The 110,397-nt window shown below is 38.0% G+C and overlaps 1 protein-coding gene across 2 annotated transcripts; it reads right to left on the reverse strand.

Annotated features, from left to right (window-relative positions):
- Positions 1 to 4,048: 4,048 nt before the first annotated feature.
- Positions 4,049 to 99,262, reverse strand: DLG5 (discs large MAGUK scaffold protein 5). 2 transcript variants are annotated; one of them, XM_065746477.1, is made up of 34 exons: positions 98,917 to 99,262; positions 63,875 to 63,943; positions 50,631 to 50,796; positions 46,308 to 46,451; positions 45,658 to 45,841; positions 42,102 to 42,361; positions 38,595 to 38,907; positions 34,802 to 35,032; positions 33,874 to 34,058; positions 33,166 to 33,291; positions 32,402 to 32,534; positions 30,415 to 30,542; positions 29,992 to 30,167; positions 29,436 to 29,539; positions 28,990 to 29,082; positions 27,034 to 28,053; positions 25,187 to 25,325; positions 23,138 to 23,282; positions 22,491 to 22,612; positions 21,371 to 21,460; positions 19,580 to 19,748; positions 16,362 to 16,439; positions 15,564 to 15,726; positions 14,848 to 14,981; positions 14,313 to 14,477; positions 13,210 to 13,393; positions 12,160 to 12,308; positions 11,712 to 11,882; positions 10,076 to 10,272; positions 9,206 to 9,349; positions 8,869 to 8,996; positions 8,251 to 8,360; positions 6,572 to 6,681; positions 4,049 to 4,316 (listed from the first exon to the last, which is right to left on the reverse strand). In XM_065746477.1, exons 1-34 carry the CDS (start codon positions 99,218 to 99,220, stop codon positions 4,213 to 4,215), a joined length of 6,138 nt encoding a protein of 2,045 aa, XP_065602549.1. In that variant the 5' UTR covers positions 99,221 to 99,262; the 3' UTR covers positions 4,049 to 4,212. The 2 variants fall into 2 exon arrangements, with proteins under 2 accessions (XP_065602549.1, XP_065602550.1); XM_065746478.1 differs by lacking the exon at positions 16,362 to 16,439.
- Positions 99,263 to 110,397: the final 11,135 nt, after the last annotated feature.

Consider the following 110,397-nt stretch of genomic DNA (forward strand, 5'->3'; position numbering starts at 1 on the left):
ATTGGTGATTTGATTTTTAAAGTGATGAGTAGATCTTTGTGTCTTTCCCTTCTATGCTTTTTGGGGAAAATTTCATTTAAAAAAAATAATAATGGTTCACACAAAAAAAAATTCAGCTGGAATTTCACACTGTACTCATAGGAAATAATCCCCCAAAAGCTTCCCCTTTAAGAGGTGTGTGCTGTGGAGCAAAATAAGTCACAAACTCAAAACTGAATGAGATCCACTAAAATAAAGAACCTTGAAAGTATCTTTCTTGCTGTTCTTAAACTAAATTACCATACAAAATGAACAAAAATATATTTAAAAATTATAAGTAACTTCCAGAATTTAATATAGGGTTCGGGTTCTTTTTTTTCTTTTTTTGTTTTAACTAGCAATTTGCTTTTATGCACATTTTATCTCAAAAAAAAGCCTAGATAGTATTTAAATTTCAAGTTGTTAAGCTAACCTAACATTACTTATTATGTAACGAATTAACCATTCTGATAAAAACTTGTGATGAACTGTTTGTTAAAACAGCACAGAACAATCCCGGGTAAAGTTAGTATGTTTACACCTACGTGACAGAATCCCTGTTCACCTAGTTTTGGATTCAGGTTGTGCTTGTAAAAGCACCTCTTTGAAAACTGTAATGAACATAATGTAACTTGAAAAGTTAAACATATGCAATGAAACATTAATAAGAAATGTACTTTTTCAGAGAAAATTTTTTCTCAGCAAAACAACAGAAACCTAAGACTGATAGAAAAACAATCAGAAACACCTCTCTTTAAAAGCAACCAAAAGATTAAAAAAAACCAAACATTACATTGACACAACAAAATTTTTAGGAAGAGACCGAGCACCATTTCAGCACCATTCACAGTTCCTCCTGCAGGCTTAAGACCTTTACAAAGCATTCCACAGTACCAAATTCTGCCCTGCCCTACTGAATATTTCTATTTTTCACAGCGATCTCTTTCGTTTCCAAACCAGTGCACATTTTTTCCAGTGTCAGCGTGTTTTAAAAGAAACTGTCTATTGTGAAATGGAACTGAAATCTTAGAGATTAGATGCAGCCTTAAACATAATTCTGGAAAAGATTAGAAGACTGTACTTAAACTATGAATACACATACCATATGAGATGCATCTAGGAAAGCTAGTCAAGACTGTTTAGCACAATGATTGGCATCTGCTGAAAAGGATCATGAAACAAATTTATCAGACCCATGTCTAATGTAGTGGGGTTGGCAGCTGCTGGACTGTAAGTCTGTGTCTAACAAACCCTTGCCCTACAATTCAGGTCATTGCAAACACAATGCAAAGGTTTGTAAGCAAGTAGGTAAATATTTGCCGATAAATTAACAACAGATCATACAGGTTAGATGCAGTATCTTCAGTCATTTTATACCACAGTTTATCTGTGGGAAATAAAGTAAAAAGTTAAAAGCAGAAGGGGATACATTGCAGATTTTGTCCTCTAAATACATCACCTTTAAGGCATTGACAAAACAGTCACAGAGCTATATACTTAAACACCTGGATAGTTATTATTTTGAAAACAATGATCAAATCTAGGTCCACCATATAGTATTATAAAATCAAATAGTGTGTCAAGTAATTCAAAGATAAAGAAATCTTACTCATATTTAACCAAGCCTTCAACTCTACTTCCTTGTGATCAGCAGGCATGCATGGCATGACTTTTACTGACTGACCTGACAAAACCTGCCTATCCTCATTTAATTTGTCCTCTGTTTGAAGGTGGTGCCATGGTGGTTTTGCTGGTGCTTTTTTCCGGGAGGGACTGTTGTTGTGTTTTTGTTTGTTCCTGAAGAAATGCAGATAAAGTGCATGTCCTGTCTTACATCTGAAGCCCATTTGTAGGTATTCAGGTTGCTGAACATCTTCTAGTCTCATTCCTGCTCAAGTTGATCATTTAGCATTTGAGAATAAAGCAACAGGAGAAGCAGAACATTTAATACACAGCAATAGCTTTTTCTAAACTTTAAGTTAACTCAATTAATAGAAAAGGTTGGTCAATCTGAAGCACAAAAACTGATATATGAAATTCTATGTACCTTTGAAGTATTAATAAACATTTTGACCTTTCATATTTTAACTGACCTTTAAGTAGGAATTATCAGGGATATAGCCTTGAAAATAACAATAATAGATATATTCTCCCATTAAATCTTGCATTTGCAGGAAACAGTTAGGAAACAAAATTTCTGTTTGATATCTTTGCAAAGCATTTGGCCAAAGAAAGTTAAAAAAATGGTAACATAAAATCTCTATTCCTGCCTCCAGCAGTTTTTAAAATTCATTTAAGTACATTAAAGGCATTTAAGTACACAAGGCTGGGCAAAAACACAAAACCAAAGTTTGTTTCCCTTAAGATGGACACTTGAACTTATATACAAGTTTAGGCAAAAAATAAAACATATTTTGAGACTCAACTAAACAGTCAGGAGGAATGTTTATAAACATCTTTTACACAGAAGTCAAGTTATAGAAATTGATCTTTATTTAGTAATCAGTTTCTTTAACTTCTTTTGATACAAAGTGACATTTTCATTTTAGTACAGAAAAATCATGTCAGAACAGTACCTGTCTGTTTCAGTTGTACCACTGAAGTCCACTCTGACCTCAAACTTTAAAAAACAAAGAAACAAAAATGAAATAAATGAAAAATAACTGCTGTACCTCACCATAACAAACTCATGCTTACCATCTTCTATTTTTTAATTTTATATATATATATACACAGTATTATAACAGTATGGTATAATAGTAAATAAAGTAATACTGTATATATATATATTTTGTATGCATTACAGTTCAAAAATTCTCTATATAGTAGGTAACTACATATAGTACTTTGAACTATAAAATAGCATCTGTAAAATGGAATTTAAATTTAGGACCAAATCTTTCTTCGAAGACCTGTGCAAGAAGAATCCCTTTTTTTTACTTAAACAAGCTGCAAACAAACAAAACTGTAGGTTGTAGTGTAAAACTAGAAACCCCTACATAATGAAATGTTAGGAACAACAACTGAAAAGCAGTTATACTCAAATTATATTTTAAAAACAATTAAAATACAGTACCCAAAAAACATGGCACAAGAGACAGAAGAGACAGGTACAAAACCTGTGTCAGGAACACAGTCAGAAGTGCAAAAAAAAAAAACAAAAATGGAACTGATACAACGGAGTTTGGTACAATAAGTATTGCAACCAAAACCAAATGATCTCATTAATTTTTACAGTGAAAACATTAACAATTCAGTACCTTTCTAAAGGCTTTTTACAAAGCCCTAAACCTGTGGTTGGTCTTAAATAAAAAAAAACGATCTATGTGAATGCTACACACTGAAATACAAAGCTTCAGAATTACCCTGCAAAATTGCACCAACGTAAGCTTTCCATATTTACAGTATCTGAAAGTGACAGAACACAGCATGCTAGGCCTAGCTTATGACTCTTGACAACAGTATTCATTCCAGGCCCAACAACCCAAAATTGTTATTTCTCAACACACATTAAGCTTGGATTGTTCAGTTGTATTATGACGTTTAAATATCAGATTCATGCATAAGACAAGAAACAATATCTTTGACAGACAAGCGTTGACATAATAAGGTGGTCTGCCCTGTAGAGGAGTGTACTTCCTTCTGATCTTACTCCCAAGATGTACCAATAAAATCCCACGTTATCTGGCTGTCAAGTCAATGTGCTCAGATATGGTAAAAACTGCAGGTAAGAGTCACGTGCATAAACCATATTCACTCATATTCAGAATTTCACTCTGTTTTGGAGAGTTACCTCATTACATGAAAGGACACGAAGTTACAAAACGAAACAAACAAAAACAACAAAAAGACATTCAAGTAAACAGCAACAACCAAATACTTTGAAAAGGTTTTTGTAAACTTGTCATTCTGCAGGGTTTTGCAGCATTGCTAAATTCATTTATGGACAAGTCCACATTGGTTTTACCCCATGTGCCCACTTGTCACATGTACATGTATAGTGGAAGAGACACTCAGTGATGTACCCTTCCCAAAGCCTTGTTGTTTCTTCTTGCGTTCAGTGTTATCGTTCCCCTTCATGAAACAGAAAATCACTTACTAACATCTTTATAAAGACAGAAAGGACAGAGTCCATTGAATAGAAAGTTAGTTGGTTATTTACACCTGCAAAGCAGTTTCACAGCAAAAATAAATCTACAGTGGGCCAGCTGGTATCCACAGGACTTTGTTTTGTTCTTGATTGACAGTTGTCATAATTTGAGTGCAAATGCTTGAAAGGGCTCCTCCCTGGACAATGCCTAGAGGAAACAGATTTCCCCCCACCCAAAAAAAAAAAAAATTAAGCTGAAACAAACAGTTATGACTAAGTACAAAGAGCAGTCTTGGGCACTTTTATGGTGTTTATCAACAGATCAGAATTAATTTACTCAATTCAATATTTTCCAGATGCATGAGTATTAAAACAAGGAGAAGAATAAACAGAGCAAGGAGGTCAAATGTCAATATACAGTCCCTTCTGCTAACTGTTAAAACAGCCCAGAGAAGCAGCAGAATTGATGGCTATAATCAACTAAGACAACTGTTTCATTAGTCTTCCACATACTATTTTCAGAGGCATCAGACAGCCATTTAAGCCTAAAAATGGTCAAAACCTACTATATAATAATCCTTCTCTGTTTAGCATGTGGTGCTACAAGTTTTGAATTTATGTGGTTATATAATAGAGACTATGGCTGTAGCAACTAGACACTATTTGCAAATATTAGAAACAAATTACGAGGCAGCTTACAGATAGTACAGCCAAATAAAACAGCTGTGGTTGCTACCTCAACTCTTACTGACAATTATATTCAAAGAACACAAGACCAACAGCAATCAACACTATGAAGATTGATTCAAGAGGTAAACAAACACCTTACATTCTACCCTTGCTAAAGATACCAATTTTAAGAAGTAAAATGTCAAAACTGGCACAGGAATGGAAAATTCAGAACTCTTAAGTCTTAAAAAAGAGAACTTTATTACTTGAGAAATATGTCATTAAAACGTATGGCCTAACACTAATGCTGGAAGCACATGGAACTCTACAAAGGTTGAGCTACAATTTCCAGTTTCAAGACAGAATTTAATCTGATGTAAAAAAAAATAATTGGCTTTGCAGTATACACTGCAGATATTGATGTCACATGAATTTGGATACAGAATGCAGCAAAACATAAAGCCTAAGGAGGGTGATTTAGGCATTTAGGAACAACTTAGATTGCAAACTATGCTTATAATTTGGTACAGGAAACAAAGCCAGCTCAAAGGATTCATTAGGTAAAAGAAAAAAGGCAGCACTTAACAAAGCAGTCACAGAGTTTAGGTTGGAGAGTATCCCATGATGTTTCATGAGGAAGCTACTAAACCCAATATGCTTAACTACAGCCTTATCTTATGCACCAAGTTATGATTTCAACAAGCTTACACATCAGTGCAGTTTGAACAACAATCCTATCTGACTACCAGCATCTGCAAGAGCTGATGACAGCTGGAGGCTGCTATACTTGGCACTAACAGAGAGAGGCCCTTCCCACAGGCCATGTAGGAAAGCACCTGTAGCACCTTGTTTAAGTGAGTTCACTTTCACTATCAGGGTGAAATTAAAAAACAACAAACACCTCAACAATTAGCAGAAGATAACGTGTGAAGTCATTTAGATATTATGGTAAGATGAATATTAATATCAGGCAGTATGAGCATGTGCAACTTCTCTCAGGATACACCATTATAGCTCTGTACTAAATGCATCCTCCCACCTTCCACTCCCCTGCACTTGGCAGGTACATTTCAAAATGCTTCTGTAAGAATCTCATTGTTTTGAAGGTGTGAGGTTGGGTTCTGTTTGGTTTGGGAGCTTTTGCTATGGTTTGTTTTGTTTTTTTTTTTTCCTTCTTTTTACGTTGTGTTGTCATTCACATTAAGATGGATAGGATTTCACCCTTACTCTTTTGAATGTATGTAGAACCACAAGGAAATATACTCTGAAATAAGCATAGGCAATCTTTGAACACAGCAGCATTTCCCTGGTGAACAAAGTACCAGCTTCAATGCAAGAGTTATACACATTTAACTGTTAAAAAGGCCTCTGAAGTTGAATTACTTCAAATTACAATGCACTTCTTGCTCATTGCTTGTTTTTCTTTTAACATAACTACAGAACAAATTATTTCTTATATGTAATAGATCTAATAACAATGTCATCTGCCATCATCAAATTATCTTCGCTATACTTCTAGTAATCTTGGCTTGTAATAAAATATCCTCAGAATCTCCTTCAAATGCAAAATTTGTAATCTCCTGAAATCAAAAAATGTAAAACAAAGGATAGCACTTATATCTTGAGATTTTCTCTCCCTGAAAATGAAACACCAGAGCATGAGGTTGCCAAATGTGGAAGTAGCATGAAAAAACAAACAAACAATCCTTTGAATCAAACAAGGTATGGCAAATTACAATGTAAAGTGAATAAATTACCTCTGCATTCCTAGTGAAATGTTGATGAGATACTAACCTGTAAAGTACTTGCTATACTCTTGTTCTATTTTTTGAGCTGTCTCAAACTGTTCTTTGGAATGTTTTTGTGTAACTTTGTCCCTCAGGAAGATAGGGTCTTTTTGTTCTCTGAAAAAAATAAAAATAAAATAAAAATAGAGACAAATATATATATTTTTAATTTGACTTGAAATATATAATTGCCTTTAGTTTGATAAATACGAGAAACCAATTAATTTGCAACCGTAATGCTGTGCACAGACTGCCATCTACTGTGGATCAGCAGTATCAACATCAGCATGAGAATCATTTCTGCTCTACAATTTTTTTTTTAATTTGTTATAAGAGGAAGAATCTTCCTCATGACTTAGAAATTGGGTACAAGCCAAAGATGAAAGAATGCTACTGCACCCAACACAGAGGGAGACCACAGTAAGGGCCTAAAATACGAAGCACTGTGCCAGTCAAAAATAAGAGAATACTCTTTTAGAACCTATTTATTTCTCTGTCACCTTATATAAGATACATTGATAAGGTTAGTGTTATATAAACTGTTGTAAAATAATAATAATTAAAAAAAAAAGTGGAGAATTGGATCTAAATCTTCATTTGGATCAAAGCTTGTAGCACTCTCCTCTGTATCAGGCTTCAATTTCCCAGTAGGGGATTCTGTTTAAAAGAAGGCAAAGTTTACAACCAACTAGTAAGATCATATAGATAGGGACTGAAGCAATGTAACTGTAGCTTCTGAAAAAAGTGAGAAAAGAAGCACATGTTTATAAATTAAAATAATCACAACTCAGGTAGCATTAGTGCAGTGACGGATTCTAAAATCATACAATCTGAAGATGGGGAGAATTAAAGAAACAAAACATATACAAATGCTGACTGACAGAAGTTGTGGTAAATGGGAAAGGTTTTTCAAAAAGACCTTTGCTGTCCAGAACAGGCAAAGGTAAGTGCCAGTTCATCTTACTCAACAGCTGTTAGAAAACTTTACTTCTTGTCACTTAAAAAAACAAACAAACAAAAAGCTTTAGTGCTCACTAATCAATTTTCAAACAGGCTCAAGATACCATGACATGACAGTTCCATTTATCATTCAGATCCTACAATCATACTGAAATACACCATATAACTTTACGCCTTGCTTGTATTTGAAAATCGTGAAACTTATCTCCTTTATTAAATAGTTCTCCTACTATATGTAGGCTTCAACTTTCAAATGAAGACAGTGCAAGTAAAGCAAAACTGTTTCTTAATACTTACGTAGAGATTGTATCACTTTTCCCACCTCTGTCAAAAGGCACAAATGTTTCTTAAAATATCAGGGGAATGACTAGATTTTTTACACAATTGGCCCCACTAAGATGATGAAGCTCTTCATTTAATCCCCAGTACTATTACAAATCACTCCCATATCTATCTTACAGTTTTTATGCAGTGGTGTTACTGAGGACGTGAATACTTCCATGAGTACACACAGTTCGATATATGTTGTTTTGACTTCTCTGAATGATTCACTTAACTGTCATACAATAAAAACAAAGCCAAGACTATGTGCTTCACAGGTGACTTCTGCGAGGATTACTTTTGGCATTGATAACAATTTAAGATAACTAGAATAAAATAAATAAAGACACAAACTTAAAATAAGTTAAAATAAACATCACTGAACTACATTCCTTACAGACTTACTTGATTTGTTTAGCATTTTTGTAGCGAATAAAAATTACAATAGGGTAGATATGAACACTGTGGAGCCGTTCAATGGCATGAGGAGCAATGTCAAGCAGACAGTGACAATCCTAAGATCAAACACAAACAAAAAAAACCTCCTTCAGTTAAAGAACACAAGCACACCTACAAATTCCCTCATTTCTTCCTCTACTTAAATCACAGCAACCTAACAGTTTCACTTCTTATGTACCAAGACACATGAGCTGCTCTCAGCTGTGGAGCCCATCCTCTCTGAGACACTGGTGAGCCAGGTGGGAGCATCCCACCAGGTGGATATCATCCTGCCCAGCGGTGCCCTCAGCACCTTCCGCATGCGTGACACGCTGCCCATGTTGGTTGTGGAGTTTCCTTCTCTGGAGATATTCAAGACCCACCTGGACACCTACCTGTGTGACCTGGTGTAGGGAACCTGCTTCGGCAGGGAGGCTGGAGAGGCTGGACACTATGATCTCTAGAGGTCCTTTCCAACCCCTACAATTCTATGATTCTGTAGCTCTGTGATTTAGTAGCTACTGAGCCATTTGTACCCAAAAGAAAAACTGAACTTTACCAAGAACTACAGCAATAGTGACTCACCTTCTCTGTTATCTCCTTTATTGAAGCTACAGTTGTCACATCAAAATGTCCACTCCTCCGTTTATAATCTATAAATAGGCAATCCTTCACACCTCTCTCAATGGCTTGTTGGGAAGCTTTCATAACCTCTGTTACGTGGAATCAGAAGAGAGTCATCATTCATTTGTATTTTTTTTAGGCACAGAACAAGACTAACAACCATCTGTAGGTAGATGGAGCTTTAATAGCAATCTGTAAATTAAGACTCTTGCTTTTTTCTACCTTTGTGCTACCATTTAACTAATATACAGATACTATTATCCAAGGCAGAAGAAATTAGTTACATTTCCATACGTACCGAGAGGACATCTGCAAAATTTTCCTGGGGATTCTTTGACCAACATGTCCTTCACAGCATCAAGTAACGGTCCTAGAATAAGCACGGGTCTAGGAGAGGTACATTCCACTTTCTGTACACGCTGATATGCCAGACTTGCAGAATCTACACACAAATAAGACTTAATTATAAGAGTAAATATTATTCTCCTGGCATTTCTCAGATAATGTGGTGACTGGAACTGTGAGACAACTTAATATCTGCTTTTCAGCAGAGCAGGGCCTTGAGAAACACAAAAATACTCACTATCAATTATTGCAATTTTCCCAACATAACAGCTTAAGACATACATTATTTTTTAAAAAGTAACTGATCCTCACACTTCCTTCCTTCACTTCTCCCCCCTAATTTTTAAAAAGAATAATTCCTGGTTTGTGTTAATACTGTGAACAAGACACACAGGTTAACTTGATTTGTCAAGTTCTTTCAAGAGAGTGTTGTAATCAACATGACTTTTGTATAGCAATAAACAGATTGAAGATTTTTGAGTGTACTCAGGAATTCTGCACAGATTAAATGATAAGGACATTAATTGAGTAGTTGGGAAGAAAGACTGAAACAATCCATCAAAAGCTCGTCTCTGCAAATCAAATATTAATGTCAATTATTAGGAAAAAAATACAAAAAAGCCACCAGGAACTTCTTTTTTCCCCTCAATTTGACATCACCTGGCTTACTATTTAATACAGATTTTTTTTTTTTTTTTTTTTTGCTATTATAAGAAACGTACGTTCATCACTTTTATGAATACCATCCAGAAAGGTAGGTTACTTGTTAAATATATTGCTGGCTGCAGACATTTGAAAACCCTCGTGCGTAAAAGGTACTTACCATCTAAGAATGGGATTGAGTCTGTGCTGATTGTATCAAGAGCCAGCAAATCCTTTCCATCTTTGGAACCACTTCGTTTGTGTTTATGCTTTCTCCTGAAGAATGACCTTCGTGCTGCTGCTGATAATGTCTTGGAAGAGGTGCTTTCATCTTTAGTCTCAGACATGCTGTGTCTCCTATAGAATTCCTGATCCATCCTATAGTAGAACAGACATGTTCTACTCATTGTTGACTCATACTTCTAATCATTGTTGGCATTTGGATATATCTTTTTTTGTTGTTTTCTTTTAATTATTATTATTGACAAACAATACCACTGCTGCATCTGGAAGACCCTGGAAATAACAGTCTTGAGCCTTAGTGCAAGCACCTTCCAAGGAAATTAATCAGAAACTTATGTTAACAATAATCATCGAATCACAGAATTGTAAGGGTTGGAAGGGACCTCTAGAGATCATCTAGTCCAACACCCCTGCCAAACCAGCTCCCTAGACCAGGTTGCACAGGTAGGCATCCAGGTGAGTCTTCAGTATCTCCAGAGAAGGAGATTCCACAGCCTCTCTGGGCAGCCTGTGCTCCATCAACCTTACTGTGTAAAAGTTCCCACGCACATTTGTGTGGAACTTCCTATTTCTCAATTCGTGGTCATTTCCCCTTCTCCTATAACCACACACTGCTGAGAAGAGTTCGGTCTCATCCCTTTGCACCCCGTGCCGTAGATATTTATAGACATGGATCAGATCTCCTCTGAATCTTCTTTTCTCAAGGCTGAACAGACCCAGGTCTCAGCCTCAGGGCAAAATTTTTCCAGGCACAAATAACAGTATGCACCTACCTGAAGTAAAGCTAACCTCACACACAACTGAAGAATCTATTCTTTCTCTGAAGCCACAAAGAAATGTTATAGTAATCCTTACAAATAATGTTTTCGGTCCAAAATTACACCTGGCTTTATTTACATATGCACAAATACTTTGGCCACACAAGAAATGTAAAACGTTGGTTTTACTATCCATCTTCTAGTAATAAGTTTATCGATAACATGTTTATATGTGTATAGTGTACTCTCACACATTCCACATCATGCCATTGCTCCTATGATCAAGATGAATTTTGAGTTACAACACAAAGAAGAGACTATTGGAAGAAAATATAAAGGAAAGCAGAGGGACAAACAAAAAAAAAATATAACTGAGTAATAATTAATGTCATTTTGGTAACAACTTAAAAATATTAATTCCTGCATGCTCCTGAACTGTTCTACCAACATTATGCAATTGTGATTGATGCAGTCTTATATTAACAGCCTTTTTCACAGAAAAATAAAAGCACTGGTACTTTACAAGAACAAGTGCAGCACCGGTGGGCTACAGCACATTTATGCTGCAGTTATCCTCACTTTTTGCTCTTTAATTACCTAACAACATTGGGATAAATGTGTTTCCCATTTCTAGTTTACTATTCAGTGGCATTAAAACTGAGCTGGTAGAGAAATCTATTGAAATACGTCTCCCATAAAATGATGTCTGAGAATTAATATCTCCTAGAACTGAGAGGAGGGAACAAATCTTACATCACATATCATTAGTCAGACATTCAAAGACCAAGGTAAGTAACTTTTATGGATATCACTCACATATATTTACTGGGAATCTGTCCTCTTTCCAGCTTCTGAGCATTCTCATCTAGCTGCCAAGCCATCCAGCAACCAAAGTTTCCTTGTGGTAAAGTATCATCAACATACAAAATGTCATCCTTCTTAAAGCTTAAGTCCTGTTCCACCTCTGCCAGACGGTCATAAAGTGCTCTGGAAAAGATGAAATAAATACACTCTTCAACCAACTCAAACATAGAACAGGTTTACTTTGGAAAAAAATGGAACAGATTAGAGCACAGAAGTTTACAAAAGTTTAAGCAAACTTAATATGTTACAGGCTGTGTACTTGCTGTTGAGGGACTAGCTGGGATAAATCAGTAACTTCAAATTTCTAAAATGTGGTAGAACAGATGTACAGCCTCTCCCATGATTCTCATTACAGGGTCCTAACCGCTTTACTTTGTCATTACCAATCATGTTCAAGTACCTGATAAAGAATCCATCTCCAGGAAGCTCTTTTATCCTATTAAATTCTTCAATTCTGTATTGAGTTTTTATTTTGATGTTTTCTCCAGGTTTCAACATTTCAAGGTAAGCTTCCTCAGCTGTTTTGGTTCGCATATCAATGGACCCATACTACAAAAACACAAAACCCTTAAGCGTGATACAAATCTTACACAGACAACGGAATTAGGTAAGCTTCAAAAACACGTAAAATGAGTCTGTTTTCTGTGATGGAAGACTATACACAAGTGAATCTTGTCACTTAACTATAGCAGTTTGTACCTCAAAAATGTCTATCAAGGGGTGTGTTAAAAAAATATTAACTGAACGCAGCTGGCATACATCATGAGATACAGTCTATGCTTCTTTTAAATAACATTGAAAGTGTAAGCTGAGAATTGCAGAACTCAAACAGGAAATAATATTTTCAGGGGGAAAAGGTTGCCAGAGGGAAGTCAGAAACACAACTTCAAAGCGAGATCTACATATGGATACTAGAGGCACAACAGGAGAACCTCAACACTCAGCATTAATGTTCAGCAGTATCTGAAAAGCTCATATAAAAATACACGGCATCTTAACAGTTCTGTCAAGTAGAGGAATGTTCTCATGTCAAATAAAGATAATAGAGATAAAGACATTTCACGATTTCCACCAAAGTCTGATTAGAACTTCACTGTTAGTCGAATAATATTCTGTTTCACAGTATGTTCCATATTCCTGTTTTTGTTGCACATACAGCAATTGTATTTATAGTTTCCCATTTTAGATGAAAATAAGTGTTTATAATGTCAAGTAGAACACATTTGACCTTCAAACTCATGCCCCCTATGCTCTCAGTAGTAGTTCTCTAGGTCTGTATCACCAGATCTTCTTATGTTGCAGTCAGAATAAAGGTTCTAGGATTCTCACAGTTTCTGTATCAGACTCACAAAATATCTCTCACTGCAAGATAGCAAGATTCTCTGTACAACTCCCTCTATGTACCATCCTAGACATTCTGTCTGCATGCAGTAAAGTTTTTTTAACTTACCTCAAGTATCATGTCACCCAAAACTAGTCCATCAGGTCCCTTTGCTGGGCTATCATCATCTACATCTGATACAAATATTCCATACAGATTTCCACCACATATCTGGATCCCAAGATCCACCTGGGATTTTTTAACAACAACAGTTCTTGGTTCAGGGGTCCTTTTGTTCGTGTCAACAGTGCCCCTTTTGATAGGAAGAAGTAAGGCATATAACACACTTTAAAAACTTGCATGAAGAGTGTACAGTCAACTAACCACCTGAAAAATATGTGAGGGGTGCTCTGAAAGTAATGCCTCCTATTTTACTACATTGGCCCACAGTGATGTCATGGAAGTAGAGTTTGAACCTTCTCACAATACTGTTACATTCTGTTGCTGTGCAACAGATGGCAGCAGAGGGGCAATCTGAAAAAAAGGCATCAGACACGGAAATGTGAATGAAGGAAAACTGTGGAAATTGAATTCCCCTGCACAGAAAAAAAAAAAAAGTCACAAACTGACATTCTCTGATGCTTGGAAAGGTTTATGGAGATGAAACAGCACATGCGAGCACAGTGAGATGGTGGGCAGTGTGTTTCAGCCGTGGTGAAAGTAACATGAAAGACAAGTCACGTTCAAACAGCCAGGCAGATTTTTATGAGCTTAGCATGCAGGCTCTTGGTCATCACTAGTGAAAATGCGAAGCTAATGTTTGTGACTGGGTTGAAAAAGTTTTTTGTTCTCGACATTTCCTCTATTGAACAATGCGCTCTTTGTATTTGTTGCAGCTTCCATGGAAATAAACAGGATGCATTACTTTCAAAGCAACCTAGGCATACTTACATAGTTATTATTTAAAATTGGTTACTTACAGATATAATCATATGAGACAAATTTTATGTTTCTTACAGATCCTCTCAACTAAATCAGTTTCATCTTACAGTTCCTCCACTCCTCACAGACTCGATCTTTCAAATCCACACTGAAATAATAACTGGGCTCAAGGTAAAAGTGCATTTTCTCTGCTAACTTATTTCAACTAGGCCATATCATCTACAAAACTACTTTTTAATCTATTCTGGAAATATTTATTTTCTTACATTTAAGTAAAATTAGTTCTCTACCTTAAGGAATTTCGGGGACTTGTGGTCGGTGTGGTTTGTTTGGATGGGGGTGTCATTGTTCCTTCATCCTGTTCGCTCACAGTATCAATTATGGAATGATTGTCAGGAGTTGCAGCTCCACTGCCTTGAGGGGTGGAATGATTACTCACAGGTTCTAAGCGAGAACTAAAAAGGAAAAAAAGAACGAAAGACTAGTAGATAGTGTTTCACCAACGTGAAATATTTTTGATGCAAACAGTTTTTAATATGTCAAATAACCTACATTATCCATAAGTCCATGAGAAAAATAAAGCTCAATCTTGAGACGCGATCATACATCAGAATGGGATAGATAATTTCACTAAATCATACGCTTTGTCTGTCTAATTTGGGGAAACTTTCCAAACTTCTCAACTATTAAAATAAAAAAGGCTTTAAATATCAGAATCTCCAAATCCTAAGAAGCCATTTTTAATTTTTGGTTTAATTAATTATACTGAAGTAAAAAAGAAAAGAAGTTTTTTTGGTTTTTTTTTTGAAGTCTAACCATCCTTACCTTGATCGTGAATGATTTCCAAGCTGATACATGTGTGGGTTATACTGAGCCAAAATAGTAATGGTGTCACACTGTTGTCCAATGATTAATCGAGCCTGTTGCTCTGTAGCATTTCTCAAATTTATTCCATTAAACTACAGAACAAAAAAATAAGAAAAAGTCAAGTTTTCAAATGGAAACTAGCAAAATTATTCTTTCAGTCTCCTAATCAGTTCAATATTTGAATTCTGACATATTTAAGTGAGAGTAAATAGGAAGATGGAAGTGCTGCAATGATTCTTAGTGTCTGAATTCCTTGGAAGGAATCAGTAATTTTGTCATTTGGTATCCCAAGTATGAGTTAAAAGTCCTTTTACTATTGAAAGACAAATATTTTGTACTGTGTTATGATTTACGACTGATTAAATGCAAGTTGGTTCAGATTACTGATCAGAAAAAAATCAAGACTTAAAGATAAATTTATATCCATAGTCTACTCACGTCCACCTTTTAATCATCCACACACTGTGCTTCTAACAAACAGATGCACAAACACACTTACAAGACCACTCCATACATTATAAAATTTATTTAGTGCTTCAGGCCAGAATATTAACACAGCTAATATAAATCCTGAGTATTTTTTTAAACCAGCTAACCCAGTATCGATATAGCCAAACAATATCAGCAAAAAACTCAGTACAAGCTAAGATTAAGAATAATAAGCAAACAATTACCTCTAGTAACTGATCACCATACTCAAGGCCAGCTTGATGTGCGATGCTTCCACCTGTTACTTTAGAGACAAATATTCCACCATTTTCTCCGCTCACAATGGAAATTCCTAGTGGCTCAGAACCCTTCTGCACTTTAACATGACGTGGCTCTTCCATGTAGGGCCTTTTAGAGGAGAAGGTTAAAACTGATTTGGACAAAATCGCACTTAAACCATAATAAAGTCAGATTTATATGAAACACTCTATGTTGCAATAAAAAAAGAGGTTTAAACAGGTAAACAAAAATTGTCAATTGCTGTAAATGCATTCCTTTAACACCATGCAATGTACAGTGGCAGAATTAAATGTATACTGATTACACAACTGCTATAAAGCGTTATGGTAAATATGAATTACAAATAGTATGGCGGGAAAGTCGGTAGGAAATAAACTTTCAGATCCATATTATATAAAAGTAATTTAGCTACTGTATATAATATGTAATTTACAAACCATATTCCAGAAAGGTATGTGACTAGTATAAATGCTGAGAGTCTTTACTGTCCATGAAAATAAATATAATAAATGATGAGACAATAAAAGAAAAACAATGCACAATACCAGATTTCATATTTGTATGCAGGGAAACATAAATTAGTAATGAAAATTAAGCAGTTGCAAACTCAAGCCATTAAGACAGCAGTTTGCATGGTATCATTACAATTACCATGCAAATTCTCCTCAGGGCAATTATCCAAACGTAAAATAGCACAAAGTGCGCAATACTGCTTGCGAAGGACAACCTTATATCAGGCCAACCTCAAACTCCTTAGTGATGAGAACCTAGGCCTAGGAGCCACAGGGATTCTCAGAAAAGACCTATTACGGAACAGATATCTGAAAGATGGAGAAGATTTGAGAAGAAAAGAACACTTAGAAAAAGACACACAGTAATACAGCACCAGCAAGCATAACCAGAGAATGGATCTTATGAAGGAAAACCCTGATATGTTCCCCTTTCCTCCCCCCGTAGTTGGGACGTATCCCACCCATACAACAGGGCTAGTCCCCTCCATGGTGTGTATAAACAAACAGGAGCACCCTAAAAATAAAAAGTGCTGGTTCATGTTATGATGAACTCAACAGTCTACACAGCAACAGCCTTTTTTAGCACACAATTTCAGTAGCATTATACTACTGATGTGCATCAATTGGAGTGTCTTCTTTCTTAACATTTGATTATACCAATTGGACATTCTCTAAGTTGTAAGGACTGCTTCAACTGATTAAATCCTGCTGTTCAGAGATCAGAGAAGTTAAAGGAAGTTAACTGCTACTAACGCATGTGGCAAATGAAGGGTGCCTCTGGAGAGAGTTAAGGTTTGGTGCAATATGAGAGGAGGGAAGAGGACACGATTTCAGAAATTATGTGTGTTGTTATAGACTTTGAAGGTAAGCATGTGGGAACCTTCTACAGTAAGGACATAACTTGTCAGCTTATTATCTTACAGAAGAAAAACCTGTCAAAAAATAATACAATTCTGAGACATAATAATCTTAACACATCAACATCACTATTAGAGGTAATACCCTTGGAGCTTGTATATCAATGCACTGAATATAACAGTTCTGTTATCCTGTGTGTTATCAAACACATAATTCTAAAATCACTACCATGTTATATACCAAACATTTCTACTACCAGCAAAAATAAAATTTGTCAAGGTCTAACAGCTCATTAAATTCTGAAATTACATCTTTGTTATCTATTGTATCTTTATGCTTCCATCTACTATACGCATCTTTCATTTGTTCTGGATTGGAATGAGTACAAATCAAACCCATACAAATTGCACAGGATTGTATCTTAAGACTATAGTAAATACAGAATGAAAGGTGACTAGCAATGCATATAGTAGGGAAACAAGAATAAAGTAAAACAGAATGGTAGCACTAAAAATGTATCTTACTTGGTAAGCAGTGCTTTTACAATCAAATGAAGCCAACTCTTCTAATAGTATTCACACTGCTTGCCAGAATCACTAAATGTTGCTTAGAAAAAAGTTTCAATTGATCACATTCTTTACATTTTCACTTAAATTGGTTTTCCTAAAAAAAATCACCAGAACGGGGTGAAGATTTAGATTAGACCTGAGGAAACATTTTTTCTCTGAAAGAGCGGTCAGGCACTGGAATGGCCTGCCTAGGGAGGTGGTTGAGGCACCATCCCTAGCGATGTTCAAGAAGCGTTTAGATGAGGTGCTAAGGGATTTGATTTAGTAGTTGGGGAGGGATAGTGATAGGAGGATGGTTGGACTAGATGATCTTGTAGGTCCTTTCCAACCTATGAACCTATGAACAGAAACAGTTATGCTTTTTTCTTTCCCCTCTCTCATCTGTACTATTTGATATGGGGAAAGGCCAAGCAAATTGCTTATATTTTGCGGGGAGGACAGGTGACAGAAAAAAACAAATAAGCATTTGAAGATGCTATCCAGGCTTCATCACACACTTGCTTAGGATACATTTAATTCTAAAAGTACATATTTTAATAAGTTTTTGTATTTTTGTATTTTTGGTTGTGTTTTTTACGGAGCAAAATAATATTCCTTTTCAACTGAGGGAGTCATCCAGACTACTGCTTAATACATGCTACACCAAGAATAAAAGGTTTGGAGCCTGACTGTATTTTGTTCTTCAGATCAATATTAATTAAAATTATTAATTCTCGGAGATTAGAATGCACGTTTTTTACTGACAGTATTATAAGGGTATCAAAACCTAGCTTTTGCCACTGAACACTATCATTAGTCACATGAAAAAGATAATAAATTCTGAGTTGGAATTTGCGATTGACAAGTAGAAGAACATTTATATGAAAAAACATAGTACAAATTCAGAAAGTAGTACAGAAGAATTAAAACCCACAAAGACCTCTTCCATTCCCTTTCAAAGTAGCACAGTACACAGAATATAGTGCTGCTACTATAACTTATTTACAGATTCTTTAAACTACACAAAAAACATTTCATATAACATTTCATGAATAGCCTTTTATTGCTACCAGCAAATTTAGAACACAGAATATCCTTATTTCTTCATTCACAGTTATATAGTCAGTCCTTTTACACAAGTTGGGCAATACAGAAGAGTAGTGAAGTCTACATAAATGTAATCTATTTCAACATATCATAGATCTCATACACTGCCCAGAGGACATTTAGTTGTCTCAGTGTAAATAACAGCCTGAATCAGCGTTGTGTCTTATTATCAAATGCTTTGAAATCATACGAACTGTTTCATATATTCAGCCTATTCAGATAGTGAGGCCCAAGGCTGATACCATAAACAAGTCTGGAATGTATTCATAGTGAGATGAAAAGTCATTAACACACACATTTCACCATCTTAAGAAAATGATAATATCTGGCTCAAACTGTGCAATACACTTATGCAAGCTATGCATACATTTAATGCTCTTGCTAGTACTGGTCCAGGTATAGCCAAGGGGATCACAATTACAATATAGAAGAGATTCCATACATATGGAGATATTCTTGCACAGTTACCTTCTCATTTTTATTCATCTGGCTGAACTTAATCAAGGCACAGTAGTTAGAGCACATATTGTGCAATATTAAGGCAGTTGATGTTTAACTATCATATATTACTAGGTATTCTGTTTAGTTTTCTAAAGTACAGAACAAGCCTATCATAAATAAGCATCTGATCTAGCTCAAGTGAATGTATCCCAATTTAGACTGTATTTGGCACAACCATTAATCTAACATGAAAAAAAAAAGGAAATCTTTACAAAATTCCTTAAATTTCTAAACTCAAGACTTAGGTTTTAAAGAAGAAATTTACACAAAGATCGCTACGTGCTTTGTAAAGAAATAAGTATCAGGAATGCAGACGCATCTGTGCTTTTATATTTGTAATTTCTATCAACTGTTCACATTCCTTCTAGCCCAATAAATGTACAAGATCACCTTGGACACAGTCCTATAAAGAAGGAAATAATGTGGGGACCTTACCTATCTTTTCTACGTTCTCCAACAGATACTGGGCTAATGGAAATTCTAGGTAAAGTAGAAAGGGAGTTCTGAGATTGGCTGCTGGCAAAGGAAGATGTTTCCAAGTTAAGAGGTGACTGTGGAGGAGTTATCAAGCTGGGACTGCTACATTCAGAGTGCGACAATGAGCCTACAAAACCAAATCAAAACAAAACATAAAAATCAGTTAGGTTTTAGTGCCCTGTTTTTGTCAAACTTCGGAGATCTACAGAAATAGATGGAATGATACCATATATATCTGACCATACAGTTTACTAGCAATCTGCTACAGGTTAGGGAAACTAGCCTTCTGACTTAGGTGACTAAATTCAAACTTTGCAAGCTTACCACCCTTAATGTCTATAGAGTAAATATGTCCTCTATAAACATGCATATACATATTGCCATTCTCACCATAGAGAGCTGGTACAGAGATGTCTAAAACCATTCAGCAACGTAAAGTTAAGGAAAATAAAGGATAACAGGAAAGTGGAAAAAAAAAACATTATATGTTGGTTAAATTTCAGTTTTTATATATAGCTTTTTCCTTCATGTGTAAGATACGTTATGAAACACTCAACACCAACAAAAATCCAGCATGAATTGTACATAAGGACAAGAAAATACTACAATTTTTAATAAACCAGACTTGATTTTGTTTGCATCTTTTCCCTGATTGTACTTGCCTTGAGAGATTAATTAAAGTACCATAAGAAGAACATTCAGTAATTTCTCTCCTCTGAAAAAGCTACAAAAAATAAACCCCAAGCTGCTAATTATGAAATTAAAAACATTTGTAAGAATTATATCTGCTCAGTTAGAGAATCAACTGCAGAGAATCCATTAAGACTATAAAATATTTGAATAATAATGACAATTATCAAACAAATAATTTTAAAAATCATGCAAGTAACTTCACTGTCAAAATATTTAAGACATTGTCATGGTTTTATGATTTTTGGTACTGGTATTCCACATCATAACATCATGTAGTGCATTTAGAGTTGAAGAGTTCATGCTCCAGCTCCATGGATCATCGATAGTTTCAGGTATACCTGTCTCAGAAGAGAAGAACTCCATTCCCCAGAGGACTTTGCGATGCTTTGCGTTCTTACGTGTTTACGCTCAGAGGGAAAGATAAAAACTGTCTGCGGTCACGGGACACTCTCTTTCCTTTGGGATGGACTCAGCAGTGGGTGCTCGCTGCCATCCACCTTCAGCGTTAGCGTAAGGCCTTCGGTTTATCGGACACTCTCTCTTGCTCATTTTATTTGATTTATTAGCTTTAATTCCAATTATATTGTATTATATTGTGGTATTTTGCTTTCTGATATCTATTTAGTAAATTAGCTTTCCTCCTCAGACCATTGCCGCTGTTTTGTTCCTAGGCCCATCTCCCTTTTCCCTTTTCCCTTTCCCCCTTCCCCTTTCCTGGGGTGTGGGTCCATGGGTCCCCTGCACCAATCGTCACGGAACCGGGCCGAACCTGCCCGTAAACCATTGACAGACATCATTAAAGAAGAAAACTGCAACCACAAAACACATCTCAATAGTTAGATTTTTTTTTCTTTAAATTTTCCTAGCATGTCATGACCTAGAATCAACTAACAGAGAGGAACTACTTCTTGTTAATTTTTTTTAAAGATGTGCCTTGTGGCAAAATACAGATTTTGTAACATCTATGAAATTATCGTATTCAGATTTTTATCAACTCATTCAGTAGCTGACAATGCTTTGAAATGAAAATAGTGAAAATACTACAAATAACATTACCTCTGTCAGAGCCCATGAGAGACCTTGGATATCTTGGTGTTAAAGGGATCTTAATCCGTTCTGTTCTGTACTGCAAGTTACTTGAAGAACCTATTTTTACAATAACAGAATTATAACTTGCCAAATTTTAAAGGAACAACGTGAGAAAAAAGACATGTTAACACTCTACTTTTTCAATAAGCAGTAGAACTGGCTCTGAATTTCTGCAGAAGCATTAATGATTATCCTCACACGTATCATGTCCAACATACTTCTGGTGAGTAGCAGTGCACAAGCAGCACTATGCAATCATAGAGCATATAGGTACAGCTTGTGATTGAAAAATATTAAATTTTTTTATAAAATTGCAATTTAACTGAAGCCTGAGCAAGAAACTAACACTTGAAGTTACTAAGAATCCACAGGACTTGACAAAACGTATTTAAAATATTCTTATCATATTGTGCTTGGATGAAGGCATTACTCCTTGGCACTGTTTCCAAACTGTTGTGACTTGCTGCTGTGGCTACAAAGCTGCCATGCTTCGTAGCATTCAAACGCAATTGTAATCATTGGTAGAACTCAGGAACACATGAATGTACAAAAAAAAAAAAAGTAGTACATAATTTAAAGTGAAAGAAATTCTACAATGTTATAATGTTTAAACAAAGCACACATTCCTTTGGTAAAATTAAGATACACATAAACTGCTTAAATGTCAATCAAGTAAATGTAATAGGAACTTATTTCCAACAAGATGATTCACAGCAGGTCATTACTCTTTTTGTTCTGCATGCTCTTTCCTTTTCTCATCTCCACCTCAATGAACCCCAAAAATAATTTGGCTGGACATCCCATCTTTATGAGGATACTTCCATATAGTAATAGGCATTGAAAGGAGAATTTTGTATCACTCGCAAATAACACTTTAAAGAAGTTATAAAGAGTGAATTAAACAAGGCTACTTCCAGGGAACACCACTGGACTTAAGACTAGAAAAACAAAGCAAAGAAACAGGAAGACTTTTAGGCTTTGCAAACTTTGGAAATCCCATAAATCATGAAATTAAGGAATTTTCCATTTATTATAATTCTCCTGTATACAAGAGTCTCACATAAAATAAATCAGAAAACCTAGTTACCAAGTCTTGCACTGGATGGCAATGAATTTGAGCCATGAGATGCTCTTGTACGTGGATTTTCAGAGTATTCATTGGAGTGCTTATGACTCAGGTCCAAACTCAAGCGACCTTGATGCTGGGCACTACAATCAAAGGAAAAAAAAATAATGAAAAAAAAGGGGCAATAGTCAGAACCAGGTGAAGTATCTCAGCAAACAGTAAATTGGTAAAAAGACCATTCTGATTATCCTTATCCTGGAGTAAAGTGAATTCTCCCCTCCTTCCCACTTCCTAACTGCCCTATCCTTTTACTAATTAAGACAAATCAGAGGAAAGAGTCTCAAGTGCAGTAAAAAACAACTGAAAGACTTCAGTTATTTTGTTCAGAAATATTAAAAAAAATTACAACTGATTAAAATTGTAGCTGTTGTTACTCTTGTAACTTGATTTTTAAAAAGTAACATTTTTCAGCATTAGTCAGCAGAAGTGGAGGGAAAGATAAACCATCAGTTTCTGAGAGACATGAAAGCAATTGGCAAATTGTGATACTGAGAAGTTTGAGTCAAACAGTACAACAGTGTTACACTCCACACTGTATAAACCAACTACTTGAAGCAATTTCATCCTAACATGAGCAAAAACTTAAGTTGATATAAAGCTCAAAACACCTGGGATGCAGATGCTGATGGCATATTTGGCTGGCAACTGATGGACAATTGCTGGTGTGTACTCTGTGGCTCCACGCAGTATAGATGGGATTTCGCATGACCGCAGTTACTGCAGGGCATGGTGCTAAGCCTCTTGGTACAGTACCTGCTTAAGATGACAGAAATACACACTTACCAACATTACTAGCATATGAATTACAGGTAACAAGTATATTAAAATAGCTGCATAATTATGCATTATTTTTCACATGTATGCTTATGTATCTCTAAGTTACTGCCATATAGATAAATAACAAGTATAATTCCACACTTTTTAAGTGCAACATGGATATTTTGAATCTGGATTATAATTTTCTACCAAATCAGAAATCAAGTACCTTGGATTACAGGGGAAAAAAAAATCATTCAAATCATTTCACATTGTTTAAAATACACTTGTACCTAAAACACTTTGTCTGTTTTCAAGTGTTAAACTTATTTATGCAGCAACAAGAATCACATGTTTCTCTATATGTAGTCATCTGCCAGAAACAAAAGTTCTTATTTGGTACTTGAACTGATTGCAGTTAAAACCATTCAACCATTCTTGTTCTTCCACTATCTCAGAATCCCACTTCTGACATATCTGATAGCTTTAAAGTATTCCATTATCTATCTATTCAGAAAATGTATTACTGAAACTGTTTATTAAAGTCACTCATACTTCAGTACTCTATTTGATCAATTTCCTTTTAAATGAGTATGTAGCATAAGATACTACAGCAAAAAATTACATTTCAAGACATATCATCCAATGTAGGTTTGATTTGATTGAGTTATATTATGCAGGAGAAGGAAAGTGATATGAAAAAGTAGCAAGTCACAGAACAAGTCTCTTAGAGCTGAGATGCAATTGACTATGCATTTAAATTCTGAAAAACGGAGGGGATAACTGAGTCTAAAGCTGTTCACTGTTCTGTATACACAAGTCATTACCTCCACTACAGACTTTTAACAGTTTTCCATAGCTTCAAATCTGTGGCAGCTTAAAGATTACACAGAAATTGAGAGTAAATTCATAAAAATTGATGCACTGAAAATAAAGTATCACACGTAACTACTTAAGCTAACTACACACTGAACAATCCATCTAGCAACAGGTCTACCCAGGTCTAACCAAAATGCATCTTGACTAGTTTAAAATACCTGGTGTACAATAACATCATTAGCATTTGAAGGACTCTGTTAAGTCTGAGCCAGCTTTAACGCAGCTATTGTGAACTTCAATACCAACAATTGCTTGGAAGACTGAGACAACACACTACCTGTTTTCCATTTACCCTTAATATATTGATTTTTGTGTGAGCTGCTTCTGAGACTCCTTTTCAACAGCTTAGATACAGCTCACATACACTAACTTTTAATCTTTAGATAGACTCAGATCACTACTAATTGAGGCATTCTATCTGACATATTCCAAGAATGTTTTTCACAATAGATAGAAATTAATGTGTGATTCCTTCTGAATATCAAGTCTTATTGCTTTTAAGTACTTCAGAAGCTGAGTGTAGCTAACACGTGGGCTGCCTCCACTTGCTGCTCACTTTCAAAAACTCTAGAAATCTTATTTGCCTTCATAATGCACAAGCTACAGCCTTTTCACCACTAACACATTCAAAATTACTGTGCACCTCAGGATAACATGAAACAAATCCTTCAGACAGGAGCTGTTCAGTTTCCTTGATGGTTCTTAGATTCTACTTCTTTACAGTCCAGAAACTGAAAAGATCACATTCAGATGACAACAGAACAGGAAAATACATTTTGTATTTCAAATTTGTCTAGTGCTCATCCTGACTGATATGGACAGATTCCTTGCAGCATTCCAAAAGAGTAAGTATGAGTTCTTTCCTAATCCCAGGGTCAGTATTTAGAATATAATAGCATAACTGAGTTCCTGGAATAAATTTTACAGTTATTATTCAGGATCTCAGAAAAAGAAGTCCATGCTAGACACCTCTGTGACTTGTGCAAAAAGAGACACCTGCTACCCACATCAGTATTGCTCACCTGATGACATGGCTCCAGTGTACAAGGTGGAAGACACAAAGCCATCACTATGCCTAGCAGAACGTTTTGGTGAATACGGTGCCCACTCCTGCAGCTCTGGAGTCAGGTGTTCCTCACTAGCTGGAGTATATTTCTGCACCTACAAAATCAGAACATTTGATTTAAGGCAGTTGGAGATACATAAGTAAAAAACACTCAAACTCCATTGGCAGTAAGCAAATTCAAACTTCCTAGTATGTATTCCAGAATATGCTTGCCACCATGATAATCCTTGTTATATCTTTACTTCATCTTCCACTGACATTAGTCATTTCTACTCCTTCTTCCTCCACCTTCTTGTTACTGTTCTGTAAGCTTTTTAGGCCGATGTTTGAAACTCATCTGATATACTTTGCATCAGAACAGTACAACTTACATTTCATTTCTCCTTCAAAATACTGCAGAAGATTTCAAGCTTAGAGCACATTCTGTTACTTAAACCACTATTGCAAGTGTTGCCAAATGAGAGCTGGCTAATAAGCCACAAAGTATTTTCCTCTAAGCTTGCCTTTTGAGATAGGCATGGAATGACATTTCCAACATAACAATTCAGGTTGTGGAGCCATTGTAATTCCTGTTCTGTACTTAAAGAACAGGCACTGTTGTGTCAGCCACTCTTCCCAGCATTGTACCATCAGAAAACTTGCTGAGGGTGCATTCTATCTGTTCACCCCAGTCTGCACTGATGAAAACGTTGAGCAACACCAGACCCAAACCCAACAATTTTAGTGCACAAAGACCATTCCATCAGTCATCTTCAGATTGAATGTTGTCAGTTCTGAGGCACACTACCATCACTGCTCTCTAGTCAACAATTTTAGAATTAAAACTCTAATTGTTTTCTTAGACACTGGAGAGAAACTAGGTGAGTTGGAAAAAAATTAACATAGATCTCAGATTTAATTTAACCCTAGAGATGGAAATGTTCTAATGCCTCAAGTAAACTTAAAATTATGAATTTTTAAGTCTATAACGTAATTTCATTCTTCTCCATTAACATATATAATTATCCTGGCCTGACAAGGTACAGGGCAGGAAAGGTAAAGAAAATGTCACTCTTAAGACATTTTCATATGGATTAGGATTCAAGGAAAAATAACTCTTCAAAACTTGAGATTTCAGGTGGCAAACATGGATAATATTTTTTTCAAACTGAACAAACTTGAGATAGTAGATCTGAAACTACATTATTCATTGAGTCACTTCATCTAATGTGTTCAGCTGAATAGGCTAGTTATCCCACACTAAAGAGATTTTTTTTTCTGCCTAGGTAGGAAGTTACCCAAAACCTCCACAGTCATATTTATTTAAACAAATGACAGTTCTATTCTGAACAATGCTGTTAAATCCTATTCTCATAACAGTCTACCCTTATAGTGCAATAAGTCTAATGCTCTGCCCATTTTAGATTACATTCACGGTTATATAGAAACACAAAATATAAAAACAATTTTAAAAAGTCATTATGAATGGTTCACTTTTTTTTCCCCTAATCTGTAGATTAAGCCAGCGTGATTTCTGTAAAAAAGCCCTAATAAAGCTCTTTCTTATAGGAAAGAGCCCTAACCCTCCATCAGAAAGCAGTGAAGAACAGAATGTGGTTACAAAACAGAACCCTATTATTCCGCATGGTGGCTTTGTATTTTGTGACACTGCCACAGCTGAGTTAGGAGTAACTTCTCAAGGGACTTGGACTTTGAGAATGGATATAGTTTCTCCCATTAGAATATGTAACTGGGTACAGAAAAACACACTTCTGAAAATATTCACATTGAAGCAAAAAACAAATTTTCATAGCAAAATTCTACCTGAAGTGCAGGATTAGGAATGGGCATAGGGGTCATTTTATGCCTCAGAGCAGGAGCAGATTTTGGCCTTGGCCTTTTTATCTCTGGCTCTTCAACTCTTTGAAAGCCAATGTCGTCTTCACAGGATTTCCTTGAGGAGAGATGAGTAGAGTCAATTCCCTCCTCGCGATAATAATTTCCAGCATTTCTGCTGCGCCCCTTGAGAGTAGCAGAGTCTTGTTTAAGTGACAAGGAAACTGGAGCTTGGGCAGTGGCTGGGCTGGTAGGTGGTGATCCAGTTGTTACTGTAGACTCAGATGCAGAGCTCGCCTGTTGTTTATGTTTAAATTTGATGGAGTCACTTCTCTTAGGAGGAGTTGGAGGAGTTGAAGCCACTTCAGCTTTCGATGGCTGAGGTGAATGGCCTGTCACCTGATTAGGAGAAAGGTACTCCAGCTTAGGAGGAGTTGGCGGCCTTTTGAAAGTGTCAGGGTCAAAAATAGATTTCCTTTGTTTTGGCTTTTTGTATACAGAAAACTTCTCTGTTTCTGTTGCTGAGATATTCACCATGACTTTCGGCCAGGTACCACCACTATGCTTAGCACCATGTCCTTTGTCAAATGCAGTCTCAACCATCATACAGTCACTTTCTGTAGGTTCATAAGGCAGCCTCCTGTTGTCCACATCAACAACTCCGTAGCCTCGGTCCCCATATGTCTCTGGGTTGAAGGAGCTGAGACTATGTTCTGAATTACTGTGGCAACTGTGGACTGTGCTCCTGTGAGAGTCTACTCGTAATGTGTTATTGGGGAAGGGTTTGTGATCACAAAATGAACGAGTGCCCTGATCACTCTGGTCCTTCTTGACATCCACGATGTCTGGATTGAAAATATCAGTCTGTGTTGAGCTGTTGAGCTTCAGATTTCTTTTGTTTTGGGCTTGAATCTCCGATGCATGAACCCTACAGTTTGATATTTTTTCTGACTCCTTCAGATTTTCAAATATGTTTTGACCACTCCATGATGAACTCTGAGGAAAAACCTAAAAAAGAACCAACAAAATAAATGAATTAAAAAAAAACAACCCACAATAAAAATCCACCACATAGTAACCTTATTAAGTCTGATTTCAATTTAATTTCTGTTTAGCATGATGTATATTCTATCTTTTATTTACCTCAACCTGAATGCAGACCTACACATGAACAGATACGTTTGGGAAAGATTCAATAAAAAAAAAATCTGGCAGAGTCAAATCAAACAATAGATAAAATGAAGCCAGACTTTTTTCTGAAACAATTTCAAAACAGTTCCAAAAGGGCAACTCTGCATGGTGGCAGAAGCACTGAACATACAGCAAAGTGACCTCCATTCTACTTCTATTTCTGTTCAATGACACTAGTAATAAACTTTCACTGCCCACTGCTTCACATTTCATCTTTTTTAGGTTCTTAAAAACTCATACTTTCAGAAGCTGCAATTATCATTGTCTAAACCTATGTGACAGGTCCAGTGTAACAGGCTTCTAACCCAAACAAAATTTTTATAACACTAAGTCTGAAAAGAGCTAGTACTTATTCCTGTTGATGGAGTTCAGTTTTCTGTGCAACACCCTCCTGGCTAAGAGTAAACTGTAGTCAGGAAGCAATTTATCTTTCATGAACAAAACTGCTGCAGCTCTGAAGCAGGAAGCAGTAAGAAAAAAACAACTGAGCTGACAGTTATTTTTCGTGACCAGCAAACAAATGGAAAAAAAAAACCAAACAATAAATATATTATATTTCCTAACAGAAACCACAATTTTCTTATTCAGGAAACAACTAGTGTACCAGCACTGAAACAAGTGAAACACATCCAGATCATCTTGCTATTAGCAGAGACTTTCCCATGGCGATATATATTTTTAATACACTTTTTTCTTAACAACTAAAGTAAGCCTATTAAAGAAAATTCTGCAAGTTTAGCTTCTCCTACTCACCTTCAACAATGATAGGGTAAGGGAATCCCTGCAGTTTCGTAGCAAAGCTTCACATTCATTAAGTGACTTATTATCTAGTGCAATGCCATTGATCTACATATGAAAAATAAATAAATAAATAAAAATAAAGAAACAAAAACAAAACAGCTGAGATCCATAAAATGAAAGCAGCTAAAAGTACCATCTATGGGAGAGGGAAAACATGGTTTATACATTACTTATAACTGAAGTCAGATTGACCTTACCATGCACTTAACCTGCTCTCTACTAGAAGCCTAGTCTCCTATGTACTTCTTTATTGCTAGTAGAGATACAATTTAATAGCACTTGTTTGATTACATTAGCCTTCATGCACTTGTACTTCCATAATAATCACATATTGTTTCACAGGAGCTCCTAAATCATAAATAAACAAATATAAACCAGAAGGATATATTCAGACTTACAGCAATTATTCTATCTCCCACAGTAAGGGAACCCTCTTTGGCAGCTGGGCTTCCTGGCACAACAGCAGCAACAAATACTCCATTTTCTAGGCTTACCCCACTGTCTGAAATTCACAAAATAAACATGAATTCACTTCTGCTATTCAAATTACTTGCTCAAATAACTACAAATCTGACCTGCATGAAGGATTAAAAAAAATATAACTGCTAAAGCTTCTCAATCTCTGATCACACTTTCACAGAAAAGAGAAAATATGAAAACAGGGATTTGAGGTAACCCAGAACTTAATGATCATACAGACAAGGACTGACTGGTGGGTTTAGGTAAACACAACTAAATACAAAGATCAAACTCACTGTGTATTTATGGAATAAAACTATCATCAATATAATCATCTCTATTTTGATGAAAACAATTCATGAAAATCTCTATCTAGAAGGTAGTGACAGTTGAAATGAGTTTTAACTAGAAGCTCGTGTATCTGTTAACAATGATTCAGGACACTGCTGGGTGGACAAATGTGTACCATTTACATCCAGCCTTTAAATCCATTACCTTTATGCCCAGAAACATTGATGTGAAGTGGTGTTATCACTCGTCCACCCAAAGACTTCCTTCTTCGAACCACCATGTTAATAACACCTCCTCCATTTAGAACAGCTTTTATTACTTGCTTTTTATCCTTATTAGTAAGATCCACATCATTTATCTTCAGCAACCAATCATTTACTCTGGCAGATAAATACAGTAAATACAATTTCATGAAAAGGGATACAATAGAATTGGTATCTTAACACGCTAATCCTCAATTATCTAAATATTTTTGGTATTGGTCCTGTCAGTGCAATTTCCTAATCAATATTAATAACGTAGACAAGGTCAATGAAAAAAAAAAGTTCAAGAAGGGCCAGAACTTAAGACTTAACAATATCTAGTTTATTATTAACAAAAGACATACCTTCCAAAGTAAAAACCTACCTTAATCGGCCATCCACAATACTTCCTTTGTCTACTTTGGTAACAAAGATCCCACAGTCTCCAGGGAGGTATGGTTCATTCACACCTTCTGCCACGTCAAAACCAAGTGCTTTCAAGTCCATATCATCCTAATAAATATTATTAACAAGTGACTCAACTGCACTGGCAATTACACTGTACTTCTGCCTGTTAACAAGATGCATTACTCCAAGCTTGTATTATGTCCTTATATTTACAGGGTATCTATTACAGGTAAATTGTTACACTTTGTACTTCTATATATAACCTCACAGTTTCATTAGGCATTTGACAGTGGGGTATTAGGAAAATCATTCTCTATCAGATTAAAGCTGAGATAATGCGTTAAAGGAACTTCGCAGAAAAGCGTGTAAGAAAGCAAGTTCAAACATGCACAACCTGTTTTAAGGCATGATGCTGGATGTGTCATGAAAGAACAAGGACATGAGAACAGGCATCACTCGAGGAAGAAAGCAATTTTAAAGATGAGAAGACAGCATTTTATCTCAGCATATTCAGGAAAAGAAAAAGAGCACTGATATGGGTAGAGACTAGAAGCAATGAGGAACAAATTTTTTAACATTTTGTGAAACTGACACTAAACATAGATTAGTTGTGATATTCTACCAGCCCTCACTCAAAACAGATAATCCTCAATGTGAAATGTTCTAACTATCTTTGACAAATCAATCACTGAAATGAACTGGGAAATGTTAATATAATGTTTATTTTGATAAATGGGTAGGCTGCTGAAGAAAAATAAAGAAAGGTTAAATAAAATATACTATATCCAAGTGATAACTTGTTACCTGCAATGTTAAATAATACCCTTGAAATTCTACTTCAAATCAAATGGACCAAAACTATACTAAAATCCTTATGATTCCTCCAGAAGTCCTATGTAAGAAGGCAAGAAGTTCATATTGAAGTGAGTAGGACTGCTGGAAAATGAAGATGGAGCAGAGATCACAGTATCACTGTACTATCTCAGAGCTGAGTATTATTTCTCCCATTTTGGGGCTGAGTGATTAAGTAAAAACATTGGCATGAGCAGACAGGTCATGCAGAAGCAAAAATAAAAGGATTTAGATTTATTCTGTTCCATAAACTCCATCCAGAAATTCAAAAGTTGATAGGTCAGCAAAGATTTCCTCATGTATCCTATAAAGGTTGGCACGCTAATGCTACTATAGTCTGATGTTTATATGGTGTTGTAAGTGAAACACAGCCTGGAAGATCATGTGCATTTCCTACAGAGCCAAAGAATGACCACTAGCAAACAATGAGCAGCATCTGTCAAAAAATTTAAATAGAAAAAGATACACAACTTGAATAAAGAGCAGTGAAATATAAGCTCTAGTCTTTTCCTTCTAGTAAGGAAAAATAAAATTAAATAATACTATTAGGATAATAAAAGGATATAGAAGTTTTCTTTACAGTGTAGGAGACCAGCAACCTTTCATCCTGGAAGTCTAAACTGAAGGGCAATGCTGCACTAAAATATATGTTCATCAGCAATAAATATTCGTATTAAAATTTCTAACTGCCATATCTGAGCAGAAAGAGGAGAAACAGTTTCATGTTAATGCTCAACTGTTCTATGCACAGATTATAAATTACATTGCCTTTTACAGTAGATGCCAGTATTCCCACTTGTATCTTAACTTCATGCCATACTACTGCCATTCCTGTGAGAAAATGACCAATGTTAAGAATATAGTATTTAACTTCACAAAAGTAAGACTATTTTTATTTACATTTAGTATGAAAAAAGACAAAATTTGTATTGTAACAACTCATTTTTGTCAGCTTATTTCATTTCATGTTACAAGAAATGTGCCTGGTTCCTATCACAACAGAGAATTTTAAAAATATACATTATTTCTTGCCATATATAGCATCAAGATGTTATAACAGATTTCAAAACTGATAAATATGCAAAATAATGCAGTTAGCATATTTGACTTACTCTGTCTTTTTCAAATTCCACTATTTCTGTTTCCCATTCCAGAGAATCTGTGTCTATGGCTGAGTCATGAGAACTATGGGCCATCAATTGACGGAATCTGGCCTCCTTTTCCAACTGATTTTCCATCTTCTCTCTAAGGAAATAAAATACTTATATACAAAGACAAGCTTTTTAAACAAACTGATGCATAATATTATGTTTTCTAACTTAAAAAATCCGAACTTTGCCAGATAACTGCCCTCTGCTCCCATTTTTCCAGTACCCTTTGGCTACTGCTGAATACTATGATGTTTATCTACTCCTACTTTGTTGTTGTTTGCATTGCTTTTATATGGCTGTCATGTACAAACAGAATTCCAACACAACCTTTTCAAAACACATGTAATTTACCCACAGATGAATTGCAACAGTATGCTTACAAGTGTGCATGATAACAAAAGCAAAATCTCTTCAACAAATCGAGATAACACGCGTTTTTTCTTTTTGCATTCATAAACTGAGATAACAATTGAGAAGATCTAAACTGCAATTAATCCAACTTCAGTGATGTGTTTAAGTGCATCTCCAAAGTAAAAAGCTTAAAGATCTGTCTCATTAATATGATAAAACTGTTAAAATTGTTTCCATATTTCCACATAACTAAAAATCATATTTCCACATAACTAAAAACAGTTTTAGTGATGTATTGCTCACTCAAAAATCCAGTTAATGAAGCAACATTTTTATCACAGATTCCACAGAGTTTAATATTTTCCACAACATACTTCAGTTCCTTCAATTCACGCACAGCATCATTTTTCTGCTTCCTCATGTCATCCAGATTCCGAAGAGCTTCAGCCAAGTCGCTCACAGCCCGGTCTCTCTCCCTCCGTAAGTTGTCACACAGAGTCCTTTAAAAGCAAAGATAGTAGTTTCACAAGATCTCACGAAAAAATATGTATATATGAGGCAGGAAAAAATTACATACTCTACACTTTAAGGAAAAGCTTGTCAGGATAACTGAAGCTTTCTCCACCTTTAACAGAACTTTATTTCTACTGATCTTCTTTAGACCAGAAGAAACTTTCCTTTAGTTCCTTACACACGTCTAATAACAAAGTAGGTACATTTTGTCAAATGTTCCCATAGGTAAAGAATTATTTGAAGGACTATAGGTATAACAGAGTAAAGTATATCAGATCTAAAACAAGCCATAATTTGTTGTTCTTATGTAGCAGTGCTGATAGGCCTTCTGGTATTTACATAGAGACATTAATGTCTCTATGTAAATACCAGAAGGTGATAAAGAGCAGACAAAACAAAATGTCTGGTAACATGCCTCAACTTCAAAACAAACAAAACCACCTATAGTTAATGCAGAAGTTCCAAGAAGTTGAAAAATGTGCTAGCAAAATCCAGTAAGTCCTACAATTTCATTAACTGCACATAAGCTATTACAAAGATAAGCCATGTAGCAGCTAACATTTATTTACCGTATACTTTCTCTTTCTGCAACAATCTTATCCCGCTCTTGAAAAGCCCAATCTCTTCTGCACTTGGCTACTTCTGCTTCCTGAACAGCTTCCTTTAGTTCTTGTGACATAGCCTCATACTGTTTCCGAAGCATTTCTATTTCTTTGTTTGCTCTTTCTATGTCTAGGGTAGCAGAATCTTGTATCTAGGAATTAAGAAACATAGGTAAGGATTTTAGGCACAATTTTTAGGTATGCAATCACATATTGACTGGGACAAAAACTTGCACAAATAGGAATCTGACTTCAAAATAATCCTTCAAGAATATTTAGGAATTTGATACACTATTACGAGCAGCTGTAATACAAATTTCCTGCACTAATGTTTGTTATTTACCCTCGGACTACTCGTCCTCTCCCTTCTTCCCTCCCTCCGTCTCTCTCTAGAGAAAAATACAGATACGTAGACTTTCTACTAAGAACGAGTACAGCTTAATACATTTACAATCATATTTAACTTCTTCTATTAAGTACTAAAAACAACAAACATTCTGAACAGGTCACAGGTGTGAACACCACACAGTATAGATGGCAACAACCCTACCAGCAGGTAATAAGCTGCCAAGAAACCTGCTGGATTACAACATTTTATTGTTGTTGTTTTTTTATTTATTTTTTATTTTTTTTTAGAAAAGCAAAACCAAAACAACAAAAGCCCTGAAACTTAAGATGAAGTGTGACTGTATTTTTTAATTTTTATTTTTTTGCAAATACTAAGTTCTGTTGCTATTTCTTAAAGAAGGTACGTGTACTTCTACAAAGATGTTCTACAGTGACTCTAGGAAAAGGAAAAAGACACCCAGCATGTCCAGATCTCTATCAGGTCTCATGAAAACAACTGATCCTTAGAAGCTAAGAAGTAAAAGCTATCAGTGAAGAACTGCAATACCTGGCGGGCTTGATAGTATTCCCTTAGTAGATGGTCCCTCTGGATGATAGCTTCTGTTCTCTCTTTCCTGGCAACATCTCTTTCTTCCTTCACTGTCTCTATATCCTTGCAAGCTTGATCAAGTTCCTTCTGTGCCTCAGCTTTGTCCTTTACTTCATGACAGTATTTTTCCAGCAACTCATTCCTCTCACAAATTGCTCGATCTCTTTCCACTAAAGCTGAGTTTAACTCCTAAAACAAGATCCATTGTTTGCAACAGGTTAAATACAGATGGAATTAGTTCATCTTTTCAACTGGATATACACTTGCACCTTAAAATTGTAGAGTGCTTGCAACAAACATTCTGAAAAACGCAGAACAGGACTGCACTCACATTACATACAAGTAAGTATTACTGAAGAATATTAAGTGTGGTATTACGTTTCACAACATCACCATCATGTCTAGGAAACTGATACTACAGATCTAAGAAAATATACATTGTGACTCATGTCTCATTTCTGACTTGGAGTACATGTACTTGGTTCAACTGTTGAGGACTAGAAAAAAATAGGTATTTTAATATGTTTCTATAAAGAGTGAGGCATTGAAACAGTTTAATTTCAGATTTTTAGGTGGTCCAACTTTCTAGCAACATTCAGCGAGCACTACAGGGAAGTGCTTCTACATACAGACACTCTTTCTAGCTGGAAAACATACTTTGATCTAAAATAAATTATCAAAGATAGCTGACATCTGAAAAGCAAAGGCGAAAAAAGGGCCCAATACCAAGAAAGGCATCATGCCACATTCTCTACTACTTTACTCTGTGATTTGCATGGAATAAAATTTAAAGCATAGAAGACAATGATTACATAATAGCTTTTGTGTTACAACGTCTAATTGAGGCTATTCAAGTTGTTAAAACAGTTCTGTAGTTGTTTTAAAACAGGCAATTTTGTGCTAGAGCAGCAGGTAAGTATTAGAATTAATGTCTCAACTTGTTAAATTTCAAGATATCAGTGAATCTCAATTAACACAGCACTCAAGTTGGTCGTTTATTTTTTATTTTGTTTGTATGTTTTTGACTTAACATCAGTAAAAGCTTCAGTTGCTCAGTAAATGAAGGGAGAAATTCCCAACCCTTCTGGTCGTGCAAAAAAAAATCAGTAATGGAAACAACATTTTGCACAGTTTAACTACAGTGTATTAAGTATGTGTGTTAAACTCACACAAAAATAATAAGACTCTTCTAGCATACAGTACCAAGACAGAAGACACTTAATTGAAGAAGAATCTAAGGTACCTTAAAATGACTGGAATAAAAGCCCAGAACATACTGCCGTACTGGAATACCAGTATGTTTGGTATAAACTATGTAAAGAAGAGTAGCTGTTGCCTCCAGTGGTCAGTAGTAAAATTTGACTTCTGTCTTTTCCTGTGACAACTGCACAAAACTATAACATGTCAGCATAAATCATCTGCCATTTAGCAGTGATTAGAACAGATACTGTTTTGAAATACTACAGCGCTTAGATTTTAATAAAGTTCTAAAATGGTAAATAAGTCTTATGTTTGAAGCTAGTTCTTGCATTTCAAGATAGTACAACAACCTCATACAGGATAAAACAGCTCTATTAAACAGAAGGGAAGGCTTACTGCCAATAACAAAACATCACATTCTAAAAGATTTGGTAGACCTAGAGATAATGCCAAAAGAAGAACACAACTTGGAGTGAAAAGTGGCGTTGGAATCTATAATTTCTGCTCTCTAGTTTTGAATTTAGATATCTATTTAGGAAACTGACTGATAGACTTCATCATTAACTGCTCACAATGGAATCCTTAAAAAAAATTCCTTCACCATTTCATCAGCTTTTACATTTCTTCTGGACAAAAGTTGAACTAGTATACACAAGCAGTATACACAAGTTTCACAGAAGAAACTACATTTAAAATCTAAATGTGCTACTGCATCCACTTGCTGAGTATGAGGTAGTGGTATGTAAAGCTGCTATACATCAGGAGAGCACTGCACACAAAGGCACAGTTTGGCAAGCGCCAGACCAACCAGTCACAAACAGGAAGATCCCACCTACACAGGAATATCCTGTTGGATACTATTTGAAGTAAATTTATCACTTGATCAATAGCTTTTTTTGACCTTTCCAACATCTGCCTTGTCAGAGCTAGAAAATCCCATATCCATTGAATGCAACTGCAGCAAGCTAATACAATGTTCCAGTACGGGAACTACCAGATCACAAGCACTTAATTCACAGCTAGAGGAAAGGAAAAACAAGAATGAAAAGAAAACTCATAATAGCAGTATTTTATATAAATTAACACACTATATAAAGAGCTATTTCTACTTTTTGAAGGTCCTGTTCTGGGGACTAAAGAAAAATGCATGCCGGCACTCTTTCAGCATCTCCTTCACCAGTCCTAGGCTCTTTTTGTTCTTTCTCAACAACCTATTCAAGATGGTCATGAGTAGGAGGGAACAGCCATATATTTTAAATGTTCCTCTCCTTTTTATGAAAGTACTTTGGAAAACTATGCACAGTGCCAGGACAAATTTACCAGGACTACTTGGAACAGATGTGTAATGATCTACCACCATCATCAGTATTTGCAAACTCAGGTCCTGGGCAACCTGATCTAGCTGTGGCGTCCCTATTCAGTGTAGAGGAGTTGGACCAGATGGCCTTCAGATGTCCCTTCCAACTCTAAGGATTCTATGATTCTTATTCCTTCCTAGCTACTCTGACTCCACTGAAATTAATTATTTTCTATTGTTTTATTAGTTTTGGTTAAAGTAGAACAGGTACAAAAAATGCTTTAAAACTTCACTCACTGTACAAGTCAAAATGCATAGTTAGTTAATTTTGAATTCTTAAACCCTGAAATTAGTTATTTTTAAAATCTCTGGTGTCATGTATCATAATCCACATTAAAACCCTTAAGAAGACTATAACTTCAGAAGAAAGCTCCATGCCTTCATTTTTATAAAAGAGCACTTTGTCCCACTGTCATTTTATGGGAAGGGGGGGAGGTAAAATGAAATCTACAGGCAATGGAATGCATCCAAGTTTATCTATTCCATGCTAAACAAAACATTTCTAATACAAACAGTGAAGTGATTACATCCCAGCCAAAATGAAACAGAGTAGCAAGCTGTGTTTCAGAAATTTTAGCAGCATTGTTATAATGTGGTTGTGATAAAAACATTTCAAGAATATATTGCTGAAAGATAAAAGTCTAGGTTTTGCATACTTTAAGGGATACACCAGTTTAAGTGAAAACTACTATCTTCAAAATACCCTTTAATTGTTTAACTTAAAGCAAAGCAGAAAGAGTGAAAATGAGTAAATATATGACTACCAGTGAAGGCTTTGCATAAATATTGAGGCTATTATTCCGCAATGTCTTAAGTCAGAGTAAAGAGTATCCAACAGTTCCTCTTGTGGTTAAAAGTTTAAAGCAATTAATATTGATACATAGGTATATATGTATTTCTTTAATAGATAGTGCTACTTGTAAAGGTCTGTAAGATGAACTTAATATAGGATAGTGTTATAATGAACAGAAGAAGGTTAAGTCAAGTAAATTTCCACTGACAGTCAACTCAAACATGGAGCTTAGTAAACTGCTAGTAAAATGGACTGCTATAAAAGAACAGCTGTAGGAGAACACCAGTATGAAATCTCTTTGCAGTGCTTTTCTATTTTTCATCGATTAGTTACACATTTCTAGTTCTAGCATCAGTAATGTATACTCATTTCCCTTCCCCATCAAAACAGTAGCTTAGTACCTGTCTTAAAGCTTCCATCTCTTCACTAGCCACTCGTTTCTCAGAAGAAGTGTTCTTCAGTTTGGACTCTGCAAGCTCCAGCTCTGTTTGAAGCTTATCTACCTCTTTGATTACTTGATCTCTCTCACTCATTATGAGGCGGTATTCATTGAAAACTGAATCCCTTTCTTCCTTGTATTTTTCTGAATCCTTTGCTGCTTTCAGCTGCATTGTTTTGAACCTTGTCACCTCTGACTGTAATCGCTCCATCTCTCTCTGCAACTCTTTGTTTTGTGCTGTGGCGTTGCTTAGCTCCTGCTGTACTGACTCAAATCTAGGAACAAGTAGAAATGTCAGTAAGATATTTAAACTTCACTTTACCCTTTTCATTTATTAAGGATTTTGTCAGATAATCAAACATATCCGTTGATAAAACACAACTTCAGCGGACATCTTAGACAAAACACAGCACTGCGAAATATAATTTAGACTAATTATTGCTTAGAAATATTACTGTAGAAGGGAGAACCTGTAATGAGGAACTGAAACAAAAATTCTTAGAGTTAGAATTACTTTTATTCTTGAAAGTCAATTTATAATTGTTTTTTCAAGAAGAAATGCAAAACATCAATTATTTGACAGCACTAGCTTAATTTGATTTATTGCATTGATTTCCGATCATGTTCAAAGGGAGTTCCTTCCCCAGCACACATTCCTAGTTACGTAGCAAGAAATGAAACAAATGTAGAAACTGAGGAAAAAAACAAAACAGAATAATTTCCACATGCCCACAAATGCCATAAGGTTGCTATGGGACAGGTTAGAAGACAAAACGAAAAACGTTTATTGTAGTAGTAGTCATTTTCACCCATGATCATTCAATGACAATTGGAAGCATACGTACTTCATCACTTCTCAAGTTTGATTTCTTTGTAAGTAGTAGCTCTTGTGTTTAGACTGACGAAGCGTTTCTAAAATTGGAGAAGTAATTCCACAAACCAGTCCACAAATAGGCTTAACAAAAGAACTTCCCCCAAGAGCAACATTCTACTGTAACAGTACGAGGGTTTTCTTCTATGTTTTTTAGCAGAAAACGCCAAGTAAAAGCCATAGGTGGGAAACACTGTACCCAACCTGAGAGACTTTCACAGTCTCCTGAATCTGAAGTGCCCATAAACCTTTGGAATGCTTTGCTCTCAATCATACAAACTCCTCCACTGCTTAAGTATCATTTCATCATGTCTATTCCAGCACACTGCCTGACCGTTCCCAAGAGAGAGCTGTAAACTCAATTTCAAATATTTCCTCGAAAGTCTCAGTGGATTCAAAGAACTACCACAGCATTACTGAGGCACCTGCCAGTAATTCCAAAACCATCTCCTTGCTCCTTTTGGGAAATACTTCTGTACAAAGAGAATATCAGGACAGGAATCCTACCATTTCAAACTATACTTGTATTTTCTTCTCAGAACTGTGAACATGAAGATACAGAAGAATACACAAGTCTACAATAAACACAACAAGGATATAGCACAAATCTAAAATAGAAACTATGCCAAACAATATAATTATCATTTGAGAACTCACGCATTTGAAAAATATTTGGGGTCAAATCAAGGACAACACAGAATACGGGATAGATGGGAAAGGAAAAGACTTAATGCAAAATTTTTCCAAAAAAATATTATCAGTACAAAAGAAAAAAAAAACACAACAAACACACTGGCACGTGGAAAAATAACATGGTCTTCATGAAAGAGGTCAGAGGGATGAAGGAATGTCTCTGCCTCAGAATGCTATTCTATTTTTATAGATATACTACATATTAAATAGTGATAACTTAGAAAACTTGAAAAGAAAGTTCTAGTTGAAATACCATTGTCCTACTTGACCTTGCAATGTCTCCTAAAGAGGAAATACTGGCAGCTGGACCATATTTTCACATATGTTATCCATAGGGAAAAGTCCAACATCAACTGGACTTTGTAACTTGAATGGGTTTTAAGTACCAAGATTCTGTAGCAGTAAGCATACCTTTCTAAGTAGCAACCAGGGTTACCTGCTTTGTCTTAAACACAACTGCAGGAAGACCATAGCTCTCATTCAAAGACATACATCAAAAATGTGGTTTGGCATAGAGGAATTAGATAGCCAGTTCCATGTGTAGTTTCATCAGCTAAATTAACCAGGTAGAACTTTCTATACCATTATTGTGACAATTTCACAGATAAAAAAAAAACAAAAGGCTGAAGCTGTCACAAAATTCCTCAGGGCCAAAGACTCACTGAAAATGAGATTTGGGACTCCATTTAAGTCTTACTTTTCCTGCTCTCTTTAAAAGAAATTGGTTTACAGTTGATATTAATAAAAGAAAATGATAGTACTGCAATTTCTGATCCATTCACCTTTAAAATGAAAGCTTGTTGAGTCTTATATTCTGAAAAGTAAATATTAATAATTTTTTTGCTCAGCCAAGCAAATACAGTTTTGGTTATTCGAAAACAGCACAAAGAATAAGACAAAGCCTAGGTTTCTGTAAATAGCAACCAGTAAAAAGAAGTCCAGATGCAAAGATAACTAAAAGGTATAAATTCTTTAAGTCCATTCTTATTAAGTTAATTGAAACACTGGTCACAGGAATAAGCCTGAAATTCCTAAAACTGACCTTTGCTCAACATCAAACTAACTTTTTGCTCAAGAAAGAGACCTAAACCACAAATCATAATAAAAATATGTTGAGCTTCACCATATATCAGCAGGGTTCCAGTGTTTGCTGTAGTACCCATGTAAGGTTTTTCTTCACTTCCAGAATCCATGCTAGTCTACATGATTTATTCTTCTATTTTACTGTCTCTTCTAACTTATTAGAAGGATTAGAATGATTAGAATGCTATACATGCGAATAGCATGTATAGCATCTATGCTCAATTTAATATTTTTAAATACTAAGTGTCTGTACAAGTGGTAAACAACACTTTTTTGGTTTTGGTCTATGGGAGACTGGCAATGAAAACATTCTCAACATATACAGATGCACTTCGGATTCTTAATGCGTATATGCATAATTTATATAATGCATAATTCATCTTACCAAACACAGTTATATGTGTAGGCCTAGGATCAAGCAGGAGCAGAGAGAAGTTAAATATGGTATGCTATTGTTTGCGCCCTTCTGCTTTGGCATTTGTGCTGTTCTCAGTCACAACACCTTCCCAGTGAGCTACAACATACAGGTGTTTCTAGTGAACTTTGCTGCCAGGCTTAAGCTCTGCCCCCAGGAGTTACCCGTGGTCTGAAACTCTTACGCCATAAAGAAGTTAAGCTGATTTGAGAATATCTTCACTAGCTAAACTTCTTTTGGAAATTATATACACTTTTTTCCAAATAACATCCCCATCACATCTTCTATGCTGTTCTAGAAATTCTTATACATCTCACCAAGAAAAATTACTAGGATTTCTTTCACAGTGAAAATGTTAAGATTGTTACTGCCGGCACAGCATATCCAAATATAAAAGCAAACTATACCTTCTGAGAGAGGATGAACATTGCTGTTGAAAATGTATTGCTGTGTCCCTTTGCTTCATTAGCATATCGATCTGTTTCTGAAGACGTCTGTTCTCCTCCTCAGCCTGCTCTAGGCGACTGAGATCTGTATTGTGACTCGCTATCTTCTCATTGTACCGCTTCCTTAAGGCATCGTAATCCTTCTTCACACCCTCTAGCTTGTCCATTGCTGTATCATAGAGCTTATTTAATATCTCTGACGACCCATTTTGCTTCATAACCTAAAAAAAAAAGAGACTTCGTTAAATCTTGCATGCATGCATTTCTCTCTACATCTTCACATCTCATCAAGGTATTTGAAAACCATCTGCTTTTAAAATTAGTCTCCACAACAAAAGAAGTCTTTATTTAAGCAGTACTTGGCCAACATACTGATGAAATCTCTGTATTCCAATAATCTTAACTCTTAAAAACTGGTAGCATCAGAAATAAATTTTATTTTTAATCAGCCCAATGCTTTTAAGAATAATAAAACAAAAATATACTCCCCAACTTTAATAACTTTTTTTCAGTAATTAAGAAAGAAAAAAGCCTCTACTTAACATTACTGCTACCCTAAGCATGACTATATGTGCTTTATGTTAACTGGAAAAAAAAATCTGTTTTATCACAAGTCAGTGAATCTCTCTTAATTCCTACCAACGAATATTAAACCCACACTGTTTTTGAACTCTAAGTTCTAGGAAGTGGTTAAATGCTATTTGACGACCAAGATACCAGCTGCAATTTAGGAAATGACCGAGAGGTGGCACTCGTGGCAGACTATGCTTCCAAAACAACTCATTTAAGAAGAGAAAGAAATGTAATTTAGATACACATAGGCATTTATTCTAATGCTCATACAATATCTAATCTGAAAACTACCTACAAGCATCATCTAGAGCCTGGAGGAAAAAAAAAAGTAAATAGGAATAAAAAAAGAAAGACAAAACATGAGCTCTATCAAAAGTTCAAAACAAACATGTAGCAACCACACCACACACAATATCAAACATTTCAAACTTGGATTTTTAGCCATCTGCTCCAGAATTGTGATAGCATAGTTTCACTACACAGTTGGAAAAGATTTTCCCTGCCATGTACATAAATACCATGTCACTGTCACTGTCAAGTATCTCTGGTTCTTCATCCTCTTCTTACGCTCAAAGTATGGACCAGTGCCTGAACACACAGGAGTTGGGATTTCTGCAGAGCAGAAACAGCTACCACCATGCAACTTGCCCATTAGGTGTGCCCTGCTCACTGCCCACAAGAAGCACAGACCTATTGTTACAGTCAGAAAAACACCTCTATGCACAGACAAGAGAAGAGGTAACATTCTTTAGTCTGATGCTCTTTTTCTTCAGCATTCACAGCAGCCCAGGAACAAGGTTGAGCATTGGGGAAACTCATCAGTATGGTGAATTTCACACACACAGACACGTTCTCATCAGCTTCAGTAGCACAAGCCACACAGAGCTGGACCCATCATTAGTTAGCATGAATCAGTAAGGCATTTTAAAGATAAACATGCCAATGTTGCTTCTTATGCAAGAACATACTATTATTCTGTACAATAAAATGTAAGCATACAAAGTGTAAATATATGTTGATTTGTATGTACTCATGAGTACTCTTTTCCTGAAGATTATTTCCCAAAACAAGTTTGAGAATGGAGTTCTTGAGAATCCATGTAGAAACAACCCACTTCTCACTGTATCATGTATCATCTTTAAGTTGAAAGCACACTAAATAATTAAAGAAGGACAGCTATGACAGAAGTTTGATGGAATTTAGCCTAAACTCGCTTCACAGAGGCAGAAAGAAATGACATAAACAGGAAACACAGCAATAAGGAAGGTCTCCCATTCAAAACCCGAGTGTGAGAAAAAGTAAATAGTCCCAGCTGGAGCAAGGAAGATAGCTACAAGAAACAGTGTGAGCAGCAGAAACATAAGCTGAGCAGCTCCTAAACAGCAAATCGATGAAAAACTAAGAGCAATTCTGTCAAAAGCTTGTGCTCTCCAAGGCCAATCAGATGCTTTCTTGACACAGCCTGAAGATGTAACAAGACATCAGTTATCGACAAAAATAGAATAGAATTAGTCTAATACAGATGAGAAATGACACAGACAAGATAAGGATATTGGCACTCCCTCAAGACAACATGATTCACATGATGAGAAATGGAGCTACACAACTTTCTCATTGAGAGTAACAAACATACTTTTCTTTAAAGTTATGATCATGATGTTGTTGACATGAGACTGAGTTTTCTTAAATAAATACTTAAAATGATGCTTCAACCTCCCTTTGTGCTGACAGGCAGTTTCAGATTAAGACAATCTCAAAACACAACAAACTCTTGGAGGTTTTGCACCTCTGCATCACAACCTGACAAGCTGATAAGCAGAATAATTAACACCATTTGCCCAGGTTTACACACCAAACTACTTCTGCTGCTCAGAACAATAACCCATTTTCTGAACCAAGTCACCAAGCCACTTCACAACAGGACTCTCAAGATGAAAACTTTGGAGGATCAGGTCACAAGGAAATGCAAATCTTCATTCCTTTTTGCACTAGCCCTCAAACACCCTCAAGGCACTGCTTAGCACATAGAACTTGTTTTGACCTTTGCACCTTCTACCCTAGCAAATGATTATTTTTGTTTACATAGGTTTTACTTCTGAAGTCTAATGTTTGACTTGCAAGTCTGTCCTGTGAATCAGACTACACACAGTCAAATAGGATATTCTATTTAGCCATTTCAAATGTTACTGTAACTATTTTAACTGTTCTGGATGTGAACCGTGGACCTGATAGCACCAGTAGCTACTGACTTCTCCTCTCACCTTTATTTCTTTAGAATACACAAGCAACTTTACTCCTGAGACTGCTATATACAGCTGTGAAACAACTTGTTCCAGTCCTGAAAACGCTGCTTTTATTTGTTGCTTCAAGTTCATAAACATTAACTGATCTATAGCTTCATTCTACCTCAACAGCCTGTGAACTTAAATAACCAATCTTAATTCAGTCACTGCCCTAAACTTTAAGCTGCCTCTGAAAGAAAGAAAAATGATGTTTTTCTGTGACACATGGCAAAAAAAAAAAAAAACCAACAACAACAAAATCAGCATAGCATACAAGTTTAAAGCTAGCCCCGTCCCATAAAACACCCCAGTAAAACAGCCCTTTTTCAATCACTTTGCAACTTCAAACTATGTTTTGGATGCCTCACCTATCACTTAAAAATACCCCATCACATATGATCTTCATCATGTAAATGCTGCTCTTCTCTGAATCAAAATCAAATACGTTAATATTCTATATCCCCTGTTCTTTCTCCAGCTATATATAAAAAAAAAAAAACCTGTTTCACATTCATCCCTAATGCTGTAACACGTAAAGCATTCTTTCAGACTCAGTGAGACATAAAATGTAGCAATGCTACACATTCGTTTTTCTTGACTCATTTGTCAAATAAAAAAGCTCATGTCTTCTTCGAGCACATATATTACAAGCTGTAGCTTACCTGCTGCTGCTGGCTGCGTAGGTCTGTTATCTCTTTTTGATCCTCATCATGAAGCCTTTTCATTTCCTCACATGACTGCTGGAGATGGTTATGTTCTCTCACCAACTGAGTGTTTTTCCTCTTCAAGGTATCCATGTCCTCCTTCAGCTGTGACTGGTCACTCAGCAGCCGACTGTGCAACGTGCTGTTGTGGCACAGAAAAATATCCTTCAGGAGATAAATTTGCCCAGACTGTTCTAACTACTTCCAAGTAAGAGCTCGCTACCCAGAGAGCAGATCAAACTAACTCAATTCTTCAAATCTGAGTTCTACAAGAACCAAAAAATCTGAGAAGAACATAAAAATAACAAATTACATTCACTCCAATTACCTTCTGCTTTCAAATCTGACTACTGGATTGCAACTGCAAGTCAGTAACCAGGCTTTCCTTGTCTATGCCCCATCAAGCACCTCAAGTGCTCCAAAACAAAACAGGCCCATACTTTCATCATTTCTAATAGTCCCAAATTATTATTATTTTCTTGATGCATGCAAACATTAATCTTGCAATTAGAGTGGAATAACAGAATGAGTAATAATTTGTTTACCATTTTCTAATGTGTTACAATCTAGCACTGATTGGTAACTCTTACAGCTTTGCTAATACTTACTGATAAAAATCAGCCTCTTTTGCTGCTTCTTCACACCTTTTTAATGTCTTAGTATGTTGATTCTGCAGAGACTGCAGGTCTGACATGGCCTTCATGCACTGAATCTTCAGTCTTTCATAGTCATGACTAGGTTTTGGACTAGGCCTAGGAAGGAAAAATAATTTTAAATCAAATATCACCTATTCAATAAATAAATATTATCACACAGCTGAGGCTGTTAGACCTTTGATGCATTTGAAAATTTGTATATTGCTTGAACTGATGTTTTCAATGCGGTATCTGACACTTCTTGACTGAAATCACACTTCTCTAGGTTTTGTGATGCAGTTTAGCATTAACCTGTGGTGATCTGATTTAAACAAGAGTCAACAACTACACAGTCCTGAATACATTGCTTTGTTTTAAGTTTGTTATCTGACTTCTGACCAGTTCCCTTAGTGCATATGCCTCTTTTCCTTACTAAGGCATAGGCCCTTGGAACAGCAGTGCAGAAAATACCGTCTTGGCATCGCAGGCTTTTTCTTTCCTGTAGATGAGCTTGAGTGGAGGAAGTTACTAGAAGCATTGCTGTTTTTCATTGTAGGCTGACATCTATATTTACTCACATAATATCCTTGTTTATAGCGATATATATATATATATATTTTTTTTTTTTAAGAGTTCAACAATATGTGAAATACATGTAATTCACATTAGAGATGCCAAAAAAGTTCTCACGATAGCTTTGAGGCTGACTCAACAGTTATTTCAACTTCTCTCAAACTTTGCAGGGACGTGGATTTGATTAACTTAGTAGGAATGTTTGTTAATGGAAGTCAGCAAGCTTAAAGCTGCAACTAAGAGTTAAGAAGAGTTAAATGTGTTTCACTTAATGTTCTCATTTTAATGACTGTTGCACAGATGGTGCCAACTTTCAATAACTTCACCCTAAAGTCTAATTTAAATCAATACTTGGATTTTTAGTGATTCTGTCATGGGTGCAAACATCTCAAATAGAGTTTTACTACTGCTAATTAGAGTTCTATTTTAAAAGGGAGATCAACACTACAGTAGTTAAGGTACTATATCTGTAGGACTGTATGAATGAAATATTTCTTTTTATACTCAGAAACCATGAATTAAAAAAATTACAATATAATAGAAGAAACAACATCCCTGAAGATTTGACTTGAACAATCAGTTTCTTTATATGAATTTGCCATTTAATTGTTACTGCACTCTGATGGCTTTTCTCCCCTCTTCCTGCATTAAGGAATAAAAGAGGAATTACAATTTAAGACCTTACCACTCAGCAACCCAAATACAACTGAGATTCTAAAAAGTACCTTCACACCTCACAGACATATGCTAAGCACCTGTGAGTCAGATGTGATTGCTATGTGTTTTCTCACTCTCAGCACTGCAGCCATGCAAAATCATTTTTATTTCAGTACAGTTGCCACATGAATTTCAGTTCCAGAATCCATGCTGCTGATCTCGTATGAAACTAAGAGTTCTGGTTAATCCTCAAACAGAGCTTACAGCCATATTGGAAAAAGTATGGTGGCAAAAAAGGGAGAAAGGGCAATCTATGCAGCAGTAGAGCAAATGTGATATGAGACTGAACAAATTAGACACTCTAGGGTGAAAAACCCAAAAGAGTAGTACTCAGAGAAAATAGTGAGGAAGATGGTATATTTTGCTAGGCTTATCTGGATGGTAAACAGACAACCAGTGAATAAAGAGAACCTTGTTGGAGAGGGATCTCTAACAAGAGATCCTTCCCTGGTGGTGATCAGCCCTTAAATGGGGTCTGGGAGAGGTGGAGCCAGACTCCAACCCTTCTGGTCACACAGGTACATTGCCTTCACCTGTGCTCATGTGGCTGACTCAGTGCTTGCCTCAGGTGATCAATCAGTGGTTCAGGCTATGATTCAACAGTTCCCATACAGACACCAATTAATTTTTTTCCTTTTTTATTCTTTTTTCTTTTCCAATTACACGTTAGAGATATGACATCCAAGATATACAGACAGCTGTAAGAAACTTCATTTTGAAAGTAGAAAATACAGGGGTGAAAAAGTGTTGTAGCTAGATAAAGAGCAAACATCAATTTAGAGTATCTTTAGAAGTTCAGTGCTTCAAAGCAAGCAGGCATAATTCTGCTAAACGCAGCCTTTAAACTTTATTTTATGATTTTATGAATTATTATTTTCAAATATAAACATACATGCCAAGTACACTGGATACACATTATGTAGAATGTGTTAGTCAACTGCCAGACAGAATACAAGTGCTGCTCTGAAAGTCATGCCTCATATTTTATTATGTTGGACCACGAGGCAGGTGGCAGTGGTACAGCAGTAAAGGCAAAAAATTCCCACCAATATTCCATTGCATATGTGGCAGCAGACAGACAATCTGATAGAATGGCATTTGATGTGCAAGTGCATATGAAGCAAAGGTATGTCACTGAATTCCTCCATGCAAAATAAATTGTACCCTTCGACATTCATTGACACTTGCTGAATGTTTCTGGTGACCAAACATTGGATATGAGAACAGTGAAGCCATGCGTGGTGCATTGCAATAGTAGTGACTGTGATAGTGGGTCACTTTCACTGGTGCAGGTTTTTATGGGAGCAGCATGCAGGCTCTTGTTCATTGCTGTGCATAGCTAATTGTGGTGAATGTGCTGAAAAAGAGCATTTTGTAGTTGAGAATTAGCTCTACAGTCTTACTGTGCTCTGTATCCACTAGTTTCCATGAATCTATGTAGGAGGCATTACTTCCAGGGGGAACTACATATACAGAGTGCACCCTGACCACAGTATGTAATTTGGTCAAAGCTTTGCTTTATCACTACAACACGTGTATGCATACAGTCACTCTCATGTGATTCAAGCATAGCATGAGTAATCCTACTCTTGTCCAACAGAGTGACACATGCTAATCTGATTTAGCTCATCACAATCTACTTTTGTGGCTCCTCTTCCATTACTCTAGGACTTAGTCAACACTAGATTTGAAAAACAGCTCTCGATTTTGCAACCACCTGCCTTCACAGCCAGCACAGCCCAGGCTACAAATATTTTGCCAGCTGCAGCTATTTCCAAGCATGCCATCATGATTTACTGATATTTGCCTCTACAGCACCTTTGTTTGAGAGAGCCATTGTGATAGTGCAATGTCTTTTAGGGCTGTATAAGTCACCGCCTATATGGTGGTCTTTCAGACTTCACAATTTCAAGTGGAAATTAGCAGTGTTGGTGCCTTGACTACTGGAAAGATTATTATGTTTTTTCTATGAAGAAAAATTGCAGAACAAAGTGAAAAATCAGATTTTCATAATGCAAAGAAGTATATTTGAGAACAATACTTTTATATTTTACTAAAGGGAAAAAAAAACAGCTAGTAACCTTCATTCATTTTCCAGTCATATTTTTAATTTTTTGGAAGGCATCCTCCATCTTATATAAACAATTCAAGAACGATTAAAATAAACATAGTATTTGGACGAGTTTTTCTTTAAGCTGTAAATTTTATATTTTGTATAACGTACAAATCAGAAGATTGATTTGAAAATTAAAAAAAGAAAAATAGGGCAGTATAGAGCACAGCTCATCAGAACTTTTAGTATCTGAGATTATAAAGAACAATACCGTAAGCTGTAAAATCCTCAATGTCTAAGCTCTAGTGGCTTCAGATAAGAAGAATCTCTGCTTGAGTAAAAAGTAAACCAAAGCTCTGTCAAAGATGTTGATATTTAACAACCTCTTTCTCTCATCACCTTAACACTTACAGGCTCCCAAGACAGAACACAAAGCTCCCCAGTCCCCTGAAATAGATCTTCTAACAACCCCATGGTGGGGAGACTGGAATAGTGAATAATACAGCATGCAGATTCTCGCATCTTTTGTTCACTGGCTCAAATCTTGAGATCTCTCCCATAGACAAATTTCAGTTAATCACCACTTCAAAACAGCAAATGCTTCAGCCATTGTCTTCCACATCTTCCTGTAACTTAACATAGGAAGCCTCAAGAACTAGCTTGTTTTCTTCTCTCAAGATTTATTCAAGTCTTATTCCTCTCAATCGCACAGCAATATATTGCTCTAAAAAGTGGGAATATGCGTTCTACATGCAGCTCTGAAACCTTGATGTGGTCATCCTATGTGTACGTCACCACAATGTATGTACCTTAAAAGCAAAATAAATACACTGCAATACTATTACTGCTTTACAAGAAAGTAAGAAACAAGATACTTGAAAGACAGTGAAGACTAAGTTGAAATGTCCAATTATCTTGACTGTTTTTTGTTTTTTTGTTTTTGTTTTTTTTACCTGCAGTCATCAAAAGTTGATCCAGGAGATGAAAGTGCAAGTCGCTTGCGCAGCTCATCCCTCTCCCGAGATACCTGTCGGAGCTGAAATAATATTGTCTCCAGCTTCTCGCTCATCTGTCTACTGTCTGCTACAGGTGGTGGAGATGATGCTTTACCAGTTGTACCTGAGTGAAGGACAATGAACTGTCAGAGAACTCCTCGGAAGAACAATGCCACTTCACTGAAATAATTAATACTAATTGAAAAAAATTAACAGATTCTTGTTCAAAAACAAATCATGCAAGCTTTCAAGTTTTCATCAGTGAGTTAACACATTAAAAACTCAATTCAAGGCTGTTCTGCTAATGTGAAGTCTATTTGTGTTGCAAGTAACATCTGCATGACTAAGTCCCTTGCTTCCTCACGTACTTAGAAACTACCAAACAGGAGGTGACAGTTGATGGGCGAAGCAAGAGGAATTAGACATGTGGCTTGCCTAAAAAAAGGCAAAGCATCTTTGGATTCATAACTGCAAAGACCTCAAACAACAGTGACAAAGAAACAGTAGATAACAGGTTATTTTAATGAAGTATTGGGCTGCATGCTTTAAGGAAAAAAAACATATCTATCTATCTATATAAAGCAGAAAAAATACACTTATATCAACTTATCTCAGTGATAGTAGACAAACTGTTACAGCAGAGAGACTCTTCTCCTGCTTCCATATATATACTACTGCTAGCTTGCTTTCTTTTTTGTAAAGGAAAATCTTGTTTTCACACATTACAACTTATCAGTCACGCATATAAAGATATGACTTGGCAGCAAATCATGAGAAACAGGTTTCATTTTTAACAGCAGCAGTTAAAGTGAGCATGTAAAAATCACTGCAACTGGACAGCACATGCAGGATCTCATCATTACCATCACCTTGTCCATCAGAGATGAAAAGTAATGCCCCACGGTCTTTTTGGTATCTCAGCTATCAATACAAAGAGAGCCGTCCACTGAATGCAAAAACTCCCGCCAGTTTTTATGTAGAACTTCCTGTCCTTAAGGATCCACAGCAAACTAACTCTGGGGCCAGGGCTAACATACACAGAGCATCCAGTATAATAGGATCCCTGTTCTTATTCCCTCCAGCTGTTAATATAAATCTGTAACAAGAATTGCTGAGCAAAGACTATTCTTTTATTCTAACTATTGCGTAGTTGGAATAATGCATGCAAATGCTTTAATAGTAGATGAATTTGAAGACTGCAGGAACATCCCACATTCTGTAAAAGATATAAAACAGACTCACACTGCTCTAAAGAACTTTCAACAGAGACTACATTTGGGTTTTTCTCCTACTACTCCTTCATTCAGAAGTATGCTCTCCCATGAGGGCTAGGGGATCTTATGCTACTAAAACACAACCGTATCTTCCTTTTGCTACTTTCATTTCCTAAAATAAATTTTTTTCTACATCATTTTTAATGAAAGATTATTCAGAAACAGCATGCACTATTCTAGTCTTATGTAGTAATGAATAAACAGGAAATAATAAATGGAAAAGTCAAAACGTATGTTTATTTGGAACAGTATGGACATGATAATGAGGAAGGCAATGTCATAAACAAGAACAGACAAACATACTCCCTAATTCAGGAACTGACAGGGCACATGGTCTTGGGTAGATTCAGTCCCAAAGCTATGCCAGGCAAGGCAAGACTGCTTTGAATAAAATCAAGCTATCTAGCCTTGGGAAAGAGTTCCTGTAGAAATGTGTAAACTTAGTAACAGAAATGGTTATTTTTCATTAACCTGTCACTTTTTATATTTACCTAAAAAATATATTTTTGTATGTCAAATGCAATGAAGATGTTGTCAGGGTATAATACCAGACAAGATTTAAGAGCCCTAAAAACAATATTCCCTGTTATCCTCAAAAAACAACCCCCAAAAATGCATCTTGCTCAATGTAGTAACAACTTTGCATTTTTAATAATTGTCTAGTGTTAAATCAAATCTGTGGACACTTCAAAAAGCTTCAGTAAACTTCTCTTTCATCAGAAAAATTCAGTACTCTCCATTTCCTTGAAAGGGGTTTTTATAGCTGAATGCTAAAAGCTTTTTACTGCATCTGACATCCTGATGCAGTATATGTAAAGTGACCTGTACTTCCAGCTTTGTATTCTTTTTCCATCTGACTGCATATTTTATACAACAGTACTTCCTTTCTGCGTTTTAACCACTCAAACTGGTCTTAAAATGTACAAGCCTAAGGGCTAAATTTCCATTATCCAAATGATGCCACCTTACAGCATTTTACTTGCTTTCTCAGATAATCTGAATTTGTTAAAATGGATCTACTGCACATCTTGCCAAGTGCAACTCACCCATCTGCTTAGTAAGCCCCAGAACTCTTTTTCCATATCAGCTCCCCTTGGTGCTGAGGATCCAGCAATACCCACCACAAGATGCCAGCCTTCAAGTAGGCAGCACTCCACTGACTCCTACTACTGCCCCGCAGCAGAGGGGGCTGTGGGCAAAATTTCAGGCAGTATATGCATGAAGTACTGAATGCATGTTAACTGAATCAAAACCAAGATTTTGCCAAATCTCATACATAAATTCTGTAATAGAAAAGCAGTTACAACAGAAGCTGAAGCAATTACATCTTCCACAATTCAAACACCTGACTGCATGCAAGTCACAAGGATCCACTGACACAGTGATTAACAAATACAATTTTTGATGGTTTCTCTAATAACCAATGATTGAAGAAACAATACAGCTACATAGATACTACTGCACAGTTCACTTCATCTGCATGTTGTTTCCATTACTTGAGGGTAGGGCAGAACACTGTGAAATACAAATAACATTTAAAAAGAAATGAGGCTGAGATACTTGTTAAGCCAATCAAGATGAACCACAGCACTGAATCAACACAATGCTGAGGTGGGAAAATGAGCAACGGATAAGCAACTACCTTTAATAAATAATATGAAAATACCTTAAGTTATAACAAGCTCATTGTTTTTCTTTATGAGAAATACACTTGCATGAGTATTAATCAACTCAAAAGGCATCAATTAATAGAATGCTGTCATCAGTTAATAGAATGCTGGTAATTTTATTCCAATTTTTTCAAGTCATTTTATAGATGTATGTCAATTCTTGCTTGCAAACAATCTAACTAGTCAGCATACAGCTGATCCTTCTCACTGCTTCCATTTAAAAAGAAATCAACATGGATGTCCTGAGTAATATTTCTTTAAGACCTGAGAGTACTATTTCTTTAAGTCATGAGAGAGTACGCTAAAAAAAAGACTTGCAAAATAAGATGAAAGATGTGTTGAGGAGTATAACCAATAGGGTTTCTCCCTAAGCTCAGGAACACTTAACTCCAGTTTGTAGGAAAAGCTGTGCTAAAATATTCACTTTCCTTTGATAATTTATGAGGTCTAGAATAGGATTACATAACGGAACCTATCATTTGATGCATTTCTTCAGATGTACCCTTTGAAGAAGTCTTGAAATAACAGAGATGGTGGAACAGAACCGCCTTGTAGGTGAGATAGAACAGTAGTAAAAACAGCAGCAGTACACGGAGAAAGGGAAACTGAAAGGTACAATACTGAACAGTGGAAGAGCTTCATCTGACAGACAGAAAACCTAATAGGTTATGAAAGCAGTGAGGATCACGTAACACACAAGAAAAACAATATGCAGCACTTCACTATTTGTTTTACTGCAGAATATAATACACCCTAAACAAACCTGCCAGCACACAAAACAAACTTTCAACTTAGATAAAATTAATACTTTAGGAAGAGCTGAACAGTCCCTCTGGAAAGATCAACATGAATGAAAATCTACAACCCAGTACTCAAAAACTGCAAGGAAAGGAAAAAAGTACCAGCTATGTCAGCTTGAAAAGTCCTTGCAGAACTTTTCTTCCCTAAAATACTATAGAGATTAAAATCTGTACCACAGCCAAGGAAACACATTTGAAGCTTCTGCATTTCAGTAGCCAGCAGCTCCCTGGTGGGAAGGATCAAACCTGATGTTTGTCAGGTTTATAACTCCACAGTAGAAGCATAACCTGGGCTCAGATACCCCACCCAAACAGTGGGACAGGTGCTGGGCAGATGCTGCATACCATCCTGAGGCTGAAGCTCTACTGATGCTCAGAGCCTCCTGTGGGAGAAGCTGCAGCAGTGAGCATCATCTCATCATACTGTTTTATAGACCAAAAAGAAAAGTGCTGGCACCAAAATGATTTCCTGAATGCACAGACTGATAAAGTGATGCAAGGAGTAGGAAAAGACACCATGTTCCAGACATGCTGTCTGCAGGGCAGGAGGTGTGGATTCACACATGCTGCATTCCTATTCAGGTTATTATGGACTGTATCTTCAGGAATCCCACCAGTCTGCTGCCAAACATTGATACTGAGGGATGCAAATAGCTGCAGTCAGATCAGAAATTTTCAAGCCCAATTTATGCAGAATCATTAAGAGATCAAGAACTAATTCAAACTGTTTTCTGGAGGCAATGTAAAAAACAAAAGAGAAAATAAAAAGCAACCTCACAACTCCCTCTCCCCCAAGACTATTTATTGGCAAAATTAACTTCTTCTTCATTGCTACTGTTTTGTTTTTTGTTGTTTTTTGTTTGGTTTTTGGTTTGGTTTTTAAATCAGGGCATCACATCCACTGCGTAATTCTTGGGTGGCTCTGAAGTGACAAAATACTACATGACTACACTTAAACCCATAGCTGTCAGGAAATGGATGCTATAAAAGTCAGTGAAAATACAATAAAGCAAATCAAAGTGCTTGCTACTTAAAAGGTGGTGGTTAGTAACAAACACACCGACAATTAGGCAACGAGATTAAGGATTACCTTTGTGATTCATAAACCAAACCGAGTGGAAAAAGGAGCACGAAGTCATTCTAAGATTGTGAAGGAGTGTGGGTATTTCATAACGTTTGTTTCCAGGAAACAAACATGTACTACTCAGATCAAAGGACAAGAAAATTACATAGGTTTTAGATCTATAAAAAGAGGTTTAACAACTGTTGATTATAAATTTTACAGGAAAATGACTTTTGAATAGAGGTTGATCATCGAAGTCAGTCACTGGGACACACAGAAGGATTCCAGTGTAAGGTATTGATAACATTCCTGTTAAGTTTTCCTCATTTGTGGCCCTTCAGCAGGTGCAATGTTAGCATATACAGATAAAGGAACAAGTAGCAGTGGTTATATTTATCAGTTGTAAACTTTGTTTGCATTGGTTAAAAAAAAAGTAGGAAAAAAAAGATCAAAAGCAAGAGATTCCTAGAGGCTGACTGTCAAGGAGGAGCAGGCAAGGGGAGAAACTCTTTTTCCAACAATGAAAGAGTGTTTATCTTTGAAAAGAGTATCATAAACCACACCTGCCAGCTAACACTTCCTATGAATAGTGAAAACAATTGTTACACACAGCTGTATCAAGTGTGAAGCAATAAATGAAAATCACAGCAATTTAGAAGGACAGTTGTCAGAATGACCAGCATGAAACTTGAAAGCATTAGAAGAGTTGGGACTTATTTTCAGATGGAATATACGTAAAGTTTGCTTTCTAGTAAGAATTAATAGGTTCAAGATTAAGTATTTGAATTGCATTTACTGAAAAACTACATGTAAATAGCTTGAGAGGACGATAAACTAACAAAGAGTTAAGCAAGGAAACACTACTGGTTAAAATAAAAATTGGAATAGATCAGTGGGAACAGATAGACAGCATCCAGTGGCTGCAAGAAAAAGTCATAAAATCACAGTGCCAATGACGGTATTTGTTAGAGACTAGAAGGGAAACGGACCCAGAAAAAAATAGTGATGTGAACAGTCAAGAAAAAGGGGAAAAAAAAACAACTAAAACACAGCTAGAAGGGTGATACTGAACAGCCAAACACCTGGAATAACAGTACAGTATAAATTGGGAGATAGGCTCAGGAGTATGTGGTGAGGATTAAAGAGATAGATGACTGTAAACACAATAGTTCAGAAACCTAGCTATAGAAAGAAGGAAATTATATATATGGGAAAATGGAGGACCTTCTCCATCCTCAATAACATCCCATTAGTATTCCAGTATAGTTTTGATAAACAGAAGACTACACAACAGCATTCTGTTAAAAAGGCATCAATAAAATAGCACAATGCAAACTACCTCCACAGCCATTGCCTGATCCCTCAGTGTAACTGCTGGTTTATATTAAACGTTTCTTAAAAAATAAAAATAAATAAAATGCTGTGCAGCAAGGGAAAGGAAGAATCACCATTTTTTATTTTTTATTTTTAACCAAACTGAATTAAAACTTTGATTCTTTGTAACAGTACTAAGATAGGTTAAAAAAAAAGTTCAGATTGGGAAACAATAATCCTGTCATGTCATCACACTACTTAGGTCAACAGTGTTTTACTGGTGGTTGTAAAAGTACTGGATACCTGAAGTCTTGAAACACAGCCTTTAAGCCAATTCATAGGGACTTTTTCAAAGAACAGGGCAGAACAGTGACTTACCTGTCTATTCTAAAAAGAGATAAAGAAGACTGGCTTTAGAAGAAAAGGGAAGAGAAACTTAAAAATATGAAAAAAAAGATAGGAAGTAAAGTAAATAATAAGATAGAAAATAAATAAAAGATAAATGAAGAAAATTCATGATGAAAATGAAAGATGAAGTAAATCCAGACAGGCACAGAAATTAACAAAGATACTGTGTTAGTACACGCCACTGTAAACAAATTTGATAATTGAGTACTGAAGCATAACTAGAGTGGTATTCAGCTGATGTTCTATCATTGCAGAGAATGATCAGAACGCAAGCCTTCTATCTTACGTTTCACATTCCAAACAGTATCTTCTGATGTATGCAATAATAAGTACTTTTTATGCTTATTTTTTTATACTTAGAATACTTTAAAAGCATACTTCAAAAATATAACAACTTTGGTCTTGGCTCTTTATTCAGTTCAAGATGATACATGAAGGCAGACAAAATAAGATTCATTGTACTTACAGCACTTCTGTAAGTTAACAGCAATTTAATATTCATATGAAGTACTCCACAATTTCTCTTGAAGTAGCTGGACGTAATTAGCATTTTTTCTCTCTATAATATTAAATTTACAGAGATGCTGGGCAATGCTATACAGCCCACTACCTGATACTGTCTAGAAAGTACACTGCACAGCAAGAAAGATAGAGACTGAAATCAAATGGTTGAACTTGATGGTCTTGAAGGTCTTTTCCAATCTGAACAATTATAATCTGCCATTCAAAACTTAAAGCTATACTACATTTAGAAAAAAAAAACAAAATCCAAGACATATCTCCTTAATCCTTCCACTATTTTGCCTAGTTCTTTAAAGTCATCCGCTCCCAGGCAACAACAAAAAAAGATAATTACTGTCCTTGTGCCAGTTCAGCAATAGCATACTTTCTGCTGTCAAGAAGCCTCTAATTTGTGAACTTAGAGAAAGAAAAGCGACAGAATGATTGTCCTCCAGCCTCAGATGCTGTCAATCATAAAACAGCCTGGGTAGGAAGCAGCCTTTAAAGATCACCAAGTTCCAACTCCAGCTGTGAGCAGGGTTGCCGCTCACCAGCTCAGGCTGCTCAGGGCCCCATCCAACCTGGCACTGAACACCTCAAGGGATAGAGCATCCACAGCTTCACTAGGCAATCTGCTACAAAGCTTCACTCTGTGGAAAAAATTCCCCCCCATACACCTAACTTAGATCTCCCCTCTTTTAGTTTAAAACCATACTCCCTCGTTCTATCACTATCACATAAAAAGTCCATCTCTCCTTTTTGTAAGCTGTCTTTGAGTACTGGGAAACCACAAAGAGGTGACCCTGGAGTCTTCTCCAGACTGACTGACCAAATCCAACCCACTCTGTCTTCCTTTGAAGAAGATGTACTCCACCATATATTGTCTGGTCCCTAATTTCAATCCACAAACTCTCAATCTGATTGTATTTGTTTTTTAAAGGCAGTTCTTTGCAACCTATCCACTTCTTAGCACAGAGGGCAACTTCCTCTCCCTTGCTGCCCTGCCTATCTCTTCTAAAAACCTTGTAGCCCTCAATCATAGTATTCCAGTTGTGTGATCTGTCCCACCATGTTTCTGTGACAGCAATTAAGTCATTGTTTTCTGAATGCACCATGGCTTTCTCATGCTTGTGTTCAGTGGCGTTGAGGCACTTCAGGTGGGCTACATGCAAGGTTACTTTTTTGGATGAACCCTCATGAATTCCTTTGGGACAAATCTGAAGAAATTCCCCTGCTTTTTCATAAAGTGTCTCCTAGCTCTTCTTCTCTGTCCCTGAGCAGTATGTTCCCCCTCCTCCTGGGGAGGGCATCTGGGCCATGTCCCTGCTCCAGCACATTAGGCACTTCACTGAGTACCCAGAACCATGTAAGACAAGTTGACCTCAGTGCCTGGTGAATATTTAGCTTCAAAAATTATAAACGTTAAGTGATGGAAGGCACTATACAGACTGACACAATTTAAAAAAAAAAAATCTTTATTCTGTGCTGTCTTTTCCTCCATTACCATTACTGGTCAACTGGGAGATCAGCCAGTACCCATCACGTACAGTGCTGTTGCTGGGCTCCATCTCATTCTTAAGTGACAGTGACACTTGGCTTGTGCTTGGCACACCAAGCACTCCATAAATAATTATTCTGATGTCAGAGATGCAGGATTGTAGCTCCATTGAAGGAGCATGCTAGGCACAAAGAGTGGGCAGATGAAGGAAGCTTCTGTTTACACACAAATGTCTTTGTGACTAACAAAGAGAAATGAAAAACAAAATACAGAGAGTGTACAACAAGTTAATGAGAATTATTGATCCTTAGGAGGGAAAAAGGTGGGGCTAAAGCACAACAGGGGATGCAGGGATTGCAGCAGTTTATATCTCTTTGGTGAATCAACAATGATTTTTTTTCCCTTCAGTACTCTCCCTATCCACACTGTTTCATATACACAGCATGAACTTGATTAATACAGAAGAAAGAAAAGAAAGTGGTCCTAAACTCTTCTGTGAATCACACCAGAAACATTATACTTGTTACAGCACTCCTTGCTCTCTTCTATCAGAACTATGACAACTACCAAAGACTTGGAAGAAAAAAATTCATTATGAATAATGTACTAAAAACATGAAAGGGAAAGCCATTTCATGAGCTGATGCCAAATCCTAACTCTGTGCTTACCTATTTCTGGTCAGTGAAAAGTACATGAAACATTCACACAATTCCTGTGGTCAATGAAAGGAATCCTGGCTCAGTTTGAAGAATCCTACCTAAATACCTAATCATATAATCATATTGCTACTGTATGGCATCCTTGCCAGGAAAATCCTATTTCCCCATCCACCCTAAACACAAAAACCCCAGTATGATCAGTGTTATACACGTCACTCTGTACGTTAGCTTACTGTAGGAAAATGAGTGCAGAGTGCAAAGGGACTAACTATTGCCATCTGGCTGACTGTAGAAAAGAAAAGGAAAAAAGTCAACCATTTGTTAAAAAAAAGTCACTGGGGAATCAGACAAAGTCCTTCTGCAAGATTTATTTTACAAGTGTCAAAATTCCCCTGACTTACTATAGGGCACATACACATTTAATGTTCGCAACAACTGAGGCTATTATGGTAATATAAAAGCTCACTGATCAAGACAATGATTTTGTACAATTAAAATGTCACTCTGCGTATTTACAGCTGTATCTTTACAATTTCATCTTTCTCACCTTGAAGTAACTACCACTTAGTTTTTCTCTAATTAAGGGCCTTTATCTTCAAAACAGACATTTTTCCTCTTCCACAATTAGTTCTGCATTCAGGTATAAAAAGACAGATGAGGCCATTTCCTCATCTTTCTGTAAGATCTGCTGCTACCATAGGCTTGTCCTACCATAGAGCATCCAAGTTCCTGCCTGGCTGCTGAGAGCCCACAGACAGAGCACACAACAGGATTAACAGAAATAGAGTCCAACACACAAGCTGGAGCAAGAGAAAACAACTGTGAGGAATCTGCAGTATAGCATTACACCACACACTGAATGGTGTGTTCCTATATTCATCTGTTGCCAGCATTACCAAAACTCTCAGGACATATCTAGTCTTTCTCTTGACCAAATGAAACAATTAAATAACAGATAAATAGCTAAAAACATCTTCAAGAAAAAAAAAGTCTATTACACAAGAAAAAAATATTTCAATGAGGAAGCAACTGGGACGGACAGAATTAAGTTAACACATAGCAACTGTAGGTAAACAATGTATTTACCTATTTATGACTTTTTTCAAGTCCCATTAAAAAAAATCAGTAACAATTTACTCCAGCATTCATAAAATTACGGAGAAAGGTCTTCAGCACCACAATAGATGACAAAACTATCTAATTGATGTACAAAACCTAATTTTGTACTTCAATATCAGGTTTGCCAGTCTTACACAAAATCTGTTGATCAAGTACACACACATAAATGCATCACTTCAATTATGTCATGTTACTATAATTAATTAATAATATTAATACTTCCTGCGGATAAGATTCCAAGCAATTTACTTCACTGAAGATGCACAAAAGGTAGAGTCTTGTCAGACGGTCTGCGGAGAACACTTACACCACCTCCAACAATAAATGACAAAGAAGATACACAATTTTACAGAACAAACTTTACTACCAAAATCCTACCCATCTCGAAGAATTATTTCTAAATTAAATAATTAAATAATAATTATTAAAAAAAAAATTGCCTCAAAATTGTCAACCACTACCTAGCAACTGTCAGCTCAGGAAGCTAAGTTACCTGAGCCAGAGGTTTTACCTCCTTGAACACGTTCCCTTCTTTATCAGGACCACATTGAATATAAATACCTGGAATATTGTCTAGCATGAATTGCTGAAACACAGTTGATAGAATCATCTCAATTGTACATTCTGGCTCACCTGGAACTATTTCAGAAAGATAATTCAATTATGAATGCTAGCAGCATAAACTACACCAAACAATGGCTAGGATGATTAAGATTGGAAAGAAAAGTTGAAATACAAGGACATCCTCTTCTCTAGTTACTTTATAAACTATGGAGCATAAAGACAACAAATGGAAGTTTCCATCATCTCTCCTAGTTGGAAGACACTAGGATGTATTATCAGCTCCTTTAACTGTGCTTAATTAATATCCCTTCTGATTTTCTCTGAAAGGTCAGATGTATTTCCACATTGTTTGACAAACAGAAGCAAAGCACATCAGAAATAAAAATGTGTTTAATATTAACAGTAAGAGCTCTGAACACAGGAAAAATAAAACATAGTCCTCTGCCCTATAAAGAAAATACATGTGACCAGAGAAAATAAAATATTCCTTTAGATGCATGTGCATAACTATCAATGCCAATCAATATATTCCAAAGCTTACACTGACATCAAACTATAAGCTATTCACCTTTTTCCACTGACATATTCATTTCACAGGAAAAACCTTATTTCCACTGCCCTACGCAACACTTAACATATTTCAGTGGGCTAGGTGGTGGTAGAAGATGCTTTTAAATCCATGAATCACTGGAGAATCTCAGTTTTTGTTGGGACTGCATTCAAATAAGTCATAAGAAGCCTTCAGAGAGTTGGCATGCAAACACCTTCCACGATGATGGCTTGTCACTTAAACCTATCAGAATTGCAATAATCTCATGGTGGCTTTGAAGCAACTTGCAAATATGGCTGTTAGAACAAGCTGGTTATTAAGTAGAGAGAATTTGCTACTGATATTAGATCACATTAAAAATATTTTACCTTGTAGAAGAAGATGTGCGAGAAAAGAAAATGATTAGAAGAAAAAAAATGATATTCACGAATAATAAGTCTGTAACCAGACTATAAAGCAAATATCAGTTTCAAACAAGGAACTCCACTGACTGTTAATGCCGTTAATATTAAACATTCAATTCACTTTAACCATCTGGAAAAAATAACAAAAAAAAAACACCACCCAGAACTATGGTGAATGCTAGGAGCACTTTTTATTTAATAATGGTGATTTTATTTTTATGTTATACTTGAATCATGGCACACACAGTATAAATACTTCCAAGGATAACTCTTAAAGGAAAACATACAGAACAGTAGTTAGTATAAATTTTAATATTTTAAATCATTAGGTTTACAAAACAGTTTAGGAAGTTCAGCTCTGACTGATATGTGGTATTAAAGAATGCCTTAGAAGCAAAATGCCAAGTTCTGAATACGTGTTCAGAAACAGGAATCCCACAATTGTATAAGAGACCATTCCACTAAAAAAAAAAAGATAAATAGAAAATATATGCTACATATATATATGGCTTCTAAGTGGTAACTGTTAAGAGTTCTCTTCAAACAAACACCAGTTTCTAATCCTGTTAAAAACCAGTTATTAACCTTCACATCCAAAAATATAAAATATCAGTTACAAAGAATTAAGTATGTGCACTCACAAAGTTATAAAAACTGAAAAAACAAAACAACTTTAAGTGTCCTTTCTTAAAATTGGGAATATGGAACCAGAAAGAACAACCTGCACTTTTTCAAATCTCAAGCACCACTTCACCTAATTATTCCATCAACTTACTGTATTTCACATTAGAAGAACTTCCTTCTTTGGTTATCCTAATATCCCTCCTTCCTATCTTCAGATCCCAATTCTTCTTAACAAAACAAATCATACCCGTCCTTTCAAGTAATAACATACAATTGTGAACTAGAGAAGACTAACATGTCCCAGCTTCCCATAGAGTCAGTCAACCTTAAAACCTTGTTTGTTCATGTTGGAGTTAGACGCTCATCTATCTCTATGACTGCAGAAGGATGTCTACACACATCCTTAAACAGGCAACTGAATCACCTGATGCTGTCAAGGAACTCCACAGATGACTGACTGACATAAAATTGGAACTCTAAATATGTGAAAGCCTAAATTCCCTATCCACAGCAAATTACTTCTACATGGATTTCACAGTAAAAGTATTTCTATAAGAATAGGTAAACTGAGAGTGATCATGGCTATTCTGAAATCTTGTTGTTCTTAGAGGGCTGCTATCCACATTCTTTTTTCATCTAGTTTCTTTTTCTCCCTAAATATCCTTCTGCCCTTCACAAAGACGATTTTAAAATCACATTATCCCAACATCCAAAATATTTGTCCATCTAATTCTTAAATTAATCCTTTACTCACCAATGCTACTCAGAGAACTGCTGCTTTCAGAATCAGAAGGCATTATGGACAGCACACTGTAAGTAGATCCTAAAATTAGAAAAAGACAGACAGCATTATTTTCTTTCCCCTTACAAAAATCAAGCTAACTATTTATTTTCTTGACTCTGTAAAAGCCAAACCCACTGTTATTCAAATGCACAAATGTTATTTAAGTATAAAAAACTAGTATGAAATGGATGACTTGTGAATGTATGCAACACTACACACTAAGTAGGAAAATGTTCCAGCTTAAATGGTAAAAAAAAGAATGCAGAAAAACCACAATGGTTAATTTTGATGCACCGAAAACATCACGTTTCTTCAAGTATGAAGACTGAATGATGTCTGCAACAATCGTCAGAATCTACTTTGGTTTCTTTTCTTCTCAGATATACCATCTCCTGCTTCATTTATCTTACTGATTTGTATTCCCTCAAAATTCTCAGACTTTGAAACAGTTTAACAAGTAAACCAATTTTGCTTGCATTCATTTCAACTTTCAGTATCTGACGTTTTTAGAAGAGCTATCTGCTGTCACCAACAGTATTGACAGCAAGTTTTTCCATACATTCAAATAGATGGGGTGCTTTTTTTTTTTTTTAGTTTGTTTAGAAATGCTCCAGAAGAACTAGAAAAACAGGTCCTGATTAAAAACCTTATGAACTATCAGCCCCACCATTCCTCAATAAACAACATCAGCATCCCACAGCAAAGAAAGGGAGAAATTATGTGGGCGAATGATTTGAAATCTGATTCATTTTCAGCAGCAACCAGAACATGAGCTCAAAGATAAATTCAATGCTTTCAGGAGCTGCCTTTCTCCTATGATCTTACTTTCTATGTTTTGCTATGTGTTTGTTCCAATCTTTAAAATTAAAAAAAAAACGAAAGCTAAGAAGCAAGAGATTAAACACATGGATATACTTGTCAAATGGATTAAAGAAATACTAAACTTTGCTGATCTCCTGCATTACCTTAGAAAAAAGCATAACATCTATTACAATGAAAGAAAGATGCAATGAAGTAAGAGAAACCAGCTGACAACACAAGCAGTAACACCAAAGTAAATTAAAAATAAATAAAAATCAATGAGTGCGTGATCTCCAGCAAGACTGAAGTGGAAGGATTAGAAATAAACAGAAAATTGAACAAAAGCAGATTCTAATTTGTTTAATATATTGATATCTTTTTGACAGACAGTGTTTACCAAGATTGCATAATCTGTGTGACTCCAGCTCAATGAAATCTGCATGCCAAGATGTGACACTGGGCAATGTAAAATCACCCACTTCTAAAAGATTTCATACAAATCTCACACAGAAAAGAAGTTCATCCGATCTTAAACTGCTGCAGGTTCTTTTTTAAACTGAAAAAATGAAATGTTTTCATCAAAGAAACACTGAATGAGTTTTTTCTTCCTTTTACAGAATCACTGAAAAAGACCCAATCGCAACAATCATAAAAAAAAATGATGGAAAAAAACTGAAGCTTCGTAAATCCTAATTTACAAATAATTAATTTACTATTTTATGAAAGATCAGGGTGCCTTTAGGTATCCAAATAGATACCCAGGATACTTATTTAATTAGAGCAGATCAAGCTTGTATGATTTGGATCTTGCTTCTAGTTCTTTCAGTCTTTCTACTCAATCTTTACTAATTCATCTATTTGCTACAGTTTCACAGCTAACAACATTTGAAGGGAAGGGAGGGTTAGCTGGTAGAGTTGGAAATCTCTAAAAACGCCCTACTAGATGTGCAGTACAGAAGTCCAAAGCAAAATAGAAATATGAGCAGGCTTTTCTACCTGATACATCAGGCATCTTCTCAACATACAGTTTTTAAGAATCAGTATCAAAAATTTAACAGACGCTTAAGACATATTTCTGATGCTCAACATACATCAATTTCAATTTTAAAAATGGATCACATTAGATTAAGACAGATTCGTAACAGTACTTTGAAGTAATTACTACCATAAATCTGTACATAAGGCACAGCTACAGAGTGAATTCAAGTAATGCATTAATTCTTGTGAAAGCAGTTGACATTAAAAGACAACTATACTAACTATATAGCAACCACAGAATTAATGAAGACTTACAAACATACGCACAGAGGCTGAATTAAAAGAAATAGGAAGGTGACGTCTTATAGCTGTCATACAGATTGTACTCATTAATAAAACAAAAGCTAAATTTCCACAGTACTTTGGTCAACAAGTTCTCCAAAATACTATCCTATTTTCTGCTTAGTTTTAATCTATGGCAACATTCTTTTTTCACATGTATGCTTTCAAGTGATGCTTAACTGATTTCCAGAATTTAACAGATATGTCATAAGTTACACTTGACTAAACATATTTTAATTCACAAATTGATGACCTGACATTTGCAGATCCAGAATTGTACAGAGGAGAAGCATAAGCATGCTCTCCCTTTGCGTAGCACATTTGCTTTAGGGCTTTTTTTTTTTTTTGCTCACCCAAATTCAAACTTCAGATCAGTTCCATGCTGTATTAAGCAGCTTTGGCAGAACAGAGAGAATTACAAGTGCTGCCATCTATACTTAAGAAATCCATCTCCCTTTACTTAAAATGAAATAAAAAAACAAAAGCAAGTCAACTTCCATCATTTTATTATTGTCCTTATTAGTCTGATGGCAGGAAGGCCACTTAAAAAAAACTCAAATTGAGGAGGAGAACTAAGAATTAGTTGCTTAGCTGTCCAAGTCACCTCTGAAGAAGCAGAAATATGAACCTGTTTTTTCACCATTTCTCAAAACACAGTCTACACAGTGGCATACCTTTTTCTTGTTTAAAAAAAAAAAAGAAAAGAAAATGGTCCAGGAAAAAAAGTTGAGTACCCTTGGAAGACACCAGCTGTCTATTCAAGGCAGTTCCTCATCAATGGTGCCAAGTCTAGACTGATGGGTTTACTAGATTGATGGAATTAAACTATGAGTTCCAAACTATAACAGAACTTTACTCCATCCTTCCTAGTTGCTAAACAGTAAAATATCACATAACATTGGGCATTGTCTGTATTTTAAGGAGAGACTAAAAAGGAAAAGCCAACTATCACAAAGTAGAGCCTTAGAAATGAGATTATACTTGTACCGTCTTAGAAGGCAGCACAAAGGATCAAATAAGATTACTTCCAGCAATAAATGATAAGTTATTGCAAGAACCCTGAGGAAATAAAAACGGTGCATTCAGATTTCATTATATGACATACCTGAATATCTCCTCCAGAAAGATACACTGACAAAACACCAGCTCCACTCATGACTCTAAAAAGCACTGTACAAAAAGGGACCTACAGTGGCAAAATAAGATACAGGGGACTCAGGTTTTCAAAATTTATCATCTGCATTTTGAATACATTTTACTTCCAGAACGTATATTTTTCTCTCAAATACTTAAGTTAAAAATATGATCCAGCTAAGAGTTCTTGGCAAGTCTGAAGGCTATTTTATTTTCCAAAATATGCTACACTAACTAAGTAACTGTGCAGAAAGAAGAATAATCACTCCTCCAAATACACACTTCAAGCACAAGAGGCTGACCTACCAAACATGCCTTAGTGTGTGAAGAACCAGAGTGTAATTCACGGGACATTAAGTGCTTCATCACACGAGACAGAGAGCATGCTGGCCTTAGCTACACAGCCCACAGCACGTCACCCATCTATGAAGGGCTGTATTTAAGATGTGAGGTAGTAGTAATTAATTTAGAGTCAGCAGATTTCCTAACTAGGACACAGCACTGCAGGACTGAGCCTAGGAAGAGTGCTTTCCCCACACAAGTTTCCTCTGCTACACCTCAGCTTACAAATAACATTAAACAACTCTCCACACTCCTCTGCTGTGAACTTCCACTGTTAATTAAACTTCTCCCAACTCCTTCCTGTGCTGTGGTCACAGCCAATCCAGCTCCTGGGCAGCAGAGGTCCATCCTAAGGGAGGCCCAGAGCACTGGACATGAGCGCAGCATGACAAGCAGTTGTTCATCCATGCCTCAGCACACCAAACTAAACGGCCCTTGGCAGGATTCCTACTTGCTGTAGGGGAGCAAACAAGTTTGATTAAAACTGGAAATGACCCAGATCACAGCGCTCCCATTGCCTTTCACATCACAACAACCACAACTGCCCATGGAGCTGAAGGCCACATGGATCTGCCCGGCTCCAACTCCAAGGCTATTCCTTTCTTAGAAGCCTGCTCAGCCAGCTCTGTCAGAAAACATAAAACACAGTCATGTCTTGCCAGTTGTGTGACATTCAGACCTTTAATCTTGACCTTGGATGATTACCTTCTATTGCCTATTTTCTCCTGCCCATGTCATCTTCATTTTTGATGCCTGACAGCCATTTGCCTTTAAGGATATGAGTAACTGAAAACGTAAGCAGTAGCAGAAATCGTATCAGCAAAAAACATGCCCACTTCACCCATCTCCTTTCAAAATCAGTTTTATCGCTTATTCACCATACCTACAGCTCCTTAATACTATATTCTGAAGCATAAAATGCTCTTTTATTTTCAGGACAGTGTGAAAACTGCATGAAATTCAAATGGCTTTCCAATGCATCAAGCAACTTATTTTGATTTCCCAAATCCCTCACAGGATATCATAAAGAGAGTGAGGGTTAAAATACTGATTTTTTTTACAATTGAGAAGATATTGAAAACAACATATTTAGGAAGACACAGATACTAAAAGTATTGTTTTGGAGAAGACGTTTCAGAGCTTAAGCCACCCTTCAATTATAAGAGATTAAGAAAAAACTCTTCTTGAGGACAGAACAGTTCAGACATGTAAAAAATCAGCACCAGTGACAAAGCAACTCATCAGGCTGATTCTAATGTCATATGACAATTGTTGTGCAGCCTTAGATTCAGGAAAGTAAAATAACGTGCCTCAGGCCAGAGACATCAGTAAAGCTGTCCTGAGTTCAGATGCTCAAGTTCCAAGCTATCAGTCATATAATTAAGTACAACATCTGATCTTCAGGTGTTAAAAACAATACTAGACATCTGGACATTGGTATCTGGAAAATTCCTATCTTTATAGCTATGTTCTGTTCAAAACATTTCACAGTAGATCAAACCATGCACTTATATCTAAATACATATTCTCAAACATGCCCTCCCTAGTAATGAAAACATTCAGTGCCATAGATAATTTGTTGCTAGCCAGCAAGCAACGCAGTGAAATATACCCAAAAGGATTCACAATGTATTGTTAAGAAATCTAAATCACCAAACAATCGTAGGGCATTCTACTACAAACTGAATTAGGAAGCAAAACTAAAGTTGGCATTTCCAATTTGAAAAACAAAAGAAAAAAGGAGAATGGCAAAAAAAGAGATGAGATCATTTGTTTTGATATGCTACAATTTTATCATGAGCACACAATTGCTGCTATCCACATAGTTAGTTAGCATCATTTGCTCTTCCATACTCTATTGTGAACATTGATTCAAACAATCCTTTTTTCACAAAAAAAAAAAAACAGAAAAGACTGAACAGCTTTAACAAATCTAAATTTGCATAGTTCTGTTCACAAAAATATACAGCTGACAGATTTCAAGCTGTTTTATCATACATAAAAAATGCCTTAAAAAGTTGCAAGAAAAGTAATTTTTAAAAGCCAAATTACCATGGTGATTTATCAGCTTCTATATCTATTATCAGCTGGTAACTGTAAGCAAAGACACAGAAAAACTTATGACTGCTTTAAAAACTAACAACAACAACATCCAAGTATATCAGTTCAGCTGGAAATAATATGACCCTTGATATCTTCCACGTTTTCATTTAATTCTTCATAATTTTAAGAATTATGAATTTAAATCTTCTGCACTTTGAAACAACATTAGAAGCGGTTATTTACTAGAACAGTAATAATATATCTGCTGGAGCAGAAGGACCAAAAATGCAATTACAATTACTATTGCTATTACTTATTCAAAAAGTCCTGTAGCAATTCAGGTTCTGAACCAGAAAAAACAGTGTTAACCTCTGCCTTCTGCTTTTTGACTGGGACAGCTTTTAACTGCTTTACTTGGTGCATTTTTTCTTAACAAGTCACTCATCTCCAACACTCGGCTTCAGATGAGCTTCAACAGTACACAGCCAGGGACTATAATCCTCTTCTGCAGCCCTAGATATCCATTAGGTAGTGCACGAGATGGATGATGATTCTTCAGCAGTTCTTTTAAGACTAACAGCTACATACCTAGCTACCACAAAAATAAGCTAACATATTACATTGAGATCCTGGCAAAAGAACTATTTCCCATTTGTAGAACTGCATGTACAGCCTTCAACAGTCACCTTCTTAAAAAAGAGTAACTAACTGCAGATACTTTAACCTCTGCATTTAGTACAGAGAGGGAAAAGTTGCATTTGAAATCTTAGTAAAACTGTAATGCAGGCAGGTGAAACAAACTGTATGTATTCCAGCTCGTGCAGATTATAAAGCTGGCCCTTATGTTATGGCCAGTTTCCTTATCTTCATGCTACTTGGTGTTATAGTCTAACAGATAAAGTCCAAATGATCCTTCACCTTATGTGGATAAGCAACCACATTTTTTGAAGAAACATATCACTGGCTTCTTATGGACAGAAGACAAACTGTTGTAAATACAGCATGGCCAACAAATCTGCTAGCAATACCACTTCTAAAAACATTAACAAACCTACAGGTAGTACAAATCCTTTAAATAAAAGCAAACAAACAAAAAACACATGTGCACACAAGTTGCAACATGTCTCCAGGCTGCAACTACAATCTGAAGCTTGACATAAACGAAACAAAATCGACTCTTCAGTTACTATAGTCAGAGCATGGTCCCCACACACGGAGTAATGAAACATCAAATCATATCTGTAACTTGATAGATTTGGAAGCATATATTTCAGCTCACCCATCTCATTTAAGGTTAACTTTAAAGCCCAATGACAGTGAAAACAGGTCTGCTATAAATACCTGTTATAAATATCCAGTTTCATCACTACCTATGGACCAACCTAGTGTGGGACTCTTCTGTTCTAGAATAAACAGTTGAAGGAGTTTCCATACAGTGTTTCTCCACAAGAACCCGAAGCATTTTATACCTGCTGTAGCAACAAGTGGTCCGACAAAAGAGGCAGAGTATGGTAATAAAAGCTGCTCAAATGAAAAACAAAGAAAACAAGAACTGGAAAAAGAGATAAGGAAGAATATGTAATAAACCAAAACAAAGAAATGATGGTAGTAGCAATGGTGAGCACAATCTGTCCTACTGTGCAGTGCCACTAACTAACTTATTCTAAATGTGCACAGCAGTTGAGGCTCTGGAAAACACATGCATAACAGTTCACACATACTCTTAAATTTCACTTGGCAAAAAGAAAGGCTGGACATGGAGAAAACACCTGGTCACAGCTTTACAGTGCCTTCCAACTCACACTGCAGAGTTGTTCTTCCCAACTCTCCTAATGCTGGGGTAGTACATCTTTTTAACATCATCATCAAGACAAGAGCCTGGCAACGATTATTAAAAATATGGAGATTATACATTCACTTTTATTCTGGAAGAAAAAAGGGACAGATGAAAGATGCATCAAGTCACATAACACATCATTATTTGGGCTGGGAATAGACACCTCTTAGAACAGCCCTTCCTGTCATTAAGCTTTGGCAGAAATAGTATTTCTGAGTACGTTCAGATCTCCTTGCTAACTTCCTTAAACCCAGACAGTAATATATTCAACACCTATTTTTCTTAGTATGCTAACCAAATCTCGATGCTTGAAGAAGACTTGCTGCTTGTCTATTTTGTTATGCAAGAGCCTTTTCAGAGAAAGCTCATTTCACAAAGTTATTTCCATCTCGGTAGGCAATGTTTTTTATTTATTTATTTTACATCAAGTTATATTCCAGAAGCTTCACAAGTAACATGGTTAAGATCTCTAAAGGATGGTGCAGACTGCTCCTTACAACTGACCCTAAAAGATTCAGATGAATGGGAATTATCCATACTTAAAATCCTTACTCTATGCAGTCAAAAGGAAGAAACTAATTGTGAGATGAAGGTGGTAAATACCAGATTACTACAAAAACGTGTTCTCAGTCTATAATAGTAAGCCTACAAAACTGGCAATGGTAAAAATTAAGAAATTCAAACTTCACCTTAGTTGGCACAGATATACACATAGTTTTGCAATAGATTTTTTTTTCATCAAATAGCTATACAATCAGGTAAAATGAATAGCAAAATAAAACTCTAGAACAAAATGCTGTATTGAAAATGTAATATTTTTATTTCGGAATTAAAGTGACAGAAGGATTCTTGAGGCAAATATTTGCCACTGGATAAATAATAAGGAGAAAAAAAAGTCTGCAATGTCAACCTGTAAACCCTACCTACTTCATTAATTCCAGAAAAATGTTTTAAAGCCTAGTGTACAGGCAGTGCATCTACAATAGGATGAAATTACACTCCAAGCAGGAAGTTGTATCACCATTAACATCACATGACAGAGCACACTGAGCTTAATGGAGTGAAACAGGTCTCCCTGGAAGAGGCTCAGGCTACAAAACTGCATTCACCAGAATGCAATTCCAAAAGCAAATGTAATCAATGCCTCAGTCCAACCCCCAGACTGCAACACACAAGAACAGAAAAGAAAATGAAATCACAACACTGATGAAGTGGAATATGGCATACTGGCAGCACAAGTCAGAGCTGCTGAAGTCATAAAGAGCAGCCTCCCACCTCAGAGGAGTAAGTGAGCCAGCCAGCAGACCAGAAGTCAAGTGGCTTGAAAAGTCAGCTGCCTCTCTATATCACAGCTGTGGTTCCCTCAGCCTCCTCTCAACTGCACCTATCAGAATGGAGGAACAGAGGAGGATACTGCCTCCCCACCAGCACAGCACCACTGACAGGCATGAAGGCTGACTGAGGACAGCTTCCACATTCATGCTGAGGTTTATGGTGCACTGGGACTCCTGGTGCCAGCACAGATTTATCTTGAGTAAGCACACCAGGTGGTCTGGAGTAACAAACATTGTACGTAACACTTTGTTACCTCTTCCTTTAAATATATAAACATGCACACATTTTACAGTTCCCATAACAACAACAGAAGAGGCATTAAAAACAATACCTCTGAAGGCAGACTTTTAGTGGGCTAAGCCATTTCTGTTCCATTTTAAATCTCTAGTGAGACAGCTTTCTTTACATCTGTCTCCTGGAACAGACCCTGCAGAGCCTGGGGATGTTTCTAATGAAGATGGTGTCAGAGGAGCTGCCAGCAGATTCAATTGTTTCGTTTTGTTTCCCATTTCCCCATAGCAGTGTGAGCAGCAGTGAGGCATAGCTTGCAGAGGAACAGAAACAGGAGGTAGAGAATGCTGATGGGTTTAAAAAAAAATGTATCCACTGCATCCACTGTTTTCCTCATGTACAAAGTGCTTGCAGTATGAAACACTAACATTAAGTTCTGATTGAATTATAACCAAAAATACAAATTTTCCTATGCAGTAAGAAAAGGCATTTCTCCCCCCACTCTAATCCAAAAGAAAACAGATGTATTAGCACACTAATTATAAAAATGTTTGAAATAGGTAACAATGAAGACCAAATTCAACCAGTCTGATGTGAAAAGGTGCCTAGGAAATGACTATGTAAACAGCAGTTGAGATGGATCACTCTTTGGAAAAGCAGGAATAAACTCTATCCCATTGTGATTTACTGCCATCTCTGACACAGCAGGTCTGTTCTGTAAGGCATTTCCACTTTTGGGAAAATAAAAACTAACATCGTATTCTTTCATATCAAGGCAGAACTTCCTGTTGCTATACAAAATAATTTTATTCTTCCTTTCCACAACAAAGAACATTCAACATGTTTAAATTACAGGTAACTGTGTAACATTCAATTACAATTTTTTTATACCCATCTGCTTTCATATTGACTGGGGACAACATTAGTACATTGTTGAAAAAAATAAAAGAGCAAGTTTGATTGTAGAAAGTGAACTATATGAAATCTCAGGTCAACAGTTACACTTCACTAATGGTGCTGTAAACCAAAGTTCACCAAGAGAAATGCTTTATCTTCTCCTTCTATGGATAACACCTTCCATAGAACAACATTTCAAGTACACGGCAAGATTTGTCAGACACGAATATGAATACTAGCTTTGATCCATTAGAAGTGAATCACATTTCAAAATCCACAAATCAACTAATTTCAAGTGTTTTAGTAAGTATGAGAGCATATAACTACCCTTTTTTCTTCTCCAAAACTAGAATCAGTGGAAAACCAGAGAAAACTTTGCAACAACTTAAATTCCTCCTGAGAAGGCTGATAGTAAGTAGCTTCTTGAAAAACCATTGCTTTCCCTTCCTGTGCTACTTCTTATCCCATAAGGAAAACAAATATTGCAACTTCTCATTTGAAAAGAGTAACTTGATGTAAGTTTAGTGATGGTTATTCTGATTCTGTTTCACTTCAAACAACAATATTTTTCTAACAAGAGAAAAATTAAAATCTCTATAGACTTTCAGATGAGTCCAGACTTTTTTTTAATCAAAGACAAAGTCAGATAACCTACATGCTGCTATCCTTGCTACAAGGATAACAGCATAAAGCAGTGAGATTTAACCCAAGAGCAGTCTTGTTTTTCAGATCATTCTCTGTATGCATTTAGTAATGTGTACTGACAGATGTCAGCTTGGAGGCTGGTCATAGTTATTTATTTTTCAGTTTCATAAAGCATGTTTTACTCTATTCCCTGGGCAAATAATCAGGGCAATGAGACTCAACTTACTAATGTAATTCAAATGAGAAAAATGTAAAAGAAGGGTGTAGACTGAGGGAGAGATGCTGAAGTACCTGTCCTGCTTATACATTACCTACAATCACTTGATAAGGAAGCAAAGCTGATGACTTGCCCCCACCTCGATGAACAAAACACAAGAGTTGCCTGTTCCATCTCTGCAACTGAGCAGAAGCATTCTCTCCAAGGTATACAGGAGAAGCTTTGCAATCCAAAAGCCAGGTCAAGTTACATCCAAGAAGATCTGGACCTGTCTGATTTTAGAAACCACTCAGTTTTTACATTAAAAAAAAAAAAGGACTGCCTTAATTCCATTCTGGTGATGCTGTCCAGAAGCAATTACAACATGGAAAGCAGGCAGGGAAGATTCAAAAAATGAAATTCAGTATTGTAGAAGTTCAGATAGGCAAGAAACATTCCTTATCTTGGAAATCTGTACTAGACAAATATGCTTTATTGAACAAGGATACATCTTGCTTGGTTATGGCACTTATCTCCTTCTCCTATCTGTGCCTCTACCCAGAGCCTTTGTGAGCATCCTGGGAACTGCAAATACTGTCCACATCCACAGCTATTAATCCTCTCATGTTTGGGCACGGTAGATATGCATCATTATACTAAATTCTGCAGAGACAATTACACAGCATGGATGACCTGTTTTCTCAAGATGATAGGCTTCTAGTCATAATTTACATATTTTTTTTTTAAAGTAACCTCCCTGGTTCCTCAGCTCGCTGCAAGCAAGAATATTTCTAGACATTAGTCAATCAGCCACCGATACCTGTCTGCATGGCACACATGCTTCTTCTGTCCACAGAGGTCCAGATTCCACCAGAAAGAACATACTGGTAGAAGCAGACCTAGAATGATTTCTCTTCCTCCATGCATGTTAATCACCTAATTAGCAATAAATAGAAGTAAAAGCAACATTCAGCAGAAGGGTATCAGTGATCATGGCAGCTGAAGAGAACCAATGACTCAATAATTCAAAGACTGAAGATTAACACTCAAACAGAAAATCCCCAGATTAAACAACTAGTCCATCATGTTTTACTGGAACACGTAGACAGGCATTAAAATTTGCTTTGTGTTTCATGAGGTACAGTGGATCTTACTAACCATTCCCTTCCCATCGTATACAGAAGAAAATCAACTAATATAACTAGTAGAAACAGGATAAGGAAATCCACACTAGTGATTGTGCTCCTTCCTTTTCTTCACAAATAGAAATTTGACAGTCCTGTGTTACTCCAGCTCCAATTTTCATCCCTCATAAGTGAAGGTGGCTCCTTTTTCCTATTTACATCCCACTGCAGAAAGAAATGAAGTCCTAGCTCTTTTTCATAGTCTTCTACCTGGCTCTGAGATATTACTTATCTTCCTACTGGAGGAAATCTCTTCACCTTTCCTTTTTTTAGTCTGCTTTAGCAAGAAAAAGATATTGATTTTATCATGCAGGGAAAGGGTTATTCTTATGACTAGTACTTTTAGAGAAGAAAAGCTATTGTCTGAAAGCAAAACAGTCCAGTTTTTAAAGGACTGAAAATTTTCTACTGTGTTCTTTGACTTCAAACAAATATATGACAATTTCTCAGAATATCTATCATTTCATGATTTGTCTACTACTCAGGAACTAATACTCTTATTTCCAAAACTGGAGACCATACCTGTATCTTCTACTTGTCAGAAAAGGATGAGGGTATAGGGAAGGTTATGGGAAAAAAAAAAAAGTCCTAAAATAACTAGAGGTTAGGGACATTTTAAACTAAAGTAGGAGTAGAACTGTTCCACTCAACAGTGATAAAACACTCTGATTTAAAATGTCTATTTTATTAAACCAATGGTGGCTTCTCAGTTAAATTCTCTGGGTAAGCACACCTCGTAGGTTTTTTGTTTTGTTGCTGTTTCAGTTCTTTAAGTGTATCTGGAGAACATACATTTGCAAAGAAGACAAAAAGAAGGAAAAAATAAAAAATGAAGACTTAAATGATAGCATCAAGTGACAGTACAATGAGACACTTATTTGATCTCATTTATCAACATGGTTTTCTGTCAAAATTAGACCAAATGATACCATTTGTTCAAAAATGACATCTTTCTATTCTAAGTCTTAGTACAAAACAGTAACAGTGGCTGGACTCAATTCATTCAAAGAAAAATAAAAAGCAAGCATCACTGCTGGCATACAGAAGCAAGATCATTTCGAGACTTATCTTCTCTGAACTTTAAACTGATGGAAGACAATTATTTCCCTATTCCAAATCTCCATGGTGGCAAGATCAACAATATTTTCAGCCAAATACAGTAGCCTGTATTTATAAGAGAAAGATGAATGTGCCTAGTGACAACTGAAAGCATTATTGCTATTTTTGAAATTTCAGACTAAAATTTCTAAAATAAATGTCTTTTAGAACAAAGTATATCCATTGAATATATACTATACATCTATTGTCCACAAACAATTGAAATAAAGATAATTGATATTTTTCCAGAGAAGTATTCCATATGAAAAAAATATAAACCTTCAGAATTCTTAGAGCAGAGTTAATGAGAAACAGAAGGCTTTCTGGGAAGCTGCCAGCATACTAATTCCAGTCACAGCGGTTAGGAGTCTGTTCTCTAATGGTAAAGCTTTGAAAGACCAGAAATATTTATAAAACACTGTCTCACTTTAAGTGATGTGGGCGTGGAAGAAGCTGGTAAAGAAGAATGGGGAACAGACTATTTACAACATAGTACACTTAACAACAGCAAAAGGCCAGGAAAAAATTAAGTGGTACGATATGCAGTGTTCACCTATCAAGCAGCAACATCAAGGGGAACACATTCCTACTCCCTTTGCCAAACCTGAAATACTTTCATCCATGACCCATTCAACACACAATGTGCAAAACTAACACGAGAATAAATCAACTTCTTGCAGAAAAGCTACACATTAACATCCCTACCTCCACCCAAAAGATAGGTTGTAGCATATATAAAACAATGATTTCCATTTAGTTCCCAGTTTGGGTTAAAAAGGGTGCTACAGCTGCAAACTCAAAACTTAGAAACAACACTGCCAATACAAACTCTCCCATGGAATTTCCAGGACAAGCTCTGTTCAGAGAGACCTGAAAAACAAAAACATGTGCAGATGGGTGGAGAGTTAAGGCGATTAAAACACCTTATGTCTGATGATGGTGACTAGCAACAGCTCCCTCTACAAAGAAGTCACTTGTAGAAAGTCCTAGCAGTCAAAATCCAGCTGCTAGTGAGACAATTCCCTCCACACAAAGTTAAGAAATAGAGGAAGGTTAGTTGTCTGTCTGAATTTATACTTCAACATCACACTCAGGTGGTTCATAAATTCAACACCATGCATGGAAGGATATGAAGGATATTCTCTATTAAACTATGTTTTCATTAAGAAACACGCAGACCAGTAGTAGGTGGCCCAATATTTTTGATTTTTTTTTTTCAAAAACCCATTTTACCTATTGCCAATCTGCTACCTAAGCTCATTGAACTCATCTATAGGAAAGTTGACAACGTAGGAACCAACATAACAAAAAGAAATGCAGCACAGGATTGCCTGCTGCAGGTTCTGTACAAAGCTAAAAGCGTAATACAGATCACAAAGAAATTATTCCAGGGCACATACAGCAATACCACGTACAATATCCTATGTGGGAATAAAAATATATTTAGGAAAAAAAAAACTATAAACTTCCCTCATGCATGGTTTTTAATCAGTCTCAAAACAACCACAGGAAGACAGAGTGGTTGGGAATTCAGCTGAAGAACTTCATGTATTACTGAGCACTGTAAAAGGGAAGTGGATTGTGACACTATCAAAACTAAACCACAAGAAAAGTTTGATTTTAGTCTCAGAATGATTCACTTCTTCACACAGTTGATCTCTTAACAAGAATCACATAAAAAAAATGTCTGCATTGGACATCAGACTACTTGATTTGCCAATAAAAACATGTTTCCTTCCATAAAGGAATTTTGGCAACTTAATTCTATTATTTTTTGCTTGTAAACAGCAACATTCTGTACTACCGCAAAGAATAGCCAAAGCACATGAATACCCTGATCAAGATGCAGATCAATGTCACAATCAAATCCCTCAGAAAAAGAGAAGCAAAGAGTGAAAATAGAAACATTAATCCCAAAACGTTCATGTCTTGTCTCCATTTCCTTTCCAAAACAAAGCAGAAAGGTAAAAGAATAGTCAACAAATAGCCCACACAGCCATTCTACACAGATGCAACCACTCGATTTTTCGGTACCTTTTAGAGTAGCTTTACAGTAAGACATTTCAGCTTCTGTTCTCTTCCAACTCATCTTCCACCTCAAGTCCTAAGATTGCAAGTTTATCACACAGACGGGATGGCATATGCTGTTCCCCAAGTTCTCCCAACACAACAATGCTTAGTTATTATCACTTTGCTGTTGCGTTCCTTATAACGCCTGTGTTCCAAGTCTCTGATTGGAACACAACCAAGTCTTTGATTAAAGCCAGACAAGTTGCTTAATTATCATAGTAATTATCACCTAGTTTCAGGTGCTATCCACATAACATTTCATTTTCATTATTTTTACTATGTCATAGCACATTATAATCTTCAGTGTCGCCCCTGGGCTGAATGAGACCAGCAAGCATGTACTCACAGAATAAAACTGATACCTGATTTAATGCAAGTTTGAAAGAAAAAAACCCAGAAACTGAAAAAAAAAAAAGCATGAGGAAAGTACGCACACATTCCAAGTGGAAAAGAAAAAAAACAACCAATTCAGCTTAGTCCTCATAATTAAAAAATGTCAGATAAAGCTGGGGGGGGAAACAGCAGAAATTAGAGTTGTGTGCTCTCAGCAACCACGTATTACCAGTACATCATTAGTCAAGCTGCAGAATGCATTTGTATTGAAATGGGAAGATGATATAAAGAACAGATTTAATGCTCCTAGAAGCGATGCCTGAATAAATGTAACACAAATTCATAAGAACTCCATGCAGATCAGTTCAGAAACAGTTTCAGAATATTTATAGGAAAACTGCCGTGCCAGGTAGCATATAAAGCAACAACTCCAGGTGAGGAGAGAGGAGACAGAAGATTGTGTCTCCAAATTAAGTCAGTTTCCATTTATTAACACTTGTACTTCTCACAACTTTATTTCAAAACCAGAGCATCTATCTATACGGGTTTGGAGAAAGCAATTTAAAGTAAGTTTTAACACTAAATAAATAAATAGAAGTCTTTGTCTCATGGCTGCTAATGAGAAAAAGTACGTTAAGAAAAAGCTGCTCACAACTCACTGTTCTCGTAAGGTTTTAGAAGTAACTTCATTTGTTATGAGCTAAACCACAACTAGTCTACTTGTGAGAAGGCAGATGGAAGAGACCAAACCAACATTGTCTGCTAACCCACCCAGAAAATCTCATCACATGTAGGGCACTGCAAAGCTGTGCTACAGGACAGACAGGAACCACAAAATGAAGCCAAGCAACTCCTCGCAGCCAGAATCCAGCAGCACTCTGATAGCCTCTGCACTTCGCACTGCCACTGGCATAATTTACTAGCATGCAAGCTACCAATAGGCCGGCTGGCAGGTCCTGGAGCCAGCAGACCAAACAATCTTCTGTTGAGGCACCAGGGCCTCAACAAAGGCTGCTTGTTGCCAGCCAGCGCTGGGGCAGCAGCCGGACCAGTCAGCCCAGTACAGTGCTGAGCTGTGGCTCGGCAGGACTTGCTGTGACCTCGGCAGACAATTAGTGTGTGTTGGTGTAGAGTTACACAGTTCTGGGAGGTCATTTGCTGACAGATTTTACTACTGCAGTATAACTAACCCTTTTCAAAAGCAGCATTATTGGTTCATTTGTTTGCTTTCAAAAGCTAGCCTGCAGATTACTCCCAAACCTAGAAAACTAACTCTGACACTGCTCTCAGTATGCTACTAAAATATTCAAGGGCTAATCCAGAGATGAGCTATGTAGCTTTAACAAGCATATACTGATTTCAGTTTGTATAAGTTCTCCCTTATAAATCCCAATGAGCATTTTAATAGAGAAGCTGATAAAGAAGAGGATAAACAGCTGTGAAGAAATTAGCAGACAAAATAGCACCCTAATGCAAGACAAAAGCTGCTCCATTAAAGCACAGTATTCCCTGCAGAAACTTTAATCAGCACAATCTTCTCCAAAGAGGAAAAAAGTGATGACAACTTAAGTAAAGCTTTTCAGTTCTGTACATACATTATAAAAACCAACTAAAGATATACCTCCTTACGATGAGCACCAACTGAGCTTTCTTTTCCATCCAAGACACCATTAACACCAACATCATTTATCCCACCACACAGCACTGGCCTCTTTAGCTGCAATCCCCATAGCACTGGCCCAGGAGGATAACTTCCTTTTCTCGGTAATAACACCATTTTAACCACCTCTGCCTAAGGTAACATGCAAAACTATACTGAAGAAAGACACAAACAAAAAGATGTTCAAGATATCGAGGCATCCCAATACCACACCAGTCTTTTAATCAAATATAGAGGAAAAACAGGTTTAATTCCTAGATGATCCAGTAGTAAAACTCTGCTCCAATTTCTTACTTCACTGATGATGCTAGTATGGCTCCAATAAAGCCAAAGATGAATCATTAAAGGGAGGTTAACTCAAGTCAACTACTCTGAACAGCAACATAATCAAAGAGTTTTATGGCAGGCCTTCTGGCAACCCTGTACTGGAAGATTCAGAAACTACCTCTGGCCAGCTCCAAAACATCATTAACAAAGAAATTACTCAGCTTTATTTTCCTTCTGTGGAAGACAACAGACTTCAGGTAGACTACTGCCAAGAAAAGAAATGTATGAGATCTTGGTGTGATGAATGGCATAAAAATAGACTGGAAAACAAAGCTGTTAATATTTACAATCTGTACAGAAGTTGCATAACTTCCCATTTTCAAAATGTACATTTTTTCATGGATAAAAAGCAACCACATTTTTCTAATTGTTAAGGGAACTTTAAGAAGGTGCATCATGCCATGATTCACTAAATTAACACAAAGGTTCAAATAAACATACAGAGGTCTGTAAAAGGTTTTGGGTGTTCTTCCTTTAGTTCAGTATTTGCTTTGACATTAACAGCATTCTCCTGTATGAGATAGAGTGATGAAGTCAGACAATTTAACTTCTAAACATTGTTAGAAAAACTGGAATGCAAGCAACACTACAAGAAAACAAATTTTATTTGCAAATCATCACATGAGTAAGACAGGCTCTGGTTTGACAAGAATACCGACTCCAACACTAACTCAGGCAAGCAAGAAAATCATTATAAAACCCAAGAGAGAAAGCATTTTCTTGCTCACGAGAAGCATATACTTATGCACCTTGTTATACCACACTGAACCTTCAACAATGCTGCCATTTAAAGAAGGGCTTTAAGACTTACTCCCTTGTACTTCTTAAGGTTATCTTACTCAGATCTACTTCTGAAGAAAACCTCTGGAGTCCTAAGTATTTTACTCCAGTAGAAAAGAAAATTAATAAAAAAAAACAGGAAATTATATTGTAGCACTTCAGATTAAATTAATAACAGTAAGAATGTGTATTTTCCCTTTTGTTTTCCTCTTAGCTAAGTCATTGAAGCAGACAAAATTTCACTATCCTTCTCATTCTTTGAAAGACTGTACCCTAAGAGGACTCAAAATGTAGTAAGTAATGATTTCCACACTTTCAAATAAATACTTACAAATCCTGGCTTTTAGAAGCTGACTGATTTCAGTCAGGACACCAGCAGAATCTGAAACTTGAAAGAACAATCTTACAATCATAGTTAAGCCTTTGAACTCCTTATTTCTGAATAAATAAATAAACAACAATAAGCTGTTCTGCACTCAGTTCTAAGGCATTCAGTATATTCATTTCAACAGCATAGTTATATTCAACAGCAGTAAATTTCGAAAAATTAAGAAAAGCAGTATTTTTTTCATAGCATTCAGTAATACCTGAAACCTCACCGTGAACACTGTCAAGTCACTTCTACTTCCTTTTTCCTTTCAATTATAAAGGCAAAGAAGAGTAAGCAAGACGACGGAAGCAGAGAACAAGATGAAAAAAGAAAAAACCTAATTGCACGGGAATATATTTATATACATTTAAAATATTCCCAAATTACGAGAAGAGAAAGATCAAAACATTTTCATTTACCCTATAATCAGTGTTCTTTCGAAAAAGAGTTTTCACTTTTTTTTTTTTTAAGTAAAGAGGATCCTAAATTCTAATTAAAATACAGCTGTAAGCCAGGATTCTCCATCATACAACTAATCTCAAATCCAACCTCCTGCAGAGCAGGCTGCAGATGAAGTTAGACTCTTTTAATTACAAAGTCCACCAGCAGTAAGCCAGTGGGAGAGGCTGCAGGCTTTCCTCTATTTCTTCTTTGTACTGGGGAGGCTATTTCTATGGAAATGTACAAGGAAGAGTCAGCTGCTGTGATACAGTCACAGCACTTAAGTATTAGCTTTAGTTTACAACATGTATTTTAAGGCAGCAGTTTTGAAAACAGTCATATTTCAGCAGGCTGCACCATCTAATAGAGCACTGGAGCAGATCTTCTAGCTCTGCTTATGCCCTTTAGGGTTGACCTCCCTTTGTTGCATCCTCAACTGCAAAGCCACATTTTACTACAATTCTGAACCTGTGAAATGAGTGTTGAAAAATCACAATTCTAAGAAAAATACGATGCAACTTGATAATTCTTTTATGCCTTTTTAAGGTACAATTTGCTCTGCCACAGAGCTTCATATTCAAATACTATTCAGTACCCTCTGAATGACAGAAATCCTTTCCAAAAGCCTTCCACGCGATACTGGTTTTTCAAGAAGGTATTTGTAAAATAAAATGTATGTATATGGCTATTTTTGACAGTTTTTGTTCTACGTAAGAATAAACTTTTCAAATGAAAGTGAAATGACGTTGTTACACTCAGTCTCAAGGAGTATATTTGTAATCTAATGTCTAAACACAATGTAGCAACTGTAACTAATGTAATTTCCCATTTTCTTACAGCGTGAACATTGAAAAGCAATATCGACACACTGAGTTTGACTTTTTCTATTTAACCGCTTTCTGGTTAGTGTTTGAAAACAAACAGTATATTTAAAACTGTAATGTTTCCAATTGATTTGCAAATAACATCTGAACACAGCAGAAGATACTGCCTTTGCACATATGGTCAATTCACATTCTTCCATCTTATGTGAACCATTTCAAGGAGAAGTAAAGATTAACAGTAAATTTGCACTAACAATTTTACTGCTGTTATCCTACCTGAGCTGTGGAGATCACCTAAATGCCTCACATGATATAAAGAGCTTTAAAAATAATTTTACAGTTGTTTAAAAAAAATAATCACAAATCAAATCTGATAAAATATCAGAATTAAATTGTTAACTTCAGGGTTATGCACTAACAAATTTAAGAAGAAAAAAATAGAGTGAGGGTGGAGCAAGGGGTATTCATTCATATCTTTGGGTATGGATCATGGCATACCTGGCCATGACCAAGCCCTGAACCTAGCCTCAATTAGCATCCTGAACTTCACATTTGTGTCCAAACTAATAAACCAAAAACTGATACGCTGTATTCGAGAGGCAACAATTCAACACTGCTAGCAAGAAATAGGTTTTTTAAGCACTTCTCACATGCGATAGGGAATTCTAGCATACTTTAGCTGTTAGTGAGGATAATCTAAGCAAATGTGATTGACCTCATTTCAAGGCTATTACCATCGCTGAGGTAACTCAAGAGGCCTGCTCCCACTCTCAGTGGCATTTCATACACCTCCCAGCCCCACATCTCTGGGAAACCCAGCACCACTCCAACCAATTGTACGCAGTTGGACCCCAAGCCCTGCTCTCCTCAGCCCAGAGCTCCTGCACTACTCAGAGTAGGGAGGCAGATGAGAACAGTGATAAACCCTATCCCACAGACCAAGTCTAAAGAAGGGGCTCTGCAAACCACTCCACGAACAGAGGCTTAAGCAAGCTAATATAATTGCCTACGATCTATCTTTTCTCTTTACAAAACTACCTGTATTCTTCACACGTAAGGGCCCTTACAGAGAGTTGCCTCATACTTCATTAACAACATAACATACAAATCTTGCTCTGAATACACATCATCCTTCAGCTTCTGAAGATGGGAAGAGAGGCAGAAGTCAGCATCAGTAATTCTGGTTGTTCCATTTCAACATATCATGGGGTGAAATGGGAAAGCAGTCTGTCAGGGACAGCACCAACAGTAACACCTTGTACAAAAAACTCATGGTGGCCAATGAATGGACCAACTAGAAGACCAACTAAAGGCTTCTTCTGCCACAAAGCTACTCTTCCTTTTCCTCCACCCACAGAACAGCCAAAATAAAATTGTAAGGAAGGCAGTCAGCAAAGAAAAAACTCTTTCTAAAAAGCTGTTTTTGAAGCGGTTTGAGGCTAAAATTGTTTCTAGTACCACCACAAAACAAGCATTCTTAGCTGAAGCATTATCAGCTTCATGCCCTTAATGAACACAGAGCTATCTAGAAGAAGAGTTAACAGCTCTTTCTTGCGATGCTATTTCTAGTTTAAAAAAAAAAATGCAGATTGAAACAGAAATAAATGTCCAAGGACACAAAATGAATTTGAACTATATTCTTGATCTGAGAAAAACACTGGAAAAATTATACACATTTCATTATTTTCATTATGCAAATTAATCCATGCTTAATAAAAACTGGTCTTGGATAATTCCTGTTTACAAAGATTCATGCAACTTTATCCAACCTGATATAAAACAAAGACTAATGATAATAATTAAAAAGAAAAAACCATAGAAAGCTCTGCCTTTGGAGTGAGATTAAAAAAAAAAGATAAAAGCTTTTTAAGTAAGACCTGTAATACTAACAGGTTTTTCAACAAGACAGAGCATTAATCATGTCTCAAAAGCTGCAGATATACACTCATTTACCGAAAAAGAAACTGTTGGAGCAGAATAACTAACTTCCCTGCATCATTTCTGATTTCTTCGGTTATGATCAAAAAACAAGTTCATTCCTTCAAAAACTTTCAAAAATCCTTCCCAGAAAAGCCTTGTCACTGGCACATCTGGCAGTTCAACAGGAAAAGCCACAGATGTTTTGTTCTATCTTCCCAACATGTCACATATTTTTTACCTTTATTTATAGATGCTCAGAATGATAGTTTTACACTGAGTGCTGACATCATTCTCACAACCTTATCTACATGGTTTGGAAACTTAAAGCACCTATGATCCGAAGTCACCTTCTCTGACTAACATAAAGACAAGGGAATTGTTTTCCAAAAATTTTTAAGCCATAATCGTGCAAATTTATTTTCACAAACAGCAATTTCACACCTACATGGTATGTATTTCACTCAACTCCTCCATCTAGCTCTCTTGTTCACTAGCTACCTACAATCAATATAGAACAACTGAACATGACACAACTTTAGCAGATACACAACTAAAAAGAATGCTAAAGTTTATGAAATCTGTCATCATAAGCTGGGATACTGATGTGATCATCTCCAATTCTGAACAAAAGTAAAAAAAAACGTGAAAACAAAATTTGTGTTTTTGTATAAGCAAATACAGGCAGGATACATAATGAAATCTTCCTGCTTTTCCCATATCTGGCCAATAAAAATGTTACCCATTTTCTAATTTCTGAGGTCCTGTCCTATAATGTACTGATGCCACGAGCTCATGAGCAATATCCTCAATAAGTATTACATCTTCATGACTTTAACAGACTTCACCAATATTTGACTGCATTAAAAAGTGTTTTTATCCTGTTTATTCTGGATTACCTGAAAATGCTACCAAAAAATGAAGGTACATCAGTACAGTGACCATAACACAATGAAAGAATCAAACTGATGCTTTTCTGAATAGATGGAAGATCCAAGAAGGTAACCTATAGGTAACTGCACTGAAGTCCTTTTAAGTTTTAAGAACAATCTGCAAGAATTAAGAGCTGACAATAAAACAAGTCTAACAATAAGATGTGTACCAGTTCTTGTACTGTTTTCTAAATCACAATATGCTCTAATGAAAGCACATTATGTAACTTCACCAAATGAAAACTGTTTGCCTAAAATCAGATGCTTAAAATCAGAAGTACTAGTCTTATTGCTTGCATACTACAGGTAAGGTTCCAAAAGTACAAGTACAGCTTGTAATTAATAGCTAAGTCAAATAGTCTTAATATTTAATAGCTAAACAGTAAACTGAAATGCACAGGATAAAAAAATAACACCATACCAACAATCTGACTTTTAGCAGCACTTAAGAGAATTTGCTGCAGCTGGACCTAAACTTCAGTTGATGTTTGACATCCTAGGCAATATAGTGGAACATCCCCTGACAAATACAAGTCATGTATGCACAATGTAGCAACCAAAGGTCAACTCTGACAGGGACAGCAAAATGGCCTCAACTTTACAGAAGGCTTTCTCCTAGTTCTGGTACTAATTGTACGCAGGTTTGAGCCTAAAAGAACAGGGCTGTCAGACTTTCCAGATACTTTTTTTACATTAATACCAATACTCTCAATATTCTACCAAGATCTAAAAATCAGAGGCAGGAAGCATCTCTGAAAGCATTTGAAACTGCTTCTCAGCGTTACCAAGGAGCGTTCTGCTCAGCCAAAGCACTCTGCTCTGCCACATGCAGCCACGCAGCCCGCTGCCTACTCCTGACTACACAGTAAAAATGCCAGAAGAACAAATGAGGCTCATAACCCAGGGTAACAACAGATGAATACATTTGTACAGTGAGCTCACGTAGAGTACCGAAAAAATTCTGGCCTACAGTGGCCAGAAAAAAAGGCCAGTGTTTTAGAAAAATGACTCACTAAATATCTCAAAGGTTGTGTTCTGCACTCTATACCTAAACCAGTCTCGTGATGCTCAACAGCCTTGCGGATTTTTTCCCCATTAAGTCTGACTAATCTGACCCTTAACCTAAAGAAGTAGTCAACACACCTTCGAGAAAGCACCCACTCCTAACATACCCTAGTGGCAACGAGGAGCCTTCAAAACATCCTTCCAGCAAATGAAAAAGAAGTAAAATCTGCCTGCACACACACGGCAGCAAAGGGAATCTGCTGCAGCATACCTAAATAAAGAAGGAACAAAACAGGCTGGCAGAGCAACCCGAGAATCACTAGCACAGGTGCATGAAGTACAGAACAATAAATCAGTTTTGTGGTGGTTTTTTTTTTTAATACTTCTTTCTGTTGGAAAGAAAACTTACAAAAAAAAATCTAAAGTAAAACCATTTTAAAACAAAGTGAATTCTCTCTTCAAAATAAGTACTTTGTAATTCTGAGTGAATTTAGAATTTTGGTTTTAAAAACAATTACCTCCAAAATTCAGGTTGCACCTACAGAGCTCACTCAGAGCCCAAGGTAACTGAAGAACTATATGATAAAGCAGCTCATAAAGCAACTGACAACAGAAGGTCAATTAATCAGTTACAGGAAGCCAACTATTAAGACTTGCTTGCTTTTGCTTAATACTCAAGCATTTTATTTTCTTCTTCAAACACACCTACATAAGCCAAGTAGCCTTAAAGAAACTGAAACAGAAAATCTGTTAAAATAAAAAACAAGACCCAAGCTCTCAAATAACATTGCTTTCTCATAAAAGCATTCAAGAGAAAAAAAAAATCCAGAAAATCATTCATGATGATTTTGAAAATTAAATAGTGAAGTCAGTATCCAAATATTTTCATCATGGTGTTTACACATAGACTCAAACAAAACCTTTAGATAGTCTCATATCACTGTGCTCATTCCCACACCACTTGAAAGCCAGATAATTGTGACCTAAATAGGAAGACAAAATAAAAAACTTAGAAATCATTCCAAGCACTCACAAGATCATTCATAAAGCATTAAAGAGTACTTAAACTACAATAATAAGTTTTCCTCAAAGGAAGGAGTTACTAAAACCACATCCATCTCCTGTTGACTTCTGGTTGAAGAACTATTGACATCTCAACCAATGCTGCCCTCCGCAAGAGGATCACGAGGAAGATCTAAAATTAAGTCTTGAAAAGAGCAAGATCACATGGCACAACTAAGAACCTCAGATCTCTTCTCAAATTTATTTCTCATGAAAGCATACAATAGAAGAAAGCTATCCATAAAAAAAATGAAATCAACATAACTTCATGCTTATTAAAATAACACATGAACAATTTAGCAGCTCTATTTGGTAGTTTTGATGTTTACTGCATCAGTTTCATTTCCTTCATTCCATAAGTTCCTAAGCTTTTAGAGAAAACTGTACAGACACACCTGCCAGCCTGTCTGCCTCAGAGTGAAAGGATATACTCAGAAAGCCACCAGTTTGGTATACCAACATTAACAGGACGTAGCTTGCTGCACAGAGCAAGTCCAGAATTTCAGCTACATTTCAGAATAATCCTCAAGAAAAGTTTTCCAATCCAAACTCAATTTTGAGTACTGCTGAAAAGCAAGCAGCTATCAGTCATATTTACTGATGCTCAACCGTACAACTCTTACTTGACCAAAGACATCACCCAATCCACAAAACTTAGCATATAACACCCAAGACCTGTCAACACTAGCACACGTCTAACTTGATGCATTTAGACAGGGATTACTTGCATGCTAGAAGGCAAGCACATTAATAGTATGTTCGTGAATCAGCATTACATTCAGGTACAATAAAAAGCTACAGTAAAAGGGGAAATGAGGTAAGAAAGTTGTCATGGTGACTGTGAACAGTCGTAAGAAAAGTCTGTGTTTATTATCAAAATATTTTCCTGTACATTCCTGAACACACCATAATTTACATAAGAAGTTTGCTAAAAAGCAACCGTTAGTCTATGTCATACCAGCCTCTATCATCTGTCCCTTTTTCATCAACTCTCTTCCCATGAAACTTCACCAGCTGAACTTACAGTCTTTATATTCCCTCATTTTTCTCCAGCTACAGGCCCAGCTGTACGCCTGGAAAACTCCTGAACAACATCATAATGCATCCAATTAAACTACTTTTTCAGTCAACAACTAAAAAAAAAAATCTTCTAAAATACAAACAGCAACAATCCAGAACAAGCTGATTAATGCTGTGAACAACTCAGCCCAGGAATTAGAAACTGGAAAATTCAGAAGCTGGTGGAAAAAGTGACTGACAGCTCTTAGCTTCCGCCGGCATCAGCTGGATAAGAAGGGCCTCTGAGTTGGAGTGAGTTATTCTTTATTGCCCAACAGCCATCAGTTGTCAAGAAAAATATCCTTACATACTCAGCCCAAGTGGCCAAGTACTCCCGCCAGATTCCACAAAACCCAGGGATTCTAGGTACCCAGTTACCAGCATGTTTCTCAAGTCTGCAAATGTTGTCCTGTACAGACTGAATTCTACCTGCACAGCAGCTTACAACAGGTGTACTGAAACTTCATATTACTTGTCAGTTACAACAGTAAGAGTTGCTGCACCACCTTGTCACCAACAGGACTACTGCTGATGCAACACAACCCACGGTAAGTACACAAACACATACAAAGCACAGCAAACACTGGACGCTGGGTATTTTGAACTGGTTTCTGAGCTGTAGTGCTGGGGGCTCCTTCAGCATACTACCAACTCCACCATACACTGACAAGAACTAGTAGCTTGTCACAGTAACACTGAGAACCTCCAAACATGTGCCTTGTGCAATAGCAGTGCTCTAAAGTTGAGGATACAGTAAAAGCTTCAGGCTCTCAAGGGGACCATACCATCCTTTTACACTCATAGGTTCATTAGGTTGGAAAGGACCTACAAGATCATCTAGCCCAACCATCCTTCTATCACCATCCCTACCCACTGAACTACTAAATCAAATCCCTTAGCACCTCATCTAAACGCTTCTTGAACAGCGCTAGGGATGGTGCCTCAACCACCTCCCTAGGCAGGCCATTCCAGTGCCTGACCACTCTTGCAGAGAAAAAATGTTTCCTCAGGTCTAATCTAAATCTTCCCCGGCGCAAGTTGTGGCCATTCCCTCTCGTCCTGTCATTATTTATCAGGGAGAAGAGGCCCACTCCCTCCTCACCACAACCCCCCTTCAGGAAGTGGTAGAGTGCAATAAGGTCTCCTCTGAGCCTCCTCTTCTCCAGACTAAACAATCCCAGCTCCCTCAGCCGCTCCTCATAAGACTTGTGCTCCAGACCCCTCACCAGTTTTGTTGCCCTTCTCTGAACACGCTCCAGGGCCTCAATGTCCTTCTTGTAGTGAGGGGCCCAAAACTGAACACAGTACTCAAGGTGCAGCCGTACCAGAGCTGAGTACAGGGGGATGATCACCTCCCTGCTCCTGCTGGCTACACTATTTCTAATACAGCCAGGATGCTGTTGGCCTTCTTGGCCACCTGGGCACACTGTCGGCTCATGTTGAGCCGAGCATCAACCAACACCCCCAGGTCCTTTTCCTCTCTACATTCTTCAAGCCATTCTGCCCCAAGCCTATAGCATTGCATGGGGTTATTGTGGCCAAAGTGCAGGACCCGGCCCTTGGTCTTATTGAACCTCATCCCATTGACCTCAGCCCAGCTGTTCAGCCTATCCAGATCCCTCTGAAGGGCCTCCCTACCCTCAGGCAGATTGACATATCCTCCCAACTTGGTGTCACCTGCAAACTTACTGAGGGTACACTCAATCCCCTCGTCTAGGTCATCAAGAAAGATATTAAACAAGATGGGCCCCAATACTGACCCTTGGGGGACACCACTCATAACGGTACACCAGCTGGACTTAACTCCATTTACCACTACCCTCTGGTCACGGCCCTCCAGCCAGTCCTCCACCCAGAGAAGAGTGAACCTGTCCACACCACGGGCTGCCAGTTTCCTCAGGAGAATACTGTGGGAGACCGTGTCAAAGGCCTTGCTGAAGTCCAGGTAGACTACATCAACAGCCTTTCCCTCATCTACCAGTCTGGTCACCCAGTCATAGAAGGAGATGAGGCTGGACAAGCACGACTTGCCCTTTGTGAACCCGTGCTGGCTGGGTCTGATCCCTTTATTGCCATGCACGTGTCGTGCGATCTCCCTCAAGATCATCTGCTCCATAACTTTCCCAGATACCAAGGTCAGGCTGACAGGCCTATAGTTCCCCGGGTCTTCCTTACAGCCTTTCTTGTAGATGGGAGTCACATCGGCAAGCCTCCAGTCTTGTGGGACCTCTCCAGATAACCAGGAATGCTGACAGATGGCAGAAAGTGGCCTGGCAATCACCTCTGCCAGCTCCCTCAGCACCCTTGGGTGGATCCCATCTGGTTCCATGGACTTGTGGCAGTTCAGATGGAGTTCTACTTCCACAGAAGAATAGGATAACCTCAAGTCCAAGCTCAGACAGTGCAATGTTTCCAGGACAATTCAGCTCTAAATCAATACTGCTTACTAAAAGACAGCTAATGACCTGTATCTTGAGGGTCATAAATCATATTTCAGCAGCAATTACGCAAGATAATGAGGAAAGTCAGTGAAGCCTAGATATATTTCATTAAGCCTCCATTTTATTATTGCAGCTCTATTCATACAAAGTTATTTGCACCAACATGTTTTGCTATCTAGATCAATTTTATTACATATACAGCATTTCAAGAGCACTCACATATTAAAAATAATAATAAAAAAAAAGACTGCCTCACAGTGAGGCATCTAAAATGTGCAGGGCACTGAACAGCTCCGAAAAATATCTTTCCTGAGATTTTATAGTATAATGGAAGTGTAAAACAGAGGGAAGAAATTCAACATAACATACTGGCATCTTTTAAATGATGAAACTTTGAATTAAGAATTGTGCTAAAAATAATGATGGAAATCGCAATTAGGACTGAAGGGAAGAAGAGTTACTAGGAGTAAGCAAAGCTAAGAAGCAAATAGAAGGAAATAAAGGTGGGGGTAGGAAGAGGAAGAAAAAAAACAAAGTAATAAAAGCATCCAAAAGAAGGAAAAAAAAAGAAAAACTCAAATTGCAGATTGTTTAAATCTGAAAAGCCCAGTCACTGCCACGTGGTGGCTTTGATCCCTGCTATCTAAACTAGAGGTCTAAAAAAGCTCACAGCAACAGTAAGACAGTAAGTCCTGTGTACATACAAAACAGCTCGACAACTGTAGGCATCAATACCCCTGAAATTATTATTCATTTTACACAGCTGAAAACAGTGGCCACATGAGTTCACTGTGACTAGCTTTCTTTTCCTTCTCCTCTGAGCACAGCAAAAACACAACCATCACCCTCGGGAGCTGTGAACTACTAAACACACATTTCCTTCTTTGGGAGGAAGAGATCACTTCTACCCACTGTATTGTGTCGGGAATTACCCCCCTGAACACTTGCTGAAAGCTTCTTGCATTTGTTAGCCTGGTAGTTGAAAAAGATTCTGTGTAATTGAGGTCATCAGAAGACATACGCACTGTGAAACAAGCACTGGGTATTTTTGCAAGTTTAATTACTGCTTATCGCTGTAAGAGACCTGTGCTTCTCCTCATGTAAGTGACTTCTGAATACCACCCACTTGTTATCTGCACAATTTTAAAAAAATAGGTCCTGTACAGGGCTTGAGAAGCAGCCATAAGAACTAATAACAAGTCTGACATAACCAAGCATACTGTATGTTCTGCTTCTCCCACACTTCAATTTGCAGCACTGAAAGAGTATAAATTGAGCTTAATTGCAAAATTGCCAGTTCGGTCCTTGAATCGGAAAATTACACTTTTACCATTTCTCTTCATTCTCATTTTCCTATTTCCCAGGGAACCTACACTTCCAGCATGACTTTTCATCTTCTCCAAACATTTCTATGACCACACTCCTCCACCCTGGCCCCTACTCTCCCAAGCTTCCCTCTTCTCACTCATTCCTACCCAACAACACCTTCCTCCAAGCAGCTTCTTGGCTGCTCACTGACTCCTTTATCACAGGGCAACATTTAGGGGGATCAGGGAAGGGGCAAAATGCAGAGAGCCCAGAACTAGTTACTGTTCTGCACCCAGCATCTTGGGCACAGTCCCACTTCTTGTGTGCTCCTCGCCTCCGAGCTGCCAGTATGAGAACTGGATCTCAGCCTTCCATCTCCTAACTGCTGGCACACAGAAGCAGCTGGTCTTTTCTTTTTACACGCACTCAAAGACTGCTGCAATACTGCAATATTTAAAAGTCATCTGTGACTTCAAATTAATTCTGTCTGAAACAACACACAAAAAATAGAAAAACAGAAGAGGCAGTTCCTGGCCTTTTTCCTACTCCTATTTTTCCCTACTCTTCTTAAATGCTCACATTTATTTTCTGGACTGCAAATTAACATTCAATCCCTGACCAGAGTTCAGAAAGAAAATAAACTTCATAAAACAATGGAAGGAAACTATTCAAAGTCAATTTTCAACTATCTTCCTTTTTTTTCCTTCATGTCCCTTTCTTAAAAAAAAGAACATTTAGAATTCTAAATTTTGAAATATGAGAATAAAATACCTCAAAAGGCTGATGTAGCCTGCTTTTGAAATAGTGCTGAATACTTAAGAGTAAAATGAATGCACTGTTTTTATAAAGCTTATGAATACACACACAATGACTGCAACTGGATGGTTACAGAAACGTGGGAGACTAACTGCTAATACAGAGGAGATGATCAATCTATAAGTTTTGAAACACGTGGCAGAGCTTTTTCAGTTCAATAACGTGCCCAGCTGAGGATGCAGCTGGAAGCAACTTTGCAGCCACTCCTCAAACTCATCTCAAGAACAAATTTTAACCTTGAAAATTGGAACAGCTTGTCTTTTAAATTTTTTAATATCAAAAAAAAACCATGACAATTGTTTTCAGTAGTCTGAAGTCCATGCAGCCTAAACAAATTTCTGTTTTGACCCTTTAATAGTACTCATTGTAAAGAAATATCTTTCACTGTACTCTTGGATATGTTTTAAGTTAACAAAAAAAAAATGTTCTTTACATCAGTGTCAAAGATGATTGGTGTAGTAAGTGACCTAAGACGTAAGAAACTTATGGAAGTCATTAAAATCCACGTCAGGAAAATTACATTCAATTGTCAGAATACAGGACTTCTTATATCCACCCAATCAGGTATTTAATAATAATCCACTAGTAAACCAAAATAAACAAGAAAAAGCAATTGACACACCACTTAAAAGAAAGAGCTAGTCCCTGGGCAAAGTATTAGGAGATTTTAAAATCAGGAAAACGTTTACTTTCATATGGACAGAAACAACTTCTCACCAAAACATTTAAGCAGGAACACATGATTATAGCCAAAGGTATCTCTCAAGGAAGGACTGAACACCACCTTCTAAACATGGCTTAGGAGAACAGAGCAAATGGTACCTTCTGTACTTCTTGCTTGGACAGAAGGCAACTTCCTCATCCATTTCGTTTACAAACACTTTTATACTACCCTCGAAATAGAAACAAAAGAAGCTAGGAAAGATACATTTGACAGAGGCGTTTAAGTACCATTCTGAAGGACAAACTATTTAAATGGAAAACGAAACAGGGAAAATTCTATCAAGAATGCTCCTTGAAGCATAAGCATGGTTACCCACACTAGAAGGCTCGTAGTCAGCTACTAGGACTCCGGTTCTCTCCCTGTAGCAATCTGAACAGCTGCTGACTTCCTTTCTGTTGTGCAGATAAATATCTATAAAAGTGTCAGTACTACACTGTCCAGTCAACCACAAGAACTGCTGGTGTAAACAACAGCCTGCATTTCCAGCACAGTTTACGTATTACCACTAAAATTCAAAAGGTTATATTTAAAATGAGACAGAAGAAGATGCAAAGTTACTCTGCAAATGAAAAATACATAAAAAATAGAAGTGGAGAGATCACACACACTGAAATGGAGGGAGAACTGCTCTTTCTCCACAGTCTAGAGAAGTCTGCCTGTCTGTGATCTCTACGACCTCAAACAAAAGGACACTGCTGACTGTCCTTCCATTTCCCTCACATTAGACTGGAAGAAATCACCAATTAATGCTACAGCAACTTATTGATTACTTATAATTTTCACCTCCAACAAGCATTCCGGAGAAGCCCTTCATACAAGAGTATGAGCCTGCCTCGGAGTGCCACTGTAACTTGGCATTTTTCAGAAACTAAAGGTAATTCTAAAAGTTGAGAAGGTTACAGTAAAGGCAGTACTTAGGGAGTTTATTCAGTGCTTTTTTTTTCCTCCCCTTTTGTAGGTAATATATGCTGAAGATCATTTATCTCGAGTATTTGAGGTACAGAATCCCTGTTTCCATGCATACAGCTTGCTACAACACCCAAAGAGCAAAAAAGTAGCTGGGCTCATCTGCCTTCAGCATCTACAATGACAGAGAGTGAAAGCTGGTCAGCAAAAGGCAGCCAGGCAGTCAGATTTCCTATGGAAGAACAAAGGACAGGCCAGGTTACACCTGTATGCAGGTTCAAACAGGAAACCACAGCTACCCTCACACATTAACCCTTTGCAATCATCAGTCAGGAAAAACTCAGCCATAGGCTGTTAATACATGTTCCCAATAAGACAGGGCCAAGCATTAGTCTAATCATACTGAAACATCATAGATCCCATTTCCAAAAGCCAGCAGCACGCCCACCATCTATTGATGTCAGACCATATAACACTAGCTGAGACCTATTGTTCCATCCATTTTCTCCTGTTCTGTGAGGTCCTGGCATATATTCATTAAAAACAGCTGTGCACCATGACATAGGAATACACAACAGAAAGTAAGACTCTTACACACACACTGTGGTGTTTCACAAAGTATTAGCATCAACAGATGCTAATAACTAATAATGATAACACCTCAACTCCAGTAAGGGCAGAGCACACAGTGCACATGCAAGCACTGCTTTCCAGGCAGAAACAGCTCTTTGGAGCTTTATTCTGTAAAAATCTTCTATTCCATAAAAATTGTGGCAGACAGAAGTCAACCCCAGTGACTGGAAAAAAGGAAACATCACTCATATAATTCAAGGAAGGGAGAATGGAAGACCCAGGGAACTACAGGCCAGCAAGCGTGGTCTGTGCCTGAGAAGGTGATGGAGTGGATCCTCCTCAAAGCTTAGTTAAGGCACACATGAGACAAGGTGGTGATCAGAGACAACCCACATGGTTTCACCAAGGGCAGATCACACCTGAGCAATCTGGTGGCCTTCTATGTTGGAGTGATGTCAGTGGACAAAGGAAGGGCAACTGATGTCATCTACCCAAACTTGTGCAAGGCTTCTGATTTGGTCCTATACCACATCCTTATCTCTAAAATGGAGAGAGGTGGATTTGAAGGCTGGGCTACTAAGTGGATAAAGAACTGTTTGAATGGTCCTAGCCAGAGGGTTGTTAACAGCTCTACTTCCAGGTGGAGGCAGGTCACAAGTGGTGGACCCTCAGGTGCTTTTCAACATCTTTGTCAACAACACAGACAGTGGAGCCGTATGGAGTGTACCCTCAGCAAGGACACCAAGCTGAGTGTAGCTGATAGAACAGAAGGAATACCATCCAGAGGGGGCTGGACATGCTCAGAAAGTGAGCACACAAGAAACTAACAAGATTTAACAAGGCTGAGTGCAAGGTATTGCATTTGGGTTAAGGCAATCCCAACTACAAGTACAGACTGGGAAAAGAACTCATTAAGAGCACCCCTGCAGAGAAGGACTTTGGGTCCTGATGAATGAAAAGCTGGACATAAACCAACAACGTGCTCCTGCAGCCCAGAAGGCCAACAGTATCCAAAAGATGGGTGCCAGCAGGGAAGGAATTATCTCTCTATTCTGCACTTGTAAGGCTCCATCTACTGTACTATGTCCAAGGCTGGGACCCCCAGCACAAGAAGGATGCAGAGCTGTTGGCCCAAGTACAGAGCAGGACCACAACAGTCAAAGGACCTCTTCTATGAAGAAAAGAAGAGGGAGTTTGGCTAGTCTCCGGAACAGAATGCTCTGGGGAGACATGGTTGCAGCCCTCCAGTACTTGAAGGGTGCTTAGAAGGAGGGGGATCTCTTTACAAAATCCAGTAGTGATAATACACAGGGGAAGGGTGTTAAACTAAAAGAGTTAGGTTAGACGTTAGGAAGAAGATTTTTTACTCATAGTAGTGAGGCGCTGGAACAAGTTGCCCAAAGAGGTTGTGAGTACCCTATCTCTGGAGGCATTCAAGGCCAGGCTGGATAGGATCCTGGGCAGCCTGATCTAGTGCTTGGCAGCCTTGCCCATGACAAGGGGGTTGGAACTAGATGATCTTTAAAGTCCCTTCCAACCTCAGCTATTCTACGACTCTCCCAAAAACGAGATATAGTCAGTAAGAGTCAGGAAGTAATGTAAATGGGAACTTATCCTGCAGTTCCCAAACTCTGCAACAACACCAGCGCATTCTTCATCAGTCAGCCTGATGTGGGCAAGAAGAGAATGCTTACATACCACTTGCACAACTGCATGTTCTATACCTACTTTTATTCCAACTGAAGCATTTCTTATCTACAAACACAGCTGCACTTACAAGGCCTCAAGGATTACCACTAAATCTCTTTTTTCCTTTTTGAAGTAGATTCTAGCTTGGAGAGGAGAGAGAAAGGAACACCTCTAGGTCAAAGACAAACTTCAGAAGGTCTGCATTGCAATTCTCACCATGATTTGCAGCTCTATCAATTGTTCTTCTGTTTCTAACCGCAGCCGAGCACTATAACAGCACAGCCCCAAACAAGCCCACGCTCACGGGAAGAGAAGCAGTTAAAGCACGTATCCGAGGGCTGAGCACGCGCCTCCCTGAGCAATCCCGCGGGTGCAGGGGCTCGGCTCCAGCCCATCCCAGCGGCGGCGGCTACCGGCGCTGGGAAACGACCGAGACGCTGCTCGGGTAAAGCGGCTGGAAGTACAGCATCCGCCGTACTTCGTGGAACAAGCGGCAGCGCGCTGCCCAGGAGAGAAAGGAAGAAGGGAGAATAAAACAAAACACCGAGAGCCCGAACGCGGCAGCCTCGATTCTCCCGGAAAAGCCGGCGGGCAGCGGCGGAGCCCGGAACCCCGCGCTCGGCCCGCGCGGCCCCTCCCTGCCCGGCGGGGCTGTGTGGCTGCAGCCGTTACCCCTCCCCCCGCCGCCGCCCCGCACCCCCGCCCCGCTCACCGGCCGTCTCCTCCGCCGCCGCCGGCGCCCCCGCCACGCCGTTCAGGTAGAGGATGGAGAGCAGGTGGGGCTGCGTCTTCTCCAGGGCCACCCGCAGGTCCTGGAAGTGGTCCCGCTCTTTGGCCAGCAGCAGCGCGATCAGCAGCTCGGCCTTGCCGTCGCCCGCCGCCTCCAGGTCGCGCAGGTCGCGAGGACCGAGGGCGCCGGCGGCCTCCAGCAGCTCCACCACCTTGTCCACCTCGGTCATGGCCTGCGCCAGGCTCTGCCGGCACTGCGCGAGCAGCTCCTTGTGCTTCGGCTCCATGGCCGCCGACGGACAAACTTCGGTCCCCGGCCCCACCACTCGACCGCCGCCGCCGCCGGCCGCCCCGCTCCGGTAGGGGCACCACGGGGCGATCGCCGTGCGACTGCGACCGGGCCGCCCTCCGCCTCCTCCTCCCGCCGTGGGCTGCCGACCGCCGCTCTCCCCTCAGGCGCTCGGTGCGGAGAGCCCGCGACGGGGCTGCTCCTCGTCCTCCTCCAGCCGGCGCCGCGCTCTCCTTCCCGGCGGCCAAACAACTTCTCCTCTCTGCCGCCGCTCCCGGCAGCCGGCGTCCCCCACCCCGCGGGTCGGCTCAGCCAACTTCTCTCCTGCGCTCGCTGCAGGCCGCGGGGCGAGGAGGAGGGGTGGGGGGAGACGGCCTCAGCTGCAGGCGCCTCCTTTCATTCGCGGCAGCGCGCAGCCATATTGGTCGCACACGGCGGCCGCCTGCGCCCAGACGGTGCCGCGGCGGCGCATGGCACGGCCCGCCCCGCCCCGCCCCGCCCCGCCCCGCACCTCCCGCCGCCGGCAGCGAAACGCGGCGCCCTCTGCCCCGGCCGCGCTCCGCCCGACACTCAGCGGCTCCCGCCGGCGCGGGGCGGGGGGGTGGCGGCTGGAGAGGCGGGGCACGGTGGCCCCGGGAAGAGCCCCAGCTTCGGGTCGGTGGGGGCGAGCGGCGGGCAGCGAGGTTTAAGTCGCGGGGTAGATCAAGTCACTGAAGGGGCCGGCGTCCCGCCAGTTCCACTCGTCCCGCGGCGGAGAGACAAAGGCCCCGCGGGGCGGTGCTGCACGGCGGCGGGGAGCGCACCGCCATCTCCCGGAGGCGCGGCCCTGGGAGCGGGGCCTGGCGGCGGCACCGTCCCGGGCTGCGAAGGGACAGCGTGCCAACAAAAAGACCGAGGCTCGTCTGATCTGACAGAAACGCTGCAAAAGTGGCAGACCGCTGGGAGTTTTGTCCGCTAGGACTTACAGAAATGAGTGTTTCAAATAAAAGATGGACGGATTAGAGACGGGTGTTGGCTTATCTTCCACAAAGTGTAATTTTGGCTGTTCAGCGAACAACTGGACACCTAGTAACTTACCAACGGAACACGATAGCCCCGTTCTCAGCAGCTGCAGGATGCGGTAGTTGGGCAAATAAAAAGAGTAACAATGTGTGCCTGAAGGCGAGCAGCATGCTCGCATTCCTGCTCTGAACAGCATCTGAACCCCAAACAACCAGGGAGCAGGCTGCAGAGCGACCATGGCCACTTCAAATTCACGTTTTCTCTGAAGGACCCTCACTGGTAGGAATGCAAAGGTAGCAGTGGCACTCATGGCACGGCAGGAGTGCAACCAAGGGTTGTGTCATCTACTTTGCATCCAGTAGTAGTTGGGTGAGCTGAAGGTGTCCTGGACCAACACCTGGGTACTGTGTGTAGTGCCCATAGAACTACAGTGGGGAAGCTCATCCCATTTTCTGTGAGCACGCTGGCTCAGAGTATCCTGGTGTGATGCTGTGTATCAAGTCACATTATGCAGTTCATCATTAGATGATGATGATGTCTCTCATATGTGTAAACAGCCTTGGTTTATGTGCATAACCGATATACCAATTCCAGCACGATTCATTGTGATTACATCATGAAGGCGCCTGGGGATTTTTCTCTAGAAGGTTTTTATTCAAAACAATGCTTCTTAATATTTGCTAGTATGCTATGGGTTTGAAACAAGTTATTTTCACATTTATCCCTTGTTGCTTATGCTTTCATAGATTCCTTTCTTCTAATTCTGCATCCTTGGTTTTCATAGTGAGACATTTACAGGCTACACGTGCAGAGATCAGCATCACTGGCTAACAGCTGGTGTTGTAATTCCTGCAAACTGCATTATTCCAAGGCCATTTGATTTTATCTGTAAACATGCCTATTTCGCTCCAGCAAACTGGGCAAACTAGTCAGCAAAGCAGTGGTACAATGCAGGAATAATAGTTAATGCTGGTGTACACAGCTTGTTTTCAGCTCCACAAAAAGAAACAGAAGCCATCCAGAGCAGAACCACCAGGGAGGTGAACACAGAGGCCAGTGCAGGCATAGGTCTTGTTTACTTCTAGCAGCTGGCAACCCTGCCTGCAGCAGAGGGATGGGAACTAGGTTATCTTTGAGGTCCCTTCAAGCCCTAGGCATTCTATGATTCTCTGATTATTATAAAAAAACTTTTTCCTCATATCCATTCTAAATCTCACCTCTTTTAGATTAAAAACAGTTCCCCTTGTCCTATCACAAAAGATATAGCTAAAAAAGTCTTTCTTACAGCCTCCCTTCAGATACTGAAAGGCTGCTATCAGGTCTCCTTGAAGTATTCTCTTCTCCAGGCTGAACAGCCCCAGGTCTCTCAGCCCATCCTGCTAGGGGAGGCGTTCCATTCCTTGGTGGAATAGGCATATCCGTTATATTTGAAGGTTCAAACTATGAAACACGCAGTGTGAAGTGACCAAAATTTGGAAGGCTACAATACTCCAGAATGTGCAACTCTATTAACGAGATAAGAAAGAAGCAAAATCAATTTTCAAGGAAACCTCCTCCAAAGACCTCATAAAGAAAAGTAAAACAAGGAGGGAAAAACTCCCTCTGGTTTCTCTGCCAAGTTATCTGGGATAAATTGTGGAAGAGATCTAAGTCAGTCACAGATCTTTGGCTGAAACTCCAAGTCTATGACTTGCATAGAATATTCAAGAATTTGCTAAGATTTGGTAACACAAGCATGGTTTTTTGTTTGTTTGTTTTTGTTTTCTTGTTTCAAGCAAGAAAAAGGAAAAGGTTTTATTTTATTTTTTTTAATTAATTAAAATATGTTCTGTAATAAAAAGCTCTGCCATCCTGTGTGTTTGTATAAAATTGGATCCAAAACTGCTTGACAAATTAGCAGGAAAAGATCAGTTAAGTTTTCTAAGATGTACCTTAGGAAGCCAGACTACTGGGGATGTGTGCTTTGGCTAGCAGGAAAAAAAGCTGTGACTTTCAGAGATGATGTTAGGGTAGCAGAAATTTTAGTCAGAACTAGATGATTATTTTGAATTTATTAAGCTAAAAGATAAGATGTGGAAACAGTGTCATAGTAGGCTGGCCAACAATTAGTCATACCAGCACGTGTGACACTTTCAGGATTTATTTATTCTTGTTTTGCCTATGAAGTTTGTGAAACATTTAGGTATCATATAGAATCATTTAGATGTCATATAGAAGAAGAAATGGGGTTAATATTATAACTCAATTTATTTATTTATTTTAATTGGAAAGAAATGGAAGAACACTAGCGTTGCCTGGCAGAAACAGAGAACTCAAATACAGAGTTAGAAAAACCAAAATGGGTGTCTACTTGGTAGATCTGCCCTTGTGAAAGCTCCCTCCGTAGATTTACAGTGGAGACAGCAAAGCACTTTTAAGCCCTTCTCTTGTAGAATTTTCTGTCAGGAGGACAGCATCGTCAACACAAGCATTAGGTTTCAGCAACTCACAGTTGTGCAGCTGAGGACAATTTTTGTTTTCATTCCATATAACTGCAGCATATGGAATTCCATCAAACATCCCAAATTATAATACATTATATTTATATATTGTATTTATATTGAATATATATGTATGTATTTAGGAAGCCTTCAAAAATATTAAGCTCAGAGTAAAGAACAGCAGGAGCAGGACTCAACCTTTAGGACAGGAAGAGTTTGTTCCCATAATTCCCATTGCAATTTCGTTATCATGCAATCATTATCATGCCTGCGTATGCAAATTCAGTATGTTTCCTGAAATGAAATGTTGTGTCATACAATTGAATTAGAATCTGAAAAGGGATTGAAGCCGCTGCAATATAGCGCAGCTCTCACTGTGAAAGTGAGTCCTCCATACGGATCAGATAACTAATCTGAAACTGATGTGGTTCTGAGCATCATGACAACCATATGGAAAAGGGATAGAGGAAAACAAAAGCAGACGAGAGACAAAACAGCAGAAAAGAAAATCCTACCTGTTTTCAAGATGGATTTCTTTGCAATCATATAAAACACTGCACCTGCAATGGCAGAGACTGTAGCAGTGAACGTTCTATTTTGCCATTTCTCTGTTTTCCAAAGCCATTAGGCAGTGAGATTTATCTTCTACGTCAGTGATCCACATAGCGAGTGACACTATTGTCTATTTTAGCTTGGGATTTTCTGCTAAGATGCCTTCTAGAAACATCTGGGCTTTAAAACAGATTTCTTATACTCATTTTAATAGGCCTTATAATAGTCTTCAGTGTAAAAAGTACCCGTCACTCAGTCTCTGGTACTTTATCCCTCTCTGCAGCTACCTGCTACTGCTGCCTCCATCCCAGCAGTAGCCCTGCTGCTATAATTTCACTGGCAAATCACCTCCTTAATAGCTTCAGTGTGAACTATCAGAAAGTCTAATGCCCCTAAGCAGACGATTTTCCTTAAGAATAGACTAGAATGTTTTTATTATATTTAAATACACAGGAAGCATTTTATTTCCTTTCTATTTTTGGAGCCCTTAGGATTCAGGTCTTCAAGCTTCATTGGCAGCCACATAAGCTAGAGGCATAGTTTTGCAATGAAATCTAAGCTTCTCATGCAGCCATGTGACTCAAGCACCTAGGGCTTAGAGAAAAATATCGAGAGCTACAGTCTGTTAATGGAAGCTGACAACACTGTGTGGAGCCTGGTAAGGAAGATGATTAGATATTCTCCAAGCAGGAGAAATAAAAGTTGTTATCACACTGAGATTAGAGCAGACAGAGTAAACAAAGATTTTGTAATAGGTACTATATGGAACAATAGCAGCTGAGCAGATCTCAACAGAATTGTTTTGGGCTGATATAACTGACAGACAATAAATTAGCACTCTGTGAACAGGAAGATGCAGGTTCACTGGTCCAGAGGATCAGAAGATCTCACTGACCCATAGAAAAGGCAAAGATGTGGAGGTGCACATGTAGCACAAGCAGTGCCAGGCATGTCAGCGGCACTGAGGGCACTGTGCTGCCCACAGACACTGCACTCTGGCCCCAGGGAGCTGCTGGGGGCTTACATCCTACAGGTTATCTTCCTAAACATGTGTGACTGTGGGCTACAGGAAGCAGTCTGGCCCTTCTTCTGAGAACTGCTGTGGAATACAGCATGAGGGGAAGGAAACCAAAGGATGGCGTTGCTTTTTCTGTATCCTTAACAATATGTCAAGTGATTTCATCATGCATTGCCTGGGGCAGCTTGCTTTGGCCTATTCCCACTCTGGGCAGGAATTGAACTGCTAATTCAGATAAAAATGAAGAAGGGGTGAAACGAAGGGTTCTACAGGTGCAGAAGCTGGAGGAGACAGACCAGGGAGTGTGTTCCCCCTTTGTAAGAGACTAATATTTTATACCATTGCCTCAAAGTTTGCTGATGAACTTGGCCAAACATGTCCAAGCTAGTCCTGGTCAAGGGTTGCGAAATCCTTTGTCTAAGGGACAAGCAGATGGGCATGTCCTGGGGCAACGAAAGAGAGAGAAGCTGCAGCTCAATGGCCGCTGAACACTCTTTTGTGTGGTACTCATCTCCGTGGGGAGACAGTCATCTCAGGAGATGCTTGTATGGCATCCTAGCACGGGATTTATCACGTAGGCAGGAAAAATGGAGGGTAAAAGAGAGATCGACCACCATGAGATTTGGGGGTGCTCTTCCATCGGAAACCTCCTGAGCTGATCCCTGCTGCTGAACTCCCTCCTGGGCCTGCTGCCTGAGACATGCTGCTTTCTCCTGGACCTCTCCACTCCTTCGAGGTGTTCTACCATCTGAACCCTCACGAGCTGATCACTGCTCGCTGCTGCCCCTCCCGGTGCTGACCCCTCACTACGTCTCCGGTGCTGGCTGACGCTGTTCCTGGACTTTCCCTATGCCGCTTCTCCAGGACAGCTGCTTGCTGCTCAGGGCTGCTCTGCCACCCCTGCCCTTCTGCCTCAGACCATCAGAGCCGCTTGCAACCGGACCGCCCCTAGGATCCTGGCTGGTGACTTTCCCTGCGTTGTACAAACCCTTGCTTCTTTCCTATCGCTTGCCTTCCCTTCCCCATCACCCTTACTGGTAACAGTGTCTGCCTTCCTCCTTCCCATCTCCCTGGTCAGTATTTGTAATAAACTGGTCGGACCAACATTTGAACCGTTGTTCCTTAATCTCTCGCCGAGTGTACACGTAATCTAAGAAACTCGTCTCCCTCCTTTATATTGGAGCGTGACACCCTCTGATAAATGAGGACAGAGAGCTGTCTTCTTCAAATGTGGAAAAAGCTGAGAGCTCAATAAGTGCTTTGCCTCAGTCTTCACTGGTGATCAAGCTCCTCATGTCTGCTAGGACACCAAAACTCTTGGTGTGGATGAGAGGAGTGGATTCTGTCCCACTGTAACAGTGGAACAAGTCCAAGCCCTCCTCGTGAAATTGAATGCATGTAAGTCCATGATGTATATCATCATGGGATGATAAACATCCCAGCATTCTGAGAGAGCTAGCTGATGTGGTTGCCATGCTGCTCTCCATCATATCTGAAAAATCATGGCTATTGGGTAAAAACCCCAAATGACTGGAAAAAGGGAAACGTGACTCCCATTTTTAAGAAAGGGAGAAAGGATAACTTGGGAACTACAAGCCAGTGAGCCTCATCTCTGTGCCTGGGAAAATCATGGAGCAGATCCTCCTGGTTACCATGTTAAGTCACATACAAGATGAAGAGGTGGTCTGAGACAGCCAGGATGGCTTCACCAAGGGCAGATCTTGACTGACCAATCTGGTGGCCTTCTATGATGAGTGATGGCATCAGTGGACAGGGGAAGGGCAGTGGATTTCATCTACCCAGAATTCTGCAAAGCCTTTGATGTGTTACTTCACCACATCCTTCTATCTAAACTGCAGAGGTATGGATTTGAAAGATACGCTGTCCCCCTCTACACAGCTCTTGTGAGGCCCCATCTGGATTACTGGGTCCAGGCTTGGGACTCTCAGCACAAGAAAGACGTAGAGCTCTTGAAACAGATCAAGAGAAGGGCCACTAAGATGATCAGAGGGCTGGAGCATCTCTCCTGTGAAGAAAGGTTGAGGGAACTGGGCTTGTTTAGCCTGGAGAAGAGAAAGCTCTGGGAAGACCTCCATTGTGGCCTTCCAATACTTGAAGGGAGTGCATAAACAGGAGGGGGAATTGCCCAGAGAAGTTTGAATGCCTCGTCTCTGATGAGATTCAAGGCAAGGCTAGATGTAGTTCTGGGCAGCCTGGTCTAGTGGTTGGCAATCCTGCCCACGGCAGGAGTGTTGAAACCAGATATCTTTGAGGACCTTTTAAACCCAAGCCATTCTATGGTTCTATGGTTCATTCTACAGACCAGACAGCTTTCTCAGTCAGCTTCCATAGAAACAAACCACAAAGGCTTTTAATATTTCTGAGGCTAGTGAAAAAGGAGAAGCAAATCAAAATCATGTTTTATTTCAACAACTAAAATTTCCCATTTAAAACCTGAAGCACTGCAGATACACATGACAATTCTCCACGGCTTCAAGAATTTCATCTAGCTTTGGGAAGGGTGCACCAGAATGCACCTCTCAAGTACAAGCCTGCCTAGAACAAAACTGAGGACAACAGGATTTTCTATAGGAGCCTGGGCTAACTTTCACATGCTTAACTTCATCAGGAAATCTTACAGTCCTTTTTAACGGCTGTTGCTTGCAATTTGCTGGTGGTTTCATTTCTAAGTCAATTTTCAGTTGAAATCAATACTGGCTATTTATGCCATTTATTTTTGCTTTTAACTCCTCATTAGTGTGGAAAAAAATAAATACGCCCTCAGCATGGCTGGGAAATATCTGTAAACTAGTAACACACAAGCTGAGAATTCATAAGCAGAAAAACTCAGCTGAATGAAGACAGCTGTAATGGCAAGAACCATCAGTAAGTCTCTGCTTTGTTTCAAGATCTTTGTTCTTCTGTCAGATCTTCTTGGCTACTGGAGCAAAGAATGTTTTCAAAGCAGTTCAGGAACTAAAAGGAGTCTGCCCATTGATTTTGAAGAGCTTTGGTTCAGTTATCCCACTCGTTATCCATCAAAATATACACATTCCATTCTACCAGTAGAAAATTTAATGACTTAAAAAAAGCTGAAAGGGGGAAATGGAAGTTGTTGTGACAGGACTGACTCCTGTCAGACATTAGCCTGATGAGTATAGAAAGAAAAAACACTGTGCCTAGCAGGCAGAATTGACAAAGCAGAGATTTAGAAGGACTTATATGCAGAATGCTTGCAGAGCCGTATCGGAAACATTGCCTGAGAAGCAGGATGATGCCGGGGAATGTGGGGCAGGTTGGCTAGGGTCAAAGCTAGGCTTGAAGAAAAAGGTTCCTGCTGCTGATTAGAAGCCAGTAATGCTTGAAAGCATGAGGATGTTCCAGATGTCACTATTCCAGGTCCAAAAAGGTACCTGTAGAAATCGAGACAGCTATGCCCACAACTTAGGTTCTCCAGGGTTCTCTGGCCTCTGTTCAACAGCTGAACTTTCACAGGATTTGTCTAGGTAAACACTGTAGAAATTACACAGAGGTGCAATTTGAAAATAAATTTTTACTTTTAAAATTGCAGCATATTCTTTGTGGGGCTGAGAATAACGTTGAAGTTGTACAACTTTCTACAGTCATCTTTGCTCAGACTGTTGTCACAGCAAAGACTAGAGCGTTCTGCACTACAAAAACGCTAGACTCCTGGAAAGTCAACTCTGAAAACAGTAACTCGTGAAACCAGATAACTCCCATGTCACACTCCAGTTCTGAAGGGAAAAGGAACACAGAGATCCAGCCAGCCAACGTGCTTTGGCTGGGATGGAAAAAGCTACCAGCCATTTCCAGAATGGAATCACATCTCTGCTTGGCACAGCGGCAGCTCCGTTACCAAATTCATGAGGTTTGGTCATTTAAAGTAAGGTATGTATTGCCAGCACAGCCATATTCTCCCACCCAAAACAAAATAAAAAATGTAACAGTTAGATTCATTAATATTTTTCAAAGAAAAGTGCCATAGAAGTAGTTCAAATTACTTATATAAATAAACTATATTTTTACATACTATATATATATTAATATAATGCACTTAAATTATTGTAAATGTCAAATGGCATCTGAATTGAACAATATTTGTGCCCAATCTATTTTTGGACAGGAATCAACATGTTGAGCTGAAAGTCAGAGCATCTGCCATTACAGATTTCTCATTGGGTAGCTGGTAAAATCCAACAAAAAAGATCTTTGTTCAATACCATTCTGTTAAAAAGAAAAATAATCCCACACCGCATACAAAATGGAAAAGAACATATAGACAGCATCCCAAAATAAAGCAGAAGCATCTGAGCCGAAGTCCTGAGCAGCCTGTGAAGCTTTAAGAAGGGCTTGGATTAAAATGTTCCTTCCCAGATCAAGTCCACAGCAGTGTTGTTCAGAAAAGTGTTGTTCAGAAAAGTGTTGCATGACTGCTTGAAATGTAGAGAAGTGCATTAACCAGAAAGGGATTGATGGATATACATTTATAAAGCACATATCAAAGCTCATCCAGTTGTGCTGAGTTAGAGTTCTTCAACTGGTTTCCAGGGGACTCAGATTAAGCTCCCCCTTGGTAATGAAAATACTGTGCAAAAGAATAACTGAAATGAGAAGCCTCCAACTCTGCTAGGGATATTCTGCAAAGAATAAATACACCTCAGCAGCAAGGCAAGTCAAATATTATCCTTTTAACTGTGGGCTATTTGTACTATTAGAACTTCCTCCTTTCACTCACCTCTGAGGCTGCCATCAAGGTTGAATCTTCCTGCCAATATTCAGTTACATGGTTTTGCAGCAGAGGGGCAGTCTGACACATCTGATACGGAAGTGTGTTTGAAGCAAAGGTGCAGAACTGAATTCCTCCATGTGGAAAAAAATGGCACCCACTGACATTCATCAACACTCGCTGAGTGTCTCTGGGGATCGAACAGTGGATGTGAGCACAGTGAGGTGGTGGTGGGCGATGCGTTTCAGCAGTGGTGACAGTAACAGTGCCTCACCACCACTTGTGCAGACTTCTACGAGTGCGGTGTGCAGGCTTCTGCTCATCACTGGTGAATATGCATCATGAATGGTGGTGGCTGTGTTGAAATATGGTGTTTTGTAGCTGAGAATCTGCTTTATCAAGTAGTGTTATTGTGCTCTGCCTGTTGCAGTTTATGTGGAAATAAATAGGAGGCATTCCTTTCAGAGTGACCCATGTACAGAGAGCCTACAGATTTCCCAATGTCACACAAGTGTACAGCAGGAGCAGCTGATCCTACATGTGCCTGTCACCAGGCTCCTGCACTGAGCATCTCTTCTTATTCTCTATAGAATACATGCAGACACAGGAAGTGAAACATCTTGTGTTGAGCACACGGGAAGGAACAAAAGCAGGTCAGAGAGAGAAGTGGAAAATTAAGCAGATGAAGAACTTTCAGTGATGACAGAAAGCCCCATCTAGCAGTGATGCAGTGCATTTCAGTTCAGAGCACAAATACTTTTCCTTACATAACAAGGTCATCAGCTCAGAAGTTATTTGACCATAATGCTAATTTTGATGGCAGTACGTTTCCACATCCAGATGTGCTGAGGAAGTGTTTTTTCCTTGAGTGGTTTAATTATCCTCTAGGCAAGGGTTCACAGCAACCTCGCATGGCTGAGCTGAAGCCAGCCAGTGGCACACTATGGTTGACATAGCGCTGCTGAAGGGAGGCAGTGTCACCAGCAGTGACTGTCACTATGGCCCAGAAGGGAAAAACAAGGACAGGAAGAAAACAAATAAATGTAAAAGGAAACTAGAAAATGCACTACAGTGGCACAAGTCAGAAAAATTAAGTATCTTCTTTAAACTGAAGTATAAAGAAAGTCTCTGATTGAACTGGAAAATATTTGTATGAGCTTAAAACCTGGAAGATTTGCTTACGGCAAAGACTTGTGGAATTTCCAAGGTACCTCTGTATATGCAGCAAACTCTTTAACATCACTGCACTAGCAAAGTGCAAGGGTCATGTAGCAAGCAGCAAGGCACGTCCTTCCTTTAGGGTGTACATGAAGAAGGTTCTCTGCTCTCTACCCTTCAGCAGTAACACTGTGAATCATCCTGAGTCAAAGGATCCC

Source organism: Cyrtonyx montezumae, unplaced genomic scaffold, assembly GCF_038088225.1.
Source record: "Cyrtonyx montezumae isolate F1298 unplaced genomic scaffold, pur_monq_1.0 scaffold_4, whole genome shotgun sequence".
NCBI classification, from domain to species: domain Eukaryota; kingdom Metazoa; phylum Chordata; class Aves; order Galliformes; family Odontophoridae; genus Cyrtonyx; species Cyrtonyx montezumae.

Bases quoted from the DNA above. Each gene is read 5' to 3' on its own strand.
- DLG5 (XM_065746477.1), bottom strand. From the start codon at position 99,220: ATGGAGCCGAAGCACAAGGAGCTGCTCGCGCAGTGCCGGCAGAGCCTG. The intron at 35,033-38,594 runs GTACTAAGCTAC...ATCTTGTTTTAG, and splicing joins AGATGGAAGCTTTAAGACAG to GAGTTAAACTCAGCTTTAGT. The intron at 15,727-16,361 runs GTTGGCCTGATA...CTCCTCTAAAAG, and splicing joins TCATCACTAAGGAGTTTGAG to GCCCTACATGGAAGAGCCAC.